Source organism: Gopherus evgoodei, chromosome 14 (genome assembly GCF_007399415.2).
Source record: "Gopherus evgoodei ecotype Sinaloan lineage chromosome 14, rGopEvg1_v1.p, whole genome shotgun sequence".
In the NCBI taxonomy this organism is placed as follows: domain Eukaryota; kingdom Metazoa; phylum Chordata; order Testudines; family Testudinidae; genus Gopherus; species Gopherus evgoodei.
In genome coordinates this window covers 2,816,258-2,917,341 of record NC_044335.1, presented here as the reverse complement: position 1 = coordinate 2,917,341, position 101,084 = coordinate 2,816,258, and the positions used below count along the sequence as shown (strand labels likewise).

At 51.1% G+C, this 101,084-nt stretch overlaps 3 protein-coding genes across 14 annotated transcripts; 2 read left to right on the top strand and 1 right to left on the bottom strand.

The window, feature by feature from the left end:
* Positions 1-669: 669 nt before the first annotated feature.
* BCL2L1 (BCL2 like 1) lies at positions 670-30,873 on the bottom strand. 3 transcript variants are annotated; one of them, XM_030533119.1, is made up of 4 exons: positions 30,855-30,873; positions 30,420-30,488; positions 28,081-28,757; positions 670-3,502 (listed from the first exon to the last, which is right to left on the bottom strand). In XM_030533119.1, the coding sequence occupies exons 3-4, from the start codon at positions 28,630-28,632 to the stop codon at positions 3,365-3,367; spliced, it is 690 nt and encodes a 229-aa protein (XP_030388979.1). In that variant the 5' UTR covers positions 28,633-28,757; positions 30,420-30,488; positions 30,855-30,873; the 3' UTR covers positions 670-3,364. The 3 variants fall into 3 exon arrangements, with proteins under 3 accessions (XP_030388979.1, XP_030388980.1, XP_030388981.1); XM_030533120.1 differs by lacking the exons at positions 30,420-30,488; positions 30,855-30,873 and adding an exon at positions 29,226-29,312; XM_030533121.1 differs by lacking the exons at positions 30,420-30,488; positions 30,855-30,873 and adding an exon at positions 29,248-29,270.
* A 5,635-nt stretch (positions 30,874-36,508) lies between these two features.
* TPX2 (TPX2 microtubule nucleation factor) lies at positions 36,509-76,289 on the top strand. Of its 8 annotated transcripts, none has more exons than XM_030533116.1 (17): positions 36,509-36,655; positions 52,325-52,390; positions 52,692-52,814; positions 54,295-54,430; positions 55,055-55,189; positions 55,993-56,115; positions 57,659-57,792; positions 68,110-68,267; positions 69,125-69,296; positions 69,485-69,623; positions 70,226-70,442; positions 70,690-70,788; positions 71,657-71,833; positions 72,742-72,888; positions 73,423-73,534; positions 74,892-75,079; positions 75,887-76,289. In XM_030533116.1, exons 2-17 carry the CDS (start codon positions 52,366-52,368, stop codon positions 75,995-75,997), a joined length of 2,196 nt encoding a protein of 731 aa, XP_030388976.1. In that variant the 5' UTR covers positions 36,509-36,655; positions 52,325-52,365; the 3' UTR covers positions 75,998-76,289. The 8 variants fall into 8 exon arrangements, with proteins under 8 accessions (XP_030388976.1, XP_030388973.1, XP_030388974.1 ...); XM_030533113.1 differs by having other exon boundaries at positions 52,261-52,390; XM_030533114.1 differs by having other exon boundaries at positions 52,221-52,390; positions 74,913-75,079.
* Positions 76,290-83,450: 7,161 nt separating this feature from the next.
* Positions 83,451-100,340, top strand: MYLK2 (myosin light chain kinase 2). Of its 3 annotated transcripts, XM_030533442.1 has the most exons (15): positions 83,451-83,684; positions 85,228-85,441; positions 85,730-85,815; positions 86,730-87,105; positions 87,674-87,964; positions 88,019-88,203; positions 89,258-89,363; positions 91,046-91,139; positions 91,450-91,559; positions 92,335-92,476; positions 93,507-93,577; positions 93,986-94,114; positions 94,786-94,938; positions 95,703-95,835; positions 97,786-100,340. In XM_030533442.1, the coding sequence occupies exons 3-15, from the start codon at positions 85,806-85,808 to the stop codon at positions 97,864-97,866; spliced, it is 1,881 nt and encodes a 626-aa protein (XP_030389302.1). In that variant the 5' UTR covers positions 83,451-83,684; positions 85,228-85,441; positions 85,730-85,805; the 3' UTR covers positions 97,867-100,340. The 3 variants fall into 3 exon arrangements, with proteins under 3 accessions (XP_030389302.1, XP_030389300.1, XP_030389301.1); XM_030533440.1 differs by having other exon boundaries at positions 83,453-83,684; positions 87,674-88,203; XM_030533441.1 differs by lacking the exon at positions 85,730-85,815 and having other exon boundaries at positions 83,455-83,684; positions 87,674-88,203.
* Positions 100,341-101,084: the final 744 nt, after the last annotated feature.

The window sequence follows — 101,084 nt, the reverse complement described above, 5'->3', positions numbered from 1 at the left end:
TGCAGGCAGCTCCATTCCTTCTCCAGCCACCCAGCCTGTGCAGTGGCATTAGGCTCAGGCCTCACCCTTGCAGGCTGCTCCAGGTGAATCTCTGCAAGTGTAGCTCATTCACTTAGCGCTTCACAGGACACATCTTCAGAAGACCCTGCCAGCAATCCTTGGGGCTCTGGAGCAGGGACAAGAGTCCTGGGCTTCTGCCTCAAGTGCCCTCTGTGCCCAGGGGGAATAAGTGACTCATCTGAGGCACCGAAGGGCCAGAGCGGCTATTGGAACCCAGGCAGCTGTAGCTCGTAGTGCTGGGCTCTGGCAAACCACCTATTTCAGAGGGAGGTAGGGCCATGCAGGCACCGCTAAATGCTACATCAGCCTGGCCCTGCGGGGCTTGGATAGGCACATTCTCCACTCGGACACACTGCTGGTGCATGCTGGCTCCTCGAGTGTGCAGGCAGAGCAGAGAGGACACAGGTATTTCCACACGACACCGTCTCCACCTGCCACCAGCGGGGCTGGAGTGGCTAAAAGCAGCCAGTGCCCTGTCTACACTAGCGTTGCACCAGTGGGTGAACTGAAGACAGGGAGAGAGGAGGGAGCAACAGTTGCCATGTTTTGCAGGTACGCCTCTCAGCAGGGACAGGGCCCTACTCAGCAAGAATCACAGAACTACACAGCTCCAACAACAGAGTTTATTAATAGGATTGAGCCTCCACCTGCAAATCAAAGCATTTCAAAATGCCTGCCACAAGCTGTGTTGGGAGTGACTTTCGCACGCAAAGGACTCGGTGGGCCTAGCCCCACACTGCCCGGCCAGCACCGTGAGAGGTTGAGTCAGGAGCTGAGTGTGCAAGGTGGGTTCTTAGTGTCTGTGGGGACCTGCTCTCGCGCCCCGGTTCTCCTTTGGGGGGGTGGGGGCCTGGGGCCCGCCCCATGCAGAGTGCATAGCAGATGCCCTGGAGGGTGATGGGGGAGCACTGTCAACACACATAAATACAGACATACAGTTAACAAAAATAGTATTAGAATATTCACAAATGAATAAAAACTACTCTCAGGTATTTACAGCAGAGCACAGAAAACATGTACATGGAGCAGACACCTGCTAGGCCTGTTGGGCGCTGACGCTGGACTCCCAGGAGACGGGGGATGTTTCAAAGCCAGCGGCACGTTAATGCTTCAGGGGGATGAAACTCCAGGCAGGCACTAGCAGGGCCCAGCTCCTCCTCAGCAGCTTGCAGGAGAGAACAGGAGGTGCGGGGCTACAAGCGGCACAGAGGACAGCCCCTCCCCAGCCCCACACCCCCCATGTGCAGGGAGGGGAGGGCACGTCCCTGTGCTTGGAGCAGGAGATGCCCCGCCCTGCGAGGAGGTGAATGCACACTGGAGATGGAACGGTGGCAGGCCCAGTATTAAACCAAATGCTGCCGTTACTCAGGCAATCCCGAAAAGCACAGCAGGTATCCGAGCGAGCATGCTGCTGCTAAGCGAGCGGGGAGCGCTTCAGGGGAGTACCTGTCACCCTGGAGCTAGCAGGGGGCCATCAGGGCTCTGAACACTGCCCTGCTCACTGCTAGAGCGTGGGGCCAGACTTGGAACTCAGCTAAGTGGAACTATCAGGAAGGTGGGCAGGGGCCTTCCTCCATCTCCAGCCCCTTCTCTCCCTTGCCAGCTGGGCTGCCTCTGGCCGTGCTCTGTTCCAGTGTCCAGCTCCTCCATCCCCTCAGACAGATCAGGCTCCTACTTTGCCCCTGGCCCCGGGACAATGATGGTACAGCTCCCTGCTCCTGCTGGTTCCCTACGGGGCAGCACTCACCTCCACCGCAGTCTTGCTTTATTCCTCCCACCCTGCCCTCCCGCACAGCAATGAGGAAAGAGACTCACTCTGCTGCTAGCCCACAGGGTGCGCGTAGGAAGGGGGTGGGGCAAACAGTCCCATCACTGCTGGGGCAACCCCACCTGAACTCCTACCAGGCCCTGGGCAGAGCTGTGTTTACTTCTGTCCTTGCTGCAAGCTCCTCGGGCTCTCCAGAGAGCGCTGCTAGCAGAGGCAGGGAGCAATTAGAAGCCAAATGTAAACACCTGCCATGGCACTGCTGCTGACACAGTGTTTTTCTCTGTCCGTGAGTCGCCCACCTGGCACTAGCTAGGGGACTCCAAGCAAGAAGAGCAAACCCAGACATGCCTGGTCCCCAGAGAGTGGGAAAGCACTTTGCAGCCCCAGGCCCATGCTCGGAGCAGCCGAGCCGAGGAATGCGGGGTACCTGCTTGGAGTGCTGGGGTGCAGGATCGGGTGCTTGCAGCATGTAGGGAAAAAGTGGCAGCCTAGGGCAAAAGGGAAGGAGGCGGCACAGTGTAAGTCACTGCAGAAATCTACATTCATAGGGAAAGAACAGCACGAGGATCCCACTGTGCCCATGCCTGGGAGCACAAAGCTGGGCCTGACACCCGTCCCAGCAGAGTGCCCTGGGCTGGGCACAGCCAGCGTAGAGACGGGGCCTTGGCCTCTGGAGCTAGACGCAATGGGAGAGCAGATTCGGACGCATGCAGCAGTACACGGCTCTGGGAGGAGTCTCCTGCAGCACAGGGGAAGGATTAGGACTTTCAGGGCTGGGGAGACGCCTAATGTAAACTCTACCCCTTAACTAGAAGAAATGGTTTGAGGTCTGCCAAGGGCAGCCCCGGGGCCCTGGCTGCACCTAACCCCTTCCCACCAGCTCCAGATGCCACACACAGCAGCCAGGCAATCGCAGCACCAGCTGACCTCACAGACAGACCCAGGAGGGGAAGCTGCACTGATGGTTAACAGCAGATCTTCCCGGTTCAGTCTGCCAGAGGCACACTTCTCCTTTCTCCCCACCTCCCTGCCACGCCCACGGCCAGCTGAGCTGGGTATTGCCTGGAACACCCCTCCAAGCTAGATATGCACAAAGCCTGCAATGACAGTGGGGCTGTGTGGAGGGGGTGGGGCTTGCCCCTAGAGCCTTACCCTAAACATCCTCCCCACCTCCCCAAAGGGCGTCTCCCCATGCCACCTGGGGGAGCACGTTTCCACCCCAATCCCTGCTGTTTGGTGACCTAGGACACAGGCTGGGGTCCCCAGCAGCCTATGGGGAGCAGCCTGCGGAACAGCTGCCTTGGTCGCCGGGGTTTTTAAAACCAACAGTAAGTGAAGATTAGGATAAAAGGGATATGGTGGCACGCAGGCCAGAAGAGATCTGTGGGGCAGGAGTCACTGCCCCTCAAGACGGGCTGCGGGTGGGGCGCTGCCCCTTGGAATGATCACGTTGCTCTGGAGTATAGTGTGACGGAGTTTTGCCATTTGCCACAGGCCCAGGGCCATCCTGGGCGCTGGGGAGGAGTCAGTGTCCGGTTACTTGCGGCTCAGCAGAGAGCCCAGCAGGAGCACTCCTGCCAGAGTCGCCCCGGTCAGAAGCCACCTGTTGAACTGCTCCTGGCCTTTCCTGCTCTTGGCAGCAGCGTCATTCCCATAGAGATCCACAAACCGCTCCTGTGTGGAGGGTAGGGGGGAGGGGAGAGAGAGAGAGAGAGAGAGAGAGAAGGGTTAGGGAGCTGCAAAAGCCGGGGTGTGGGAGGCAGGGCAGAGCTCACATTTAAACACCAGACAATGACCAAACGCAGGCTCCATCTTGTAAGCAGGAGACGAGGGGATTCCTGAACTGCTGCTCCCCCAGGCACTCACCTGGGTCGGAGGCACAAGCCCTGTTCTCGAGTCAGGTGACACTGCCCAAGGCGGGCCCTGCACGAGTCAGGCAGCCTGGCCCAGTCTGCACCAGCAAAGCTTTGCTGCCCTTGATGTACCAGCAAACCCTCCTGGCACAGATGCAGCTTATAACAACAAAAGACTGTTTGTGCCAGGAGAGCTTATACCGGTTCCCTGAAACCCACAAAGTCATTCCCGAATGATGCCACACACCTCATTTCACAGTGACTGGGCCCCCAGGTGCACGCACACACCATGGCACCATCGCAAGCAGCCTCCTACACTGAGCAGGGCATGAAACAGACTGGGAGATCCCCCCAAGGATGGGCAATGTCATGTTTCTTGTTAGCTGCCTTGCCACATGCCAGTGACTGCTCTTTTACCGCCATGCCTCTCTCTGGTGGAGAGCAGGTACTAATACAGATGTCTTTGAACCTTGCTAGGCAGCAGTCAGGAGAACAGCCTCCTGCCCTGCTCTGCAAGAAGCCAGCTGAGCAGCAGCCAAGACACCCAGGACATTCCTTTTATTCAGCCCCTTTTCCCTGAAGTTCCCCCAAACCAAGCCTGGTTGCTGCCCCACAAGGCTGCAGAAAAATGTAGAAAACAAAGGACTTGGCGTGGATTAAAATACCAATTAAGATTCACAAGAACTCTGTCAGATTTGGCTGGAAAATCCAGGAGGACAAGGTATGCAGCCATTATAAATCCTGAGAACGTTCACCAAGGACAAGACAATTGGATCCAATTTTCAGCACTGGGGAAAGAGAACAATGAGTGTGTTCCTGCTGCAGGGGGAGTCTTGCAAAACCCAGAGGAAGGGCATGCGTGCATCCACTTCCCAAGACACCAGAAATAACTCAAACGCTGAAAAAGAGAAGGGCGAGCCTTGAACACAGTGACGAAAGCTACCAAACAGAGTCAGATGTGGACGTTTCCTTTGAGAACCACCCTAATGCCTAGACAAATTGGAACACCCGTGTTTAAAAAGAAAACAATTTCAGAGACATGCTAACAAACAGAGATCCTCTACCAACAATGTAACAAGGAAGAAAGCACCTGCTACAAATACATGAGAAGCAAGAGGAAGACCAAGGACAAAGTAGGCCCGTTACTCAGTGAGGTGGGCGAAGACAATTACAGGAAACGTGGAAATGACTTCTTTGTTTTGGTTTTCACCAAGAGGTTGGTGGCGACTGGACATCTAACATAGTGAATGCCAGGGAAAATGAGGTAGGAGCAGAGTCTAAAATAGGGAAAGAACAAGTCAAAAATTACTTAGACAAATTAGATGTCTTCAAATCACCAGGGCCTGATGAAATGCATCCTAGAATACTCAAGGAGCTGACTGAGGAGATATCTGAGCCATTAGCAATTATCTTTGAAAAAAGTCCTGGAATGTCTCCCATCTTCCATCAGACTGGAAAAGGGCAAATCTAGTGCAGATCTATAAAAAGGAAAAAAGGCCAACCCAGGGGATTAAAGACCAGTCAGCTTAACTTCTGTACCCGGAAAGATAATGGAGCAAATCATTTAAGCAATCAACTTGCAAACACCTAGAAGATAATAAGGTGATAAATAACAGTCAGCATGGATTTGTCAAGAACAAATCGTGTCAAACCAACCTGACAGCTTTCTTTGACAGGGTAACAAGCCTTGTGGACGGGGGGAAGCAGTAGACGTGGTATAGCCTGACTTTAGTAAAGCTTTTGATACTGTCTCACAAGATCTTCTCATAAATAAACTAGGGAAATACAACCGTCCTAGATGGAGCTACTAGAAGGTGTGTGCAAAACTGGTTGGAAAACCATTCCCAGAGAGTAGTTATCAGTGGTTCACAGTCATGCTAGAAGGGCATAACAAGTGGGATCCCACAGGGATCAGTTCTAGGTCCGGTTCTGGTCAATATCTTCATCAATAATTTAGCTAATGACATAGAGAATATACTTATAAAGTTTGCAGATGATTCCAAGCTGGGAGGGGTTGCAAGTGCTTTGAAGGATAGGATTATAATTCAAAATGATCCGGACAACCTGGAGAAATGGTCTCAAGTCAATAGGATGAAATTCAATAAGGACAAATGCAGAGAACTCCACTTCGGAAGGAACACCACTTCGGAAGGAACAATCAGTTGCACACATACAAAATGGGAAATGACTGCCTAGGAAGGATCAGTGCGGAGAGAGATTGGGGGTCACAAGCTAAATAAGAGTCAACAGTGTTATGCTGTTGCAAAAAATCATCATTTTGGGATGTATTAGCAGGAGTATTGTAAGCAAGACATGAGAAGTAATTCTTCCGCTCTACTCTGCGCTGATTAGGTCTCAACTGAGTATTGTGCCCAGTTCTGGGTGCCACATTTCAGAAGGATGTGGACAAATTGGAGAGAATCCAGAGAAGAGCAATAAAAATGATGAAAGGTCTAGAAAACATGACCTATGAGGGAAGATTGAAAAATGTGGGTTTGTTTAGTCTGGAGAAGAGAAGACTGAGAGGGGACATGACAAGTTTTCGAGTACATAACAGGTTGTTACAAGGAGGAGGGAGAAAAATTGTTGTTCTTAACCTCTGAGGACAGGACAAGCAGCAATGGGCTTAAATTGCAGCAAGGGCAGTTTAGGCTGAACATTAGGAAAAACTTCCTGTCTGAGTGATTAAGCACTGGAATAAATTGCCTAGGCAAGTTGTGGAATCTCCATTATTGGGGATTTTTAAGAGCAGGTTGGACAAACACCTGTCAGGGATGGTCTAGATAATACTTAGTCCTGCCATGAGCGCAGGGGACTGGATTAGATGACCTCTCGAGGTCCCTTCCTGTGCTATGATTCTATGGGTGCAGACTTTGCCCATATTCTGCAGAGCCTCTGCTCTCCCATCTTGGCACCAGCAGCTCTCGGGCTGCCACCGCTAGGGACGTGTGCATTTTACATTAACACTTGCCGTTTCTGCCAAAGGTTGGCTGGATTGTTACAGGTGTTTAATCTTTACAGTATAAAACATATTTAATGTTTTAATGTTCCAGGTTAAAGTGGCTAGAACAGGTTCTGAAAGGGAAGCACTGTGTAACTGCAGTGGGAATGCTCTCTCTCTTCAGTGTACATGGAACCAATTCAGTGCTCAGCAGCTGAGCTGCCATCTTCCTGTTGGCTTATTTCTGGTTTGAGCTCCCCTCCCTGGGAAGTGTGGGGCAGAACTCTCTGTGAGAGATCAAGGGCGGAGCCCTAAACAGCCATTGGATCAGGTCCCCAAACTGTAGCGTGGGCACATGAAGGCTGCCTAACAGCAGAGAGCCCTGGCCCTTCGAAGGGGCAGGATGGGTCAGCTCCCCCAGGCCTCAATGGCTCCTCCACAGATTAGTCCCCGCTAGTGGGGCACAAGGCACTTCAGTTTCCTCCACAGAACAAGCACCAATTGCAGCTACTCTGCCCAGCTGCCAGGCCTGCAGTCACTTTCACCTGAGGCATTTACCCCTTCCACCAGGTGCACCGTGTCCTCTGAGATCAGTGAACTACCCATTACAGCCTCCCACCCACCAACAATATCTTGGGGACCTGCCAGAGACTGCCTTTCACCAGGGCCCGGTACTACCCTGTCACTGTCAGTACCCAACAGGCATCAGGAGTTTCGCCAGCCGAGGGTGTGGGAGGGAAGAGGCGGGAGACTAGCATCTGTGTTCCCGCAGCAGGCCCCACGTACATCAGCCTTCTTCAGGCAGGGGCATCGAATGGACACAGAAGCCCTGCGCACCCCACTCTGAACTGTGTGTAAAGAGGGCAAAGGAAAGCACAGGACCAGTCATGAGAGAAGCGTGTGTCAGGGAGGGGAGAACACCACGAGTGCAGGACAGGAGGCGCACCACAAGCACACAGCGTGCTGAACTCAGGAAGAGGGGCGGGGGCAGCAGGGAGACAGCTGAGCTTTGTTTGCTGGGGAGGCTGGACTGGGCAAACTGTTCCATGACTGGAGCCCAATTTTCTACGGTTACTCTAAGAACAAACACCACATGTCTGTTATTGTCTGCTCTGTGCCCACTCCTCTCCTCCCACCCACAGCTAGCGCCCAGTGGGACACACCGGCCCTTCTGGCAGCGAGCGTCCTCACAACAGGGCCCTGCATTCAGCATTATCAAGCTCCACGAGTCATTTCTGGAAAGCTGGGTGTTCTGGGACAACAAGATCCTTGGAGTTTCAGGGCACAGGGCAATCTGAGGCATCTACCAGGAATGCAGCCACTCAGGGTTCTGCCTGGTTCCTCCCAGCCCTGCACCTCCTGCCAACAGATGGCAGGTTCCCACCCCCCATCTGAATGTTGAAATATACGTAGATTTAAAGCGTGCCAGCACAGGAGGCCACTGGAGCCCAACTTCCCCTCCCATGACAGAGAGAAGGGACAGGACAGAATCAGAGGGGGACAGTGTGGGGAGCAGCTGGGAAGGTAGTCAGGGGAGAGGGCAAAAGGACACAGTAGCTTGGATCTGGGGGGATGCTCACACCCTACGGGACAAGCACTGTCACCATAACCACACCCGCCCAACTGCATTACTCCTGCACCACTAGTGGCAGGATCCACCCTCTTCCCCTAGCCCCAGCAACAAGAGCTCCTACCCCGCCCTCCCCTTTGCAGGCTCTGGAGCCCTCCCCTTGCTAGGCTACCCAGCCTGAGCACCACCCAAGCACAACTTCAAAGCACTGTGTGCAGTGGTTCTGGAAGGCTAGAGGGTCTCGCACTAGCACAGGTCTGCCCAGCGGGGCCAGGAGGCTCATTCCCTGAGCTGGGTAGACATCCTACCCATCTTAGCGCCCCCCGAAGACATAGGCTAGACCTAGGGCTGCATGGAGTTGAGAGCAATGCACATCGCAGGGCTCTTGGCCTTAAGTGACATTTCCAATAGTCACTGCAGGAAGGCAGCTTGAAGACAGACATGGCATCTCCTCGGTGAGATGCTCAGTCTGGCTAGAGAGCACGCCCAGCCACCCAGCAGAACCTTGAACCAGCAGAGCCTGGCCTGAGATCTGAGAATGACCGAGGTAGGCCATACCCTCCCGAGCTGGTTCCTTGGAAGGGTCAGAGAGCCGGAGTCTGGTCAGGACCTCGAGAAGATGCCTTTCCAGGGCTGGGGAGTTTGCTGATCATCTGGGTCCAAAGCACATGGAAACATCAGCAGCCCTGCTGACTCACCCAGGACACCAACTCCTTCCCACCTCCTGAGAGACTCCAAATCTCCAGAATAAGCCCCGCCCCAAAGAGTTCCATGAACAGAGCACCAACCCCACCCACAGGGATAGGGCTGCGCTGCAGCTGCAAGAGGTTCTTCCAGATACAGCAACACAATGTAGGCCAAATTTGGGTACCCCGTGCCAAGTGCAGAATTCCCACGGGAGTCAACAGGAGCAATGGGCATTTACAAGGCTTTTGTTTAAATACCTTACTATTAAGCACAACTCTGACCCTGGGGAGGGATGGGGAGACAAGAAACTCCTGCTGCAGAAGGTATATACCTGCCCCAGGTAAACGGCACGGCTGTCCATCAGAGCTCTAATCCACAGCAATCCTGGCTCTCATGGAACGAGGGGTCCAAGTTCAGTACGCAGCCAGACTACAGAAGAACTTTACCCCCAGCAGCCCTGAGGTTTATCAAGCATGCCTGTCGGTCAGATTAAAGCAGGAACCGGCCTTGCAAACATTTCCATACTGCATTCCAGAGAGCAGAACAAATCTGAGGCAAGCTTTGTTCTCCTAGCTCACTGGGTAAGTAAACAGGCCTGCTCCCCTACTATGCACAAATCGCACTGCACAGGACTGGAGACCAAGGAGGGCCAGCAAATGGAAATCAATATAACAACAAACGGTAATGAGAGCTTCCAACCAAGCATTTCCCCGCCCCACCAGCAACTGATGGGCCCCAGACACTGCTTTGCTCCCAGAGCACTCCATGAGAAGCTCTGTGTCCTGGACGAACCTGACCTGGGCTGAGGGCCCTTTTCTTCCCGCACAGGAGCAGGGTATGTATTATATTCAGACTGCTGTTTTTCCTAGCAGGTTTTTCTCCTGAATAAAGAAGGCTGCAGTAAGTCATCCAGTCTGGAACAGCACAGATAAGCTTGGAGTGACCCTGTGTCTGTGTCACGCCTTATTGTGCGACGCACAGAAATCAGACAGGCGGCAGCTCTCTGCTAAATCCCCTCCCGCTGCCTGAGCCTCTAGAGGGTTCTCCTGACTCCAGCAGCTGTGCCAAGGAACTGCATGGAACACCTGGTAATGTCCCCATTACCATCCAGACAAGACACCAAGAGACAAGCTGTGACTGTTGCCATGGTCAGCGACGTGGGTTTCAGTTCCTAAGCTACTGCTCTGATTGACAAGTAGCTCAGCCAACTGCTTTTAAACTGGCTCCTCCCCATAAGTCATAGAAAATGCAGCTCACTTCCTCCCATTACTTAGAAGATGTGAAACATCCTCAAATCCTGCCCCTCCATCACAGCTCCTTGCAGAGCACCCATCCCTCCACACCTTGCTGTGTACACATGCTAAAGTTTTAACCGATGACCAAATTTCAGCCTGGAGTAAGCAGGGATTTGGGGATTTTCAGAGGCCCCGGGGCTTTGCACCTGCTTGCCCCAGGACTGAATTTGGCCTGAAGCCTGTCTCATTTGTCACAGATCCTCCCTTTTGTGGGCTGCCACACGAGCCTGCTGCAGAGATTGATAAACGTGCAATTTCAAAAGCAAGTTTTTCAATGGCCTGTTTGGAACAGATTGGGGTCATGTAAAATCCCAAGCGACACCAATTCTTGCTGTGGCCTGAAGCAAATTGCTTATCCTCTCTGCCTCAATTTCCCCCTGTAAAACGGGGATCATTTTACCTCCCAGGCGTCTTAGTGAGGACAAATTCATTCCTGTTTATATTGTGCTTCAAAGCATCTAACAAGTAGTTCATACTACAGCCAGCTGGACAGGGCCCAGATCCAGGTGTCAGAGGGTCTCTGGCTGCAGCCTCAGATACACACTACTGCTGTTTCACAGCTGGATCAGGTTGGCGAACCCTTTTCCCAAGTCAAGCTTTTCACAACCCCCTTACATGTTTTTACTCTGATTTTTACAGTGAATGTAACAGTGATAACAAGTATCAGAGGGGTGGCCGTGTTAGTCTGGATCTGTAAAAGCAGCATAGAGTCCTGTGGCACCTTATAGACCGGGGTCGGCAACCTTTCAGAAGTGCTGTGCCGAGTCTTCATTTATTCACTCTAATTTAAGGTTTTGCTTGCCAGTAATACATTGTAACATTCTTAGAAGGTCTCTTTCTATAAGTCTATAATATAGAACTAAACTATTGTTTTATGTTTAAGAAGCTTCATTTAAAATGCAATTAAAATGCAGAGCCCCCCGGACTGGTGGCCAGGACCTGGGCAGTGTGAGTGCCACTGAAAAATCAGCTCGCATGCCGCCTTCGGCACACATGCCATAGGTTGCCTACCCGTTACAGACTAACAGACGTATTGGAGCATGAGCTTTCGTGGGTGAATAGATCCGACGAAGTCTAGTTAGTCTATAAGCTGCCACAGGACTCTTTGCTGCTTTTAGTGATAACAATAAACGCCTATAGAGGCTGATAGGGAATAGTTGACCTTGAGGGCTCAGGGTATGCACGGAGGAACAAGATTTTTTTTTAACCTGAGATTGTTATAAAGTTTTCAACCCCTTGGGAGTGGAGTCTCCTGTTCGCCTTTCTTGTCCCCCTAGGGGCCATGACCTACTGCTTGCAAAACACGCTCTAATGCAATGAAATATTAGAGGACCCTAGGGCAGCACAGACTCCTGCTAACTTATACCATGTGCCCTACCATGCCAGCCTTATTCTTCACCGTTCTGCTGGGGAAGAAGTACCAGATGTGTGTGTGTATAATTCCCATCCATTGAGAGGAACACAGAAGGCCGATAGGTTTCACTTTAGGGCTACCAGCTCCTTTTGGCACTGCAGACCTGTTATATTGTATCCTCTGCGCCATTGCTGTGGGGAGGGGACAGGCCACTGATGTAAGAATCCTGCCTAGAGAGAAAGAGATCAGGATTCTTGTATATTTCCAACGGCTGAAACCGAGCCCTCAGTGTGTTGGCAGTTGCGTCCAGAACACTTTGGGCTACAGGGTCAGGGGAAGCAGTTTGCTCCCAAGGCAGGGCTAGTTAATGATTCCCCAGCAGGATGCTGGGCAGGAATGCATAAGCTCCTCCCACTGCAAACAGCCATGCTGTGTGGATATGCATAACCCTGCCACTCCCCCAGCCTCCATGCTGAGTGCCTATCTCGCCTCACCCTCCTCCCCACCAATGGCCCTGGTAACACAGTGTTTATTCAGAAGGGTCCACGCAGTCATTCTGTAGACTCACAGCCCAGCAGCTCCCTGATCTGCCAGTTCGCAGCTGGGGCTGCCTCACAAGACAACAGGGGGGAAAAGAGACAAAGGCACGATCTCTGGCCCTGGTCAGGTGCACTAGAACCCTTTCCCTCCCTCCTGCCGCTCCCCCAGATGCTGCTGTCTCCGCATCCTCTCAGGAAACCGCCAGACCTTTGTTTCTAGGGTGACCAATATTGTTATGTTGGGGGGCAGGGGCAAAGAGAGAGAATCAAGACTGTGGAGATTCCTTTATTGAGCCCAATGCTAAATAAGGGGGAAAATCCTTGTTCCCCCTACACAGTCCCCAAGTACCCCCTTGCCCTGCTCTAATAAGGCTTCCAGGAAGGGGGGGGGGTGTTGTCAGGCAAAGTGGTAGCACGCCTTGGTAACTGACAAGCTGCCATATTTGCATAGATTTCAGCACTAAGGGATTTAGACACAATCTCATCACAAAGAAACGAAGAACTAAGTCTTTCCACTTGGTAATAAAACCAAAGGCCTTCCCCCACAAGACACTGTGCAGCTGCATAGACACCAGGCAAACAGAACTGCTATAGGGAGCGGTCACCCAGCAGAACGAAGGGCCTTCGCTAGGGCACGAGAGATGAAGAAGGCTGGCTTGGCAGAGCGCCGATAGGGCAAGCAGGCTGGCCTGGCATTTTGTTTCTAGTTTTGATAGCATCTGTCTCAGAGCTTGTGGAAATCATTAGAATTCTTCTTGGAACTTGACTTGTTTTGAAGCGCTTATTTCTAAGAAAAGAAAGTGTTTGCTGAGCAAGAGATAAATGGCATCTGGTGAATACATGGAGCTATCAGGCACTACAGGCAGGGAGGAACAACAGAGGAGGAGCATGGAGCAACCCTCCTCTTCCTCCAGAACTGGACAACATGTAGCTGGTAGGGCACTGAGGGCCGCACAGCAGAGTGGCCCCCATCCCTTTCCATGTTGACATGCCTGGAGAAGCCAGTGAACTCTGTGGAAGTCACTAATTCTCTCCATTCCAGCCACACTGCATGGGGCTCTTCCCCCACCCCATGCTCGGTTCCCAGACTCAGCAAGCCCAGACTGGGGGCAGGCAGGATGAAGGGACAAGGCTGCTTTAGCTCAGGATTTGGTGGACACACTGGAGACTAGCCAAGTGCAGGTCTCCTGGTTACCTGTCAGTTCATGCACTAACTCAAGGCCTTGCTTCCCTTATACCTGAGATCTAGCCCCCCAAGTGTCAGTTTCAACCTCTTCAGCCCCCTGTTCTGGATCTCAGACTAGTCCAGACATGTCCAGATATTTCTAGCCTCCCCCAGTCACCTTTATCTGAGAGGAAATGTTTAGAATTCCTGAGTTGCTCAAACTATGACTCTCTGATAGCAACAGCACGTTACAAAGAGGATCACAGACAATCTGTATTGGCTTACCCCATCCTCCCAAGAGTAGATTGTTTTACAATAGGCCCTCTCTGCACTTCACACATTCCTTCCTTCCCCCCCACCCCCAAGTCAACAGATACACTAACAAGGATGGGGCAGTAGGTGATAGTGAAATATAATAGAAGCACTTATGCCAATAGCTGGTGAGGTATCACCTCACCTCCAAGTCATCCAGGAACCATCCACTGGTTCAGCAGTGCAGTTCAGCATCTCTCTATTTGTTTTTGCCACCCCGACCCTCCCCGCTGGTCAGAAGACATTGTACATGCACAGAATCAGATTCACAGCTTGTACTCTGCTCCATCCGCCACCCAACCAGGATCCTCATTCCCCCCCACGCCTACACTGACCTTGGCATCCTGAAGGTCCCACAACACTTTGCATATCTGTTTAAATGTGTAAAGCAGGCAGTTACCAATCACTTCACCCACCCTAAAATGCAGCCACCTCTGGGGTGAGATGCAGCAGATGTTTAAACAGTGCCAACAATGTCAACTGGGTGTGAAGGAGGTATCTCGGTAGATAACAATAATCTATCAGATTTGAAATTTGGCCAGGACATCCCTATCTGGAGACTGATGGGAACTAGAGCTTTAAATGTATCGGTAGTACCAACCCTGTTAGCTGGGTTAGTTTCATGCTCTTGTGTCTAGGTAACTATCCGAAATGCTAACACTAGACAGGTGGGAAGGAAATCAGTTGCACTCTCTATAGTGAAATCGGGAACAGGGCCAAGTTCGAGGCAAGTGAAGCAGACCAAGTTCCTTTTTCAAGGTACAAGCAGGATTCAGCGAGTAGCAGTGATCCGTGAGGACAGATGAGGGAAGCAGATGTAGGGGATAATCCCTGTCTAGTCTCTGGGCAGCAGCATATTGTCTGAGCCATGGCTGGGGTACAGAGGAGAGCAGGGCGGTTAGTAGGGGAATGAAGGGGTTTGGGTACCAAGAAAGATTCCTTGGTGTGACATGGCTGAAGTGCGCCAGCATGTGAAAGGGTCACTTGGTTCTTTGACAGCAGAGGAGTCCCTCCTATAGGAATGGAAGTGTGAGCAGATGACAGGGAGGGAGCTTGGTCCTTTGCAAGCCAGCCTGGGCAGGGTTCAGAAAAAAAATTCAATGGCCTTTCACACAGAACATTCCATGTGGAGGAAACAGGCAACAGATCAGCCCGAGGGCCACACCTTCCACCTAGCAATGGCACTGCCACGCCTGCTTATTTACAGCCCAAGCCTGTAAAACAGGAGCTTATTTATAGCCCAACCCAGTGAGTAAACACACAGCGGAGTGACCACCAAGCACATGGCTCTCTCTGCCACCCCAACAAGATCTGCTTGGGAAAGAGCCGTGTACTATTAGAGAGAAACACCCCAAACAGTTCAGCAAATACACCAGGCTGTTCATTCAAGAGTCTTAAAGCACTGTCTAAATATTAGTTAGCTCTCAAAACCATCCTATGATGTGGAGCACTATTATCCCAGATGGGAAAACTGAGGCACGAAGCAGTTTAAGTGACCAGCCCAGAGTCATATGCCAGTCTGTGGCAGAGTTGGGAACACAATCCTGGGCTCTTGACTCCCAACTGCTGGTGTTTAGCCAGAGGACACTGTTCCCCTCAAAAGAAGCTCTCTGTGTTTCTAGTATACCTGTAACTATAACAGCAGCTGCGTTACTGCTAAAATACCTGTGATGCACCCCAGCCACCAGCTAGCAACTGCCATTAGAATTTGGATTAATGTGCATTTGGGAATAGTTTCATACAGAGATGAGCAAGACGAGGTTGGAATAGGAAACACCCTGGTTCCAGCAAAGCCCAGGAACAACAGCTGCCCTTTACTCAACTCACCACGCGGGACTGGCATGTACAAACCTGCAGATGAAGCTCAATGGAGAAAAGCACTATCAGAAAAACTGAAAACAGGAGTATTCCCAAAGGCTGCTGCTAGAATCCTGTAAACACAGCTCAGCGGGTCCCCATGTGACTACTAGAGCCCAAGAGAGCCCAGAGGTCCGCTGCTCCATCTCTCTCCACCACGGAACCGGATGACAGGCTGCAAACCCCACAAGCCCCCTCCCAGCATGTTTGTATGGCTGCTCAGACATCCCTCAAAGCCGGGACCTGAGTGTCAGGCAGCAGCAATATCCAAGCGATTATATTGCCATCGGCGCACAGCACCACCCTTGCAATCCAAATATTTCAGAAAATAGACCACCTCTCCCCCACTGCCCCGCCACATCCCACGTCAGATTTGACATCAGAGAACAGGCCTCAACCCCTCTCCAGAGCTGCCCCTCACACGCTGTTCTGCCCCTAGTGTTCTTTCAAGTTCCTTGTCAGTAACTCACTGCCAGCTTCCATGGCGAGTGGGGGGAGATACAAGCAGACTCTGCAGGTGCAAATGCTTCAGGGACTCAGTTTTAACTGTTATGCAAACAACTGACCTACATGGAAGCAGCTGGTTAATTTCAATTACAATAGCAGGGAATTCTGGGTGATGTGAACCCTGAGTTTTCAGCAATCACTGTCAAATGATGTTGTGACCCAGGGCTGTGTAGAGATAAAACCTCTGCCATTCTCCCCCTCGACCCCCACTCACACACAGCAGGACACAAGCATTAGGTAAGGCACACAGGCTGTCCCAGTTTGCGGAAGGGCTCCAGCCAGACTGGGTACTGGAGTGGGAAGTACAATAAACCTCCAGAGTTCAGTGCACACTACAGCCAAAGCCAGTACTCTGCGAAGCAGAGACAAACAGTCACTAGCACATTCCATTCCTAACCCTGCTGCCAGGGACGCTTGTCAAACTGGTTTCATCACCAGCTTCACAGAAACTACAATGCACTTGCACCACTCGGAGATGACAAGTGCTCACCAGCAATTTCAGCATTTCCCAACGTGTCAGAGGGTTATCCAGAAAGCTGCAGCCTGTTCTGAGCACTTCAGAAGAGACTGGAGAGGACAGGAGTGTTCACTCTATTGCGAGGCACTCAGCTATCAGATGAAACATTAATGTGCAGCAAAACAAGAGCTGGCATGAATGACTAATCCACTTGCATCCAACTTTCATCATGAAAGTTATTCCCTCAGAATCATCTGGGCTGAGCCATAGACCAGAACCAGTATCAGGAACACAAAGAAGAGGGAGAGCTGGGAGCCATGAAGCCATAATACAAAAGCACAGTGAGGAACATGTAGGTCGAGCCAGATCCACTCAGGAGATTAGCACCTGCTGGGAATGGGATTGCATTTCCTTGGACTAACCCATTTAATACCTTTTGGAAAACAGTCTCTATGCGGCTTCTCCCCACTGGACAGATGGTGTCTGAGCCCCAACAGGGCAGACCAGTCTGCTGGCCTGTGGTGAGAGAGGCACGTTAGGGGCAGCGGGAAGACTCCGTGTCTCGTGTCAGAGCTATCTGAAGCCTAGAAGACAGTGCAATGGCTGTGTGCCTAGTGAGGCTGCTATGTAACACAAGCATCTACTTTTGGGGGAGACCATGCCTTCAGTACGTGGTGCCCAAGGAGAGGAACTGAGCTGCATTTTCACCCAGTCACACTCTTCACCCCCAAGCATTAAGAAAGTTCCTGTATCCTTGTAGAACTGGGTATGAGGCAACAGTTTCTGCAAGGAGACAGCTTTTGCAAAGACACCACTTTTGGGCTTCACTGGACCCTGACACCACGTCCACATTCCTCATTCTCTGGAGCCAGAGCTGGGGTGTGCCCTAGAGTGCTCTCAAGCCTGTGACCAGAGTGCAATCTTGTCATTTCGTAGGCATCTCCCCCTAGACTGAGAGGCTGGGTGCAAGAACACGCTCCCCCACAGAAAACATGCCTTGGGAAAATGGTCCAAACAGACAAGAAATCAGGACCCACTCCTCCTTCCACACACAGACCCACTCTGATTTTAAATAGACTGTCTCAGCCCTTCTCTCTTGGGTAAGTCCCAGGGATCCTTTGAGCAGAGCTCCTCCTACAAACACCCCCCCTGGGATGGAGCTGGAGAAGGGGAGGGAGATGCACTCATTTAGTTCCTCTTAATTCATGTGAAATCTCAAGTGATTCAGCCCATGAAGTCACTTAGCAAGAAACCTCCTGACCAACAGGAGAGGAAGCCAAATAGGTCGTACTTCCCTAACATATGCAAGGCAAACTACTGCAGCAGGAGAAAGCTCCTTTGGAGCGCTCTACTCTGGGCCTTAGTCACACACTGGAAGCAAATAATTGTTTCATCCAATAAGATATTGGTGAGCCACATGATTTCAGGATGGAATAAGCATAACCACGTGCTTATGGCCACAGGTTTATAGGAGTTCAGATCGGATGCCCTCAATACACAAAGCTGGGGCTTCACTTGAGGGCTACTCATGATCATCTGTATACAGCCTCCATTTCCTAACCAGCACAGCTAGTCGCTGCCTGAGACAACAGCGTCACCATAGCTTTCCTGCCAGGGGAATGCCATTAACCCGCTCCCACTGAAGCCAATGGCAAAACTCCCATGGACTTCTGAGTGGGACCAAGATCATGTCCAAAACACCAGTGAAATGGTCCAGAAAGGGCAGGAACCATCTGAGTGGAAGCTGTCCTACCCTTCCCCTCCTCTCTGCACTGACCGGTCCCAGGGTGCAGCAGTCAAACAAGCCCTTACTCTAGCTCCAGTGCACACAATGGTGAACCTGGCAGCTCACTCCAGTGTGTGGCTGGGTGTTGAGACTCCTGTGCTTCCCTCACCTTTGCTCTGTTTAGTGCAGAGCTCTTGGCTTCAGGTGAAGGACTGCACTGGTATCAACAGCAGCGGGGGGGGGGGGGGGAGGAGGAAAGATCTTTTATTCTTTTCCCCCCTTTCTCCTCACTCTGTCAAGGGCCTCCAGGTGCTCAGACACCTGTGCTGTCAAACAGACAGTTCTGTCCGTTCCCCTCTTCAGCCCAAGCATACGATTCTATTTCCAACCAACAAGCCAACCTAGCCTGCACCTGCCGCTTTTGTCACGGGCAAGGCACCTCACAGTACGCTATACATAGCCATCTCTTCATGCACAGTTTACAACAGGACAGAATCCTGCTTCAGAAGCTCTGGCTGCATGCTGACCTCCCTCGGAACTCCCTGTTAGAGCAGCCCGAAAAGGCTGCAAGTTAGTGCACAGGGTACACAGCTCACTGAAATCAGAAGAGTAGATTAACTCCACGTTCATTCAACTCTCTGCTCCCTTAAAAGGGGGAGAGGGGGAAAACAACCACAACCACCACCGCATTCAAATAATCCCAGAGGCAGCAGAAACTTCTCTGGTTAAAACTCCAAAGAGGCCTTTGAATTCCATCCACTCCTCCCTCCCTCCCCTAGGGGCAGGCACCAGCACCGAGGGCTTCTGGGTCCCCATTAGTGGGATCCTAAGAGACAGCAGTGGATCAGTACACGTGAGCATGTGCCTGGGAGAAAACACGTGCGGATGGAAAGATGCTGGCTGCATGGAGGAGCTGTGCTGGGTGTTTCTGCCTGGAGGTTGCCCTTCCCAGCACCGGTGAGCTCCTCTATTTGCGCTCTATCTAAAATAAGCGCAAGAATAAAAATAAGTGAAATGCCTAAAAATAAAAAAGAAAGCAAGCAGTTTTCTGCACCATAACTAGGTCACCCAGCTCGCCAGCATGCGAGTTGTGGCAGAAGGCACACAACCTTACAGGCCTCCTGAATTCAAACTCAACATGTCTCTTCAAATTTTCCTGTCACGAAACCCACACCTGCTCCCCAGTAACCCCCAGCTGGAGCCATCTGTTAACGGTTCTGCCCTCCAGTCAGCTTGGGCTGTTTTGCTTGTGTGGCAAACTGTAACCTTATCCCCCCACCTGAACACTGCAACAACGAACACTGCCCCAGAGGACACAACCGAAGCTGCCCTGTGCGTTCAGACGAGGCCATGCTTCCTTCTTTAGAAACAAATGGACAGGCCTGATGCTGTGAAGTGGAGAGAGCTCTCGCAGGCCCAGTGACAGGGGCTCCCCTTTAAGTGCACACCAAAGGGCAATCAGTAACTAAGCTTGAGAAGGTCTCGTGCCAATAGACTGTCATTGTCACTGGCACAGCACAGATAGGACCAGGGAGTTCTGGGAACATTCAGAGATAAGAAATCTGGCCTTGGAGAGGAACGCTAAACAGACAATCCCAGGTCCCATCCTAACCAGGGCAATGTCTGTGAGGGACCAAAATGCTTCCTTCCCTGTTACCAATGGTACTCTTTAGCCACTTTGGAACAATGGGTTTTCCAGGAGCAGCAGCCCTGCCAGGAGGGGCAGCAGGAGAGGAGAGCACCACTCAGCAGAGAGATGGCCACTGAGGCATGCTCTGGAGGATGCCAATGGCAGTTATAGCTTCTACTGCTGTCAGTATACAGATCACCACAAAGGGGGGGGGAAGACATCTCTGCCTAGCAATTCTGCTGTTGTCTCAGAAACAACCAGCATCAATCAGGGATGGCTCCCACTTTTGTTATCAGATATCGTTAAGGTTCTCAGATGAGCGTCCCCACCCCAACCCCGCCAATCCAGTTTCTCCCAGGACTGGTCAGGCTTGGTAGTTGCTAGGGAAATAGTTATTTGTCCTAGAGAAGTGCTCCTGGTTCTCTCAGAAAGGGACTATTCCCACAACGTTCCTCCAACTTTCACTCAACAAAATGTGAGGGGGGGAGGGAGGAGGGGAGGAAAGAAGAGCTGCAAAGGCCCTGAAACATCACATCACCCCTGAGCCTCCAGCACACTCCCGCCCAGGACCTGCTGTGTGTGTTTCCATTCAAATTATATAAAGGGAGACTTATGTAGTTTCTGACATCCAGTCAGGAACCCAAAAACGAGGTGTGGCCATACATGTCAGGCACATGCATAAAAAGCAGCAATTTCCACAGGGTGAGTGAGGACTCACCATTCCCAACCCCTCTGGCTGGGTCGGGCAAGGCATCTCAATAGCACAAACATGCAAAGACCCAGCGCAGCTCACAGTCAGGGCCTGAACTCCAATCTCAAACAACACCAGCAGATCGGGGGAACTAAAGTTAACGAGAGCATCTGAGAATCGGTAACAGTGAAAAATAGTTCGGAAATGCATCTTGGGGTGTTTTTAAAGTACTTTGTTTTTTGAATCCCAGGATCTCAGAGAACTTTACAAACATGAATTCTCACAGTCCACCCTGCAAGGTAGGGAAGTGTTATCAGTGATAGAACAAGGAAGGGGGTGAGAGATCAGGAGTTCTGACATGCAGATTCCTGCTTTGATGACAGACTTTCAAAAAATGTAATCAAATTGCACAACAGAGAGAGACACCACATAGGAAAAAGACAGGGAGAGAAGAGAGGCAGAAACTGAGGAAGTGGGGTGAAGAGTGAAAGTCTACAAAGATTTCTTTCCATCTTTCACTTTTTAGCAGGCAGGAATTCTGCTGCTGGGCTGGGACAGGAAGCAGCAATGGAAGTCATTCCAATGGCATTTCCTGAAGAGCTGTACAGAAAAGTCTCCCAGCTCCGAATCAGTTTGAGAAGATGCCAAAGGTCTGCACACTGAGCAGAGATCTCAAACAATCCTATTGTTCAGACTGCCCCTATCTGCAGCTAGCCACCCTGCCTTTCCACCTGATACTGAGGGCTTGTCTACATCAGAAAGTTGCAGCGCTGGTGAGGGAGTTACAGCGCTGCAACTTAGGAGGTGTACACATCTGCAGGGCACCACCAGCGCTGCAACTCCCTGTTTGCAGCGCTGGCCGTACTCCCGTTTTGTCTCGGGTGTAGAGGATCCAGCGCTGGTAATCAAGTATAGACACTTACCAGCGCTTTTCTTGACCTCCGTGGAATAAGCAGGTATCCCAGCATACCTGAGGAAGCCTCTGGTAATCAAGCTGGTCTCCTTCCCCGGCTTGCTCTCGCGTTCCCCGAACCCCGAGCAAGCAGGTCTCCTTCCCTGAGGTTTGCTGGGTGGTTCCGGGAACGCGAGAGCAAACCGCGGCGAAGCTTGTCTCCTTCCCTGGTTTGCTCTCGCGTTCCCCGAACAAGCAGGTCTCCTTCCCTGCGGTTTGCAGGGTGGTTCGGGGAATGCGAGAGCAAACCGCGGCGAAGCTGGTCTCCTTTCCCGGTTTGCTCTCTCGTTCCCCGAACCCCCGAGCAAGCAGGTCTCCTTCCCTGAGGTTTGCTGGGTGGTTCCGGGAACGCGAGAGCAAACCGCGGCAAAGCTGGTCTCCTTCCCTGGTTTGCTCTCGCGTTCCCCGAACAAGCAGGTCTCCTTCCCTGCGGTTTGCAGAGTGGTTCGGGGAACGCGAGAGCAAACCGCGGCGAAGCTGGTCTCCTTTCCCGGTTTGCTCTCTCGTTCCCCGAACCCCCGAGCAAGCAGGTCTCCTTCCCTGAGGTTTGCTGGGTGGTTCCGGGAACGCGAGAGCAAACTGCGGCGAAGCTGGTCTCCTTTCCTGGTTTGCTCTCTCGTTCCCCGAACCCCCATTGAAGCCGCCCAACAGCGCTGCAGTGTGGCCACATCTAACACCACTTGCAGCGCTGGTTGCTGTAAGTGTGGCCACTCTGCAGCGCTGGCCCTATACAGCTGTACTAATACAGCTGTAACAACCAGCGCTGCAAAATTTTAGATGTAGACATGGCCTGAGTCAATCTTCTGGGGAAACGGATCAGCATGATTGCAGGGAGTGCCTGGATATACCTCCCTGCTCCACACAAGTGTGACTGTGAGACTGAATCTGACGGAAAGAAGACAGAATCATCAGGGCTTCAGCTGGGAGAGAAGAGAACCATCTGGTGTTCAGAAAAATATTTATTTAACCCAGGCAGGTGATGCCTAGAGAGACATCTTTCCCCAGCCCTAGATAGCATGCAGAGTAGATGAATGGGTGGGATATTTGTTTAGAAGACAGGAGGAGGAAAGAAAATAGGAAAAGCCAGTTGCCTGATAATGCAGGAGCCTTACAATTAGAGACCACTTCACTGTCAAAGCTGACTGTGCACCTGGAGATACCATCCTTTGCCCAAGATGTCATACTGACAACTTATGGCCATTAAAGATCCCATGTCACTTCTATATAAGAGTCGGAGTATTAATTCTGGTATGCTAGCCACAGTCCAGTCTGCATAATTGTATTTGGCCCACATGGATTTCCCTTGTAACTTAATAAGAATACTGTATTCTCCTATACTGGTATTTATACCGTGCTCATCACAAACACCTAGTCTTCATTCCATGTCTTCGAGCTGTGGTACAGTGTTGCTGTGTGTTAAACGACTACATTCCACCCAGAGATAGCTGCATTTCCTTGAAAAATGTAGTGGATTCTATAAAGCTCTTTTAAACATGCAATATACCTATTTGAATCAATGCTTAATCTCACAGTGTTAACTACACACCAAATCTTGGTTATCCAAGCTGTCTAATCAGCCAGTGAACCTCTCGCTGCCCAAACCAAAAGGTCTAAATGGACATAATTAAAGACACAAACTCCCTTAGATGGCAATGGGAGTCCTACATGCTAGGAACAGAGATTAGCATACCAGGATAGGAGGGCTTGAGAGCACATCTAGTTTGCTCATCCAACCCAAGCGTGGATTTAGCATCGCACACAGTGCAGTCACAAACTCTACCACGAGTCCACCCCAGCCATCTCTAAGAGGGCGAGATGAATGCCTCAACATGGTTATTCCCAATCCCCACAGTGGAACAGAAATCACAGGAGTAGACATGAAGAGGAGCAAACAGTCTGCCTGAAGGGTGAGATGCAAAGTCTCACGTTTTCTCTCTGAAAGCAGAGGGTGTATGCAGAGCACAACTTGCCTGTCATAATGAGCGTCTGTGTCATTTCCCATCATTTGGAAAAAAAAAATGACATTAGAAAATGGACTCTCCATAATCACATTTTCTAGAGGGTCTTCTCCACAAAGCGCCATAAGACTCCATCCTGCCGCAATGCAACTCAGCAGGACTCTGTCCAACCTGGCTACCACTCAGCAACTGGCAAAATCTGGGTTCATAGAATATCAGGGTTGGAAGGAACCTCAGGAGGTCATCTAGTCCAACCCCCTGCTCAAAGCAGGGCCAATCCCAACTAAATCATCCCAGCCAGGGCTTTGTCAAGCTGGGCCTTAAAAACCTCTAAGGAAGGAGATTCCACACCTCCCTAGGGAACCCATTCCAGTGCTTCACCATCCTCCTAGGGAAAAAGTTTTTTGTAATAAAAACCTCCCCCACTGCAACTTGAGCCCATTACTCCTTGTTCTGTCATCTGCTACCACTGAGAACAGTCTAGATCCATCCTCTTTAGAACCCCCTTCCAAGTAGTTGAAAAGCAGCTATCAAACCCCCCCCCCATTCTTCTCTTCTGTGGACTAAATAATTACAGTTCCCTCAGCCTCTCCTCATAAGTCATGTGCTCCCGTCCCCTAATCATTTTTGTTGCCCTCTGCTGGACTCTTTCCAATTTTTCCACATCTGTCTTGTAGTGTGGGGCCCAAAACCAGACACAGTACTCCAGATGAGGCCTCACCAATGCCAAATAGAGGGGAATTATCATGTTCCTTGATCTGTTGGCAATGTCCCTACTTATACAGCCCAAAATGCTGTTAACCTTCTTGGCAACAAGGGCACACTGTTGACTCATATCCAGCTTCTCGTCCACTGTAACCCCAACGTCCTTTTCTGCAGAACTGCTGCCTAGCCACTCGGTTCCTAGGCTGTAGCAGTGCCTGGGATTCTTCCGTCCTCAGTGCAAGACTCTGCACTTCTTCTTGAACCTCATCAGGTTTCTTTTGGCCCAATCCTCTAATTTGTCTAGGTCCCTCGGTATCCTGTCCCTACCCTCCAGCTTATCAGTTTAGTGTCATCTGCAAACTTGCTGAGGGTGCAATCCACTCCTCCAGATCATTAATGAAGATATTGAACAAAACCGGCCCCAGGACTGACCCTTGGGGCGCTCCCTTGGGTTGGGCAGGTCAGAAGAAGGGGGAAGAGGCTTCATCTAGTCCATTCTAGAGGACAGGATAGCAGTTTTCAGATATCTAAAGGGTATCATAAGGAGGAGGAAGAAAACGTGTTCATCTTAGCCTCTGCGGATAGAAAAGCATCAATGGGCTTAAACTGCAGCAAGGGTGGTTTAGGTTGGACATCAGGAAAAAATTCCTAACTGTCAGGGTGGTTAAGCACTGGAATAAACTGCCTAGGGAGGTTGTGGAATCTCCATCTCTGGAGATATTGAAGAGTAGGTTAGATAAATGTCTATCAGGGATGGTCTAGACAGGATTTGGTCCTGCCATGAGGGCAGGGGACTGGACTTGACCTCTCAAGGTCCCTTCCAGCCCTAGAATCTAGGAATCCCCCTTCCAGTGACATCCAGTTTTTCAGACTTCAGATAATTCTATTGGCATTATTTTTCTTGAGAAACTGTTCCACTATCACATACAACTAATAGTTCTTTCCAGTGAGAAATCGGAACCCCAACCTTTCCTTTGTTCAGTCTTCGCCCATTACTTCTCATTATACTCCCCTGAGCCATCCTCAATTTCTGTACCTCCTTGGTGTTTACATGTTAAGCATCCAGGAAATCAGTACTTTAGGGAACTGTTTGAATTACTCCAATGGGACAAAGCTCAATGCCCCAGTCAAGAGACAGGACAGTCGGCATCAGCAAACAGCAGTATATTCTCCAGTTCCCACTTATTCAAGGAATTGCACATTTGTTGCCAGAACCTTCAATTCCAGCCTTTACTTTCTGACCAGATCTCTATTAGAAATGTAAATGAGTGATTCATCATGAATCACTCCCAGCCTTTGCAGAGCTCTCAGAAAAGCATTATTCACACCCACTCTAAAAAAGCAAGGATTTCCCTCTGATAATGGCATCCTGGCCCTCCATCCCAAACACCACAGCAGCTCTTTCATTTTCACCAGCCTCAGGAAAGCAGGAACTCTTACCCAAAAAGACTGTCTGGACCTACTCCTGCCCTCTCTCAGGAATTGGCAGGCAGTGAAATGCTGCCATACTCTAGAAAACAAACTATTCTGATACATATCAGGAGCAGGCCAGCCAGAACTTGCATTCCTCTGTTTCAGACTTGGCTATGGCAATTTTTTGTGAATGGGCCAGGCAATAGCTGCTCAGCATGTACCATACACACCCTTGGTGAGCAGTAATCCTGTGCAAAGAGGACAGTGACAGAGAGATTACTCCAGCATTGGGCCAGGAGGAGCACTCACTGGGTAAAGGCTCATGGCAGAACTAGCTAGGAAGAGGCCAATGGTTTCTCTCTGCACCTACAAGCAAGGGGAAGGTGAAACAGAAGATATCCATAATCCTCCATCCCTATTGGGTTGTAATGCACTATTAACATTAGCACCAATGTTAGCAGCAGCAGAGCTGAACAAGGGGAACAAGATTGGGAAATCTGGGGGGGTGGGAGGCCTAGTGCTAACAAGGCCAGAAGCACCACTACTAAATTTATCAAAGCTCCAGTCTGGTGTCTGGTTTGAAGCCCCTGTAATGGACCTACACAGTAGGTGCACCCTACATCTTTTCTACAGCTGTCAGTGTAGATGAACCTACAGAAACAGCCCAGACCTTCTCTTTGGGCATCATGGGTATTTGCATGGCCTCCCTGCATCAATGGCTGTGCCACATTGTTGCAAGCCGGCCGAACTAACAATACAAGCCAGCCAAGGCAGCTAGAATCACAATCAGGGATACCAGCACAGAGCAAAGCTGCTTCTTTGGCAAAACAAAAATGGCTAATAGCCATCTTAAGAGCAGGAGCCAGTGGGTGTGTCAGACAGAGGAATCCTGCCCCTCATGCAATCTGCTGAGCAAATATTTGTTTCGAACAATGAATTTGTGCTCAGACAAAAAGGAAGCACACTGTGATACTTGGTTGGGCTGGGGGAGGGGATTGCATTCCCAACAGGCAGAGACCAGTGACTTTCTATCAGTGATTTAATCTAAATCTCCCAGAGAGTTCATTTACAAAATCAGATTGCATTATCGCCTAGGTCTCCAGGACACAGCCCAATTGTCACCAGCAGCAACAGCCACAGAGACTGGGAAATCTCCAGCTGATCACCCAATTCCAGGACTAATCTCTGTTTTTAAAAGACAAAGCTGGAAAGGAGAGGGATGAAACCCAGCATTCAGCTACTGCTAGGGTGATCTACAAGGCCAGAGAGCTAATGGGCCAGAGACAGCCTGCTGAGATGGTCAGTGAGAATCCTGGTTATTAACATGAAACCAAATTCAATCTGTTTGGGTAGCCACACCCCAGGCAGTGCCCCAGGACAACTGCATTCCTGGGCTCCACATTCTCCCTTCTGCCTCCACTCCTTTACTTTATCCTGGATCCAATGCTGGCCTTCCTGAGCTCTAAGAGACAGATCAAAGTCTCCCTGTGCCAGGAGCAGGTGCAGAGCAAGGCTGGGCTGAAAAAATCTTGTCTCCATACTCCCCAGCACCTCCTCATGTCTCCTCTAGTTTTCAAGATGGGATACTGATTGTGGCTGCGAAGGTGAACACAATTTTCAAAACCACAGCTCATCAATGGGCAAGGGAAACAATACTCCAGTGCTTAAATGTCAGTAGCTGAAAAAGTGTTTTTTTTACCCACAAAAGCTTAAGCTCAAATAAATCTGTTAGTCTTTAAGATGCCACCGGACTCCTAATTATTTTAGTAGCTGGAATGTCCCCCCTGTCCAGCCAGCACTAGTACATGAGCCACTAGAATGTAGGAGTTAAAACAAGGCATAAACTAGGCCAACCATCTCCCATTGGCAAAATCCCCTGAACCTAACAAGTTCCACAGTGCAAGCCATCTAGTGATGAGCAGAATAGACTGTGGACTTCAATGGGAACACACCTACTCATGTTAACACAAACCCATTAAAAGGGCACGCAAGTTTGGTGCTCAGGAGAGCAGGGGGAAACAACTGTGATGGGAGCCAGGTACACAGCAGTAGGAGTTTTGGTTGGCTCTCTTTACACAGTTTTAGCCATGCACCTTAATTCTCAGACTACATGGAGGACAGATACCCAGTGGAAGAAGGCCTACTTTATTTGTGAGCGAATCAGAAGGTGAATTCTTATCTCCAGAGGTGGACAGCTAGCATATCATCATCCATCCCACTTGGCCGCAAAGCCCAGCCCTGGCATTTTAGGGTCATTGCATTAACAAAGGTGGAAGGAAGGTTCAGTCCTGAACTAGGTTCCCGACCACTGTCCGACATGCTAAGGAACAAGGGCTTTCATCTTTAAGAGCCAGCCTGGATTATGGGGGCTGCCAAAAGGGTTCCTCCAACATCCAAGGAGGCTGAGAAGAAAGAGGGATTCAGACAAGCCTGGCTGGTGGGCTCTGCCACAATGGAGTGACCCCTTGCGGCAAATCGCTAAGAATGCGCAGGGAAAGGCTCATTCCAGTTGCATTTGATTCACTATGGACATCTAGGACAATTACTAGCATGCACAAGGCGTTCAGCCAGTTACATTTTAATCAGACTTGTACTATAGCTGAGTGAGGAGCACGGTCCCCTCGTGAGACATGTTCTTACCCAACCGCCATTCTCTTGGATCCAGGGATCTAGGTGGTCAGTCAGGTAAGTGGTCATCCATGAGACGATGCGTCCAACCAACACCTGCATCTCCTTGTCGACACTCTCCACACACAGGGCTCCTCCAAAGGAGAAAAAAGCCACAATGCGCCCCCAGTTCACTCCGTCCCGGAAGAGTTCATTCACTACCTGCTCAAAGCTCTGGTATGCCGTGCCAGGAGTGATGTGGAGTTGGGAAGTGAGGTCACTGAAAGCCCTCCGATACCTCAATTCAAACTCATCTCCTGCCTCTCTCAGCGCCTGCCTCACTCCAGTTGCTGGAACCCTTTCATGGGCTTCAAGGCTGTTACTGTGCCCAGCAGCCCCATTCACTATGTGGCTGGCACCCTGATGCCAGGATGGACTCCCATTAGGGACACTTGCCATCTCAGCCTCTTCTGCAGAATCAGTCCTGATCTCATCCTCCCCTTCGAACCGACTCCAGCTGTATCCCCTCTGCGATAGCTTGTAGGAGAGAAAGTCAATCACTAATTCCCTGTTAGTGTTCGACATTTTCACATTAGGGGGATTCTCATGGAGTCCATGGTCCAGAACACAAGCTGACCAACGGGCTTACCAGGTCCAGACTCTGCTCTCCTCTGGAGTCAAGGCAAACATCTGAACCCTGAGCAGACAATCTTTAGAGGGAAAAGAGAGGCAAATAAACTGTTAATACAACATTATACTCACTGTTAGGGCATTAACATCAGTACCTTCTTCCTAAACTGAAACCCTCAAGTGTTTTTGCAGCTATACGTCAGGCAGAACCTCAGAAAACTGCTGGAAAACCCTCAATTTCTATGAGAACTGGGCTGAAAACCCTTGGACTTGCTTCTGAATCAGCCACAAGTCACATGCACATGAAATGCAATCAGTTCAGCCACCTCTACATGAATGAGGGAAAGCCTGAAAGCTCTTTTGTCATGTAGCTGCGCAGAAGGTTGAGGGGTTTCTACACCTCTGCCTAAGGTCAACAAGGGCTCAGTGCCCAGTCAGCCACTGCTAAGCCGCAGAAGAAAAAGCAGCTCTTGCCGAAGCGATCATGCGACACTGCAGGCTGGAAATCTGAAAGCAAAGAAAGAGGCTTTGGAGCCCTGAGCGCTCACCCTCTGCCTGCTCCTCCATTACCTTGATTGAGTGGTGCATGCAGCTCTGCTCTGCTGCAGTAACGCAAAGAGCCCCTCCCTCCCTCACGCCCCCTTCCTCCCCGCCTCCCGGAGAAGATCAAAGCTCTTCCTGGTTTGTTTGTTTTTTTTAAAGGGACCCGTACTACTGGGTGAGGTCCCTTTAAATATTTGCTTGTGCACTAAAAGAATAATGCAGCCCTCTCTCACTCCTGTCAAGTAACATTTTCCAACAATTAGCGAGGCTCAGCCTAGAACAATAGCAACTGCCAGCCTGCACAGGGGAGTTTTTTTAAGCTTTACAGCATCATTTTCCTTTTTCCATTCCAGAGAGGATTAGCCCTGGGTTGAGTTTCACCAGCTTCCAGGTGCATGGAAGCCGCGCAGTTCCTCTTTGCTGGATTTGGGTGCCACTACATCCTTAGGAGATCCTATAACGGACCCCTTATGTGTTTTACTGGAATCCCAGTTATAGGTTCACACCCTCAACCCTACTTTGTTAGCAAAAGTTGGGAGAGGAAGTCACATAATAGTTTCAGAGTGCCCATGAAAAGCAAGCAAAGACTGGAAGCACATTAAATCTATGCTGTATTACTTCTGATGTAGTTAATCATTGCAGAGGGAGGTTTCCAGGGAAAAGGAATGCATCCAATCACATATAAAAGTGGGCGAGACTTGGCACCATCGAATTTTAAGGGAAACCCTGTAATATTACCAGAGAACCCTGGAGCAATATAAGGACAGAAATAACCCTACAGAAATATGCCCCAGATACATTCTTTTTCAATGTCTTACCATCACAAATACAGTCATCATCTATCAGGGAAAGAGGGCCAGGGCTTTCTGTTATTCTAAATATTCAGACCTTTCTGTAATCAGTTGTATTAAGAAACCTTATTGTTCCACAGAGAAATCACTAGGTAGTTCAGTCACTGACTGAAGTTACCTTCATCTCAATACTCTTTATTAAAAGCATTTTACTGTATTCAGTTCTATGACTTTACTAGGAGCAGCTTCTCTCTTCCCAATTTCCACCCTGCCCTAGGTCCTACAAGGGGAAGCAGCATAGGGTGGGCCTCACCTAAACCACAAGGATTTGTAACAATAGACAGGATACATAGGCTCCCTATCTGAATATGGGTTGGAGAGAGAACATACATGCGTGTTTCTACTTACCCTCTAGAGTAGCTGCTGGGAGAAAGCTCTGGCCTGGGAAATCTCAGTTCACCGCCCCTATCGGACCAGCTGCAGAGGAGAAAAGACAGCCACTGACTCAGCACGCAGTAGGCTGCTCCCTGACCCTCCCACAAGAAGATGCATTGAGCTGCCCTGCTCCCCATCCCACATGTCCCTCCCCCACTAGTCTTCTAACCCTTCCTTTGCCCCACCCCCTTTCCAGCCCCCAGATCTTTGGAACTCTATACATAGCAAGAGTCCCCTCTGGCTGCTGCCCTCTCTCTCAGGCATTTGTAGTAAGCCCCTCAACACAACATCTAGGTGCCAAATATATTTTGCTCAGACACCTTACACAGAGGTCCTAGATTTTCATTGCTGTTTTATTTTTAAATTCATTCTCCTGCCTTCATCAACGCTGGAAGTTTTTAAAATCACCTTCTGAAAGCAAACAGGCTTGGGCTAGTTCTTATATCCTCTCCTGAGGAGCTCCAATTGAGAACTGTGTGTTGAGAAGGCTTTGCTCTTGTAAATTTCATCTGGACTCTGTCAGCCAGAGCATTCACTTGGCTTGGAGCACATCTGTTTCGCAGGGTCACAGATGTGAAGGTGATCTCCAAGATAATCAAGATCTAGTACATATTGTTCCTTAAAAGCAAAGATTGTTATTCACCTATCTGAAGTCTTAGCTGGGTTAAAACAAATAATTTAGATAAATTCCTGGAGGATAAGGCCACCAATGGCTACTAGCCAAGGTGGTTAGGGTGTTGCTAAACCTCTGACTGCTAGAAGCTAGGACTGGATGACAGGAAATGGATTGTGTGTTAATTGCCCTGCTGTTAATTTCTTCTGAAGAATCTGGCAGTGGGCATTGTGAGAAGACAGGCTATTGAGCTAGATGGACCATTGATCTTGCCCATTATGGTTGTTCTTATATTCAAGAATGAACTGGGAGCCCCTGGACACTTTTAAGTCCCCATGTGATGAGCTCTTAGCAGTTTCTTTCTTTAAAGAAAGTCTGCTGCATGCTGAACAAGTTAGAATTTCTATGCAGCATTCATCTTCAGACCCAGGTGGATTTACAGTAGTTAACTGAGATTACAGTTTTTAAGTACTCATCCAAAAGAAACAGCTGCAATCTTCTGGCAAGGTGGTAAAAGGTGGTCTTTCTTGCCAGTGTTGCAATCCATATATCTAGGAGAACCCAAGAGTTCATACTTCTTTGTTGTTTGGAGAGATGCATGCCATCAGCAGAGGGTGCAGAATTAGAACCCATGGCATTTCATAAACTTTCCAGTGGGTCTCACGTATATGTTGAAAAGTAGAGTGGGCATGATTAATTGTTGCAGGATCTGTTGGGATTAATGAAGCTCACTCAGTACTATGCCACTGATTCCTGATAGGTCTTGCATGTAAATCAGCATCATTTTTTATCTTAGCTTACTTTTTGGAGGAGGGAGGCTAAAGTTCCAGCACCCTTTATTGTAAAGAAAACCCTACAGATGTAACCCACTGATGCTGAGAGCTGGAAGTTTGTCACAGTGATTGTAGCTTATTCATAGCATCTTACAAGCATCCAGGGCAGGCTGTTGGGACCCTGGCAACCCACTCCTGTGGGACCCTCTTTTTTCCTAGCTGTGGGAGAGGTACCAATTAGTTGCTGCTGATGGCTCTATGCTACCAGAAAGTCCCTCTTAGCTGGTTGCCCACAGAGGAATTGGCTTCTTTGCTGAACAGCCAGTGTGATTTCTGAGCCAAGAGTAGCAGGGTGGGCTAATGGGCTAAGCCCAGGACTCCTCCCTTCCAGGCACCGACTCCCTTGGCTTTGGCAAAGCCATTGAGGAGTTCCGCCTTCCAGTTCCCTTGTCCGCGTGTGGTGGGGAGAAAGGCCAGGCACATGCGAAGGCTTAGGGGTGAATGAGAGAGTGGCTGTAACCCAGGACCTGAGATCCACCCCAGCCAAAGGCCCTGCTGGGGAGAGCCCCAGCACTGGGAGCCGGCCAAGGGAGAGGAACAAACAGCAGAAGAGAGGAGACCCTCCCCTTCTCCTTTCCCCTCCCCCACCTCTGCCCCTCCCCACGGCCCCGCCCCCTGGGGGATCAGGGGCGGGACCAACAGGCATCCTCCCATTGGCAGCTTCCGGTTGTCACTCACGCCTTGCCTGCCCCACTCCGCTCTCAGCTCGGAGGCTGGCGAAGAGCCCAACCCCCTGCACCCCGCCCAGGAAGACGCCGGGACAGAGATCGCTGGGAGCGCGCGGGGCTTGAGCCGCTTCGGCGGCCTCCTCCCCCAACGGCCTCCTTGTCAGGGCTGGGCGGGGCTGAGAGGGGAGTACGCATGCGCGAATGGGTCTCACGCATGGGGCGGCAACATCCGGCCAGGCCTGGGCGTTAATACCCATGCGCGAGATGTGTTTCGCTGAGCGTGCGGCTGCGCACGCCTGAGTAGTGAGCATGCGCAACACAACGGGAGGCCGTGTCAGAGCGCAGACTTTGGCGACACCGCGTGACCGCCCTAGAGAAGTGGAGATTTAAAGGGACCGCGGCGCCTGGCTCGCTCAGTGATGTCACTTTGCAGCTGTCGGGCTGTGCCCCGCCCAGCTGGAGGGGCTGTGCCCATAGCGCCCATCAGCGCCGCCTGTGGGGCTGGGTGTCCTGCGTGGGCCAGCCCTGCCAACAGCCCTATGGGGCATCCATTCCCATGCCTGGGGCTTAGATGGCACCGTGCGGAAATGCCAGCGGCTCCAGCTGAAAACCCAGAGGGCTGCATCAGTCACCTATGCAGGTTGACCAGGCAGCAAGTGAAAATGAGGACAGGGGATGGGGGTAGTAGGTGCCTATATAAGACAAAGCCCCAACTATTGTGACTATCCCTATAAAACAGGGACATTTGGTCACCCCACATGTATGGTTGTTCCAGCTTTTTCTGTCCTCAGGCAGAAAGAAGTGGGGGTGCAATGGAGCATTTTCATAGAATCACAAGGGTAGACCTGGAAAGGACCTCACAAGGTCATTTAGGGCTTGTCTACATCAGAAAGTTGCAGCGCTGGTGAGGGAGTTACAGCGCTGCAACTTTGAAGGTGTACACATCTGCAGGGCATCACCAGCGCTGCAACTCCCTGTTTGCAGCGCTGGCCGTACTCCCGTTTTGTCTCGGGTGTAGAGGATCCAGCGCTGGTGATCCAGCGCTGGTAATCCAATGTAAACACTTACCAGCGCTTTTCTTGACCTCCGTGGAAGGAGGAAGCCTCTGGTAATCAAGCTGATCTCCTTTCCTGGTTTGCTCTCTCGTTCCCGGAACCCCGAGCAAGCAGGTAAGGAGAACCGCTTGCTCGGCGGTTCGGGGAACGAGAGAGCAAACCGGGAAAGGAGACCAGCTTTGCCGCGGTTTGCTCTCGCGTTCCCGAACCCCCTGCAAACCGCAGGGAAGGAGACCTGCTTGCTCGGAGAACGGGAGAGCAAACCGCGGCGAAGCTGGTCTCCTTTCCCGGTTTGCTCTCGCGTTCCCGAACCCCCCTGCAAACCGCAGGGAAGGAGACCTGCTTGTTCGGGGTTCTGGGAACGAGAGAGCAAACCGGGAAAGGAGACCAGCTTCGCCGCGGTTTGTTCTCGCGTTCCCGAACCCCCCTGCAAACCGCAGGGAAGGAGACCTGCTTGTTCGGGGTTCTGGGAACGAGAGAGCAAACCGGGAAAGGAGACCAGCTTCGCCGCGGTTTGCTCTCTCGTTCCCGGAACCCCGAGCAAGCAGGTCTCCTTCCCTGCGGTTTGCAGGGTGGCTCCGGGAACGCGAGAGCAAACCGCGGCGAAGCTGGTCTCCTTTCCCGGTTTGCTCTCTCGTTCCCCGAACCGCCGAGCAAGCGGTTCTCCTTCCCTGCGGTTTGCAGGGTGGCTCCGGGAACGAGAGAGCAAACCGCGGCAAAGCTGGTCTCCTTTCCCGGTTTGCCCTCTCGTTCCCCGAACCGCCGAGCAAGCGGTTCTCCTTACCTGCTTGCTCGGGGTTCGGGGAACGCGAGAGCAAGCCGGGGAAGGAGACCAGCTTCGCCGCGGTTTGCTCTCGCGTTCCCGGAGCCACCCAGCAAACCGCAGGGAAGGAGACCTGCTTGCTCGGGGTTCCGGGAACGAGAGAGCAAACCGGGGAAGGAGACCAGCTTCGCCGCGGTTTGCTCTCTCGTTCCCGGAACCCCGAGCAAGCAGGTCTCCTTCCCTGCGGTTTGCAGGGTGGCTCCGGGAACGCGAGAGCAAACCGCGGCGAAGCTGGTCTCCTTTCCCGGTTTGCTCTCTCGTTCCCGGAACCCCAAGCAAGCAGGTCTCCTTCCCTGCGGTTTGCAGGGTGGCTCCGGGAACGCGAGAAGAAACCGCGGCGAAGCTGGTCTCCTTCCCCCGTTTGCTCTCGCGTTCCCGGAACCCCCCTTGAAGCCGCCCAACAGCGCTGCAGTGTGGCCACATCTAACACCACTTGCAGCGCTGGTTGCTGTAAGTGTGGCCACTCTGCAGCGCTGGCCCTATACAGCTGTACTAATACAGCTGTAACAACCAGCGCTGCAAAATTTTAGATGTAGACATGGCCTTAGTCTCTCCCCTGGGCTCACATCAGGACAGAGTAATAACTAGACCATCCCTAAGGCATCTAACTTGTTCTTAAAAACCTCCACTGCTGGAGAGTCCACAACCTCCCCGTAGGCAATTTGTCCTAATGTCCAACCTAAGCCATGCTCGATGCAATTTCAAACTATTGCTTCTTGTCTCAGAAGTTAAGGAGAACAATTTTTCACTCTCCTCGTTGTAACAACCTTTTACATACTTGAAAACTTATGTCCCTCATCCCTCTTCTTTTCTTCAGATTAAACAAATCAATTTTTTCATAGGTCATGTTTTCTAAACTTTTAATCATTTAATCTAGTCTCCTTTGGGCTTTCTCCAATTTGTCCACATCTTTCCTGAAATGTGGTACCCAAAACTCAACATGTTACTCTAGCTGAGACCTTATCAGCATGGAATAGAGTAGAAGAATTACTTCTCATGTCTTGCTGGGGTTTTTAAATTTTGTACATGCTACTCTGCATCTGTTAGCAGAACAGTGTGCATGGTGTAACCCCTTGGTGCAAAGTGTGCATGGTGTAACCCCTTGGTGAGTATGTTTTTCAGGTTCCCCTTTGTGCCTGTCTACAGCAGATATGAGTTCTTAACAGTCCCCAGCTACAGTAGCTCAAGGTGTAACAGCTGATGTTTTTAGCTCTGGAGCTCTCCAGTTTAATCCCCAGTGTATAGGCCAAGAGAGGAGCTGGCACCCTAGAGTTACAGGTGCTGGAACTAGGGTGCTGCCACACTCTCTGGCTCCAAGTGGTTTTCATCATATACAGGGCTTATAGTTTGGATCAATTGCTGTCAGCACTCCCACTGTACAAATAGTTCCAGTGCCCCTGCCTGGAGTTTGCTGCAAAAGATGGGGTGGTTTGCAGTGGTGCTTATTCCTGGGTAAGTTCCTTACATATGTTCATATTGGCCCCTGTAATGATAGGCAGTTGTGATTAATTTGGGCAAGAGTGTTGTCAAGCTTAAGATGAACAACAGTATTGCCTTTGTTAGGCCTAAATCTTCCAGAAGCTTTATAAAATGAGCTTCACAAAATTATCTTTAAAAAGCAAGCTTTGCAAAATTAAGCTGCAACTGCCAACAGCCAGACAACATTTTATGTTGACTCCTATATGGTATAATAGATCATGCCCCCGGGTACGGCTTATTGAAACCACATTTGGAACTTGTGGTTAAGAGACACTGCAGCCGAAAAACAGATTTCTATGTGGGTTTGATGGGCTAGGCCTTTAGGCATAGGTCATCAAGATAACCTCACCCACAATCAAGCCAATAACCCATTTAGAGGTAAGTTACCTAGAAAACTAAGGAAAACCACAGTCGAGACAGTGGGCTATATAGAAGTAAGCTATCTCCTTGAACATAACTTATAAACTAAAACAATAATTGGCTACAAGAAAATAAGCATGAATTCTACAGCCAAAGCGATAACACTAAATTTGGCCTAACCTGATTGGTTGACCTGCTTCAAAACACAGCAGGCAGATGAGATTAAATGTGTAGAACCTCATGAGGGTATGTGTGCATGTCTTGGTCTAGGATGTTGTTCTTTTTGACCGTCTGACCCACCCCACCCCCCGAACTGAGGAAACCTGAATCACACCGACTATCTGTACCTGGCCAGTGCAAAGAGCAGTCAACTAAAGGGTAACGTATTCTTGGCAGGGTAAGGTTTTAAAGTCAAATAGTCTGGTTGCATGCAAACTAAGGTAACGGAATAAAGAAGTCTGGGTTTCTTGAGCTGTTTTGATCTCACGCTTAGGGTTGCCAATCTCCTGGTTTCGCTGGGAGTCTCCTGGAATTGGGCTTTATCCTGGAATTGAGCCAAACTGGGAGATTTTAGGTGCTAAACGTCCAGTGGCGTAGCAGGGCTAAGGCAGGCTCTACCTGCCCTGGCCCCGTGTTGCTCACGGAAGTGGCCAGCACATCCCTGCAGCCCCTGGAGGAGGGGCAGGGGTCTCTGCGCGCTGCCCGCACCCCAAGCACCAAGTCTGCAATTCCCATTGGCCAGGAATTGAAACCAATGGGAGCTGTGGGAGCATGCCTGCAGGCTGGGGCAATGTGCAGAGTCCCTTCCTCCCCCCCCCCCCCCCCCCCGGGACATGCTGGCTGTTTATGGGAGTGGTGCAGGATCAGGGTTATCTGGGAGTGTGCAATACCATATTTTACTGCTAGCGATAGGGGAAATATTTCAGCAAACATACTGCTTGCTGATAAATGCAGTTTTGGCCAACCCCAAACTATTTGTGAGCACATCAAGTTTTGACCAAACCAAAATTCAAAATGGGGGTTATTTAGACATCTGCACAATGCCAATAAACCTGCTGAGAAGTGTGTTGGTGTAAAGCTGGCTAGGTGTGTTGGGCCTGATCCTGGGAGGTGCCCGACTAGGGAGACTCCTTGGCATGGGAAAAGGGCACAACCCCCTAGCTCTATGCTGGGGAAGATCACATGGCTCGACCCACTGAGTCGAGGGGATGGGAGACGTGGCACCCCACTGAGTTGGGGGAAGGGTTTGGTATGGGAATAAGCCAAGCGCCAGTGTCACCTGTAGTCTACCTGCCCTGCCTCCATAGTTCTATCAGCTTCACAATGGACTATTCCAGCCACCAAGGACACCAATTGCCCCCGCCCCTGAAACGTAGCAAACAGTCCCTTACTTACTGAAAGCTGATTGGCCACTTCATCCCCACTTTGAAAGTTCCTTCTCGGATTGGTACGCACTCCGGTTCGTGTTGCCTTCTGGGAGTTGTGGTTTTAACGCTCGCCTGCTGTGCTAGCCGCCCTCAGACTGGAGACTACATGTCCCAGAAGTCTCCGTGACGGCAGTTGGTTTCATGGGAGAGCAGGGCGGGCTTGTTTCCATCCGGGCACTGTGCTCCGTCCCGCGGCTTGTCCAATCCGCACGTTCGATGGGGGTGACAGCCCGCGGTGATTGGTGAGTTTGGACTAGGGACCGTTGTTCAAACTTGTTAACGGCGGAGCGAAGCGGTGCGGTGGAGACTGTCGCGCAGAGCGGGGCTGGGATTGGCGGTGGCGGCGGTAAGTGGGTTTGGGCCTGGCTGGCTCCTGAGCAGCGGGGCCCCCGGTCTCCGCCTGGGGGGGTGTCCCCGGCCGTGTCAGACTTGGGGCCCGGCTGTAGCCGCAGGGGTGGGAGTCCCGCGTTCCCGGGAGCGGGCCCCTCTCGTGCCCGGCTCGGAGCTCGGTGCCTGTTGCTAGGAGGGGCGGGTTGCTCCAGGCCCCTCTCTCTGCCCCGACTCAACTGCCACGTTTGCTGAAGTTGTGACCAACTCAAAATGGGGGAGGCGTGCTGGGGCGTGGGGGCTTAATAGCCATAGGAGCGGAGATGTGGCTGCAGCTTTCGCATCTGTTCTGGCAAGCTCTGGTGTGGCCTGGTCGGTGGGTGCTGGCTTCGGATGAGGTTTGGGGGTGGGGTGCTTTGAAGGCCAGAGCAAGGGTTTGGGGAAGTTTTTGCTGTATTGAGGCAGGTTCTTTCAGGGAGTCATGGTAGGTTGTTCTATGATGCTATCTACTTCTTTGGTGGAATATCCTTGTTTGGAGAAGGCAGTTTTAAGTGTATTAAGGTGTATATCCCAGACCATATTCTGTGGCATTCAGGTGCCATTGCAAACAAAACATACACACACCTACAACCCATCCTGGACAATGATCCCTCACTTTCACAGGCCTTGGGTGGCAGGCCAGTCCTTGCCCACAGACAACCTGCCAACCTGAAACATATTCTCACCAGTAACTGCACACCACACCATAATAACTCTAGCTCAGGAATCAATCCATGCAACAAACCTCAATGCCAACTCTGCCCACATATCTACACCAGCGACACCATCACAGGACCTAACCAGATCAGCCACACCATCACCGGTTCATTCACCTGCACGTCCACCAATGTAATATACGCCATCATATGCCAGCAATGCCCCTCTGCTATGTACATCGGCCAAACTGGACAGTCTCTACGGAAAAGGATAAATGGACACAAATCAGATATTAGGAATGGCAATATACAAAAACCTGTAGGAGAGCACTTCAACCTCCCTGGCCACACTATAGCAGACCTTAAGGTGGCCATCCTGCAGCAAAAAAACTTCAGGACCAGACTTCAAAGAGAAACTGCTGAGCTTCAGTTCATCTGCAAATTTGACACCATTAGCTCAGGATTAAACAAAGACTGTGAATGGCTTGCCAATTACAGAACCAGATTCTCCTCCCTTGGTTTTCACACCTCAACTGCTAGAACAGGGCCTCATCCTCCCTGATTAAACTACCTCATTATCTCTAGCTTGCCTGCATATATATACCTGCCCCTGGAAATTTCCACTACATGCATCTGACAAAGTGGGTATTCACCCACGAAAGCTCATGTTCCAAAACGTCTGTTAGTCTATAAGGTGCCACAGGATTCTTTGCTGCATACACACACAAACACTTAACATTTGGTTAAAGAGCATATTGGAGAATGGGCTAGTGCAAGAAGTTCCAAAGTAACTGAAATGTCAAATTTGGTATCAGAGCACTGGATTCCTTTAGCTATTAAGAACAAACACTTTCCATTTTTGTTATCGTGCTGTTGTGTAATTCCTTCTTGTTACAACATAGGCACATTTTGTCACGGAGTCCCCAGGCGATGCTCTGGAACTGTTCCCCACAAGCCAGGCAGGACTTTGGGGAGCCTCCTCTCCCTTGGAGCAGACTTGTTCAGGGCAAGAAGCTCACACGTCTTCACCTCCTGGGTCTCTCCTTGGAGCATTCAGCATCCTCCGCCCCTCTGTACGCTTCCCACAGCGAGTCCACCCCAGCGGGGTCCTGGGGAAGCCACAGGGTCCTGCACTCCCACTTTGCAGTCAGACGTGTCTCTCAGCCAGCCAGTAAAACAGAGGTTAATTCGATGACAGGAACAGGGTCTAAAACAGAGCTTGTAGATACAGTGAACCGGACCCCTCGGCCGGGTCTATTCTGGGGGCAGTGAGCCAGACCCCACGTCTGCACTTCACTTCTCGTCCCCAGCCAGCTCCAGACTAACAACCCCTCCAGCCCCTCCTCCTCTGCTCAGTTCCTTTCCCTGGGCCAGGAGGTCACCTGATCTTTGTCTCCAACACCTTCAGTTGGCACCTTTGCAGAGAAGGGGCCCAGGCCATCAGTTGCTAGGAGACAGGGGGTCAGGCATTTAGGTGCACTGGCCCTTTGCTCTGCCAGATACTTAAGAACTGCCATGGGGACACTGAGGCACCAACACAGTATTCAGAGAAAACATTAAGAACATTCCTAGTTCATCACACATTTGAAAAGAGAATTTCAAAAGTCATTTTAGAAATAATTTTGTCAAAATCAAAACGTTTAAAAAAAATCAATTTGTTGAAATAGACCTCCCCCTCCTTTCCAGCCCCAGCTCAGGGGCTGCTGTAGCAGGGGAGAGGGCACATCCATTGCATTAGAAAGATAAGATTACTAATATTAAAATGAGTTGTGTGCTTTTATTTGTAGAACAAACAAAACATATTAAGGTTTATTTTATATAGCACTTATATCCAAAGCGCTTTACAAAAGTTAGCTAATGGTACAAACGTTTGGAAAGATCATTAAGTGGTCCCCCGAGACCCTCAGCTATTTTCAAGTGGTCTGTGAAAAAATAAGTTTGAGAACCACTGCTCAAGTGGAACTGCAGTAGCAGCTCTCCCATAGAATTCCTGGATGTCACTGAACCCCTCATTGGCAAAGGGTTCACTGTTGTGTCAGCAACTTTTATGGGGCCTGCCAAACTCACTACACCTAATGCATTGCTGTCCTAGTATTCATATGTAAAGAATGTTGTGACTATCAGTGGAAACTGGTGATGCACTGATCATTAGTATCATTGTGATGTGTATGTATTAACACTATGAGGAATTATGTATACCTACTTGTGACGGGTTGGATCACAGAATTCCCCCTGGGAGCTGCCAACTGATGTACCAAGACTGCCACTGCTCCTGTTTTCCCTGCCGGCTCAGGACTCGAGCACCCGGTCTTGCTGAGCCAGACACTCCTGTCTGCTCCAACAAAGATCCAGGTTCTGAATTACTTGCCCCATAGCTGCAGGTCTACCTGAAAACAGCTCACAGAAGTGTGCTTGTCTTTAACACTCAGATGCCCAACTCCCAATGTGGTCTAAACCCAAATAAATCTGTTTTACCCTGTATAAAGCTTATGTAGGGTAAACTCATAAATTGTTCTCCCTCTATAACGCTGATAGAGAGATCCACAGTTGTTTGCTCCCCCAGGTATTAATACACACTCTGAGTTAATAAGTAAAAAGTGATTTTATTCAATACAGAAAGTAGGATTTAAGTGGTTCCAGGTAGTAACAGAGAGAATAAAGTAAATCACCAAGCAAAATAAAATAAAATGCTCAAGTCTATGTCTAATAAAACTGAATACAGATAAGATCCTCAACAGTTCCAGAATGCTCCCTTTTACATGCTAATCTCCTTTTAGCCTGGGTCAAGCAATCACTCACACCCCTTTGTTCCAGTTTCTTCCAAGTATCCTGGAGGGTGGAGAGGCTCCCTCTTCAGCCAGCTGAAGACCAAATGGAGGGATCTCCCAGGGGTTTAAGTAGACTTTCTCTTGTGGGTGGAGACCCCCTTGGAATGTGCAGTCTATATGGTTTTATAAAGATTTAATAAGTAAATATAATGTAGCTAAGAGATGCTTCATGCAAAAGGTCTCTTATAAGGTATCTTTACAAATCTTATAATCTGAGTGTGATCATCCTATTTGTATAAATGCACCACTCTTGTATCTAAAACTAGAAATATAAAATATAACTCTAAGGGCCTATTGTAATTATGTAAAGTGTGGGCCATTGATGGTGATTTGAAATCTTGATAACTCCCATTAACTAGGACCATTGTCTGCAGATGGGTGTGTTTTACCTGTAAGTCTTCCTGTATACCTGTGTGCTGGCAAGTGGGTAATGAAGCCTTGCAGTCACATGTGATCATGTCACCTGAACTGAAATCCATCTTTAACTTAGGGCTTGTCTACATCAGAAAGTTGCAGCGCTGGTGAGGGAGTTACAGCGCTGCAACTTTGAAGGTGTACACATCTGCAGGGCATCACCAGCGCTGCAACTCCCTGTTTGCAGCGCTGGCCGTACTCCCGTTTTGTCTCGGGTGTAGAGGATCCAGCGCTGGTGATCCAGCGCTGGTGATCCAATGTAGACACTTACCAGCGCTTTTCTTGACCTCCGTGGAAGGAGGAAGCCTCTGGTAATCAAGCTGGTCTCCTTCCCCAGCTTGCTCTCGCGTTCCCGGAACCCCGAGCAAGCAGGTCTCCTTCCCTGCGGTTTGCAGGGGGGTTCGGGAACGCGACAGCAAACCGCGGCGAAGCGGGTCTCCTTTCCCGGTTTGCTCTCTAGTTCCCGGAGCCCCGAGCAAGCAGGTCTCCTTCCCTGCGGTTTGCAGGGGGTTCGGGAACGCGAGAGCAAACCGCGGCAAAGTGGGTCTCCTTTCCCGGTTTGCGCTCTCGTTCCCGGAACCCCGAGCAAGCAGGTCTCCTTCCCTGCGGTTTGCAGGGGGTTCGGGAAAGCGAGAGCAAACCGCAGCGAAGCGGGTCTCCTTTCCCGGTTTGCTCTCGCGTTCCCGGAACCCCGAGCAAGCAGGTCTCCTTCCCTGCGGTTTGCAGGGGGGTTCGGGAACGCGACAGCAAACCGCGGCGAAGCGGGTCTCCTTTCCCGGTTTGCTCTCTAGTTCCCGGAGCCCCGAGCAAGCAGGTCTCCTTCCCTGCGGTTTGCAGGGGGGGTCGGGAACGCGAGAGCAAACCGGGAAAGGAGACCCGCTTCGCCGCGGTTTGCTCTCCCGTTCCCCGAGCAAGCAGGTCTCCTTCCCTGCGGTTTGCAGGGGGTTCGGGAACGCGAGAGCAAACCGCGGCGAAGCTGGTCTCCTTTCCCGGTTTGCTCTCTCGTTCCCGGAACCCCGAGCAAGCAGGTCTCCTTCCCTGCGGTTTGCAGGGGGTTCGGGAAAGCGAGAGCAAACCGCGGCGAAGCTGGTCTCCTTTCCGGTTTGCTCTCTCGTTCCCCGAACCCCGAGCAAGCTGGTCTCCTTCCCTGCGGTTTGCAGAGGGGTTCGGGGAACGCGAGAGCAAACCGCGGCGAAGCTGGTCTCCTTTCCCGGTTTGCTCTCCCGTTCCCCGAACCCGCCCTTGAAGCCGCCCAACAGCGCTGCAGTGTGGCCACATCTAACACCACTTGCAGCGCTGGTTGCTGTAAGTGTGGCCACTCTGCAGCGCTGGCCCTATACAGCTGTACTAATACAGCTGTAACTACCAGCGCTGCAAAATTTTAGATGTAGACATGGCCTTAGTGTCTTTCCATTGAGATGGAGGGATGGAAACTCAGGCCATGTCTACATCTAAAATTTTGCAGCGCTGGTTGTTACAGCTGTATTAGTACAGCTGTATAGGACCAGCGCTGCAGAGTGGTCACACTTACAGCAACCAGCGCTGCAAGTGGTGTTAGATGTGGCCACACTGCAGCGCTGTTGGGCGGCTTCAAGGGGGGTTCGGGGAACGCGAGAGCAAACCGGGAAAGGAGACCAGCTTCGCCGCGGTTTGCTCTCGCGTTCCCCGAACCACCCTGCAAACCGCAGGGAAGGAGACCTGCTTGCTCGGGGGTTCGGGGAACGAGAGAGCAAACCGGGAAAGGAGACCAGCTTCGCCGCGGTTTGCTCTCGCGTTCCCCGAACCACCCTGCAAACCGCAGGGAAGGGGACCTGCTTGCTCGGGGGTTCGGGGAACGAGAGAGCAAACCGGGAAAGGAGACCAGCTTCGCCGCGGTTTTCTCTCGCGTTCCCCGAACCACCCTGCAAACCGCAGGGAAGGAGACCTGCTTGCTCGGGGTTCGGGGAACGCGAGAGCAAGCCGGGGAAGGAGACCAGCTTGATTACCAGAGGCTTCCTCAGGTATGCTGGGATACCTGCTTATTCCACGGAGGTCAAGAAAAGCGCTGGTAAGTGTCTATACTTGATTACCAGCGCTGGTACCAGCGCTGGATCACCAGCGCTGGATCCTCTACACCCGAGACAAAACGGGAGTACGGCCAGCGCTGCAAACAGGGAGTTGCAGCGCTGGTGGTGCCCTGCAGATGTGTACACCTTCAAAGTTGCAGCGCTGTAACTCCCTCACCAGCGCTGCAACTTTCTGATGTAGACAAGCCCTCAGAGAGTGTCAAAAGAATTCCCGCTTTATGCAAAAGATATATAAAATGGTGGAAGAAAACAAAGGAAGAGAGAAAACCATCATGAAAAATCCCCCTAGCTACCACCTAAGCTGGAACAAGAGCTGTACCAGGGGGAAAAATTATGCCCAGGCCTGGAAGGTGTCCAGTCTGAGGAAAAAATTTACTAAAGCATGTCTAAGGGTGAGATTATCTGTATTCACTTTGATTAGACACAGATTTGCGCATTTTATTTTATTTTGCTCGGTAACTGACTTTGTTCTGTCTGTTACTGTTGGAACTATTTAAATCCTACTTTGTGTATTTAATAATAATAATGAGAGGGAGAAACTGCTTTAGACAAGGATGGTAGCCTGAGTTACTTTTTAGTCTCTAGAAACCATGTTATACTTCTGTTTTGTTTGTATAACCAGTTCCGTTTCCATTATCCTTACTCCATATCACTTAAACTTATTCTTGTCTTATGTTAAATATACCTGAGTGCTGTGGTACTAACCAAGATGTAAGCTTCTAGCTCTATATATTACTCCTGAAGGAATTCTGCGTGCAAAAAAAAAAAATTATGTGCACAATATTTTAAAATTTGTCAATAAATAAATGTGGCTCCAGCATGGCAGGGGCAATGGGACTCTGCAGGGGATCTGAGTGAGGGTTATTGGGGCTCAGCAGGGGGGTCTGGTTGTAGGGAGATGGGACTTGGGGTGGGGGGGGGGCCCTCAGTGTGTGGGTCCGGATGTGGGGAGATGAGGCTTGGGGGGGCATGGAGGTGGGGCTTGTGGGGGTCCAGGTGCAGCTGCTTGGGGCTAAGTGGGGTTTGGGTCCAGGTGTAGGAGGGGTTAGGGATTGTCAGAGTGATGGTTCGATTGATCTGTTTCACAGGGAAGCCTCAGCTGCTGCTGAGAAGATGCCACATGCTGGGCTCCTGCTCCCCCTGCCCCTCCGATTCCCCATCCTCATTTCATTCTCCTCACCCCCACCCCTTCGTCATTTCCCCATGACCCCTTACCCAGCCCCACCCCAGGCACTCACTGTTGCACAGAAAACCTGAAGGCTCCCAGCATGCAAAAGGGGAGCATGACTCGCACTAGAAACCAGGAGGTGAAGTTCAGCTGCAGAGTCAGGGGAGTTCAGACGCAGCCTCCTTCAGCTGGGCAGCTCTGTGCTTGCAGAAGTGTGGGGGGGGGGAAGCAGCAGCAGGTAACCCCGTGTGCCCCCCCCAATGCCTTGCCTCTGGGGTAGGCAATCCCCCCCCAAAAGGGCACCCATGGTCCCCACCCCTGGCGGCTTCCCTTTTCTTTCCTGCCGTTTTCTGCAGGGAATCACAGGCATTCTGCGGGGGGGATGTTTTCTGTGGGTGCGCAGTCCTGCAGAATTTCCCTAGGAGTAATGTATGCCGTCTCTTGGCAAAAGCTTAACTGGTAAGTGTTGAGAGTGTCCAGTGACGGGGCTGGATGCTATAGGGAGAATGCCCTTCAGGGATAGGGGTACATCTAGTGTTAACTTGCAAAGCAAAGTAGGACTGGCAGAGTCCTGAGGAGAGGGTTTAAATGGTAGAGTGGTGCTGTGCAAGAGCTGCCACAAGATAGACTCCCTCATGCTGGAGGCAGGGGGTAACCAGGTGACCTATGATACTGGGTGCCCTGAGAAAGTGTCACATCGGGCAAGTTACTTACCTTGCCCTGGTCTTCCCATCTGTAAAACAGAATAAGATCTTGTAGGGATTTTAAGGATTGTTCCATTATATATTGAAAGGCACTGTGGTGTGACAGCAATGTAACAAGTTACTAAAACAGGGAACATGTCAAGACACAGGTTTTGAAAAAATATCTGGTCTTCCTTCAGTCCCTCATATTCAAAAGCAGTGTTGGGTGCTTTTTGGCCATATTGCCAGGATGGACAAAAACACCCCATCACACTGCTTTCAAACGAGTTGATGCGCAAAGAGGTTTATGTCCTAACTCTACCAGGGGGCAGCCCCAGAGATTCATGCAATTGCAGGACTAAGCCACATCTGGGAAATTCACTACACAATGCCTGCTGCTATGCCATCATCTGTGGTCTCTCTAGTTGGCACAGTCATCCTCGGTAGACTATGCATATTTGATGTTTCTGAATTTCAAGATTCATTCACACTCTGGTTACAAAGTCTGGAACAAAGAACAGTTCTGGCTCTCCATAAGAGAGAGTGCCCTGTCTTTACTGACAATCTTAAGTCTATCCAATATTAGACTATTCTAAAATCTGAAGAGCTGTGTACCTGTTTATTATGAAAACTGAGAACAGTGATTCTTTTTCTTATGCTCTAATCCAGTGGTTCTCAACCTGTTTACCACTGCGGGCCACATTCAATACTACCTGTGTGGTCCTGAGGATGTCGCATGGGCCACAGCTGTGTGCTGATCAGGCTGCAGGTTGAGAACCATAGCTCAGATCTCGCTTACCTGGTCAAAATAGGCAAATTATGCTCAAAAATATCTGAGGCCATTGGCCACTGAACTTTGTGAAAATCCATGAGTTTTATTGATTGCTTAATTATTTGCTCCATTTTCTTTCCGGGTACAGAAGTTAAGCTGACTGGTCTATAATTCCCTGGGTTGTCCTTATTTCCTTTTTTATAAATGGGCACTATATTTGCCTTTTTCCAGTCTTCTGGAATGTCTCCCATCTTCCATGACTTTTCAAAGATTAATTGCTAATGGCTCGGGTATCTCCTCAGTCAGGTCCTTGATTATTCTAGGTGACTTGAAGACATTTAACTTGTAAGTAACTTTTAACTTGTTCTTTCCTTATTTTAGCCTCTGATCCTACCTCATTTTCACTGGCATTCACTGTGTGAGACATCCAATCACCATCAAGCTTCTTGGTGAAAACCAAAACAAAGAAGTCATTAAGCACCTCTGCTATTTTCACATTTTCTGTTGTTCTTTCTCCCCCCTCCTCACCGAGTAATGGTCCTTCTCCGTCTTTGGTCTTCCTGTTGCTTCTAATGTATTTGTAGAATGTTTTCTTGTTTGATCTTGTTTTGTGCCTTGGCCTTTCTAATTTTGTACTTACATGCTCGTGTTATATGTAATTGGTTAGTTCTTTGGAAAGTTGGGTAGATCTCTAGCTGATTTTTAGGGCTTGTCTATGCTTGAAAACTATTTTGGATTAGGTTTGGTTGTAAATTTTAAAGCCCGAGAGTTACTCCTGAATAATTGTGGTCTCTTATTCCAGAGTAAGAGTGCCTTGTTCCAGTTTAGCTTACTCCAAACCACCCTTATTCTGGAATAAGAGTGTCAACACATAATTATTCAGGAGTAACTCTGTGCATAGAAAAGCCCTTAGTCTGAACAGAAACTGACCACTTCAACTCTTGTCCGTTATGTACTCTATGAAGTGCAGTTCTGTAACTAACCATGTTCATCCTTCACAAATGCAGCATATGTTGGTCAACTAGCTGAGCAGAGCCAGAGTGAGAACTTGGCAAAGTAGATGTGCCCCATGCCTGCCATCATAGAAAAACTGTCCTTTGGTAAAAATGGTGTCAGCAGGCACTTTCCCAGTGCAGATCATATGGAAGGAGAGATTGTTAAATAGTAGAATAGGACAATGTCCTACAGGAAGAATTGAGGTGGGATGCCAGCCTTTACTCCTAGCCTCTGGTCAGATGTTTTGGTTAATAAGTGTACCTGGGATTTCAAAATGCATATCAGCACCTTGTCTTTGAGGGGTGCACAGTATACATAACCTACAAACTGATTAAACTCATTTTGGTTATAAATACTAGAATGAACATTTCTAAGGAGTTGTCAAGTCATCTTAAACTCCATAATCTACCTAGATTCAAATGGCAGAGTCCAGAGCTCAAACTGATGTGCACAACTCTGAGATGCCATTCTGGTAAACTACTATTCTGCTATAAATCTGACTTGGTTGGAGAATGGATGCAGAGTGTGGGGAATGGGAAAGAGACCTATAAATGTCAATCTGAGCAAATAGTTAGATAAGGAAATGGCTCAGTCTCATTGGAGTCAGATTGCCAGCTCCCTGCTGGCTTTCTAAGAAATATGAGGTGCACTGTGTACAACTGGGAAAACATTCCCACTTTATTAATGCTTGTCTGACTTCTCTTAGTCACATAAATGTGCAGAACATAAGCGTACTTCTAACTCAATAACTGCCTCCCCATTATCAGGCAACATTCTCTAGATATCTCACAGTAAGAACAGAAGTAACTTGGCTTCTCAGTGAGCTGTTAACTTTACGGCAGTCTGGCACTGGAATCTTGCAGTGGATACAAATATTTGTGAAATTTGATGCCTGGTGCTCCAGCTTGGCAGATTGGCTTGTTTGGAGGGGGAGGGGGAAGAATGCAGATGACGCACTTGATTTAAAAAAAAAGTTAGTAGTGTTGACAGAAACCCGATCCTGATTAAGAGGGACAGGAAGGCATCTGATTCCAGCCGTGTCTTGAGCTCAGTTACAGTTGGTTTTGGCCATGGCTTTCTTTTCTGCTTGCCTCTTATCAGTTTTTTAAGCTCTTGCCCTGACATTTCCACAATCCTGTAGATGACTCTTCTCTAATGACAACTTTCTCCCTAGCTACAGCACTTCTATGTTAGGGGGACTGGTGATTTCTCAAGTATGCAGCAAATTTTGGAAGGGAGGATCCATGAGCTGTAAATTACAATGGGACCTGCTAATAGTACTCTGATTTATACCCAGACAAACCTTCCTGCTGAAGGGAGCCAACCTTTTTTAGGCATATATAAACTGCTTTGGACTGAAACATGCCTGGCTTGTTTAAGCAGTGAATTGTTCTGTTCAGCTTCTGGTGATCAAGAATATCGCCCGCCTCCGAAGCAGTTGTGTTCATATACAACAAACGGCTGCATAAGGTTTCCGTCCACCCCCATGCAGCATACATGTTGTCTTAATGTCTGCATTACTCCTTACTGTATGAGCTCTGATCTTGTGTGCAAAATGTTAAATGGTTGCAATGTAAGGAATTGTAACTTAATTCATGGATTTCTCTTGTATCCGAGAGTCTCTAAAGCTCTATCTACGCTAGCAAGTTTCAGCGCAGTAAAGCAACTTTCTGCGCTGTTAACACGCGAGATGTCCACACTACAAAGCCATTTAGTGCACCAACTCCCCGAACGAGAGGCGTACAGCTTTCTGCACCAGGGCTACAGCACTGTGGTGCTAGTGTAGACGCCATGGTCGATTACAGCACTGCAATTGGCCTCCGGGAGTTGTCCCACTATGCCTGTTCTTGCCTCTCTGGTCATCTGTTTGAACTCTACTGCCCTGCCCTCAGGTAACCAATTGCCATGCCCACGTAAATTCCTTTGGAATTTTGAAAGTCCCCTTCCTGTTTGCTTGGTGATGGAAAGATGTGCTGAGACCACTGCATGCAAGTGGCCATGCCTGCTCCATGCACCAGGTGATCCCCTGCTTGGAGCAATGCTGAGCTGGTGGACCTAAGCAGCATTTGGGGAGAGGCTGTCCAGTCCCAACTGCGCTCCAGCCATAAGAATTATGATATCTACAGACAGATTTCATGATACATGACAGAAAGGGGCCATGACCAGGACACATTGTGCAGGGTCAAAGGGAAGGAGCTGCAGAATGCCTACCACAAGGCATGGGAGGCAAACTGCCGCTCCAGTGCTGGGCCCACGAGCTACTAGTTCTGCAAAGAACTGGGCACGATACTTGGTGGTGACCCTACCGCCACTGCGAAGACCACTGCGGATACTTTGGTGGCTCACATGCCAGTCAAGAGAGGGCTGAGCCAGGAGAATGAAATCTTGAAGGGGGATGGGGGCCCAGAGACAGAGATGCATGCAGCCAGGATCTCTCTTCTACCCTGGCGGAGGCTAGCCAGTCTCAGCTGTTGGATGTTGGCGAAGTGCAAACAGGAGAGGAAGCTCCTGGTAAGTGGATTTGATTTTGGGAATCACTGAAGCGAGTTATTGGGGGCAGAAGGGTTGCAGAAAGCAGGTGCAGGTTCTTTGGCAGACCTGCTTTGTTTCTTGCCCCATTAATGGTAACTTTCCTGTGCCACTGTGGAAAGTATGAGGATAGGAATGATTATCAGGCCCCCTCTACAGTGCTATCTCTCCCCACAAGCCATGTGCCCAGTGTACAGCAGGGTCCAGGAAGACTGATTTACCCTGCCTCTATGGCTACTCACCATTTGGGGGTGGTCTTGTGGCTTATGTGGACTAGCTTGGGGTGAGCCAGTTAGTAACAGGTGTGTGAGTATTGGCTGTGTTTTAAATCCCTATTCTGTGTATTGCAAACTATACTGCTTCTGTAAAATGTTGCATTTAAACTTCAGAGAGATGACCAGAGGGGGATAAATAGCTCAGTGGTTTGAGCATTGGCCTGCTAAACCCAGAGTTGTCCGTTCAATCCTTGAGGGGCCATTTAGGGATTTGGGGCAAAAATCTGTCTGGGGATAGGCCCTGCTTTGAGCAGGGGATTGGACTAGATAACCTCCTGAGGTCCCTTCTAACCCTGACATTCTATGACCTTGGGAGCCCAGACTCCCACTTTATCGGTGGCTGAATGGCTGCACAGAGTTAGAAAGTGGCCAAGAAGAACTAAGGAGGACTTTCTGTGTGATGTTATGATGCACTCAACAGCCAAAAAAGAGAAATTTGAAGGAGTGGCAGGACAGCGAGAAGAGGGACCGAAAGGAGAACGCGGCAAGCCAGAATGAAGCCACAGAGCAGCTCTTAAAGGTTACGGAGCACCAAGCAGACACAGTCCAGGCGATACTAGCTCTGCAAACCAAGCAGGCAGTGAAGTGGCATTTTCTGTGGGTTTACATTGCCATCCTGTATGTATGCTTAAATAAAGAGACATTGCAGCATTGTTGCGAAGTACGTGTCTGTTTCTGTTGTATTGCAATTAAACATTCATTGTACAAAGGCGTGTTTGTTTTTTTTTGAATGACTAATGTTGCTGAGAATCCTTTCTCATGGAGGTGTTTAATATAACAAGATGGTAGCAGAATTCCAAGTTGCTTCTGAAGGCCACACTAAAGTGTAGAAGGTTTCTCTTTATTAGACTAAGGACCACAACTTGAAAAATGTTTGCCAGCAGTGAATGGGAAGATCTCCCTACCAAGTGTGTTGGTGGGGTAGGCAGGCGCACAGCAAAGCTATCACTTTTTACAGAATTTAAACTTTCTATTCAAAATAAGCTTCTAACCATTACGGCTGCAAAACTTTCAGTGTGGCCTGATGCCATGTTTTTTATTTGACTCTCTAAACTACAGTGCTAAAGCTGCTGCTCTTGGTTTTGCTCAGCAGCAGCAGTAGATTTAAATTAACAAGACTATAGTGTTCCACAATTCCACAGGTGAAACTGTCCATTCCTCCCAAACTGGGAGAGGGAATAGAGTGGCAGAGACCTATTTTCATCTTTACGGAGGCTATGCAGATGAAAGAGGACAGAGCTGCTTCTCTCTTCCAGTTGGAGGACTCGGTGTGGCATCTTAAAATCTAAGCTTTAGACACCTGCTAGCATTGATCCAACAAATGGAGGACATTTTCTGGGAGCTAGGGTCAACACTGGTAGAATACTCAGCATCTTCTGTGGATGGCACAGTGGCTGGGCTTGTCCGCACAGTGTTAACCATTCAACAATGTTCAAGGGCAATTCCGATATTGAGAGGTGTGGCATGATTCTTTCATGTGAATCTAAAGCTTTTTAATAAGAGAGTAACAAACTTTAGATAAACTACTGTTATCATTTGACATGAAAACTAGATACAGATGCTCTCTGCAGTTGCAATAATACCTAGTGCTTCTGAGCCCAAGTAGGAGTCTTGTCTGATGCATTCTGTCCTCCATGTCTAGAGATGCTTGATACTGGTGACTTTCAGGGTCTAACATTTCCACCATTGTGTGGAGCAGTAACAAGTCCTATTGTGATTTAGAGTAAATAACCTAAATCTAACACTTTTTTTTTTTCCCCCAGTGATTAATCTAAAACTGATTTGTGGTTGTACATGTGACAGACTTCTGGGGACAAGACTGCGCTGAAAATGTCTAATCCACAGTCTTCCTATTCCTATGATGCAGAAACTACCTACATCAACTTCAGGACTCTGAATGATGATGACATGCAGAGTGTAGATTCATGGTTTGGTAAGTATCTTAGCGTTTGGGAGACTATGGTGTCTCCTTTCTGCTGAGGTGAGGCTTTGGGAAAGGAAAAGGTCCCTGCTCTGGGAAACTGTCTTAGGTTAGGCTTGACTTCTATAGCAAGTAGGTTATGTTGAATTATGCAGTAAATGACATGTCTAAAACCCAAGTACAGTAAAATGCTATCCCTGATCAGAACTAGTGAGTTGATGTCAGGCTTAACTAATATATTTACTTGTGTACCATGTGGTATTGTTACAAATGCTTAATATAGAATGTGTTGACAGTGTTTACTCTTTCACAGATCTGAAAGCCAGTTCAGAGAATGTCCCTCCTGCAGACAATGTGGCGACTGTTTTGCAGCACAAGCCTACCTCTTTCAAGGCTAATCTTCCTCAAGCTATTGTTTCACCAATGGTGAAATCCAGTAAGTTGGCACAATTCCTCCATCCACCAGAAGTTGAGAGGCATTGGTGCTAAGTGACATAATGGCTTAGTCCAGCATGGTTCTGTGAGGTTCTTATGGTCATCTTGGAAAGATATGACAGACATGTCTGAGTACCCTTTCAGACTTGTTAGTTCACAAGCAAAGTTTAGAAATGCACTCTGGAGACGTGAGACATTTTTTTCCTGCCTTTTTAAATTTTGTCTTCTGACCAGACTTTGTATTCGGTCATGCCTCTCTACTGTCCAGTTTAGAGAGGTGTCTCAAACACTCTTGCTTCTGGGGTTCTATGTTTAACTTTTTCCTTTTATTTGTTTACACAGTTTTCTGTTGGGTTCTAATACTAGAGATGGTGTCAACTCTAAACCTGATAAACTTCCTATAAAGAATCTTGCATCTGCCCAAGATACCATACCCATCTGTCACCTTATAAACACACTTTCCTAGATTAATGTTACTCCCCTGCTGATCGGAAAATGTCACCAGTAGACCCACCTCCATTTCTGTATCCAGTTCCAAGATCTCTACATTTCCTCTTTCAGAGTTATCTGCCTGAGCCACTTGCAGCACATTTTTGGGGGACCACCATGCTTTTTCGACCAAGACAAGCGTGGAGTATCCTGGTTTCAGAACTCTTTATCTTGGTAGTTCTCTCTGAGAAAAGCATATGTGAAAATCCCACTCAACAGCAGAATTCTTTGTAAAACAAGACATTAAAATGTAGAGGGAAGGATTTGAAACAATGTTCTTTTCATAACCGGACTTACAGTTGGGAAACGTTAAACTAGATAAAGCATTTTTGACTTAAGTTGCAGAAAAGAGAGCTAAAAACTTATATATTTCAGAGAGCAAACTCGGGTCTGATTTTTTCATTAGAATTCCTGCGTCCTATTTTTTCAAGGGAGGTGTGTGTGGTGTCCCTACATTTCCCGACGGTCTGCTATATTATCTAGAAACATAAGACCTTGGCTTTCTAAACTATCTCCATAGTTGCGTACTAACATCTCCTGAGGCTCAGTCTCTAAAAATGTGTGTGGGCGGGGGAAGGGGCAGCCTTTCAGTCTGTTCTGTACCGGACCTTCTTAGTATATTACCATTTAGCGAGCTTTTATATGGTATTTTCTACTACCCTCTTTTAGGCTATATCTACATTACCACTTATGTCGATATAACTTTTGTCACTTGGGTGTGAATAAGCCACCTCCGAGTGATGTAAATTATACTGACCTAAGTGCTGGTGTGAGCAGCACTGTGTCAGCAGGAGAGATCCTGCTGCTAATATAGCTACGGCTGGTCGTTGGGGCTGGATTAATGAAGTCGACAGGAGAGCTCTCCCGTCAGCTTACAGCAGCTACGTTAGAGATCTTATAGTGGTGCAGGTGCAGCTGTGCCACTGTCTAGTGTAGCCATAGCCTTAACCTGTTCAAAAGCAGAGCCTAACTTCCCTGTCCCACCCAATTAGGTGAAAACCATGAGATGGAGGAGAGAGAAATGGCGCAGGCAATGTTGAGACCGCAGAATATTGTCGGTTCTCTAGCAGCCTGGAGAGTCCCCTCAAATGATGCTTCACTTCCTGCTCCTTCAGGAGCTTCTCAAAGGTAAGAATGCTTGTCAGCTTAACCAAGTTCTATGTGAGGCCTAGTGGTGATCCTCAGCAGCAGCATGCCCAAGCTGTGTCCTGGGCTAGGTGAGCAATGATGGCATAGTAGTCTCAAATGTTCATAAATGGTTCCATGTAGATAGAACTGGAGACTGATATCGGCTTAACCCATCACATACAGCACCGAATGAGCTTGTCTGTGCTGTCCTGTCAATGTGCCTATTTCCTAACCTGGAGGCCCCATCTGTGGGGATAAGAAGGTAGTTCAGTTTCATACCTGTTGGCTGAGAGAGCCAGTTGTGCTGGTGATTTCCGGGATGTGTAGATATCTGGAATTGGACTGAGGCTCTAAGAGTCCCTTTGCTGTTGGTAATACTCAGAAGTTTCTACTGAGTGAAGCTGAGTTCAGACTTGCAGCCTAAATGCACAAGGGGGCTTTGTACCATAGTACAAATAACAGAAATGATTTAGGGTTTCAATTAGCAGTGTAACAATTAGCTGCTGTTAGTCTCCTCTGAAGCATGTCTGGATTTCAGTGACTCTTTCCAGCAGATATTGAAACTGGAACTGACTGTCTTTCCCAAAGACCACAAGGGAGACTTGACACTGTTCTTTCCTGCAGGAGGGTATCCAGAAGACTGTCAGCACAACAGAAGAATGCCCAGCAACGCAAACGTCAGGCCAAAGTCAAAGCAGAGAGATGCACTGTCACCTCCATCAAAAAGGAAGATGTTCCACCCACCAAGAAACAGAAAATGTACATCACCAGAGTCCTGCTTGGGGCTGGGTGGTGGGAGTGCTGCTTTTTATCTCTTGAATTACTTGGAGACCATTCTTCTGATAGGCTTCAGCCTAGATGAGGTGGACTTGTAGGCTTAGGTAGAGGTGATGGTGACCTGGTTCATGATACTAATTCCATAACACATGAATCCAGTGATTTGTTTTTGTTTTATTTTTTCTCTCCAAATTTGAGGATGAATGCTAGGTGGGAGGGGGAGAGATAGCAAGTAATAAAGCTTTGTGACTTTCTTAATCCCTATCACTCTGGGCCCAGTGTTTCTGTGAACTGTGTTTAAGCTTCATTCATGCTACTAGTGAGGATGGAGTCAAACAATTCTAGACTACGAGAAGAGAATATTTTTCAAATTCAATTTAAATATGACTCCCCTATATGCTAGGAAACTTTGGATCAAGAAAACGATACACTAGTGCAGTTGTCACAGGATGGGATGTATGACTCAGCAGTTAGTCTCTCCACCTACCAGACATACATCAAAGCCCATTCTGGAAGGAGAAGCTACATTCTGAAACTTCAGTAATTAGTCTTCCCTTTTGCAGCTTTAACAGAGTACCAGGGAAAACTAGACCACCAGTGCCATGCTATATGGCCAGGTAAGGCTCTTCCTTGGGTTATCTTCAGATGACTGGTGAATTCACTAGGTGTTTGGGATGTCTAGGGCATGTTAGTGAGAGCTAGAACCAGTGTTGCACTGAAAACACTGGCATCCAGGAATGGCTTGCTCAGTTTTGTGTTGATGTTTATCTATTTTGTCACTGTAGCTCTAGCAGTAGAGAGAGAATGACTGAAGTATCGATGAACAGAGATCGCTCCCAGAGCACTGAACTCTCCCCAGCCAGACCCAAGGGCAAGCTGACTATGCCTACCACGCCAACAATGCTGAAGTACGTAGCTTTCCTGTGAATGGGAACAATCTATTTTGTGCTAGTAGCTGTAATTTTAAAATATGACCATTTAAAGAAAGCTTGTGGTCTCAAGTCTTACTATTATGTGGTGGGTGGGAGAGATAGTGTGCCCGGAAGTGTTCTGAGCATGTATACAGTAATCCTTAAGTATAAATGAGGAGGTAGCCTTTAGGTGCCCAACCAGCTGTATGTGTACTCCTCGAGATACAAAATCAAAGACTGTAGTTAGCCAACTGTTGAATAGTGTCTCTGGAACTTGAGTTAGACTTCTGCACTGAAGTCACAATTCTGCTCTGCAGATCTTCACTTGATGTGTCTGTGAGGTGGGAATGCAATATCAAATAGAAATGGGAAGTTATGCTTGTTGAGATCATAGAGGTTTGGCAAGGGGTTAGTATCTCCTCAGGCTGTTGAAGAGGAGCAGATAAACCTCCTGTAAACTTGTGGAAGTTGTTCACTCCTGTGACTGGGGTCCTAGTGGGGGCCAGCTGTAGTCATTCAATTAGGGTGAACTGCAAAGAATGGAGCAGACAATCCCCCAAAAGCTGGTGGATATTCCAATACTTAGATTTTCCAATACAGCATAAAACAGCTTCTTTATTCCCTTACTGGTTACTCAGACATCCAAACAACGCAGTTCCCTTAAAGGATCCAGCCTCAGGCCTTCATCCAGGCATCTAAGTCAAATATGATGATTTCTGAAAATCTTATTTCATCATATAAAAGAAAAGGTTCTGCCAGTCCCAAAGAATTGGACACATTACCTCCCTGGTTATTGAATATTCCAGATCTTACCCAAAATATGCTTCAGCTAGTTCTTATTAACTGAACTAAAATTTATTAAACAAAAGAGAGTACAGTTTAAAAAAAAAATCAATATACATACAGACATGAGTTCAATTCTTAAGATTCAGATTCATAGCAGAGATGGTGAGCTTTGTAGTTGCAAAGAGCTCTTTTAGAAATAGTTCATAAGTTATATTCCGATATCCAAATATCATATTCAGGGCGTACCTGCATAACTGGGACCTGTCTTGCGACTCAAACTTCCCCGATGAAGCCCAAGCAGATCTGAGATGACAGAATCAGGACCCAAGGACCTTTTATACAATTTAACAACCTTTTTTGACAAGTTTGGTATTTCCTTGGGGAACAAAAGGTAATTAGGATGACTTTGAAGGAGGTCCATCACTAGTACTTAGCTATACAAATTAACATTAGGCCATTTGCTTGTTCCTCCAGCATTCAGAGTACACTTCAAAGAAAGGTAAATACAGAGATATCTCTTGTTTACAGTTCATTTAAATGCAGGATGTTCTTTTGATCTCTGAAGTATCAGAATACAGCATAGACAGGGACTGTTTATTATATCATCGACCCTATTCGTACATATGTGAATACACAAACATTACCCCTCCACATGTCTTTTGAGGGTTAGTTATTTTGCAGGATGTTTAACCCTTTCTGGCCTTGCGTCACAACTCCTCTCTCTACCTTTCTGACATACTTCACTCTTTTTCAGGAGGAAGTGTCTTTCTGGCAAGCTGAAGAGCACAGAAGAGCAGGAGCTAGAAAAGATGAAGCAATTGCAGCAGGAGACAATGGATCTACGCAAAAAGAATGAAGAGTCCCTGATAGCTGCTATTGCTGGCTCAGGTAGGCTCTAGCTAAACATGGAGGCTTAGCATCCCATGCCCTCCTAGTGACCTGTGTGGGTGTGGTTGTGGAGAGTGCCTTCTGGAGGGAAGTGTCAACATATGGCCATTTCTCAGAACATGGAATGCAGTCTGAGCCCCCTTAGCTGTTTGCGTCTCACCTTCCCTTTCTTTGGTGGGTGTACTCTAAATAAAATGCCCTGATCCTCACATGGGCATCTGATATATCCTGATTTCACTAACCCATCCACAGATTGTCTTGTGTCTTGTATGAATTCTAGTCTGGAGGGTTTGGGTTGATGCATGTCATGGTTCCAGGGACAGAGCAGCACTTCCACTTCTCAGAGTAGAATCCCATGATTCACCCCAGTTTTAGACTGGTTCCTTGGCAGGCAACAGGTCCCAACAGGGTTTGGCACCTGCTAGATGCTCCCTTTGGGCATGTCCTCAGTATGAAAATGCAGTGACTGTAGACAGCTTCTTCAAAACAGAAGGGTAAAAATAACAAAAGGTCTACGTACATATCTTCTTACTTATGCTTATCGCTTCCCTGAAGACTTGGGGCTTGTCTATGTAACCCTTCTGCCCATCTGAGCTGGCAGCAACAAGGGCCGGGTTCAGTATCTAGAGGTTCCGTTTGAATAACACAATGCAAAACCGGCTCAAGCCCCCACCCAGTGACCTGGGACAATTACATACCACCCCCGGGCGCCTCTAAGAAGCAATACTTCCCCTCTCGCAAGCATCGAGTCTGAGTGTAGCAAAATCCTTTTAATAAAGGAAGGAAAGAATGCAGCATTATGTTGGGGAAACATCACAAACAGGATTCATAACACAAACCATGAGCAAAAGACCCATCCCCAAGTAAGTTTGGCAGCGTCCTTTTCCCTTACCCAAAAGTCTCTGTCCCTGGTCAGTGCAGCCCCAGAGTTCAAAAAGTTTTTCTGCAGAGTTTTACTTCCCAGCCTGGGTGGAAATGGAGTGGGGGAGGGCGTATGGGGATGTTAAAGGGCACCTTATGTGGTCCGAGGCTGACTGCCCCGCCTCTCCATGGGGTTCTGCTGCAGTCTTCTCCATGAATCACTGCAAACAACTCCACTCGCTGTCCCATGAGCTGCTACAGCCATCTCACAAACTGCTGTGCTCTGCCAGCCGCTCAGCAATATATCTTCAGGGTACCCCGCCGCCCCCAGCACGCAGTAATTTTAGCTCTTTAGAGATTTCAGCTTGTTGTAGGGGAACCTCAGTGCTGTTGTGCCAATGGCCCAAAGTGAATTCTGCTCAGCAGCCTGTAACTAGGCTCCTAATGGAATCAAAATTAGCTCTGATATTCCACAGTGGAGGGGGAGAGGAGGAGGAGGAGGTGCACTTGGTATGGGCTGTTTTTGAGGACCTGAAACACCTCAGGTACAAATACCTGTCCCCAGCATCTCTCAATTCACTGGGTTTTGGAACACATGTCCCTTGTCTAGCGAGTGCTATTGAGTTGATGGTGAGTCCCTCTGTCATAAAACAGTTTCACTGTCCTTGATTCACATAATCAGGGTAACAACACTTTATTCTTCCTGCCCCAATAACAGAGAAACTGGGGATCCCACCATAGCCAAAGTGACCATTTGGGCAGCTGTGGGCTCATGCTAGGTGGGGTGGGTGTGCCTATGCAAACAAGATCAGCCCCTGAAGTTCTTTTCCACAACTCACCACAGTTCACCACCAGATATCAGGGTAGAGCTCATCCTGACTCTGCTTACATCTACATAGGGATATTTAAGAAAATTAATCGAAATTAACTAACCCATTTTAAATTTACGCCTTTTAAATTGCATTAAAACCCTATGTGGATGCTCTTGTTCAGAATTAAGGTGTCTGTCTGAAGAAAAACTGTTAGATAGTCCTGACTTAACTCTGGTGTCCCTGCTTTCTTCTTCGAGTGCTTATTCATGTCAATTCCAATCAGGTGACTCAAGGCCTCTGGTCTCAGGCGGAACTTGCTCTCCACATCAATGTCAGAGAACAGAGAGCAGTATGCCTCGCGTGCCAGACTTTCTGAGGGGGAGGCTATTTCCTATATGCTTTTCCTCCTATGCCTCTCATACACAAGGTGCTTCTCAAGATACGGAGGGAAACAAGGTTCGGTGATACTGATTCCTCCAGCCTGGCCTCACCATCACTGGTACACAGCACTCCCTGTCAAGTGCCATAGTTCATCTTCAGTTAGTTGGGGGTGTTACCCCCCATCCCCTTGCCCCTGACTCCCTGCAGCCATGGTATGCTGCAGTCCCCAGGGTTTAAAACCTGTGAGGTCTGCATTAAGTGCATGCCAAAGAGTGACCCTCATGCCTTTAGTTTAAGGTGCCTAGGGGAAGGTCACAAAAGGACAGTATTAAAATTTGTCCCGAGTTCCATCCCAGAACTATTAAAGAAAGGGAATGGTGGCCCAAAGTTCTCCTTATGGAGGCAGCTCTCTGACCCCATTTGGACCCGGCGTCAGAGGACCTCTCGCCTAGCATGTAATCATAGATGCAGAGCACCCCAGCACCGTCATCCCAGGAACTGGTGCCAAGAAAGGACTCTTTCTGAGACGCTCAGCACTGGCACGGCTTTTTTTGCAGCCAGCCGGCAGGTAGACACCAATCTCAGTTGCCAGTGCCTCAGAAGAAAAAGAAGCCAGAGAGCACCATCAGCGCCACCCTGGCCCCAGGTGCAATCAAGGGGGAAGCCAGTGATGATATCCCAGCGTTCTCCTTCTCCACAGCACCCTCTGGCACTTGCTCCTCCAGAGAGAGAGCCAAGTCGGTCCCCGAGCTCCCAACAATTGGTTCCCCAAAGTACGTCTTCTCCATGATCTTCCTTTTCTGAGACCTTGGAGTCAGATTCCTACCGCTCTGACAAGAGCATGAGGTCCCGGTTGCGGCGGGACAGATGCGTTTATCTGGCACGATTTCCACCGCAGTGGTAGAACTTATCACAGTGGCCCATCTGGACTCCCTGGGCCTTCCACCAGAGCCGGGGAAGGAACCAGGGGTCCCACTCAGTGATGTCGGTAGCTTCGGGCCACCTTTTTTCCACCTCTGGTCGATCGACCAGCCACCACCTGGGTCGACGCTATCAACACTGGCTTAGACTTCGGCTCCCGCGCTGACAGCGGCACCGATACAGTCATCCACAGCTCAGGCACTAAGGGGCATGGCGCTGTCCAGGTCGGCACCTACCCGGGACCCCTTGGGCGCTGACAGCAGGGAGCATCCTCCTCATCGATGCCAGACGAAGCCCTGGCAGGCACTGCCATAGCACCAGCACTTGAAGACAATAGGGTATTGCAGCAATTGCTGCGTCGGTGTCACGGAGTCCCCGGGCGATGCTCTGGAACTGCTTCCCACCAAGCCAGTCAGGACTTTGGGGAGCCTCCTCTCCCTTGGAGCTGACTTATTTAGGGCAAGAAGCTTACACGGCTTCACCTCCTGGGTCTCTCCTTGGAGCATTCAGCATCCTCTGCCCCTCCCGTGCGCTTCCCACAGCGAGTCCACCCCAGCGGGGTCCTGGGGAAGCCACTGGGTTCTGCACCCCCACTTTGCAGTCAGATGTGACTCCCAGCCAGCCAGTAAAAGAGAGGTTTATTCGATGACAGGAACAGGGTCTAAAACAGAGCTTGAAGATACAGCGAACCGGACCCCTCGGCTGGGTCCATTCTGGGGGGCAGTGAGCCAGACCCCCAGGTCTGCCCTCCACCCTTGACCCCAGCCAGCTCCAGACTAACAACCCCTCCCAGCCCCTCCTCTCTCCTCAGCCCCTTTTCCGGGCCAGGAGGTCACCTGATCCCTTTGTCTCCAACACCTTTAGCTGGCACCTTTGCAGAGGAGGGGCCCAGACCATCAGTTGCTAGGAGACAGAGTGTCAGGCATTTAGGTGCACTGGCCCTTTGCTCTGCCAGATACTTAAGAACTGCCATGGGGACACTGAGGCACCAACACAGTACTCAGAGAAAACATTAAGAACTTTCCCAGTTCGTCACATCTCTCCCCCCTTCGAGACCGAACTGAGCGAGGTCACTCCAGCCAGTGACCTGGGGAAGTTCGAACCCACCAACGTTCCTATGGATGCCCCAGCATCTCTCCCATTCCTCGGTGTGAGTTACACCAGGACAGTCCAGTCTCACGCCCTCCCTTAGGTCGGGTGTGCTTGATGGCACTTGCAAGCCGCATGTGGGAAGGTTTATGCGGCTTGAACCCCTTTGCTATCCCCAATACCCCTGGGGTTCAAACTGGGACGGGGTCTTCTCCCAGCACTCTGGGCTGCAATTCGGGCTTCCTTGGTTAAGAGCCCCCATCTTGGCCTTTGCCAGCTTTGGACTTGGGCAGCCGCTTTCCACTTTGTGGCCCAGACACAACACCTCTGCCGTCCCCCTTGCACTTACCAGCTTTTAATGTCAGTCACACCTCCTTGAGGCAGCCCAGCCCCCTTTTCACCTGGGACACCTGTTCCTCCCAGGTCTGGCTAAAGATGCATGTGTTATCAGTGTCTGCCAGGGCCAAGTTCTCCATCTCCCTCTGCTTGTCTAGAATCTCCCCAGGCCTAGGCATGGGGTGGGCATCGGACACTGTGATGGCTTTAAGCTTTTGATAGCCCCCATAAAACCAGATCTTCCTGTCTCCCTTGGGGATCAGCCCCATGGGTGAGGCCCATGGGCTGTAAAACAGCTGGATCCCATCTAAAGCCAGGATGTTCCTGACCTCTCTCTCCAGGATTTGGGTTGCTTTCCCAATAACTCTGAATGGGGAACACCTGATGGGGAGATTGGCTCCCACCTCAGGGAAGAGATCCCCCCGGGGGTCTTCCCCCTTCTCCATCCAATCCTCCCTCTTCAGGTCCAGGGGTCCCCTCACTCTCCTCCCATCCAGCAGCTCAAATGGGAAGAGCCCTGTGGATTCCTGGAGCACCACCAGCTGTCTCCCGATTCCCCCTAGTTCTACTTCCCCTTGGGGAGCCCATTCCCGGTACAGGAATCCCTTCTTCTGCAGGACTCTGTCCCTGCAGCCTTCCCCAAGGAGGTTGGCCACAGTGCTGCAAGCAAGTTCCCTCAGCTACTCCAAGGAGGGATCCTTCTGCAGCTCGGTCTGGGATTCAGCTGCTGGGGCAGGGAGTGGGACCTGCTCCCTCTTACTGGCTGGGCCTGGGGTCACAGCCCCCCTGAGCCCTGTCCCTGGTAGCTCCCTCCCTGCTGTGTAATCACTTCCCAGCAGCACGTCTGGACCAGGCAAACCTGTTTGGCAGCTGACCTGCCCTGCCTGCGTGTCCCCCCACTCAGCTGGGGTCTCAGCTCCCCCCGTGCTCAGCGCTGCCCTTGCTGTCCCAGTGGGGGCAGGCAGCGAGCTCTCTGCTCCGGTCACAGCATCAGAGCCAGCGTGAGCCCCCTCTCCGGTGTGCAGGGGGGCGGGGAGCATCTCTCCCTCCCACTCAGCCCCAGGGGGCTGGTTATAGGTAGGCAGGTATCCTGAGCCCAGCAGCCCCTCCCCCCGCCAACCAGGTTATTTGCATTTTCACTGACCATTTTAATCCTAGCCAATTGGTTCCCTGGATTTGAATTCAAACCCTCGGCCGTTACAGGAGCGGGGCCTGGATCCTGTCACATGGGGAGACAGTCACCCCCCAACAGGGCCTCCCAGCCGATATCCTGGAGAACCCCAACTACCAGCCAGCCCGACCCCTTCTGGGTCTGCACAGGGATCTGGGCCATAGGCAGAGCGAGGGGCTTCACCCCAGGGAACTTCACCCAGGTTCCACAGTCCCTCAGCATCTGGGGCTGCACCACCACAGTTCTCTCTGTCCCAGGGTCTCGCCTCTGCAGGCGTGTTTCCCCGCTGACCCCTGGGCAGCCCCCTATGTCTTTCTGCTCCACCATCACCAGTCCACGCTGCTGCTGCTTCTTATGCAGCTTTTTCTCGGGCTCTTGCTTTTTTTCATGGTCCTCTCGCTCTCTCGGGCTCTGCTCCCATCCCATCCGTCTCCAATCTCCTGATGGGGAACCCAATCGTGAAGACCCTCGTCTGATTGGGGACCAGACTCCTGGGGATGCCTGGCTGATGCTCCAGCTGCTCTCAGATCCTCTTGTAGCCCCATCTGGGCCAGGAATCTGCTCCTCAGAGCGGTGCTTCTCCTCCAACTGCACGATTAACTGTGCCTTGGGGAACGTCCCCATGCGTAACCCTCTCTTTGTGCACAGGATCACAATGTCCTTCTCAAGGAGATGGTGATAGGCCATCACTTCACCGTTCCCAAGTGGCTCTGGACTCACAGGCCTGTGTGCTCTTGGCTCCCCCATGGTTTCCAGGAAGAACCCCTGGTGTCCCAGCCCTTCTTGTGATCACCACCTCTTTGCCAGGGTCGAGCTGCAGACTCCTCCGCCCCTGGGACTGCTCCTGCAATCCCTAGGGGAACCCTGCTACTGCAAAAATCCTTCTCTCTCCCAGGGTCGAGCGGCAAGCTCCTCCGCCCCTGAGACTGCTCGCTGCAATCCTCAGGGGGACCCCGTTACTCCAACAGTCCTTCTCGCTGGTCACACACTCCCAGAGGTTAACTGCCCCCTGAAACCGTGCCTTTCTGAGCCTTCAGCACACCTGATCCTCATTATCCCTCCTTTGTTTTACTGCTTCCCAGTCACTTACTGCAAGCAGCTCCATTCACGGGGTGCAGTACGTCTCGCCGCTGCCACCAGTTGTCACGGAGTCCCCGGGCAATGCTCTGGAACTGCTTCCCACCAAGCCAGTCAGGACTTTGGAGAGCCTTCTCTCCCTTGGAGCAGACTTGTTTAGGGCAAGAAGCTTACATGGCTTCACCTTCTGGGTCTCTCCTTGGAGTATTCAGCATCCTCTGCCCCTCCGTGCGCTTCCCACAGCGAGTCCACCCCAGCGGGGTCCTGGGGAAGCCACTGGGTTCTGCACCCCCACTTTGCAGTCAGACGTGACTCTCAGCCAGCCAGTAAAACAGAGGTTTATTCGATGACAGGAACAGGGTCTAAAACAGAGCTTATAGATACAGCGAACCGGACCCCTCGGCTGGGTCCATTCTGGGGAGCAGTGAGCCAGACCCCCAGGTCTGCCCTCCACCCTTGACCCCAGCCAGCTCCAGACTAACAACCCCTCCCAGCCCCTCCTCTCTCCTCAGCCCCTTTTCTGGGCCAGGAGGTCACCTGATCCCTTTGTCTCCAACACCTTTAGCTGGCACCTTTGCAGAGGAGGGGCCCAGACCATCAGTTGCTAGGAGACAGACTGTCAGGCATTTAGGTGCACTGGCCCTTTGCTCTGCCAGATACTTAAGAACTGCCATGGGGACACTGAGGCACCAATACAGTACTCAGAGAAAACATTAAGAACTTTCCCAGTTCGTCACAGTCGGGTTGCCCAGGGTCTGGGCATCAAGGCAGAGGAGGTAGTTGAGTATTCTAATCCCATGGTGTATATCCTTGCACCCTCTGGGCCTTCCCATATTGCCTTGCCACTCATTAAAAAAAACAAAACATTGCTGACACCACTAAGACTCTGTGGCAGACCCCAGCCTCATTGTTGCACTTGACCGTGGGTGGCAAATGGCGATACTTTGTGCCCTCTAAGGACTAATAACACCTATATTCCCACTCACAACCTGATTCCCTTGTTGTGGATGCTGCCAATCAGTGCAAGCGGCAAGGCTTCCAAGGGCCCTCTCCCAAAAACAGGGAGACTAGAAGGACTCTACCTTTTTGAGAGAGAGGTCTATTATATGGGTGAATTGCAACTCCATATTTCCAACCAACAGGGCATTGTTAGCCGGTACTCTTCTAATACCTGTGTGGCAATGGCACAAGTTATGGAGCTGCTCCCCCTCGACTCCCGTGCCAAGTTTTCAGCCTTGGTTGAAGAGGGCAAGCTAATCTCACGAGCTTCCCTCCAGGCTGTACTGGACTGTGCTGATGCTACCATGAGTCATGGCTACAGGGGTGGCCATGAGAAGGGGCTTCTGGATCCCATATGAGGTCCAGCAGACCATACAGGACCTCTCCTTTGAGGGTGTGACTGTTTGCCAAGAAGACAGATAAAGGGCTACATAGCCTGAAAGATTTCTAGAGCCACCCTCAAATCTTTGGGCCTACACACTCCCTGCACGCAGCGGAAGCACTTCAGGCCACAACCTCCTCCAAGGTTCTACCAACAGAATTGTCAGGATGGTTCCTGGAGAAGGAATAGGAGCAGCAGGAAAAGGCCGCACCTGTCCTAAGGCCAGGGCTCTGGCCAACCCAAGCCTCCTTCTCGCCAGACAAGCCTTTTGAAGGCGCGGTTGAGGACAGCTCACCAGAGCAAGAACTGGATCCACCCCACCTTATCTTTTTGTCCAAACTATCCCCTTTCTACCATGCATGGCCCTGTATCACTTTGGACCGCTGGGTGCTCCGCACAGTAAAGAGGGGATACTCCATCCAATGCAATTTCACGAATCCGTTTTTTAAATTCACACCTTTAATTAATTTGGATTAATTTTCCTGAGTGTCTATCTGTAGACAAATTGTTAGATGGTCCTGACTTAACTCTGGTATCCCTGCTTTCTGAGGACTCTTGGCTTATCTGCACTGCACCACAATTCAGCGGTGTGAGTATCCGCATGCCCCAGAGTGCTGCAGTGGAAGTCCCTGTGGGGGGGGCCCTACGGATGCAAACTAAAAAACATAGAGGACCAAAAAAGTGCTACTGTAGCTAAACAAAGTAAAAGAAACAGAGGCAAAAAGGTGAAAAGTGGAAGTTAAACCCTACTGAGAAAACTAGAAAGGAGCATAAATTCTGGCAGATGAAATATAAAAATATAATTCGGCCAAAAGAGAATTTGGAGAACAGCTAGCCAAAGACTCAAAAAGTAATAGCAAAAAGGTTAAGTAGAACAGAAGCAGGAAGCCTTTTAAACAACTAGTGGGGCCACTGGACCATTGAGATGCTAAAGGAGCACTCAAGGAAGATAAGTCCATTGTGGAGAAACTAAATTAATTATTTGCATCAATCTTCAGAGCTGAGGATGTGAAGGAGATTCCCAAACCTGAGCCATTCTTTTTAGGTGACAAGTCTGAGGAACTATCCCAGACTGAGATGTCATTGGACGAGGTTTTGGAACAAATTGGTGAATTAAACAGTAATAAATCACCAGGACCAGATGGTAGGTTCTGTAGGTTCTGAAGGAGCTCAAATATGACATTGTAGCACTACTAATTGTGGTATGTAACCTATCATTTAAATCTGCTTATGTACGAGATGACCTGAGGATAGCTAATGTGACACCCATTTTTTAAAAAAGCTGTAGATGCAGTCCAGGCAATTATAGGCCAGTGAGCCTAACTTTAGTACCAGACAAACTGGTTGAAACTGCTGTTGCTGGGGGAGGGGGCAGCGCATGGCACCACCCACGAACAGTCCAGGCGGGCCTATGGCCCTGCTGCTGCTCCAGTAGGGAGATGGCCAGGTGCTGCCCCCTGCCCCTGCCGCTTCAGGACCAGCTGCCTGGGGCTGCCAGAGCAATGGCCAGGGTAGCTTTCCCCAGGGCATCCCCAGCTGCTGGGGTGGTCCTGGGTTCAGCCTCACCAATGTAGCAAAAATCACAGAGGTCACAGAAAGTCATGGATGCTGCGACCTCCGTGAATGATTCGCAGCCCTTAACTATGACTCCCTGTGTGGATACTCTGATTTCTGGAATAAGGGTTTTGTTCTGTATTAGTGTAATCCACTTTGGAAGTGGATTGGATTGATCCAGGATAAGAATACTCACACAGGGAGTTAGTGAGGAATAGCTGCTCTGCTTTAAATTCACACCCTACCTTAATCTGCATTAATTTCACTGTAGGCCTTAATCTCCAGACCCTCTTCTTCCCCATAATTTCAGGACTGAGGCTTTTAACCATTTCCAAGTTCTTTAGTATTTAAGTGTTGGGGATGGGCTGGCTACAACCATCATCTGCTTTCTTGCACATGTAACTGTATGTCAGTCTGAGTCAGATCTCTGCACCATATAGCAGACAGCATGACTATAACTGAATAGACAGAGGTAGACAGACATATCCACAAAAAACAGATTTTCCACATTCTTAACAGCATATTTCTGGAACCATATCAAATGACATGTCCAAAGTATATTGGGCCACAAATCTACCTGGAAACAAAGCTTAATTATCTTGTGAAATATAAAGGGCTGAGGATGAGTTCGCAGGCCTGATGTAATGCACATAGCTGCATAGAGAACACAGATTTTGGATAAGCATAAACTGCTCCTCTTTGGTATCAGCCTCATGGGGTTTTCTCCTTTTTAGGACAACCTGTGAAGAAAACAACTATCCAGGTAACAAAGCCAGTTGACTTCCATTTTTGCACAGATGAGAGGATTAAACAGCACACCGAAAGCCAACCTGGGAATGAATACAAGAAGCTGGATTTCATAGCAGCTCTGAGAAAGCACCCTGCGTCTCCGGTGAGAAGATAGGGCAGCAAGGGTGCTACCTGATTGTTCTAAATCTATTGGTGGCTCTTCCTGTTCTACTGTTTGCTAATGTGTGATTTTCTGGTGAATGTAAGAGGTCATGTGGGATGAGACCGACTAATAGAGGTGCTGTGGTCTTACTGAGCATCGCCGTGCTGGCTGTCAGCATCTCTGCAGAGTTTCCAGTCTGGCCCATCCCAGAGCTTGTTGTAAGTGGAATCTGGAATCCCCTCTACTACTCCAACGGGTTGAGTTCCCATGAGGCTCCAAAAAGAGGATCCTCTGAAAATAGAGGAGTATGCCTTCCCTAGTACCCCTGCGCTTCAGATCTCTGAGATAGGAGCTAAGTATTCTTTCCTTACAGGTGATTCCTTATCAGCAAGGCTATTACAAGTCCTCAGCCCCAGTAACATACCAAGGATTCTATTTTCAAGCTGGAGTCTGCTTATTTAGCTACGTCTGAGTATCGGTGTAGTAGGGTCTATCCTCAGCAGTGCTGAGCATGCGCATCTGTTCAAATCAGTGGGAGCTGTGCTCTCATCTCTGCATGGATTCTCTTCTTGCTGCTAAAGTAGTTTTGAGAGAAGAGAACTTTGGGGGTCCATTTAATATAAGCTGAAGATATGACTACAGTATCTGAGGTGGCAGACTAGAACAGAAGGAGGAGATTAGAATGCTTTAATCAGTTGGCATAGAGGATTAAACGAATGATTGTACAGTGCCTCCCTCCTGTTCTGCCACATGTTAAGCATTGACACTTTCCCTTACTAGCGGGAAGATGTAGGAGCAAGGCTTTGGTGGAGTGCCTTGTTTAGATTGCTACAATGACCAGCAGCTTCTCTTTCCAGGCACGAGTGGTGAAGGGGCCCACCATCCCCAAACCTTTCAATCTCTCCTGTGGCAACAAAAGGAAGTTTGAAGAAACTACATCAGAGTATGTCCCCCTTGCTCAGCAGATTGAAAACTTCCAGAAACGTACTCCCTCTCGTTACCATTTGAGGAGCAGGAGGACCGATGAAAGTAAGTCTTAGCGAAGTGGGCTAACTGGTAATTTGTGCACCAAGGTAAAAGGGGAGCAGGAAGCAGTAACTTGTTAAAGTTCTACCTAGTTTGTGTGAGTGTCTCTGAGCCTGGCCATCTGCTCTAATTAAAATTATCTGTTTCAGCTCAGGCTATTAATTACTAGTTTTTGTGATTTGGATTTGTAGGTCCCATTCCAGTAAAGCCACTGAAGGCCAGGCTTACACAGCCCAAAACTCCCCTGCTTCAAACAAAACAGCGCTTCAGACCTGTAACTTGCAAGAGTGCAGCTGAGTTGGAGGCTGAGGAAATAGAGAAGCTCCGACAGTAAGTGGAAGCATTGTTTGGACACTGAAATATCCTAGTGTCCACAGAGCAACCTTAACCAACCTGTAAGTCTCCAGGTGCTAAACTACTGCTTCTGAGGAACAGTCTTGTGTAAAGCTATAAACAATAGTGTAAATGGGCTTAATGGATCTAGATTTAAAGCAAAAGGATATAGGATTGATAATTTTAATGTGGATTTGGAAAATGATCCAGTTCATAAGAGGAAAGGATTCTAACTCTTGGCCAAGAGTTATAGTTAGTAACACTCCCCTAATAAGCAAGTGCAATCACCACGTGCAGTATGAATTCTCCTACAACCAGACTTGTTGTTTTTCTAGTTGAGTTCTAAAGTAAAAAACACATCGTCACATAATCCAAGGGGTAAGGTTGCGCCTGGGGAACTCCATGTTCAAGATGTGGTGAGTGGCTTAGTTGGTCCTTGTGGACTCCTAGTAAGGAGGCGGAGCTGTGCTTGAGGTGAAGTATACAAGGCTCAACTGGTCACTTGCTGATTTCTGCTGTTGTGACCAGGGAAAAACTGCTTATGACTGTTCTCTGCCTTGTTCTGTGTGTAGGTGATTGTCCCCTTATTCTTCATGCAGATACAAATTCAAAGCTCAGGAGCTTAATCCAAGGATCATAGAGGGTGGGCCAATCCTGCCCAAGAAACCCCCTGTGAAAGAGCCCACACAGCCTATTGGATTTGACTTGGAAATTGAAAAAAGGATTCAAGAGCGAGAGAGCAAGAAGCAGCAGGAGGAGGAGCATTATGAATTCCATTCCAGGCCATGTCCAGCTAAAATCTTGGAGGATGTTGTGGTAAGAACTCTTGCAACACAAGCTCTGCTCAAGAAACGAGAACATCTGAAGCAGCAGTAAGCTTCCATTTCAGAGCCTGCTTCCCTATTTCTTTATGATGCTGTACTGCAGTTTGTGTCTACCAAAGAGCTCTGAATATCACTTTGCATCAGGGAAGAGCTACAGTGGGTTAATTTATGCCAGGGTGCTCCTGTGAAGTATTACCTAGTCAGGGCTAAATTCTCACTTTACTATCTCCTCCTGACAGGGTGTTCCAGAAAAGAAGCCCCTTCCTGTTACAGTTCCTAAATCCCCAGCCTTTGCGCTGAAGAACAGAATCCGATTGCCTGATAGAGAGGAAGAAAAGGTGACTAATTTGGGACGGTTTCTGGTCTCTGTAGCTTGTGGCAGCTGGGACCCTACCCTTCCCATAACCAACCAGCAGCGACTTCACAAGCAGTAATGGGTCTTCTGGTTAAGCAGTTCTTGCTTTCAAACTTGGGGTAAATGACTCAGTGGAGAGACCTCCAATTAGCCCTCTTTCCAATGGCCATTACCTCCCAAAGGGAATCACCTTTTCTCTGTCCTTCAGAGAAATCAAATCCTCTTAAGAAAATACATTTAACTAAGTAGACCTTTTATTTTAAGGGATATTGTTTGGGCTCCTGAGGTACTGAATGTATGCCCTTTGCTGCTGTCACTAACTTTGTCTTCCCGGGGAAAAGTACATGGCTTATAGCCTTCTTGAGGAGTGAGGGCTCTGGCCCTGATGCTAATCTGCTGGGGAGGGAAGTGGATGTTCAGGATTTGTATTATTCACTATAGTTATTCTAGGTGCAAGGGGAGCTTCTTCATAAGCAGGATGAAGGCCTTTCTGGCTTGAACACCTTGGTGCTACCTGGGGAGACCCAGGGCCCTTGAGGGTGGGTGGAGAAACTACAATCCAACCTTTGTGAGTAGTAGAACAAGCAAGATTTTGCATTGTTCAGCTTATTCACCAAGAAGTCCCAAGACTGATACCTGCATTATTATTCCTGTGGCAGTCTGTTACACTTTACTGTGCCTCCTAGTAGGAGAGGACAATGTGCAAGTCTTAAGCCCTTCATTTTTAGCAACACTAGGAATCTCCCATCACAAAAAGTCCTAAACCTGTTATCAAAGAACAACACTGGTCAGGGGATCAGTGTGTCTCTTGCGTTTCTCAGCCTGTCTCCTTAATGCTGATGTTTCTTTAGGGAGAGGAGGTGGTCCCAGTGATCAAAGCTAACCCCATGCCACACTATGGAGTGCCCTTCAAACCTAAAGCCCCGGAGCAGAGACATGTGGAAGTGTGCCCCTTCTCTTTTGACTCTCGTGACAGAGAGAGGTGGATGCAAAAGGAGAAAAAAATAGAAGAGCTGCAGAAAGAGGAGGTGCGTACTGGGAAATGTGTTGGATTACTGTTTCCAAAAAAAAAAAAAAAAAAAAATCCTGTCTCTTGCTACTGGCAGAAATGCTTGTGGGGTTTCATGTTCAAGCATAACTGCTATTGTAGACTGACCAGATGTACAGCTTTTCGCAAACCTATTTAGCAAGATCTCAAGAGTGCTACAAAATCATGGGGGGGTAGGGGGAAAGGTTTCAGTTCCCCCGATAAGAGTATATGGATCTCTAGGGAATATCTTCACCTGGGAAGATATTCCAACTGTCCATCTCACTGTCCTTAAATCCCTGGAGGAAAATAATGGAATTCCTGTTTTCCTCCTTCTTCTGTTCTTGTTGGCCCAATATTCATTGGAAGCATGGGAACTGCCATTCTGGATCGATGCACTGGGCTGTGTGGTCTAGGGGCCAGTAGCAGATGCTTCTGAGGAAGATGCAAGAAATCCTTCAAAAGGCAGTTACAGAAAGGCAGGCCTGCAAAGCAAGCTTCTTCCTAACCCCCCATTAGTCTGACTTTTATTTCCTGAAGCAGAAAGACCTTTTTCCTTCTTAAACCATTAGTTATCTTTTTAATCACTAATGCATTGCTGGATAATCTTACCCCTGTAAATGTTTATTCCTCTTGAGTCAGCTAAATTCCTTAGGGTTTTCAAAAGTATCTAAGGGACTTAAGAGCCCAAATCCCATTGGAAATTCAATAGGAGCTGGACACTTAACTCCCTTAGTTTCCTTTGAAAACCCTGCCCTTGGCATCTCTTGTACCAGTAAGCACCAGAGGATGAGGGAGTATAGTGTTTTCCTTAATCAGTTTCAAGTTTGCCACCTGAAAAGTAAGGGTGATCTTAATCCAAGCAGCACATTTCTTACCATTATTCAAGTTTGAATTTATTTCTTGTAGGTACCAAAGTTCAAAGCACTACCGCTGCCTCAGTTTGACTACATCAACTTGCCACAAAAAAAAGTGAAGAACACAACACAACCAGAACCCTTCCATCTGCAGACAGATGAACGGGGAGCTACCAAGTTGCAGAATTGGCAGCAACAGGTAGGACTAATGGGACAGCAATTCTGTGGCACTTTGGGCCACAGCAACTCCAGAGCTGGGCCTGAAGAGTCTGGCTTCTATATCAAGTACCAATTAAGCAGAAATGGGACTTGTTGGTATCTAAAACCAGTTCATTCGTCACAGCGGTATATTGGCAATGGTTCACGCAGCAAATTATCCTGCCTTGGGTTCAAGTCTCATCAGACCTTGGGTGCTGTGAAAAGCACACCTGAACAGCTGTTACCTGCTATTTCCCAGGGCAGCCATACACAGCTGCAGCTCTCCTGTACTCTGAGGTTGGAATTCCAAGTGCTGCAATAAAACTGACCATTGGCTTTTGAAGCTGCTCTCCAGGCAGCTCACTGCACAAATGCCAAGCAGACAAGTGCTGCTTGGCTACATTTCTTTTGGATTTAAATTCTCTCCATTTTCACTTATGGAATTGTCTGAAGTCTAAACTTTGTTCTCTGTGAAGCAGAGAGTGGGGTGCATTTCAGTTACTCAGCTCCTGACAGGACCCTTCTTCCCCTGCAGATCAAAGAAGACCTGAAACGGCAAAAAGAGGCAGCGTGTTTCAAAGCTAATCCAAACACCGTTGTTCACCAGGAGCCTTTTGTGCCAAAGAGGGATAGCAAGCCAGTATCAGGTGGAGTTACATGCACTCACTGCACTGGCTTGCTGGCAGTCCAGGGCTGACGGACAAGTGCTGTTGAACTGCACTGGGAAAACCTGCTGATACCTTTTTAGTATCCACATAGCTAGTGGTGCTTGTGCAATACTTAGTCAACAAATTCTCTAACAGCCTGAGTGCCAGGGGGAGGGGAGGCTCCTCTTCACTGCTCCATCTTCTGTTCTAACGTGGCAGCTGCTTTAACAGCTTTGCAGTTGGCAGATAATGGTTACTAGCTTGGGATAAGGTACAGCACATGCAAGGAGCTCCCTGTGGAGACAGCTGACACTTCTGTAGCAGCTGCCAGTCTTTCCCTCCCTTCCCCTTTATGAAGAGGGGCAGAGCTTGGTTTGTGGGAACTGGGAGCTTTTGTCTGTTCTCTATCTTACAATAACCTTCTCCTTAAAAGCCTGTTTGTAAAGAACTCTTCCAAGAAGTGCACTAGACCAGGGGTTCCCAAACTGGTATGTAAGGGTGGATTTTATTTATTTACTGCATTTTCGTATTAGGCAACTCAGCCAAAGTTTTAAATCTCTATGGGAATTTGTTATATAAAATACAGTAGTTAATTTACTTCAAGATGTGCTAATGAAAACACGGACGCTGACACACGTCACCTCAAATCACCATAAAGTGGGCTTCAGTTGTATACATTGCAATATAACCATGTGCACGTAACAGTGAAATGTGGACAGATGGCTGAAGACAGGTGTGTTAAGAAGAATACTGGCAGTATCAGTGATGAGAAAGGTGCTGGTAGCTCTAGAAGGAGGTACACAATAAGGGCTGGTCCACACTAGGGGGGGAAATTGATCTTAGATGCGCAACTTCAGCTACGTGAAGAACGTAGCTGAAGTCGAATATCTAAGATCGAATTACTCACCCATCCACACCGCGCGGGATCGATGTTCGCAGCTCTCCATGTCAATTCCGGAACTCCGTTGGAGTTGATGGAGTTCCGGAATCGATATAAGCGTGCTCGGGGATCAATATATCGCGTCTAGATTAGACGCGATATATCGATCCCCGAGCAATTGATTTTAACCCGCCGATACGGTGGGTAGTCTGGACGTGGCCTAAGAAATGTTTGGGAACCTCTGCCCTAGACTGACCAGTGCATACATTCATTGGCCCATTATTGGAGAACTGACACTGTATCAAAGCAGCCCAGATGCATAAAGCTCTTTCTTCCTTCCTTCTCCCAAAATCCTAACAGCCTCCACTAATACACTTAAAGCATGGACCTCTAGATGAGGAGACTTCTGTCTAACCCTAACATAGCTATGCTCTGCGTGACTGTTGTGCCAATGTTGTTCCCTCTTTCTAAACTTAGAGAGCCTTTCTGGTTCCATAGTTGCTGAAAGTTTTGAGCTGGCGACAGAAAAGAGGGCAAAAGAGCGTCAAGAGTTTGAAAAGCGACTAGCTGAGTTGGAAACTGAAAAAGAGAAGCTTCAAGAAGAGGCAAGACAGCAGGAGGCTGAGCGGGAGAAAGAAGAACTCTCCAGGCTGAGACAGGAACTGGTAAATGAGCAGGCTATTCCTGGTCAGGGGCTGGAACACAGACGGACTGGGCTTATTAACTTGTCTGTCTTGGACATGCAGCAGCCAAGTGCAGTCCTGAGTCTACTGCTGGAGTGATCTGCCAAGGCCCCTGTCTCCTAAACTGGTCTAAAAACCAATCCCTCTGGAGGTATTATTGATACTTATGCCAGATTGTTTTCTTAACCTGGCACATCAGTACTTCAGGGCCTCAGGGTACATGTACACAGCTTGAACTGAACAGTAAAAACACTAAAGCAGGCTCCTACAAATGAACATCAGGTTGTTTAAGGCAGGGGGTCTCAATCTTTTTCTTTGAGGCCCCCCCCAACATTCTGTTAAAAACTCCACAGCCCGCTTGTGCCATTGCATACAAAAGCCAGGGCTGGTGTTATGGGGTAGCAAACAGGGCAACTGCCTGGGCCCACAGGGCCCCCACAAAGCTACATTGTTCAGGCTTCAGCCTCACCCCCAGGTGGCAGGGCTCAGGGACCCAGGCTTCAGCCCCAGGCAGTGGGGCTTCAGCTTTCTGCCCTGGGCCCCACTGAGTCTAATGCTGGTCTGGCTTGGAGGCCCCCTTGAAACCTGCTCGAGGCCCCCTAGGGGTCCCCGGACCTCTGGTTGAGAACTCCTGCTCAGGGTGTAGTACCCGGGCCACTGGAAACAGTCATTACTCTTTAGTGCTTAAACACAGCTCCCTGACTGCATCCTCCTGGTGGCTGCTGATCTGTGCTGCGGTAAATTGGGATGAGGGTAACTGACCCTTAGCTGTCCTTTTTGTTTTTGTAGGTACACAAGGCAAACCCAGTTCGCAAGTACCGCAGTCTGGAGGTGAAGCCAAGTGACCAGCCTCTGACCGTGCCAAAGTCTCCGAACTTTTCCGACCGATTTCGGTGTTGATCTGCACCATTGTGTAGGAGCCCTTCTTTCCTAGCCTCTTGAGTGTAGAGAAAACACTTGGGACTCCTCTTAACTGAATGCCCGCCTCCATTATTTTATTTGATACTGAGTAGCTTTAACAGTTTCACAGAGGCAAGTGGCTGAAATATGCTGTGCCTGGATGGAGATCACCAGTCATGTGGCTTCACCCAACATGTAGAAATGTTCATCTTAAAGACTGAGCCAGGTTTTAATAGTGTACACGAATTAACTACTTTGCATACTTTAATAAAGTAAAAAGTGTTCTGCCGGGCTCAATTCCCTTTTTGTGGAAGGGTTCGGATGTATCTTGGATTCAGTTGGTGCACACCTATCAGGTGTTGGCCACCTCTTCAAGCTGCCACCTTGTTTTCCAGAATCTGATTTTGTTTTTGTTTTTTAAAACAAATCTCCAGCTGTGACCCTCAATCTGAACTCTGTCATTCAGTAATGCCTTAGTCTGCAGATTCTGAAACCATAGGTGAGGTATGAACTGCCCCATTCATTTCAGTGGGTGCTCAGTCCGATGCCGACGGACAAGACTGTTAATAGTCAACATTGATGATCAGTAAAACAGTTAGCAAAGTAATAAGTGGGAATATCATATGGTTATCCACGCAATCTACTATGAGAGACTGCCTGCTCTAGCCCTGCGAGTGGGCTTGGGAGTATCTCAGAGTGCTGTGTGTGATTATGGCCACCTCTCTTCCCCCAGTTTGACTTCTGCTTCAGCTGCCTTCTCAAGGATGTAAGGGCTTCAGGTCACTGGGCCTGGGCCCTGGCCCTCTCCACTTGTAGGAGATGCATTTATTTCTGTGGGCTGAGTCTCCTAGGTGGTCTGTTGGCTGGGATAAGGCTGTAATGATGTGGGTTTGAGCCATGCAAACTTTTCCAGCAAGAACAAACTCTCTAACATTATCTTGGGGTAGTGGCAAGAAGGAAACAACCATTTCCAATGATTCCATCAGTGCAGAATTCTCCGTCCTGGGTCTTAGCTCTCTAGCAGGAGACTGACTGAAGTCTCCTAGCTCTGGGAATAGGAGTTAGCTCTTGGGAGGAGCGGGGCAGCTCACCCAGTAGGGCCATGGTAGTGGGACAAAACATGAGCCAGGCCTCATACTGTCTGTCTCCCTACTCCAGCAAAGCATAAATGCTGCCCTCCAAACACACTAGACAGTTCCTTCCACTTAGTAGAAGGCAAAGTTCTCAGAGATGCCAGTTCCATCAACAGAAAATAAATGCATTAAAAATGAAAAGGCACAAGAGACTGAAAATTGATCTTTTTCTGAGAGGCTAATCTCAGGAGGTGGCTAAAGGAAGGAGATCCCTGCAGGATGACTTCAGAGTCACATCCCAAGGTAACTAACTTCCCCTTCTCTGGAGATACCAGCTATACAGAACTCTCCCTCCTGGAATGCTGTTACTTTTACTTCAGTGACAAACCAAGTCCATATTGTGACTGAGGAGCTGGGAACTACTTAGTTTGAAAACTTGGTAAGAACGTCTTCCTCTTGCAAAAGGAGCTAGACTGTCTGCTGGCGGATAATTGGGCTGGTTAGTGTCTGTTTGCTTCCCTCCAGCCTTTCCTAATGCTGTGCATATTGACTAGCTAATGCTGTGGCACTACCTTGGGCTGAAGTCAGACATGAGTCACTCTGTGAAAGAAATCTTGGTACCTCTCCTGCTGACAGTCAGTTTAAATCTTGGCAATTGAATGTTCAGAGCATTTAGGATACATTTGCTCATAATTGCATTATTTTCCTAATAACTTCAGATCAACACTGAGTAGTGCCTAGTAGCATTGGGAAACTCTGGGTCGTCATTTCTACAATACCTGGATTTTTTCCTTCTTTCCCCATTCCCTGAATGGTATGTCACAATATGTTCATAGCTTGTCTGGGGAAATCCGTAGCGCTGATAGAGGCAGTTAAGAAGCTGTTGACTACATAGCTGGGTTTTTCTCAGCCGAGTCAGGCAGGCTATCTTAAGCTTCAGTGCAGGGGCTAGGATTCAGGTAGGGACGCTGTTCTCATTCTGAATCGACACCATCTGCCTCGCAGCCTGCCGTGACACTCAATTTAGACCAGGTATAAAGTTTCCTGGGGAACAGACAAGGTCTGGCTGTGTAGAGTTTCTCAAGCCTATGAAAAGAGCATAAAGGTTAAAGTGTGGTGCTTAGAGCTGTGACGCTTGTGTAGCTAGGGAACTGGCATGCTTGATGCCTTGCCAAGTATCCCAGGACACTCTGTTTTCCAACCAGAGCCAATGTGGATGCTGGCTCAAGTTCCTAAGTGGAAAAACACTTGGCATTTTCTTGTCTGTTTCCTGCTCTCAAGAGCAACCTGGAACACTGTTATTAAAAAGTCATTTTGGGGTGTGGCTTTTCGTTCTTAAACTTGGACTCTGAGTGACAACTGGCCCAAGTGCCTGAGGAATGTGTGTCTAGAACAGAATCCAGCAAGCATTCCCCTTCATAGGTATTGCTTCAGTTGCTCATGAGCGCTGGGGTAGGGAGAGTAAAAACACTCCGCCCCCAACTTTGCCTTACTCCCTCTCCTCCCACTCCAGTAACTACATTATATAAAGAAGTCTAAGCAAGGAGGGAGTGTTCCTCTAACTGTCCTAAAGAGAGCCCCTTTCACTTCTTATAGATGTAAACCATCTACAGACCCATGCTACCCATTGGTACTTTCTAGCACAGTTCAAAGGCTCCATTCTGTAACGCTAATCCTGCCTGCCTGCACATCTTTGGTACTGAAAGATGAAAATTACAGCTGCCTTGCCTGTTGCCCGTACTCCTGGCTCTCATAATGTTTGTTTTCCTGGAGCCTCGTTAGACAATCTCCGAACTCTGTCACTGGCTGTTAAATAGACAAGCTCAAAATGGAGAGGAAGAGTTGAATGGAATAGCCTTGGACTGGGGTGTTCTGGGCCATGAAAAGCAAAGTACCTCACTCTTCCAGTGGGGGTTTGGTGCAGGGGCAGAGCAGACAACTGGGAAAAGATGCAGCAATACATGGCTGACATGAGTCTTGAGAGGTGGCTTCTAGGTATCTTGGCTGCTGCCCTAAGGAAAGGACAGAATTTCTAGCTGCATATTGGTAAGAGGCTATAGTTGGCTTAGATGTCCCCTATAGCCATCCAGTCCCCTGGACAATTTTTACTGCTTGCTTGCCCAAAGCCAATAACGTAGTGCCTCTCTCTGCTCGCCTCCAGTGTGTACTCTGAGCTATGAGTGAACTGGTCTTCTGGTCAATTGACAGCATCGCTATCATTCCTAGTCTCATACAAACTTAACTCTGTAGTCCATGTGTGCAATGGAATCCATTGATGAAAGCTTAGCTTCTGCCTCATGTATAATTGAGTTACCACCTTGAGTAACCTTCTACAAGTGGCAAGAGCTGTCCATTCAGGAGCTTTAAACCAAGCTGCTGCGCCGGAACAGAGCTGACTTGTCTCCTATAACTTCTGTTCTCCTCTGCAATACCCTTGCTTCTGCAATAAAGGATTTAGGTCCAGATCCTCAAATCGCGAGGGCTAATTTCCACCTATTTCAGAATAAGTTAGGAGCATAAATACCTTTAAGGATGTGTGCCTTAGTCCTTAACCATTCTAGGAGAACCCTGGTGCACTCTGCCTGCTTGGAAATGCAGCCAGGGATGCTGAAACAATAATGAAGATGTGAACTAGCTGCACAAACTACTGTCGTGTTAGCTTTTGAGCCTAATGCATCAACTTGGAACCACTATTACTCTTGTTCCAATCACTTTGGCAGAGACGTTCACTGAGTCTCCTTATCCACCCACCATTGATGTCAAAGCTGAGTCATTGCCCCCTTCCTTACCATTGCAGGATTGACCTTGCAGGCAATTCTCCAGATTCATTTTTAAAATGACCTCACCAATCGAGTGACTACTACCTCAGTTGAGTCTGTCTCTCCCTCCCTCCCTCCCTCCCCACCAGCAAATGTTTTCTCATTCCCATCTTCTCCTGTTAGCCAAAACTTTCCACCCCCTTCTACCTTTGCTGCTGGGCAGCAAGTTGAGGCCACGTCCACACTACAGAGTAAAATTGAAATTAATAAAATCGATTTTATAAAACAGGTTTTATAAAATCGATTTTACGCGTCCACACTAGGGCATATTACTTCGGTGGTGTGCGTCCATGGTCCCAGGCTACCATCGATTTCCGGAGCGGTGCACTCTGGGTAGCTCGGTAAAAGAATGGGACCAATAATTTCGATTTCCGTCCACACTAACCCTAAATCGATATAGTAATATCGATTTCAGGGTTACTCTCGTTGAGCAGGAGTACAGAAATCGATTTTAAGACCCCTTAAAATCAATTTTAAGTGCCTTGTAGTGTGGACGGGTACAGCGTTAAATCGATTTAACGCTGTAGTGTGGACCAGGCTTCAGTTACCGAGGGAGGGGCCAGAGAACCAGCATTTAGGTTAGGAAGCTGAGTCCAGCTGGGAACTAACAGCATGACTGAGGACATAAGATTACTTCCACCTCCCCTTCCACTGAAAGGAATCAGTGCATCACAATAGTGGCCAATACAGGAACATGCTGGTACAGAACAGTTCATAGTCTTCGGTTCCTATGAGGCCATGTGGTCATGCAAGTTGGCCAGCCATTTTTGGAAAATACGTCTTTTGCTTTCTTGCTGTCAGAGCTGTTCCAAGTACTATAGCTGGACTGTCGCCTTGAGGCAGTCAAGGACCACCATGGATTTAAGTGTCTTTAGTGGTCAAGTGCAGTGTGTATGTTTGGTGTGATTGTAACTGCATTTCTCAGATATGGACCAGCCCTGCTTGTCACCTGGATACCGAAATGTGCTCTTGGTGTCTGCCTGCACTTGGCGTTTCCTTTTAAAACCTGATATTTTATTCACTGACAGATTACAAAGATGATAAATTGCTGTCAAAGATGTTCTGGTCCCAGCAGCTCTCATGATGGGCTTTACTGAAAACCCAGTTGTTATGGGGCCATGTCCCATGCTGGCTGGGAGCAGAAGCCTAAGGACAGCACCAGGAATGGGGAATTAGGGTTGAGAAAACAAAGTGAGGGATTGTGGCATATTTCTTGACTTGCCTTAAGATTTGTAGATGCAAAGGGCTGGTCCCCAGACAGATTTGCATCAAACTAATATGGTGTGAACTGAAGCTGACTTACCTATTTTGGTGCAAGTCTGTGTAAATGCCATTAGTTTAGAATAAAACCCATCAACATGGTTTGACTTTAGCAAAGTCACTTGAGTCCCATTGGGTCTGAAATATGTGTCCCAGCACAGACTTGGCCAAGGCTTAACTGACCTAGTTTAACTAAACTAGGGCAGGTCTGGGCTACAGCCTTCGGGCTTGATCCTGCAAGCGCTCGCCTGGTCCCATTTGAAGGGAAGAGTCCTCCTGAGCTGAGTAAGCCTTACTTATCAGAGGAAGGCTGTGCAGAATCTGCTACCAGCGACCCCAAACCTGGCTCCCTTCCATCCCAGCTTTCTGAATTGAGCAGGGCTGACTTTTCCTTGCCCTGTGGCCCGAACAGCTGGGCAGCAAGCTGCCTCTGCCCTCTGGCTAGAAGCAGGGCAACTGCAGCAGCCTGTTGGATACTTAGCCAAACCCAGGCAGGCTTTCCTTGCACAATCCTCCAGAGACTTTTCATTCTGCTGCAATTCCCGTTCCCTTCCCTGCCTCAAGATCCTGACATTGAGGAAGAGTGGAGGCCCCCAGATCTGCTGGATCCCTAACCTAAAAGGAAAGGACGGCGCACAAGTGGAGCGGGAACAATGTAAACTACCCTCCATAAACAATGCTCTTGTCGTTCAGTACAGTCCGACCTGAATCCTGGCTCATCTCTTAGTTAAAACTGACTCCCGGCACAAGAATTAGGGGATCCGCTGCCTATTTAGAAGCCCGCAGCATCGTCACTTGGGCTCCGCATTGTTGGCTTTGGGAATGCGAGGGCGTAGGGAGCCGGGCACTGAACGCTAGCCCTGTCTCCTGGCAGCGGAAGCCATGAAGCTCTTTGCTGGGTTGAGCCCCCTATAGCATTGGGGAGAGAGAGGCTCTTGGCGCTGTGCGGAGGGCTGGCTGCAAACCCTGCCTCTCCGATATTAAGCACTGGGGCATGGGCTAGTTGTGTTGTAACTGAAAAGGTCATTCTTTAAGTTCCACTGCCTCCATTTTTCCAGTGCAGCTGATCAGGGAAGAGAGGGCAAGCCAGGGCAACCCCTCTCCTAACCAGTTCCTTTTAAAGACCCTGCTTGGCATCACCACCTCCCAGGGCTGGGGATGTTTCCAGGCCCATTCTGGCAGTTGAGCTTCATGCCAAGATCAGGAGTGACTGTGCAAATGAGTGTCTTCCTCAGCAGGCTTTAACCGCTTGCCTGCTGGAGGCTGAGGGTCCGAAGCTGCCCAGGCTGCTGGAGCTGTGTTATGATGCTTCATTTAGCCCTGGGTGCTATTTGTACGCCTCACCCGACTCCCCAGGACGTAGGGCACCATGGTATGTAGCCTGGGCCTCAGTTTCCCCTAATTGACTTGCCCTAGATCACACTGGGACTAGACTGCTAAGCAGGGAATTGAACCCAGGTCTCCTGTTCTAGGCCAGCCCCTAACTACTGGACCATCCTCACTCTCTTTCTCTGAGAACAGCCCTAGAGAAGGTTGCAGTGGGGCACAGCAGGCTCCTGAGGGGCATCACTTAAAACCCAAACACCTCACAAGGCCGTGCCCTATCCCATGGGGTCTGGCGGTGATTAGGTCTTTGGCGGTCACTAGAAGCCCAGAGCCTGGTGGGAGTGCTGACAGGGCACTTGCTACGCTAGAAAGGCACTGTGCTCCTTCCATGCTTCCAATCTGCCCACTCTGGATCTCCAGCCTAGCCTAGGGCATGCTGCACATTGGAGGCTGGCTCTGGCAAGGGGATCACCAAAGAGCTGCTGGCAAAGCTGTGTTCTAAGGAGGGCTTGGAATGGAGGGAGGGGAGGCTGTTTGGGACGGGAGAGGTATTTAGATCTTACTACAGCTTAGCGTAGTGCCTACCTGCACTACCTACTGCAGCTTCTACTGAATCCACCTCTTCCTGCCCCCAGTGGTGTGTGCTGGTGCATTCCACCCCAGAAGTAGCTGCTTTCTTAGGGATAGAAGAGGGAAGTTGAGTGCACTAGGTCAGAGGTGCTAGACGACTCTGAGTCAGAAGGAGTTATTGACATTGGCTCAGAAGCAGGCAGTGGGCAGCACAGTTATGTCTTGAGTCTCCAGTGCTGTTTTTGGGGGGTGGGGAGGAGGGAGAAGCTGGGGAATGTTAGCAGGGATGACTCAAAGCTTATGAACTCCAAGCAGCAGGAGGTCGGGGACCTGTTGGAGGAAGACTGTAGCTGGGCAGCAGGCAAAGGCCAACGGGTGGGGAAGCCAGAGTTAATCCCATCGCTCTGATGGCCAGCCTCACTGGGAACCTCGCCAGCCTTGCAACAGCTTGAATTGCACCTTCCTAGTTGGCTAAGTGAGCAACAAGGCTTCAGGCTTGGGGGACTCTGGCCTCTTGCCTTCTGAGGTACCCAAAGAGCTGCCACCCCTCCACAGCAACTGTCCTAATTGCAGCTGCTGCACCAGCCCATCGACTGTCTCCATGCACTGGTGGAACCTATCCATGCCCTGGCAAGGCAGGTAAGTGAATGCTGCCCTCTCCATTTTACAGATAGGAAAACTGAGGCACGATGTGACTTGCGTGAGGGCACACAGCGAGTCAGTCAGCGCTGCCACTCGAGGCCAGGGCTCCTGCCTGCAGGCCAGAGCGGTAGCCACTAGCCCCAGCTCCCCGGCTGGTGCACCCGCCAGTAGCTCTTTGGATATAAAGCAAAGGGTCAGAAGTTGAGGCCTCTGCCCTCCCCCTTCTTTTGAGGAGTGGAAGAAGTGGGCATGACTCAGCATTGGGCATGTCCTGGCCTTCCTAGGGCCGGAGGGGGGAGCAGCCAGCATGGTTCCAGTTATTAATACTGCGCAATGAGCCCAGAACCAGCTAGGGCTTAGACGCAAAGACTGGACTCAAACCTCTAATTAAACTGCAGTTGTGTAGCACCACCCGCCCAGCAGGTGCTCACTTCTCTCCGAGGCAGGGCTGCTGCAACCATTTAGGTGACCTAGGCAGTCGCCTAGGGCGCTGGGATTTGGGGGGGGGGGGGGGCATTTTATTCGGCAGCGACCACGGCGGCCGGATCTTCGCCTGCCCCGGTCGCCGCTGGCATTTAGGTGGAGGGAGCTGGGGTACGGGAGCATGGGGGGCGGTACACAGGGGAACTCCCCGCCTCCTCCCTGAGCAGGCTGTGGCTGCTTCAGTTCTCCTGCCTCCCAGGCTTGCAGTGCCAATCAGCTTAGGCCCACAAGCCTGGGAGGTGGGAGAAGTGAAGCAGCGAAGGCTGAGCTGGGGCGGGGGCACCTCAGGCCGGAGAGCTGCCACGGGGAGGCGCAAGGTGGAAGGTTCGCCTGGAGCTGGAAACATCCTTGCACGCACACACACGCGCACACACACACACACCCCGCTCTGAAGGGGGAGGTTTAGTCTCCGGATCTTTGTTGAAGGGACCTGGAGCACTGTACAAACCCCAAAGGGGATATGGGCAGGGGTGGGGCCGCCTCCCCCAGGGCCGCACCAGACCTGGGGTTTACTCTCTCCTCCTGCCTGGTGTTAACGCTTGCTAGGCTGGGAGGTGACAGGCTTTGGGGTGCCAGTGACAGTGGTTTCACTGCAGGGTTGCTGGGAGCACCGGGCAGGGGGCGGGAGGCTGCCCTGGGGGGCTCTTGCAAGGGGCCTGCTCCTGCCCCCCGGGACCATCCCGGGCAGCCCCGCGCCTTGCTGGGAGCGCGATGCCAGGCTGCCCTGGGCTCTCCTGGCCCAGCGGGCCGGGGACTGAAAGCAGCAGAGCGCCCAGCGGGTCCCTCCCGGCAGTTCCCCCTCCCTGGGCCTGGTGCGCGGCTCCCACTGGGCTCCCCGGGGGTCTCGGAAGCACGGGGCAGTTCGGGTCCAGGCGTGAGACCGAATCCCCCCCGGGTGTACCCGCACCGCGCTCAAAGGGGCATTGGGGGAGCACTTAGCTGTCCAGGCCCCCGACCCCTGCAGTAGAGGATCATTTCCTGGGGGGCGGTGGCGGAGTTCGGCGGGGGGGGGCTCTGGCATCTGTTCTGTGTTTGTTTGAATCCCCCCGCCCCGCAGGAGCGGCCGGGGGAGAATGGAGCGTCCTTTGAACGCGCTCCAGCAGCGACAGGTGGCCTGAAAGGCGACGCGTAAGGGTCTCAGGCTGGTGTCAGGGACACGGCTCTCCGCACACTAATCCGGCTCCGTCCCACGGATATAGAAGGGGCGGCTCCGCCCCAGCACGGGCACAGCTCGGATGCTGCTCCGACCGCCGGCTGCACGGGGGCCCCAGGTAAGCGGGCCCTCGGCCCCCCAAGGGGAGAGCAGGCCAGGCTCAGCGGGGGCTAAGGGCTGCCTGCCGTCTCTGGGTGGCCGGGGGGCGGGAGCTCTGCTCGGCGCTAAGCAGCCTCGGCTCCCCGGCTGCAGCGCTGCGCTCCGCGGGGGGTTTGGATTCCGGTGCCGGGGGGCTGCGCTGCCCCTGCCCAGGGGCCGGGCACGTCCAGTCTGCGCGGGGGACGGGGGGGTTGCCAGGGGCTCCCCGGTGGGGTTTGGCCGCTGACATCCCGGCCCCTCTCTCTAGGGCAGGGCGAGGGGGTGCTAGGACCCGCGCTCCCCAGGGCCGCCGCAGCAGGAAGCCCCGAGCAGGGCAGCCGAGCATGGAAGCAGGTAACGGTGCCCCGCGAGCTGGCCTGGGAGGTGGCTGGTCCCCCCGGGACACCGGGGGATCTGCCGCAGCAGGGACTGCCTACACCGCTGGGCGGGACGGGGGTATCGCTATGCTGCCTGGTGCGGCTCTGGCTGCTGCTTCCTCCACGCGGGGCTCAGTCCTGCGTGTGGCCCCGGCCTTGGGGCCTCGCCAGGGCGCACGGGAAACCGCCCCGCTCCAGACCTCAGAGCAGCGTCTGCCCCATACCTGGAGGCGGGATTCCCCAGCAGCTGATCGGCTTCCCCTCTCGCCACCGCTCTGCAGTGAGGGCAGCCGCCCCAGGCCCCCCACATGCGGGTCTGCACGCTAGTGCTGGGACCCCCACCCCCGCCTAGGAATTGCTGAGTCCCCACCTGGTGCCAGCCTGAGAGCAGAGTGTAGTCAAGGCCATGGCGTGAGCCCCCTGAACTCCCCGGGCTGGTGTGGGGGAGGCCTCAGCCCATCTGCCTGGCAGCCAAAGGCCTTGGGGCGGCAGGGGGTCCCCACTCCCCTGGAGACGCTCAGCTTGCTGCTCCTCTTGTGCTGATCTGGCCAGGGGGGAGCCTGGCCCTGAGCCTCGTGGGCTCTGCCTCCCAGTGAGCGCCACGGCCAGTCCCGGGTGCGGGACAGGGACCCCCCTCGCCCCACCCAAGTGCCCCGACAAAGCCAGTTGGAAGGGCATGAGGCGTCCCTGTGCATGCCGTCTGGAGCCAGGGGGTCGGGAGTGAGAAGGGAGAGCAGAAGGCCTGTCTGGCCGTCTAGCACAGGGTCTGAACCCAGGGACTTGCCTGTGTAACGAAGGGAAGTTGAGAGCTAGGATCGGGGTTTGTGGGTCTCTTCTCTGGGGGTGGATCAGACCCCTCTGGGGAGCTATTGACTTTCTTCTCTTGTGCAGAAGCCTCGCCAAGGCCTGCAGAGATGCCCCAGGGTTTGGAGGGCCCCGCAGAGCAGCCAGCCGCTGCCATGGTTCCTTCGGAGGGGGCGCCCGTGGGCCAGAACACCGGGCCTTGCACCAACGTGGGGGAGGGCACGGCCCCCGGAGGAGCAGAGAGCCTGCTCCAGTCTGCCCCAGGAACCTTGCAGCCAGTGGCGAGAGGAGAAAAGGCAGAGCCTGGAGAGAAAGGCGTCCCCGTGGCTGGGAAGGGGACGAAGGCCAATGAGAAGAAAGCAGTGGCCAAAGAGGGGGCAGAAAGCCAGAGCCAGCCTGCGGCCTCCAAGCACGAGCCCCCAGCTCCCCAGCGGAGCCAGAGCTGTCCCGTCAGCAGCCAGAGGTAACATCTCACTTCTCTCTCTAGGAATCTGATCCTCTCGGGAGGCTAGCCTGCTGGTTTGGTGCAGTGGGGAGGCCCTAGCGTGTCTCCTAATGCTGAGGTCCCCTCTCTTCATCCACCCTCCCTGCTCTGCACCCCAGTCCTCCACATGTGCCTGGTTTGCAGTGTTTGCAGTAGGGTGGGCTCCCTGGAGAACCACATGCCAAAGGGAAGTCACCTGGTGAGGTACAGCCTCCTCCTCTCTGGGGAGGTGCAGCCTGTGCTCCCATGTTGGATGCTCTTCTGAGGTCCTGGCCTCTTCGGGACCGTCTTCCCTTGGGCCCCACCCTGCCACTGGAGTCAGCCCGCTCCTGGGTACAGAACATGCCTCCGGGGCCCAGCCTCCGGGGTACCCTTCCACTCAGGCGCTCAACCTTCGGAGGGGCTTCCCTCGCCCTCACGGGCACAGGAGCTTTCCGGAGCGGGGTGAGGTGCAGACTAGGGCGAGCAGCTTGGCTCCGTCTTCGGAGGCATTAACGGCGGATTGGATCAGGCGTGCCAGGCTCATGCTGCTACCTCTCACTTTCAGACCAGGGGAGGAGCCCGGGGGGGTGAAGATGGGAGTTGAAGGGGCCTCAGCAGCATGTGCAGAGAAGAGCCCGCAGGGTCCAGCAACTCCTGCCGAAGGAGCCAGCGCTTTGCCAGCAGAGCCAAGTCTTGTGGAGGTGCCTGGCCCTGCTTCGGATGCCCCCAGAGCCCAGACTTGTCCAGAGAAACCCACCCCAAGCGAGGTGCCCAGCCCAGCTAGCAGCAGTGAGGACGTGACCCCTGCAGAGCCCCCCAGCTCGGTGGGGCTACCCCACCCTGCTTCAGACGAGACCCCTGCAGAGCCCCCCAGCTCGGTGGGGCTACCCCACCCTGCTTCAGACGAGACCCCTGCAGAGCCCCCCAGCTCGGTGGGGCAGCCTTCTCCAGCCTTGGACAGCCCTGGAAATGCAGGGAAAACAGGCCCTGTGGCTGGGGAACAGCCACCTTCATCAGAGGAGGAAGAAGTGGAGCCCCCGCCCAGCCCCTACCTAACGCCAGACTTCGGGAAAGAGGACCCTTTCCAGATACTGGGTAAGGCTGTGCCGTCTCTTAGGCATGTAGGGTGGGCTCCATCCAGGCACAGCGAGGGTGCCGGTGTCTCTGACTCACTGCCCACCAATGGCACTCCAGCTACTGGTTCCCTTTAAACGAAGCTGACCTGTCCCCGGGCCAGGATCCTGCTGCTGGGATGGAAAGCCGTGTGCCCGCTCTGAGGCTGGCATGTTCTTGCTGCTCTCTTTTGACACAGCGCGAGGCCCAGAGAGAGCCTCTCTCTGTGCTATCTCAGAGCAGGGCAGGAGTCCCAAGAGCTCCCTGGGACGTGTCACTCAGATCTTTGCACTATCTGCATTGCCTGCCTAGGACAGCATGTCCTGGAGCGGTGCAGATTGACAGTGCAGGGGTGTTGAGAGGGAGGGCAGGCTGGGGCCCGAGCAGTGCGCAGTGGGGAATGCAGGGTTGGACCGTGGGGATCAGAGGGCTGGGAGCGAAGGGCTAGCTCTCCAGAACTGAAGGGTGGGTGGCACAGCATGGAAATACCCTGGGGCTGGGCTGGGGGCCCAGGATCAGCAGCGTGGGAGGGACAGTGCTGGGTGGAAGTGTGGGGTGTGCATAGGGCTGGGGGAATGCAGACTGTGGCTTGAGGGGAGCTTGGTGGTCAGCATGGAATCGGGGGTCTGTGACTGCAGAGGGGGCTGTGAGGATCTTTCAGGGGCTGTCAAGGAGATTGGTGGGGTCCAAAGGGGTCTAATAGGGTTATGGAACAAAACTGGAGCTGCTTGATAACCTTCTGATTTATTGTCAGGCTCCTGGGTGGTCTGCAGCATCCTTCGCTATTTATAGGGGGGGCCACGTGCTGTGACTCAGCAGCGAAGTGACAGGAGCGTGAGGCGAGGGCGGAGGTGCTGGCTGCAGGCTGTACCAGGCTTTGCCACTAGGTGCCGGCCTCGCTCCAGGAGTGGGTGAAGCTTTGGGTCCAGCAGCCAGGAGGGAGAGGGGGCTGCTTCCTGAGGATCTCCCCAGCCCCATAGACTCAGCTGAGAAGGAAGGAAGCAGCGGGGTGGTCCCATGTATCTTGTCTCTGCAGATGATGTTCCTCCACCACCTGCTCCCTTCGCCCATCGTATTGTCTCCCTGAAATCTGGCACCGTGAACAGCAAGTTCAACATCAACACCAAGGAGATGCTGGGAGGGTAAGAGCAAGCAGCTAAGGGAGGTGCCGTGGGCTGGGAGACTGGCCCAGGGGCGCAGCCGGGCCCCAGCCGTGTTTTCTGTTTTGGGGAAACTCCGTGATTTTGGGAAAAAAATTCTATTTAGAAATAGAGAGGGGAAGCCCCAACCATCAACAGTTCCTGCAAAATGAAGTTTCTCAAACTCTCCCTTGGACCCATTGAAATAGTTAGTTTGTTCTGACGTCATTTTTTGAACCTTAAAAAATGCTTATAAAACAATGTTTGTTTGTTTTTTCATTTCAAAAAGCCATTTAGAAACCAAATCAAACCGTTCTGCTCCGAAAACGTCACCCTGGGACATTTAGATGCTTTCAAAATGTTTCATTTTTCTTTTTTTGAAAATAACCCAACTTTGGTTAATGTTGCCGTGTCTCTCCAAACCTTCAGCCCTTGTCTGGCCATTTCAATTAAACGTTTCCACCCGCACTACTCCTGGTGGTGGCCCTGGCTTGCCACCACTTCCCCTGTCCAGCTCTGCCTGCTTTGAGCCCCCAAAGTGGGCAGAGATGGAGGGAGACTTGTGCTCAGGCTGCCTGGGGCAGATGTTCGTCATTTGGTACTTGGCACCTCCCAGGGACAAGGTGCCCCTCGCTTGGCAGACTGGAGAGACCAAGTGTTCAGCTGAAGATTCGTCCCAGCTCAGTACAGTGGGCCCAGCCCCATCTCTGCTGCCCCACTAGTGCCTGTCCATGTGCTGCCAGGACCTTGTATGCCCCTTTCATCCTGACCACAGAGGGAGAACCAGGGGTCATCAAATAAAATTAATAGGCAGCAGGTTTACAACAAACAAAAGGAAGCATTTCTTCACACAACGTGCAGTCAACCTGTGGAATTCCTTGCTAGAGTATGTTGTTAAGGCCAAGACTATAACAGGGTTCAGAAAAGAACTAAATTAGTTTGTGGGTGATAGGTCCACAATAGCTATGAGCCAGGATGGGCAGGGATAGTGTCCCTAGACTCTGTTTGCCAGAAACTGGGAATAGGTGACAGGAGATGGATCACTTGATAATTCCCTGTTCTGTTCACTCCCTCTGGGACACCTGGCACTGGCCATTGTCAGCAGACAGGATACTGGACTAGATGGACCCTTGGTCTGACCCAGTCTGGCCATTTTTATGTTCTCATTAGCCCACTGTCTAGTGCCCTGCCCTGCCCTGTGGGAGAGCCGGACTGGATCTGTAGAGTCCTGCCCTGTGTTGACAAGGGCTGGGCATGCTGCAGAGTCCTCCTCTCTGGAACAGAAGTGCTGCTTCTTGGTCATCAGTGCCTCCTTGGATGAAGGAAATCCATTGAACAGCTCTGAGGGGAGCCTTGCGCAGGGCTTCTGGGGCTAAAACCAAGCTTTTCACTTAGGAACACGCCTTCTCCAGGCTTGGAAACCCCAAGAATCCAGTGACCCCCTGGGACTGAGCTTTAGTTCATGTGGCCGGTCAGTTACCCTGAGAACTGGTAACCCACCTCCCTGCCCACTCCTTTCTATGGGGATGCCAAATGGGCATTGTAACCACTGATGTCCCTGCTGAATTTGGCCTCTTTGCAGTTAGCCTCTGAGCTTGCCCTCTTGCCTCTGGCTAGATCATGCCTGATGGGGGGGAGATGAGGGGGGAATTGCAGCTGCTACTAACTGCTTTTCTTTGTCCTAGGGGGAAGTTTGGCGAAGTTCGCACGTGCACCGAGAGAGGGACGGGGCTCAAACTTGCAGCCAAAATCATTAGGAAACAGGGCTCGAAGGACAAGGTGCGTCCTGAGTGTTCCTGAGTCTGCCTGTGCATGTGTCTCTGTGTGGCTGTGTCTGCGTAGCCATGCGTTAGTCTGGACAGAGACACATGCTCATCTGTGCACTGTGTGCCCTGGGTTGGGTGTGTACGTCTGCCAGTCCGCATGCACATGAACGAACATGTGACTGTGTGCGGGCCAACCACCGGCGGGAGTGCCAGCAGACCTGGGCTTGAGCGGGTGGCTTGGCGTGTTGACTCTGTGGGCTGTGACTGCCGACTCCCCCAGCCCTGCCCACACTCCACGTGTTGACGCAGTGCATGTCCCACAGGAGATGGCCTTGGTTGAAATCGAGGTGATGAACCAGCTGAACCACAGGAACCTGATCCAGCTCTATGATGCCATCGAGACACCACGGGAAATCATCCTCTTCATGGAATTGTGAGTATCACCCGTTGGCATGGGGTTGCGGCTGGGCGGCAGCCTGGGCAGCTTGACACAGGAGCTTCCTGACGGTGCTGTGCTTGTTCGCCGAAGGCGGGGAACCTCCTTCCTCCTGGGCAGTCTTGCTCAGCCGCTGTCCCCTGGTGGGAGTTACCGTGCAGTGACAGGTCCCAACAAGGGCTCCTTCTCCCCACTTCCTTGTGCTCTGGCTGGGGGATTCCCTGCCCAGGCAGTGCTCGGATCTGCTTGCATCCCAGTCCCTGGTACCCGGTCTGGAAGAGTCGATCTGTAGCCCATACCCCTGAAATCAAGGCAATCTCACTAACCTCCCTCTTGCTGTGCTGGGATCTTGGCTAGGATAGCCTCTCCGCTAACCTGCCTGGAGCTAGGATGGGGGGGCTGCCTGCCCCTGCCTCCAGCTTCCCTCTGACTGTTCCCTGTCTGGGGTCTCCCTGCAGAATTCCCCTTCTCTCACGAACCTGTACCCAGAATGAATGACCTCCTGCGCTATCCAGTTCCTCTGCACCACAGCCTTGGCCAGGGGTCTCCTTAGTAACCCACCCTCTACATCCCCATGTTTCAGGAGAGGGGCACCCTGCTCTGCCTCTGCCCTGGCTGGGGGGAGGTCCTGCGAACTGTGCCCCTGGAACCGCGTAGGGGAGCATCTCTATGCAGGGGCAGGGCAGGATGGCTCGGCTGTCACTTGCCTGGCCCATGGTGGCCGGGGTCTGCTCGTTGCAGTCCGGTGACGCTGTGGTTGGTCTGTGCACAGCGTGGAGGGTGGGGAGCTCTTTGAGCGCATCATCGACGAGGATTACCACCTGACGGAAGTGGACTGCATGGTGTTCGTGAGGCAGATCTGCGACGGGATCACCTTCATGCATCAGATGCGTGTCCTGCACTTGGACCTCAAGGTGCCACATGTGGAGGGAGGGGGTACAGCGAGGCTGGGGGGCTAGGGGGGGAACCTTCCTAGGTTCTGAAGCTGGGCTGAAGGGCTGCTCTCGGTGAGAAGAGAGTCCCTGGCAGTGGGGCCTGGGCATGAGGAGGGCGCGTGCTGCCTGGGGGGAGCTCGGTATGTGAGTGCGTAACAAGCCCAGCCTGGATCACGTCTGGGGAGAAGAGGCATCCAGAAGCAGAAACTTCCAACTCCTGAGCACAGGGAGTCCTGCGGGTAAGTGCTGGTGGCAGCACTGGGCCCCAGAGGGAGACCATCCTCCTGGGCTCCGTCCCGCGGGCTAGTGAGGCTGGAGTCTTGGCTTTGCAGGCCAGCCCAGGCCGAGTCGGTGTGGCTTGTATGCAGGTAGAACCGTGGGCTCCATTCCGATCCGGGGTCCGTTCCAAGCTATTCAAAGGGCAGATCTCAGCGTGTGGACTGGGAGCAGGGCTCGAGGGGCCTGGGGAGAGCCGAGGGGGATCTGTGGCACATCGCTGCGGCTGGTCCGGGTGGGTCTAAGAGCAGTGTCCGTCTCTCGTTCAGAGCCTACAAACTGCAATCCCAGCGTCCATTGAGGTACTCTGATGTCGGGGCTGGCCAAGGAACAGGCTGGGAGAGGCGAGTCTCTCGGACTTGCTCCAGTCACGGCTTGGCCTGGGAGACACTGGCAGTCAGAACTAGGAATGCATTGGGAGAGGCAGGGATTTTAACTCCTCTTGGGCTCCAAGCCTCTCCATCACTCCAGTGCCTAAGAGGGGCTCGGGGCAAGGATGTGAAAGGTGCAGTGGCCTCCACTGAGGTGCAAGGGCTGGTGCTGCACGTGGTCTGAGAACCCTGCAGACTACGTCCCTGATGCGTCTAAGGGATGGAGGGGAAAACTGGCCTAGCCTCCAGCGGGCCTTTGTCTCAAACTCCCCTGCGGGTGGCCTGTAACCACACCCTGGGCTGGGGTAGGTGGGCGCGTAGCCGTGAGCTGGGTTCTAACCTCAGGAACTTCATCCCTGCAGCCTGAGAACATCCTGTGTGTCAGCTCCACGGGGCACATGGTGAAGATCATCGACTTTGGGCTGGCGCGAAGGTAACTCCCCTCTCTCTGGGGCTTGGCTTGCTCCTTCTCTCCTCCTGCTTTTCTCCCTTCCCACATCCTCTGGGGCTGGGCAAAGGCCATGCTCGGGGACCAGCTGCACTGGCCTTACGCCTGACCCTGCTGTGGGCTCTGAGGAAGGGCAGGAAGGAATCCCAGCGGGCTGGGGTGGAATCTGCAGTCTGGGCTTGGCAGCAGTTCTGCCGAGTCAGCCATGCCCCGCAGGGGATAGCGGTTTGGGGCCGTTATAATAACCGGCTTGGTTCTGGCTCAGGCTGGGGCCAAGCCAGGATGTTTCTTCCCTGGGTCGGAGCAGCACAGCGCCAGGGTGATGTGTGGGTGGAGGTGGTGAATGTGGACGGGCGGGGGTGATCTCACTGACCCGGCTCTTCCTGCCCACAGATACAACCCGCGGGAGAAGCTGAAAGTCAACTTTGGGACCCCTGAGTTCCTGTCCCCGGAGGTGGTAAACTACGACCAAGTCTCCTATTCGACAGACATGTGGAGTCTGGGCGTGATCACCTACATGTTGTACGCGTGGGCCCAGGTTGGGTGGCACTAGGGCTGGGGGAGAGTGAGAACCACTCCGGGATTTACCAAGTGACGTGGCCGGGCTGGCGGCAGAGCTGTGTGAGAGAGGAGTACAAGGCAGCTGTTAGAGCCAAGGGCTGGCAAGAGAACCTGGGTTCCAGTCCAGTCGTCAGGTGACCTTGGGCCAGTCTCCGAGCCTCAGTTTCTCCATCTGTAAAACAAGGCAGGGTACCTTCTCGGGTGCCTGAGGCGATGTGGATAGAGGCCACCAGCCTCCAGGGCTGACCCTGCCAGTTGTCACCTCTCCCCAGCACTGACTGCCCTCTCTCAAAGCCGTCCAGTGGCTGCTCAGAGCTGGGTGGCCGGAACATCTGGGAGGGACGGGCTGTGCACGTGGACAGGAAATAGCTCACCTCTCCCGGCTGAGACAGGATGGGAACACAGCAAGATGCCAGCTGGGAACACACTGGTTCCTTTCTCAGAGCGCTCACGGCTGGCTTCCCGGCCTCTCTCCTCATGATCCCAGGCAGAGGGAGGGAGCGAGGGAGTGGTTTTGTGCAGAAGGAATTGGGAACCCGCTGAGGAACAGGGTCTGCATCTTGTCCCTTCCCAAGGCTCCGAGCACAGCTTGAGACCTGTGATGTTTCCCTCCCTCCCTCCTCTCTTCCCAGGCTAAGTGGCCTCTCCCCTTTCCTGGGAGATGACGACACTGAAACCCTGAACAATGTCCTGGAAGCCAAGTGGTACTTCGACGAGGAAGCCTTCGAGGGCATCTCGGACGAAGCCAAGGACTTCGTCTCTAATCTGATTGTCAAGCAGAAGAGGTTTGAGTCTAGCCGAGGGCGGCCCAGAGCGTTTGGGTGCGGCCAGCACAGCTGCCATCATGCGCACAGGCCTGAGGCCAGCCTCTGGCAGCAAGCCCCCATCCATCCCCTCCCACCTGTGGGCAGGCGACTCCTCTCCCTCCCCATGCGCGCCCGCGGCCTGGTGCAACGACTGGATGCTCCTGTCTGAGCCTTGCCAAACTTGCTGGGGGTGCAGAGACAGGCAGCCCCGAGAGGACAACTCAGGTCCTTGCACCTATGTTGACTGACGACCTGGCCAGCCTCCTCTTGCCCATTTCCCCCAGCTGCACCCCATGGTAATGGCAGGGTCCATGCAGCATTGACGGCTCAGCCAGATCCTGGCCCTGGGGAAGGCGTCTCATAACCAGGGCTCTTGGAAAGAGGAAGGGGACTGGAGTCCTTTCCAAGCAGGGAAGGGAGGAGAGATCAGGCTCCAGTGCCTGGCCCCTGCCTCCACCGAGGATCTCAGGGTCAGAGGAGACTGTGACCCTGCCCAGAGGAGGCAGCCGAGGAGGCCAGGCTCATGTGGCCGGCAGCAGCCTCAGGGCATGTGCAGGAATATGACTGCACCCTCCTTTCCCTCAGTGCGTTCTTGGGGTTAATTAACAGAGGCCTGGGGCCAGCCACAAAAGGCAGCTGGCAGCACCCATGGGTCTGGGGTGGGGAGTGGAAAGCAGGAGCAATGCGGGGGCGATCGAACCCCACTAGGAGACAGGAGTCACCTGCATTCCTGTCCCCCGCAGCGGCCGGATGAGCGCGGCCAAGTGCCTGCAGCACCCCTGGCTGAACGACCTGGCCGAGAAGGCCAAGCGCTGCAACCGGCGCCTGAAATCCCAGGTCCTGCTCCGGAAGTACGTCATGCGGCGGCGCTGGAAGGTACGAAGGAGGCTCCCCCTCGATCGCTGTGTGCCATGGGGACACTCCTGTGTTGGGAGGGGAGGCCAGCCCATGGGGCGGCTGGGGCGCTGGCTCCCTGAAGGGAATGAGGGACGGGAGCTCCCAGAGCGAGCGCTCTGCCCCCACTCGAGTGCACAGAACAGGCAGCAGAGAGCCGTGCTAGGACTCCTGTGGAAGAGAAGGATGGGACCCTACCTCTGCCAACAGTATGGGGCAGTAAGGAGGGAGAGCTTGAGGGTGTCTCTGTGCCCTAAGGCCTGGGGGAGCCGCTGCCCAAACTTTCACCCCCCCATCCCTGATTTCATGGATTTGTCCCTCAGGGTGACCCCCTGTCCCTGACGTTAAAATGATGCTGGGGACCATGTTAAACATGACACTGAAGTGAGCGGTAATTGTGTGGCGTACTCAAGGGCAGCAGAAATGGTCTCTGGAGTGAGGAATCGCACTGTGCTAAGGGATGTGGAGTTTCCCTGAAATGTCTCTTACTCCTTGTCACGGAGTCCCCGGGCGATGCTCTGGAACTGCTCCCCACCAAGCCAGTCAGGACTTTGGGGAGCCTCCTCTCCCTTGGAGCAGACTGTCTTCAGGGCAAGAAGCTCCCACGGCTTCACCTCCTGGGTCTCTCCTTGGAGCATTCAGCATCCTCTGCCCCTCCGTGTGCTTCCCACAGCGAATCCACCCCAGCGGGGTCCTGGGGAAGCCACCGGGTCCTGCACCCCCACTTTGCAGTCAGACGTGACTCTCAGCCAGCCAGTAAAACAGAGGTTTATTCGATGACAGGAACAGGGTCTAAAACAGAGCTTGTAGATACAGCGAACCGGACCCCTCGGCTGGGTCCATTCTGGGGGGCAGTGAGCCAGACCCCCAGGTCTGCCCTCCACCCTCGACCCCAGCCAGCTCCAGACTAACAACCCCTCCCAGCCCCTCCCCTCTGCTCAGCTCCTTTCCCGGGCCAGGAGGTCACCTGATCCCTTTGTCTCCAACACCTTCAGCTGGCACCTTTGCAGAGGGGGGGCCCAGGCCATCAGTTGCTAGGAGACAGACTGTCAGGCATTTAGGTGCACTGGCCCTTGGCTTTGCCAGATACTTAAGAACTGCCATGGGGACACTGAGGCACCAACACAGTACTCAGAGAAAACATTAGGAACTTTCCCAGATCGTCACACTCCTCATGTGGTTCTTCCCTCACTTCCATCCCCTGCTGTCACTGTCCCCCGTGTCCTGTGTAAAGGGCACCCTGTGCGTGCACCCCACATCAGGGACTGCTCTTTACGTACGAGATCCTCTAGGGTCTCTGCCCCCTGATTCCATGCCTGCCCAGGGCTTGGCCACAGAAGGAATCAATGTCAGGGCAGAGCGACTGCAATAGGGGGGCCACTCCCTTTGCCCGCAGCCTCCTCCGAGCCTGGATCTGTGTTGTTGGTTTCCTCTCGGTGGGGGCTGGGCTTCGCTGCCAGCAGCCCCCGCCGCTTTCCTCTGTCCAGGACGCTCTGCACTTCGCTTCTGTCTCTGATTCGGTCCTGACTGAGCTGGTGCCGGGAAGCCATGCAGGGGGCCAGGGATGTCTGTGGGTGTCCAGCTTATTTTGGCTAAGAAGTTTCTGAAAACATTCCAAGCTTCTGACCATGGGTGGCAGGCAGCTGGAAGAGTCACTGCTCAATGACTGGCAGATGGTCAAGAGAAGCAGCTCTGTGGCCTGGTGGAAAGAGATCGGTAGATCCCCAGCGGCCCATAAGGGGATCCCCAGTGATTCTCTGGCCTTGAGAACCATTGCCGTCTACCACTTCCTAGCGTGCCTGCAGTGTCCCGCGCTGGGAGAGTTAGGGATTGGCGTATCTGAGTCCTACACCATCCCTTAAGAAAGGCCTCTTTAACGAGCGCTGTCCAGCCTCCAAATGGGGAATAACTTCTTTCTTGTTTCTCTAACAGAAAAACTTTATTGGCGTGTGTGCTGCCAACCGATTCAAGAAGATCAGCAGCTCGGGATCCCTGACGGCGCTGGGTGTCTGAGTGCAGGGCTGAGCTGGGTGGGATTCGAGCAAGGCCAAAGGGCAATCCCCTGAAATCTGAGCTGTGCACTGAAGGCCTGCTCCCTGGGGACTGCACAGGAGAGTGGCATTTAGTCCCTGCTTCTGGAGGCAGTAGGATCTCCACTTGGGTTTGGATTCAATCTGCTTCCCAAACACAGAGTTCACCGCTGGGGCAATGAATTGAGATACCCGAGTTCTGTACAGATGTGAAATTCCTGCTCCTACTGCGGTGAGATACTGCTGGATCCCATCCTGTTCTAGATTCTGTCCCTGCCATGAGATTCCTGCTCTGGATCCTATCCCACACTGCCACTGCTCTAGGGTCCGGACCCCTGGGATAATGCTGCTCTGGCTCCTGAACTGCTGTGAGATGACTCCTCTCGGTCCTGTGCCCTGTGTGAAGCTCCGGATCCGGATCCCAGGCTGCTGCAAAGCTGCCTTTGTGGATCTCCTGCTGGTTCAATACCACCACACTGGAATTCCCGCTGTCTGTGACATGGTTCCTGGATCCTGTACCACTAGGACATGCTATACCTTTGATTCCAGTTGAGATTACTGTTCTGGAGCTCACACAAGTGCGGTGTTGCCATCTTAGCACCCTGTCTCCCTGCTACAGATTCTGTGCTGCTGTGACAGTTACCCCGCTGCACCCCATAGGCTCCTGATCCTAACCAACTGTGCAATTACCAGTCCAAGTCTCCTGCATCCCCTAGTGTGGCTGAGTCCCATCCTCCCTGTGCTGCTCTTGGCCTGGATCCTTTGCTGTAGTGAGATGACTGCGCTGAACTCGTTGAGCTGTGGAATTGCCAGTTGGAATCCCACCGCACGGCGCGACCGGAGGTGCAGAGAGCACCTTGCAAATCCTAGACTGCAGCATCGGTAGACTCCACTTTGCAATGCCCTGCATTCTGCTGTTTGTGTTCCCCTCCCGTTCTGTGACTTGCAATGGGACACGCAGACCAGCCTGCTGAGTGCTGCAAGGTCTGTTCTCTTGCTGGGCTCAGTGTGCACCACACACCAGTCACTACCTGAGAACCAAGATTCCTGCTCTCGGCCTTTGAGTGCAATAGGAGACTCGCCATGGCCCTGTCACCAGCATTGGTGGTCACAGCCTCAGGATTGCAGTGAGGTCTGTGTACGGCTGTCTGGATCTGTGCTCCCAGCTCCTGCGTGCAGGAGGAGTAACGTAACTGGGTGGTAGTGTCAGGATTTGCACTCGAGCCCTCTGAGTGCAGTGTGCACTCCCTGGCCCACAGGTAGGATGGCTACTGCCAGCCTCTGGATCTGCTCCCCGCTGAACTAGCACGCGAGGCTGCTGCTTGAGCAGAAAATCGCCTCTCCCCATGATGAGGGGTCCTAGAAGCCAGCCTGCAGGGCCAAGTTCCTGTTAGTGCCGGGAGGCTCCGTGCACAGGAAAGGAGGAACTGCAGAGCACAGATTCCAGGCGCATTCCCCAGATGGAGGCCAGGGAAGAAAGAACGAGGCTTTGTGCTAGTTCCTAACCTCCCTGCCCTTCTGAGCTGCCAGCGGGGGGGAGGACACAACCTTCCCTTCACACGCCCCCCAGAAGATAAAGGCAAGAGCGCATCCTAATGCAGACCAGCTGGGCTCGCCTCTCCCCTGCACATATGAAAGGACAGCTTCAGCACTGACCACCAACGCACAGGAACTGCCCTTCGCTCGCTGGGCCCAGGGACCCCCCGATGGGAGGAGAGTGTGGGAGCTACCTCAGGTTCTGGAGATTCCGTTGCCTTCCATCCTGAGCCTGAACCATCGTGCTCAACAGCTGGGTCCGAGGGAAACCCGCTGCCAGTAATGTCTGAGCTGCACAGGGGGATCCAGGCCCCTCTAGCGTGGGAGTTGCCTCCCCTGGTGATGCGGGAGATCCGGTGCAGCCCAGTGTGCTGATGTAGGGGGTGGGGTGGGGGGATCCTCCATGGAGTCGGAGGGCTTGTGCCTCTCTTGGGAGGGGGTTTGCAGAGCGGGTGTGAGACCACACCCCCTGCCGCCCAGCTGACCCCTGGGCTTGGTGTCGTCCACAGGCGATTCGTTATGCAGAAGCCAGGGTGCTAGCTAATGGGCAGCCGGTATCTGTTAGGCACAGAAACAACCAGACAGCACCTGGCCCAGCCCCAAAGTGCCTCATCCACAGCCCATGCTCTGAGCCACACCCGCAGCTGGGGTACATTGGTGGGACTCCATTGACCTCAGAGGATCTGCACCAGTTTACACCAGCTGAGGGCTGGATCTCTTCATTAGAACCCTTCTCCCTCTGCCCCATGTTCACCCGGGCTCCGCTGGATTTCCTCTGCCCAGCAGAGCACAGCCCCCAGCCCCGTATGTGTGTGCCCTCCCTAGCAGCAGCCCCCGCAGTAGTGCAGAAAGACATACGTTCTCGTGAGAGAGCCCAGAGCTCTCAGCTTAATGTAAATAAATGTACAGGTCCGATGCCAAGTGCTTGTAGTGGATTGTATTGTACGAGGTGGGAGGGGCTGGCTCTGAGCCCCAGGCGGCCTTATGCTAAGGTCTTCAGGGCCTCATCAGGAGCAGACCCTGAGATCAGCGACTGGGTTAAATCTTCTCACCGCCCTCAGCATTTCCTCCTTGCCCATGTGAAATGAGCAAATGATGCTTGGCCTTTACGGAACCCTTCTGCCCTAGCTAGGCCTCCTCCAGCTTCTCTGGGGTGATCCGACCAGCTCCTCCGCTTCCCAGTCGCTGCCTTAGACTGAAAATGGCTTCCTGGCTACCAGCCAGCTGCGGTGCCAGCCTGGGCCTGGCCCTCTGAGTTCCTCTTCCCTGCCGATGTAGGAGAGCTGAGGATTGAACCCCGGCTCTCTGTAGCTGCTCAGGATTCAGTGTCTCAGGTCCCTGGCTCCTGTCCACAGGGTGCCCTCGGCATTCGTGCTGGGGGGGCGAGAAGCCAGGTGTTGAAGCGAATCTCGCATTTATTCTTAGGCCTTGGCCCTTAGAGCAGGATCTTCCTTCCACTGCAGCTTCATGTCCCCCTTCTCCAGTCCCCAGCTCCCTCCCATGCTCCCCACCCTGCTCACAGAATGATGCTCCTTCAGTTCTGTCCGGGCTGCTGGCTGTCCTCTCCCCTCTCCAGATACTCAGTGTACGAGGGGCAGGTGCTCAACCACTCCAGAGCTGAGCGCGGGATAAGAATTTATATCCCATGGAATTGGGTCCCCAAGC

Bases quoted from the DNA above. Each gene is read 5' to 3' on its own strand.
- TPX2 (XM_030533113.1), top strand. From the start codon at position 52,288: ATGTCTAATCCACAGTCTTCCTATTCCTATGATGCAGAAACTACCTAC. The intron at 54,431-55,054 runs GTAAGAATGCTT...TCTTTCCTGCAG, and splicing joins CCTTCAGGAGCTTCTCAAAG to GAGGGTATCCAGAAGACTGT. The intron at 69,297-69,484 runs GTAAGTCTTAGC...TTGGATTTGTAG, and splicing joins GAGCAGGAGGACCGATGAAA to GTCCCATTCCAGTAAAGCCA.
- MYLK2 (XM_030533440.1), top strand. The intron at 91,140-91,449 runs GTGCGTCCTGAG...CATGTCCCACAG, and splicing joins AACAGGGCTCGAAGGACAAG to GAGATGGCCTTGGTTGAAAT. The intron at 91,560-92,334 runs GTGAGTATCACC...GTCTGTGCACAG, and splicing joins ATCATCCTCTTCATGGAATT to CGTGGAGGGTGGGGAGCTCT.
- BCL2L1 (XM_030533119.1), bottom strand. From the start codon at position 28,632: ATGTCGAACACTAACAGGGAATTAGTGATTGACTTTCTCTCCTACAAG. The intron at 3,503-28,080 runs GTAAGAACATGT...CCCTCCACACAG, and splicing joins TCCAAGAGAATGGCGGTTGG to GAGCGGTTTGTGGATCTCTA.